Consider the following 143,367-nt stretch of genomic DNA (forward strand, 5'->3'; position numbering starts at 1 on the left):
CTCTTTCCTACAATCGGCAGTCTTCCTAGGCTTCTGAGGCATATTATCCACCTCTGCAATGCTCCATAAAACCTCCTGCAGGGGCAGCTGAGACCTCCCCTCCTCCACCATTCCCTACCTTGCTTCCCACTGAGAAAGCTCAGGAGGAGGAACTGTGAGCTTCCCACAGCCATTATTCCTGTGCTGCTCTGTGTTTGTACAGCACCTGGCACAAGGTAGTCCTGGCCCATGACTGGTGCTCTGAAGTATTACCACAACACTCATAATAATAGTAATTAATTAATCCCTACAGTGCCTCCTGCTGGGAGAAGGAGCTGTGATTTCACCCACTGCGATACTGTTCCCTGCTGGCCCTCCATCTGGGGCAGGTGGGGCAATGGGAGCTGGATGTCTGGCACACAGGAGTGCTGATGAAAAACTGATTTAACAACTTCTGGGTTCTCTTTGCTGATCTTGTAGCCGTTAGGTTTCACATTTTTAAATGTTTCTCCACAACCATGAGGCCTGGAAACATGCTTATATTCTAAAGGGAAAGCTGAGATTCCCTCCTAATCACATAAATCCAGACTTTATGAAAAGACCCAAATATTGTGAGACTTGAATTAAAAAAAAGTGTGAGTTGGCAATGACAATGGCAACGCTGCATGAGGATGAAGTTAAGAGTACTGGCCCTCTGTCAGTAACTCCCATTTCTGGTCCTCCCTGGCTTTCTGATCACACAGCCGCTTCTTGTTGCTTTTACATGGCCTGTTTAGTCATGGAGATGGATCACCTATCTGGAACCTGTGCTTGTTCTTCTGGTGTTGTCACTGACTGAGTGGGCATATGTCACGTCTGTCCATGCACAAGCACTGTGGGTGTCCTCAAGAAACAGAGCTATCTATGCTCCTACTTGGTTAGGCTGAGCTGTTTGCTGTTCCCCCTCTAGGACCGTGTGGATGGGGTAGCTGTTATTTAGTAGGTTACCGGACATTTTTTGGTTAGAATCTGTTATTTTCTCTCCCTTGCAATATGAGTGACTAGTTTCTTCAGCTCTAGCTTCCTGACTTATAGCTCTTTTGTAACTAATTCAGAGATCATCGTACCTGGCCCCAAAACTTACTAGGTGTTAACGTTGAGGTTATGGATCTTCTGCCTGTAAATCTCTCAAGTGTGGTGTCTTACGCTATGCTAGCATGCTGAGATGTGCTGATAAACTGTAACAATGCTAAATATTCATTCCCTGAATCCCCCAGGGATTTTTTGCTAGTCAAGTTCTTTGCTATTTGTCCTTACCCATTCAGTAAGCTTACTAAATGGGGTGGGGCGTTTGAACTACTATCTCAAAGAGAGTGGCTGAAATAAGCCACTTGTGAATAGCAGACCACTACCTTTGGGAATCCTTTGTTGTTCAAATTGCAATTTACCATATGCTCTTACATTGTTACTCAAGGTGTTTGTGCAACCACGGTGGTTAAAAAATACAGTATCTTTCCTGTTTAATTCAGATACTCTAGATCTGCACCAACCTCGAGCCAAGGACAACCCGGAATCTCCCATGATTTCAGTGGTACTTTTCCCATTTGTTTCCTATGTTCATAACAAATTTCAGAGTTGGACACCTTATTTTCAATGCCTGCATTTGTGCCTCTCTTCTCAGGCCATGTTCTTACACTTTTCAATACCCAGACGAGCACGCTGGAATATGCTTAGCATTTATGACCTAATGCTGTGTCGTATTCCAACACCCTGACCTATATAGAATATCATCATATGCAGCATTTTCATCTCTGTTGTCCCAAACAGCTTTTAAGGGTGGAAGTGGCTGGGGAGCCATCTCTGTAGAATTATACTCAAGTTTTTGTAAGGCTGGATCATTCTGTATTTTGTGTCTGAGCTTGTCAGATTTTGTTTCAGAACTGGGTCATGCATGAGTCATATTTACTTCAAATGCCTCTTCCTGGCTTTCACTATTTTGGGGGATTCTTGAAAGCATGTCAGCTATAAGAAATGCACTTAATGAGTACTGTTGCAGCATCATCTTCTGAAGTCTAGGTGATGTTTGCACAAGGGGTTCTGTGATATAGCTTCCAACAGCTTCTGATTTAACTGAGTTCTGCTCATAAACATATTCATGAAAGTGCTCACAACCAAAAAATGTTGCTTATCTTTTTCAGTCTGTGGTGTTTTAGCCAGTGCTTTAGATATCTATGTGACCGGGCACTCATCTTGCAGAAAGACTGCCCCCAACCCATGTGCTCGTGCATCATCTGAGATCATAGGTTCTTTGTTAATCTCACAATATTTCAAATTAAGAGCTATTGCTTTAGCTGGCAGCTGAACTTTCATTTGTTGTTGATAAACGGTGCTCCACATCAGTAGATCGTTAGCAATTGTTCTGCCCCATCGAGAACCTGGATATCTTTCTAATAGACCTGCTATAGCTCAAACAGATGTGATGGGCTTGATGCATGTGACAGTCTTAACCAGGAACTGTCACGTGGGGGTAGGGGGGAACCCCACGCAGCTGACTCCAATTAACCACTCCTCTCAGAACCTGCTCGGAGTAGGAGGGGTCTGGGGGCTACATCAGCCAGACCCAGCTCATTCCAGAGGGTCAGGGTGGGAGGAGGAGATGCAGCAGCTGAGAAGATTGGGAGGCTGAAGATGTGCCAGGAGAAAACCGCTCTAGAAAAGGGCAGGAGGAGAAGCAGGGGGAAAGGTACTGAGTTTGGGAGGAGGTGGGCACAGGCTGGGGCCTGCCTCCGTAGCAAACTTTGCCCTTGCCTGAGAGGTAAGAGAATTTATGGGTAAATGGGGCTAAAGACTTTAGGTGGAGGTGGGGAATAAACTAAATACAAACCCACTCTTTTATACGTACTCCTATGTTTAGAGCCCCGCGCAGATACAAAATTTGGATCCACAACCAATCAGTGATCCGCAAACGTGGTCTGTGGATGTCTACAGATATAAAGTGGATAGCCACAGATTTGTAGGGCTCTAGATATAAATTTTGGATCTGCATCCATCCATGATCTGTAAACCTGGTCCACTGATATCCACAGATTTGCAGGGCTCTACCTATGTTCTCTCTGGTGCCCTCCCCCACGCCACTCTCTGTGATGGTCAGGTCATCATGACCCACCAGGCAGTGGTGACATTCAGAGCTGTAGGACTCAAGAGCTTAGCTGGAAGGCCACGTCATGTTGGTGATCGCCTGCCGAATTCCCTGGGGCAGGTATGTATCCGCCAGTTCACGATACAGAAATCAGCAAGTGGGGTTCTCTGGCTTGCGCTATACAGCAGGGCAGACTAGATGGTCAGAATGGTCCCTTTTGGCGTTAAAACTCGATGAAAGATCTGGGACCTGATACTCTGTGGCACATCAGATGCTGAAATAATCCTCACAGGATGTTGTTTAGACATGTCTGTCCAAAAGGGGAGTTGAAGGTGCAGGTTTATGTTTTGTCTGTCTGGTTGGTGCTGCCAAACCATTAACTTGCATCCAAAACTGATAATACTCTTCCTTTTTGAAATCTGTGCATGCTCCCTACCCCATCTCACGGGGAGCGCTTACAGCAGGCCTAATCCAGATCTTTAGGATCTTTACAAATCCTTAACTTGTTTGATTTTATTAGTATCCATATTATTAACCTAGTCAGCTGATGTCTGCATGAGCTCAATAACACCTAGTTTTATCATTTGGTCAAGTATTTTTAACTGTATTTCTCAGCGTTAATGAGACTTTATGTGGGGCATGTATTTTTGACGGTGCCCTGGGATCTATAGCAAAGTGTTGTATTATGTCCAGAATACATCTCAGTCCATTAAGCTGCTTATCACATTCTTGAAGATCATTGCATCCTGACCTGAAAGCAAGTTATGCACCTGTTCGATCATCTGCATTTGCAGGTGACTCTTCAACCCAAGCACACGCTTCCTGTTGCACTATTTCAAACGAGCGACTCCGCCTTCATACAGAGGTGCCACAAGGGCTCTGCCACAGGGCTCTTGTCCCTGCCACGTGAGACAAGCTGAATTTGTATTGCAGCACTGGGGAGTCACTAATCTTGTGCTATATTGCACTTGGCTCCAGGATCTATTTTGAAATTCAGGTTTTGATCATCGTTTTTTGCCAGTATTTTGGTTTTTTTCTGACACTATGTAACAGATGCTTGGCAGCTGGGGATAAGAGACTCATCTTTATTTCCTGACTCCAGGGGCTTCCCTAATACTGAGCTTCCTCCAGCCACAGCTCCTGCACCAATCCCCACAGTGCCTCCTGCTGGGAGAGTCTGGGCTTGCCTACATGGGGCGTTTAGTTCATACTGACTCAAGCTAGTGTGCTCATTGAAAATGCCTGTGTGTATATACCCTGCAAACTGCCTATCTGCTACAAATTCTGTACTTCACTTCTGAAGTGGAGTAAGGTCACTGTGAATTGAGTTAATATGGTCTATTAACCTGGATGCACGCAATGCTTCTGTGCGCTACATTGGCAATTCTCTAGCTGCTCACCCACACTATTTTGCAGGCCTCCATGACTGACCTATCTCTTTGCTTATGTGGCCTCCACTGTTTAAATCCTGCCATGGGATCAGGATCAGCCCTTTTGCTCCAGGATTCAAATATAGCAGTATTGTAGAGATCTTACTCCCTGCCTCATACAGCTGCTTGGAGACATGCAGAGATCTTTGATCTCCTTACAATCTGTGACAGTGCTGCAAGCTCTTGTTAGCAACCACTGCAATCAGAAACTGTTCACAGGCATTCCTAAGCAGATTGCCGGGAAGGGCCACAGCCAGGACCCTGACCAGTGCTGTATATAGACCACAGCACTCAGGGAAAGGAACAAGAAAACTTGGGAGGCTAGAAACAAGTCCAGCGGCAGCCATTTGACCTCGCCATTTTGTGAGAAGCTGAGTGGGTTTTTTGCCAGCTCTCCACGGCAGAACTGGATGCCCTTCTGGATGCTGCCATCACTGAGCAAGGCCTCAAGGACCACCATAGCCCATCAGAGATGGAGGATGGTGTAAAGCTCTCTCCGAACAGCTAGGATCTTTTCAGAACTCCGTCCCTAGAGGGCGGCCCTGTAGGAAGCCAGCCAGATTCCCATCCCGAGGGGAGCTTGCCATGGAAGTATCTATCACTTATTATTATCATGCTTTACAGCTGTGGTAACTTCCCGTCTGCTGTCATTCTGGGCAGATGTGAGCTTCTGAGTCTGCAGCCCCTGCTTCCCTCCCTCCCGCAATGCTGTCCTCCTGTGTCTGCCCACTGTTCTCTATAGCACCCCTATAGTGGAAGAGGCCAGCAGGATGGCCTGTGCTTCCCCTCTCAGCAAGTGCTCCTGTACCACCCCCCATGGCATCTACTGATGGAGGCTGGGGATTTGACATCCCTCAGCCAGAACTGCAAGGACTCTGGGAGTAAAGTGAACCAACCTGAGCATTGCCCTAAAATTTGCAGTTAGCCCTGGGCAGGACTGAGGGCATGTGAAGTCGGTACTGAGTCTCTGTTCTTTGCTATCCCTGGCCCTTTCCGCAGTGGTTCAGTGGCTGTGTATTCTCTCCTCAGCTGCAGCAAGGAGAGGAAAGCCAGGAGAAATGACACCAGGCAGTGGCCCTTCACCGAACCCAGACAGAGAGATACTCAGTGCTGTGTGAAGAGGTGGCTCTCGAGCAAATAACATCAGGTGCTGCCTGCACTACAGAGATCCTCATTACAAACCAGCCACTGCTAAGGACAACCAGAGAATGCCCCACCTGAGATGGTAGCAGGAACTCAGCTCACAACAGGGCTGCTGGGATGGAATTTTAATTGGAGCCCCAGCCGCTCACAACCTCCTGGCAGCTCTGCAGGTGTCCTCCTTCTGAGGAGTGGGTAGAAACACACAATCCCTAGAAAGAAGTGCTCTGTGTGTGGCCAGGGAGGGAGGATAAGGGGGGCAGAGAGCTAAACAGACCACACGTGCCCATTGCCTGAACTTCCGAGTACATCCGCAGCTACCACACGTGCAATCCCATGGGACCATTGTGCAGCCCCCACCTGTCTGGATCCAGGACCCACGGTAGCTACTCCCACAGTGAGCAGTCTAGACTCTGAGACAGCATTTGCAGCCAGCCACCAAATCCTTCCTCAAAGACATAACAGCCTTCCCCAGTAACTGGACCCAGGCTAACTCCAGAGTAAACAGAGAGGCCTCCATGAACACTGAAGATGGAGACCCTCAGGCACGTGGACCAAGTGGGGAACGAGTTCCATGGGAGATGGCCCTAACCCCAGCCCCCCCCCACGTCCTAATCCAGGGATCCCAGGTAGCCAAATAGCAGGTACCCAGCACACAGACCAAAGGGGTGGTAGGAAGCCAGGCTGTGCAGGCTCAGGGGTGCTGGTGCAACATGCTCCCTTAGTGGTGAGGTCACCCCCCCCCCAGCGAAGCCAGCCCAGCAATTTGTCCTGGAGCTGACAGAGGCCTGGGTGATGCAGCCAGCTCCAGCTCTGGAAGAAACAGCCACAGTCATGCTAAGCATGAATGGAAAAAACTATGTTTGGCCACCAATGCCACGGGGAGGGGTCCCAGCCTCACCCCCTAAACAGTAACTGCCCTTAGGAAAGGGTGAGCCAGGAACAGACAATATCCCCCTCATCCTTCCCAGTATCCCTTTTCTTATCTGGACTCGGCCTCAGCTGCTCGTCCTCACCCCTGCCTGGGAGCAGGCAGGGGGGAAGCCAGGACCATGCCCTCTCTGGGTGTAGTGCAAGGCAATGTGGAGCCATGTCACCAGCAGACTGGGAGTATCTGGGCTCACCCTGTTCCCTGCCCATCTCTCACATACGGGAGCAAGTCACCTGGAGCCAGAGAGAGCTTCAACTTGGCCCAGATCAACACAGAAATGCAACGCCCCCAGCGCCTGCTGGAGAGGGGCAAGGTTAAGGCTAGAGAAGTTACAAAGCCCCAGGGCCCATTCAGAGTGTGGGACACAGCTGCCTAAATCTGGGGCTGCCCCTCTGCGATGCCCTGTGGAAGGGACTTAAGAGACACCTGCCACAGTGCAGGCCTCTTGGGAAGTGTCAGCAGAGCAGGAAGATGGCCGGGAAGAGGCATTGCTCTGGCTGGGTCTCTGGAAATTCTAGCAAGGCTCTGGAAATTCAAAGTGATTAGCGCCAAGGGCATCAGCAGCTGCTGTGACAGGGCTGGGCCTAGGAGGTGCCAGGCAGACGCCAGCAAAGTTGTCATTCCCTCAGTGCAATGTCTTTCTGCCCAGTCAGGAGCTGCTGTCCACACCTTCTCTGATGCCCTGACCCCTGTCAGAGTGGATGGTGGGTGCTATCTGCCTTCCCCACCTTTGTTCTCCTCAGACGGGCAGTGTGCCAGAGCAGATGTGACCAGTACAGGGAGCATGGTCCTCAGCCTGGATTGGTGCCTGGGGCTGGGAGCCAGGGCTATGCAGAGCCTTCTGCAATGGTGCAGCCACCAACCCTCCATAATCTCCCTATGCACCAGCAAGCTCCTATTGCTGCCCCCAGCAGAGGGACGTCCTGAACAGGGATCTCACAAGCTTGCTCTGGGACAAGACCAGCTGCAGGGGCATGAGAATAGACATGCCCCCCATAGCTCTGCCGATACCCCTCCCTGCAGACCCACAGCCCCCTGCCATTCCAGTGCCCCTCATTCCTGACCTGCAGACCTGCGTAAGGCTCTGGGTTGGCACCTGCCCTAGTTCATTCTTCGAGGCTGGCACACCTGTGCCAACCACATTGTCTCCTTTGCCCCTACCATCTCTGATTGATTGCAAGGCTCTGCCTTCCCTCCATCTGTCTGTGTCTCTCCCCACTCCTGCTCCATTGATCTCTCCCTTCCTCTCACATTTCCTCCTCTTCTGTACCCATTCATCCCTTGGCTGTGGCAGAGGGGACCGGAGGGCGAGTGAGGGAGACGAGGAGAGTGTGAGTGTTGCTGAGTAGCAAATGGGGGCAGACCTTGCCCGTGCTGTGCATGGCTGCAGGAAGGGACCGGGAAGGTGCTCGGCGATCTCCTGCTCCCCTGACTCTGAACCTCAGGGTGCTGCCCCATTCAAGGGTGGCCCAGTGCCTTTCCCTTCAGCCTTGACACAATGGGAGATGGGACTGGATCTTCGTGAGCAGTAACATGGAGGCTGCCATCCAGGTGTGACACTCAGGGTGCTGTTTCTCATTTCCCAGCACCAGTCAGCTGACAGGGGTCGGGGTTATGAAAGATTCATTCCCTATCCTGGGGCAGGAGTCAGTATTCACAGACTCCAGTGGCCGGTCCAGGAAGGATTCTTCCATGAGACATAAGGATTGGAGGGCAGGGGAATGGCATTGAAACCAGAGGTCCTTGCACACTTGGCTTCTACTGCTGTGATGCTGGGCAGGGAGGGACCAAGAGAACAGACACGAATAAAAGGAAAATAATGGCAAGCTATGTGGAAAGACAGCCAAGGACAGTGGCACTGGTGCTGCTGAGCCATTGCAGCACAGCCAGACCTGTAGGGTGTGGACTGTCCTTAATTTTGATAGCATAAATAGGCCGGAGAATCAAAGGTACTAACATGTCACTGTACAACACTAACCAACTAAGGGGGGAGGGGATAGCTCAGTGGTTTGAGATTTGGCCTGCTAAACCCAGGGTTGTGAGTTCAATCCTTGAGGGGGACATTTAGGGATATGGGGCAAAAATTGGGGATTGGTCCTGCTTTGAGCAGGAGGTTGGACTAGATGACTTCCTGAGGTCCCTTCCAACCCTGATATTCTATGAACCCTGGTTTGGAGTTTCCAGTATGAAGACCTGAGCCTGCTCAGTCCCCTGGCAAACACATCCTTCAAAATCTTTGAAACCTTTTATTAAAGATACAGAAAAAGAAGGCAAAACAGCTAAAGACTTGGAAATGTAAAGAGGCAAGGAGGGTGAGATAGTGTTATTGGACCAACTTCTGTTGGTGAAAGCCAAGCTTTTGAGCCCCATGGAGCTGAAGAAAAGCTCTATGGAGCTCACAAGGTTGCCTCTTTCACCGACAGAAGTTGGTCCAATAACAATATTACCTCACCTCCTCATCTCTATCATATCCTGGGACCAACGTGCCTACAACAACACAGCAAACAAGTATTAAGTCTTTCATTTTAACAATCTTCCTTTTAGCAGCAGCAAGTGTTTATAGAGACCCCTCCTCCCCCACCATTGGACAGTCATTTAGATGGTATTAAATGTAATAAGAAAAGCCAAAAAGGAGTTTGAAGAACAGCTAGCCGAAAACTCAAAAGGTAATAACAAAATGTTTTTTAAGTACATCAGAAGCAGGAAGCCTGCTAAACAACCAGTGGGGCCCCTGGACGATCGAGATACAAAAGGAGCACTTAAAGACAATAAAGTAATCGCGGAGAAACTAAATGAATTTGTGCTTCAGTCTTCACGGCTGAGGATGTTAGGGAGATTCCTAAACCTGAGCCGTCTTTTATAGGTGAAAAATCTGAGGAATTGTCACAGATTGAAGTGACACTAGAGGAGGTTTCGGAATTAATTGAGAAACTTAACAGTAACAAGTCACCGGGCCCAGATGATCTGAAAGAACTCGAATGTGAAATTGCGGAACTATTAACTATGGTTTGTAACCTGTCCTTTAAATCAGCTACTGTACCCAGTGACTGGAAGATAGCTAATGTAACGCCAATATTTAAGAAGGGATCTAGAGGTGATCCTGGTAATTTCAGACCAGTAAGTCTAACGTCAGTACTGGGCAAATTAGTTGAAACAATTGTAAAGAATAAAATTGTCAGACACCTAGAAGAACATAAATTGTTGCACGAAAGTCAGCATGGTTTCTGTAAAGGGAGATCATGTCTTACTAATATATTACAGTTCTTTGAGGGGGTCAACAAACATGTGCACAAGGGGGGTCCAGTGGACATAGTGTCCTTAGATTTCCAGAAAGCCTTTGACAAGGTCCCTCACCAAAGGCTCTTACGTAAATTAAGTTGTCATGGGATAAGAAGGAAGATCCTTTCATGGATTGAGAACTGGCTAAAATACAGGGAACAAAGGGTAGGAATAAATGGTAAATTTTCAGAATGGAGAGGGTTACTAGTGGTTTTCCCCAAGGGTCAGTCTTATTCAACTTATTCATAAATGATCTGGAGAAAGGGATTAACAGTGAGGTGGCAAAGTTTGCAGATGATACTAAACTGCTCAAGATAGTCAGGACCAAAGCAGACTGTGAAGAACTTCAAAAAGATCTCTCAAAACTAAGTGATTGGGCAACAAAATGGCAAATGAAATTTAATGTGGATAAATGTAAAGTAATGCACATTGGAAAAAATAACCCCAACTATACATACAATATGATGGGGGCTAATTTAGCTACAATTAATCAGGAGAAAGATCTTGGAGTCATCGTGGATAGTTCTCGGAAGACGTCCATGCAGTGTGCAGCGGCAGTCAAAAAAGAAAACAGGATGTTAGGAATCATTAAAAAAGGGATAGAGAATAAGATGGAGACTATCTTATTGCCCTTATATAAATCCATGGTACGCCCACATCTTGAATACTGCGTACAGATGTGGTCCCCTCATCTCAAAAAAGATATACTGACATTAGAAAAGGTTCAGAAAAGGGCAACTAAAATGATTAGGGGTTTGGAACGGGTCCCATCTGAGGCGAGATTAAAGAGTCTAGGACTTTTCAGCTTGGAAACGAGGAGACTAAGGGGGGATATGATAGAGGTATATAAAATCATGAGTGGTGTGGAGAAATTGAATAAGGAAAAGTTATTTACTTGTTCCTGTAATATAAGAACTAGGGGGCACCAAACAAAATTAATGGGTAGCAGGTTTAAAACAAATAAAAGGAAGTTCTTCTTCACTCCGTGCACAGTCAACCTGTGGAACTCCTTGCCTGAGGAGGTTGTGAAGGCTAGGGCTATAACAGGGTTTAAAAGAGAACTGGATAAATTCATGGAGGTTAAGTCCATTAATGGCTATTAGCCAGGATGGGTAAGGAATGGTGTCCCTAGCCTCTGTTTGTCAGAGGGTGGAGATAGATGGCAGGAGAGAGATCACTAGATCACTACCTGTTAGGTTCACTCCCTCTGGGGCACCTGGTATTGGCCACTGTCAGTAGACAGGATACTGGGCTGGATGGACCTTTGGTCTGACCCAGTATGGCTATTCTTATGTTCTTATAACAACTGTCTTTTGGGGGGCCGGGGGGAGAGGAGAGAAGGAAAAAACTAGACAAGATGGTGTGGAGCTGTTGTTTGTTAAAGTCTGGTCCTGCTTCCTTTAAGACAAAACACTGCAAACACACCCAAAAGGGGAGAGAAAAGAACAGTTCCAGAAGACTAGAAGAAAGCTATTGTTGTGTTAATATTTAAAAAGGATAAACAGGGTGACCCAAGTAATTCTAGGCCTGTAAGCCTGTTACTGATCCCAGGCAAGATAATGGAGCAGCTGATATGGCACTTAATTAATAAAGACTTAAAGGAGGGTAATATAATTAATGCCACTCAACATGGGTGTATGGAAAATAAATTCTGTCAAATGAACTTGATATATTTTTTTTTTGATGAGATGAAAAGTTTGGTTGATAAAGGTAACTGGGTTGATGTAATAGACTTAGACCACTGTAAGGTATTTGACTTGCTGCCACATGACATTTTTATTAAAAAACTAGCATGATACAAAATTAATATTCCCCACATTAAATGGATTAAAAACTGTCTGACTGATGGGTCGCAAAATGTAACTGAAAATGGAAAATCATTGTCAAGTGGGTTTGTTTCTAGTGGGGTCCCGCAGGGACCAGTTCTTGGCCCTACACTTTATTTAACCTTTTCATCTGTGACCTGCAAAAAAACCCAAAATCGTCACTGACCCAAACATTGGGGGAATGGTAAATAATAACAAGGACAGGCCACTGATACTGAGCAATCTGGATCAGTTGGTAAACTGGGCCTGGTTCCCAGTCCTGCTCCAGGACTCCACACCTGCTCCTCTGCTCTGTTCCTGACTCCTGGTTCTGACCCCAGCTCTGATTTCTGGTTTCTGGCTCTGGCTCCTGCCACTAGGCCTGGCTGCCCATGCCTTGGTCCATGACATGCAAAAACAGGGGAATCTCAAATAGGAGTAGAGATGTTATTTCATCTCTGTATTTGGCACTGGTGTGACCGCTGCTGGAATCCTGTGCTCAAGTCTGGTGCCCACAATTCAAAGAGGATGTTGATAAATTCAAGAGCGTTCAAAGAAGAGCCATGAGAGAATGATTAGAGGATTAGAAAACATGTCTTATAGTGATAAACTCAAAGAGCTCAATCTATTTAGTTTAACAAAGAGAAGATTAAGGAGTGACTTGATCAGTCTGTAAATACCTACATCGGGAACAAAAATATGATAAGAGGGGGCTCTTCAGTCCAGCAGAGAAAGGTCTAACACTGTCCGACAGCTGGAGACTGAAGCTAGATAAATTCAGACTGGAAATAAGGTGAACATTTTTAACAATGTGGATAATCAACCATTGGAACAATTTACCCAGGATTCTCCGTCACTGGCAATTTTTCAGTCATGATCAGATGGTTTTCTGAAAGATCTGCTGAACTTCTAACAGGAATTAATTCAGGGAAGTCCTCTGGCCTGTGCTATGCAGGTCAGACTAGATGATCACAGTGGTCCCTTCTGGCTTTAGAATCTATGATTCTGTGAGACAGGGATTAGAAGAGATCAGGTTGGGAGGAAAATAATGCAGGTGAGTGGGATGGGGCTGAGAGCAGGACCCCGTCTCTCATCCCAGGGGCTATTCAGGATTTTGCCAAAGCTGGTAGAGGGACCAATGTCATCAGGTCCCTCTCACTGGCCTGGCCTGGTCAGGACGCCTTTCAGGACCAGGACAGTGAAGGTCCAGCAGTGTTCTGGTGGTTGGGATGGCAACCATGATGGTGAAAAGCTCTCCTTCTAGCTGTCCCTGGCCTGGCATCATGATTCCCCCCCCACCCCCAAGTCTGTTTAAGGACCCCAAAAGGGGGTGATGAGTACAACAGCCCCTCCCCTTGTTATTTGGTCCACCCATTAGGCCTCATTTCCAACCCACCAATATTGATTCCATTCATGTCTGGTTCCATTCTCCTCAGTCATGATGTCCACAGGCCTTGGGTGGTACCAGGAGTCCTTTGTGGTCAGACTAAGCCAGTCTCTGTCTCTAACTTTGGATGACTTTCCTGGACAATGGTGTGTAACAGACTGAGTTGGACTCTTACCTTAGACCGCTTAGAGCTCTGGCCTCTGCACAACAGTATCCTAAGCACCACGGAAGCACCCTCACATGTTATCCTAGTGAGCTCAGGGAGATCACACTTAGCCCTGAGCTTTAGATTCAAGCACAGGGTCAATGTGGTGCCAGCAGAATCCAGGGGGAATTAGCCATCTGCAAAGGCACCCAAATCATTCAGTGTCGAAGCCTGCAGGAGCCTGGTGCTGGAGCAGGGATTGGAGCAACCAAACTGCCCTTGGAAACCCATACTGGCTGGGGTCTCCTGACCCAGCACATGGACTGCTCATCTATTGGCCTTCCCGTCTGTGCCAGCACATAGCCCCTGCTTGCCATTAGCCTCTGGGGTAGCTCAGGGTTTCATTCTCCTGTCTCTGTATGAAGGCATTCAGCAGGCTTCATCTTAGCCCATACATATACACAAGTGCATACCCACAGACACACACTCAGAGACTTAACCACACGCACAGCCCCACCCATACATATACACACTAGTCACTGAGGCTGTGCTCTTGCCTAAGCAGTCCTCCTGGGAGAAGGAGACCCTCACAGCTGACCTGTGCATAGTGTAAACACAGGCCTGTTCTGCCTCTGACCTCGCTCACCTCCCAGGACAGAGTGGGACAAGGAATTCTGCCCTTGTCGTTTGGAGCTAACTGCCCCATTGGTGCCACACAGTAAGTATGAATTTGCCTGACACATTAAGAGTGGCTAACGCTAGGAGTCAGGGGGCCTCTGCTGGAATAAAACGTGCGAGCCCCGCAGGGTGCATGATGTATTTGCAGTCCTAATTATATGTGCCAGTGTGGGCACAGGCAGGCTTGAGAAATGGACCTGCTAGTGCGGGCGCTGTCAGACCTTGCCCCTCATCTGTGCGCAAAATCCAACAGATGTCAGAGCACCGCAGGCCAAGAGTTAGAACCAGCTAGATCCAAGGTGACTCCTTGAGTGTGTCTGACAAAAGCCTGACAGGTTTTTCAAACACACTGTGTTGGGGTGTTCCCTCCACACAAGGCCTGAAGGGGTGAAGGCAGGCTAGAGGGGCCAATTAACTACATAGGCTGGACCTGGAGGGGAGCCAGGGCTCAATAATGTGTAATTAAGGATGAAACTCACCTGGGCAGGAACAGGCAGGGCTTCTATAAAACTAACAAGCTGAGCATAGAAGGGAGTGGTGCAGGGGTAATAGATTAAAGTCCCTCCCTGACCAAAGAGGGGCTAGCTAAAGATTCTAGGGTCTGGAAAGAAGCCATAGGGGGAAGTAACCATGGGGAGTGGAGGAAGCTCAGACAGGGGGTAAACCCTGAGGATGGAAAGAGGAAACAGGATAGAGTCCAGGGAAGCAGCAGCCCTGTCTGGGAGTCAGTAGACCGTAGCCAGGGAGCATGGGGTCCCTGGGTGGGCTCCTAGAGTAGAGGGTGGGCTCAGGTTCCCCTACCAGCTGCTGCAAGGACAGCCTTGGAGGTAGACTGGATGACTGCCTAGAATGGCTGAGGGACAGCTTGTCTAGAGAGACATTGATGGACCCCTGGAAGTGTAGGTCTGAAATGACTCACTGAAAGGCCAGGTCACAAGGAAGAACGCTGCCCTGAGTCGTGGAGGGCGAGATGCTGAGGGTCTGCAGGAAGGGCTGTCCAACCAGTAGCTAACTCCCAGATGCACCATGAGAAGGTGCCCCATTGGTGAGTAGTGAACCCTGTTAAGCACAGACACAGAATTGTTCTGCTTGCTTTTTTATTTTTTTAACTTTAGAAACCTCAGGAACATCGGCTCCGGTCTGTGCTCTTTGCTGGAGGGCTCTCTGGGTGACTGAAGGACAGTCTTTCTCAGCCATTCATTGAAGAGGTGGAGACTCTTCAACAAAGAATGCTTTTCTCCCAAGAGTTTGCATTAAGTGGCCCACATAAATAAGACCCCTTCCACAGGGCCCGCTCCTCAGCTGTTGTGACTGACATAGCTCTGCTGAGGATCTAGTCCAGGGAGTTTTAAACAGTATTAATAAAATCAGGTGCCGTTTCAGTTAATGAAACTGTGCTTCCTTGGGGACGGCATGGTGCAGTGGGTAGGGTAATGGACTGCAGCTCAGCAGACCTGCGTTCTACTCCCAGCTTTATGACCTTAGCCATCTTGCTTCACAAAGAATTCTCAAAGGAGGGAGGTGCCTATCTCCCCTTGATTTTCAATAGGAATTGTGTGCCTGCCCTCTGTGCCTTGGAAAATCTCCCCATCTTGGCCCCCCCTGTTTCCCTCCCATCCTTTGATGGTCTTGTCTATATAGATTGTAAACTTTTGAGGGCAGGAACTGCATCTTGCCAGGTGTTTATACATAAGAATAGCCCTACTGAGTCCAACCAAAGGTCCATCTAGCCCAGTATCCTGTCTTCTGACAGTGGCCAGTGCCAGGTGCCCCAGAGGGAATGAACAGAACTGGTAATCATCAAGTGATCCATCCCCTGTCACTCATTCCCAGCTTCTGGCAAACAGAGGCTAGGGACACCATTCCTACCCATCCTGGCTAATAGCCATTGATGGACCTATCCTCCATGAATTTATCTAGTTTTTTTTTTTTTTTTTTAACCCAGTACCTAGTACAATGGGACCTCAATTTGGCTGGGCCCTCTAGCTGACATGGGAATACAAATAATAATCCCTGATGCTACAAGCTTGCTGGTTCTCCACAGAGTCTCCCAGAGGAGACAAGACCTGAATTTCTAATAAAAACCTACTTTCCCAAACCTTTCAGGCTTTCTCCCTTCATCACAAAGAAGCAAACAAAAGGCACAAAGCCATGGGTAAAGGTTGCCTTGAAGGAGATGTATTCTCTGCTTCTCTTCTCCCCATGGTAAGAAGTTTAAGGGCATTGTTGTTTATTTCATCCAAACCAGGTCATGACCACCATTCTGCCTAAAGTGGAGGAGATGCCCTTCAAAAGGGACAGTGGGGGGCGGGTACCTATCACATGCCTGCACCCCTGAAAGGGGACAGGCAGGGGTAATAACTGCACAGCTGCAGCCAGCCTGGCACAAGCATTGGCAGAATATGGTTCAGAGCCAGCAGGAATGGGGAGTGAGCTGGATCAACATGGTGTTACGAAAGATCCAAGTGACACTTGTAACCCAGTTAATTTAGGGAGGGGGAAACTGATGGAAAGATTACAGGAGAGCACAAAATAAGATGAAGAAAATGCAGGGTTTTCTAGTCCAGTGGGAACACCCTAGCAGCTGGCTCGGGGTTTCTTACAGGTTCTTATACTGTAGGATAGAAGAAAGTTTTGATCATGGGTCCCTGGTGCCTTGACCGCTTCCATTTATATCCAACACTTAATATGCAATGCATTGGCAGAGCCAGGCTCACTTAGCTGATTCCATGTGTGAGAGAGGCATGAGCTATGGGCTGAGATGGGTTTAACATTTGCATTTCAAATCATGGCGCTAATCTAATTTGCGGAAAGCTGGGAGAAATCAGGGTAGTTTGAAAATTACCCAGGGGGCTTGTCTAATTTAGCCAGTCACCCCCAGGGCAGAGCCTGTGCCTTTTCTCATGCATTAAAAAGTGCCGTGTGTGCTAGGGAGCTGTGCAATAATTAAAACCTACAGGGTGCTCATAAGAAATCGGGAAAACAAGATGGGTGGAGAGAGCAGTGCATGGGGGGGGAGGGGCCCTCTAATGGCGAAAATCATGGGATGGAGGAATGGAGTCATAGATTACAAAGCCAGGCTGTTGTGATCACCTAGCCCATCTCAGTTCTTGACGCAGATGATAAATGGAAACAGAGTCAACCAGGCAGAGCTGCCACGAAACAGGCAGATTGGGTTGTGTCCTGTCTCCCTCTTTCAAGTCTCTCGCTATCTGATCACTGTATCTAATTGCTCTCTCTGATCTCCCTCCCTTTTACTTAATCTCTCTCTATATATATAATTTCTACCTATCTAATTTCTCTGTCTAATCTCTCCTTTAGGACTTGTCTTCACCCAGACGAGCATTGAAATAACTAACTTGGCTTGAACTCACCCCTGGCATTGTTTCAGCGCAAACCTGGGCACAGATGGCTTTGTTTCATATTACAAGTGGTTTAAATGTAATTTAATGAAATCACTCTTAATCTGAAGCAAGAGTGTCCACACGCCCTTGTGGAAGCCTCTGGTGGCTCTGTGTGGTTCCCGCTCTGAGCTGATACACAGAGAACAGGAGTTGTGATGGCCGCTACCTGCAGAGCCTTGGCTCTGTAACTCAAGCCGTAGCAGCTCATGCATTGAGTCCAATGACTGGTGTGTTGGCCCAAATGGCCATCATCACATTGCACCAGAATGGCTAGGGGTGGGAATTAAACCCATTTTCATTGGTTCAGTGCCAGTTTGTGTGTGGCCCTCTGGTGATGGGTGCCTTGGACATGCCTAAGCGTCTGTTGGATACCACGCTATGAACAAGATGTGGTAGGTGGCTGCTCTGTTCAAGTTGGAGCCTTGTCACTCAGGGTTGGCCGCAGGTTTCAAAGATGTTCGAGGCAGGCAGTGAAGTGATAGAAGGCTTGGCTTGGAAGCCCGGTCTGCACAGCTGTGGGTGGGCTAGTAGGAGAGAAGAGAAGAGAAGCATCGGTTATCCCATTAGTTAGAACAGGAAGCCCATGGAGCCAGAAGGTGGCAGCATGTCCAGCAGGGGGAGGGAGCTGAGGGCTGGTGAGAACATAGCCTCCAGGGTACTGAACCACGGGCCAGGATCTGAAAGTGTTCTACAGAAAGTTGATACACAGGTCCGATGGGGAACGTTCATTCTGGCATTTCCTAAGTTGAGCACTTGACTTGCAACCATAAAGTTCTCTTAACATAACGTGTCTGAGGGTGGGGGGTTAATATGGAGGTAGATCCACAAAGGGACTTTGAGGCCTCACTGCCTCTTAGAAGCCTACATCCAACATCTAGATCCAATAACATACTCGAAGCCACCTCTCGGGTACTGCCTAGCCCTCCGCTGGTGGGCTGCCTGGCCCCAGGAAATGAGCGCAAGCTGCCGTGCCAGCAGACATGAAGGGGGATTCTCAAATGAGGAGTTCCCTTGCCCGTCTCCTGGCAGGGACCAGGCCCCATAAAAGACCTGCATATGTGGCGAGTTGGAGCTATCGCACTTGGCAGAGCTAATTAAATAGTTGAGCAGGGCTGTCAACCTGACTCTCCCACAGCCTCTGTGACCACTGGGCTAGCCTCGCTCTCTTTCTCCCCGTGAACATTTAATTTATTTAGGCAAAGGGGAGCAGCTGCAGCAGGAGATGCCATTACCCACACGCCCAGGTGGTCACCGTGCTCACCTGTGGGGTGGTAGTGGGTGGGAGCTGGCTTCAAGTCCTTGCTCCCAATCCAGTAAAGTAGGGATTGGAATCTGGGTGTCTCACAGGTCTATTGAGTATAATGGGGTCTCATTCGCTTTTTTTGCCATGTCAGCTCTAACTCCACAAGAAGGCTCTTGGCCGAGAAGCCCGAGTAGAGCGAGCATGTTTCTCCTGCTCACCAGTTAGGTGCCCAAGGCCCAGATCAGTGGGAGTTAGGCACCTAAACACCTTTGTGAATCTGGGTCCTAAGCCCTACCCCTTTTCTCTGCATTTCACTCCTGCCTAGCCCTGGCAGTCCCTGAGAATGCCTTTCCCTGCCGCAGTCCCCCTATGCTTTGTAGGGGTGGCTAACTCAGGGGTGAGAATTCCACTAGGCAGCAGGGTACCTGGGTGTTAGGCATTGTAATGCCCATGCTCCTATGTGGATCTAGCTCATAATGCATGTACATTTCTGGCACACACTACAATAGTGTAAGGTGTATAATATACCTTTAATGCATAGCACGCTTGTGCACAGAGGAGGATCTATAATGCACATGAACAAAAGCCCAGCAGAAGGATCAAACATGCCAGTGGCAGAGCCCTGGCAATCCGAGCTATGATGTGATGCCAGAGCAGCATCAAGGCTGCACTTTATGGCTCCTGCCAGAGCAGAAGAGAGACAGGGACAGGACTGTCCCAGGAAATGCCTGTCAGGGAGATAGGGAGAGAGGGACAGACAGCAGGTGCCTGCGCTTATGCTAGAGAAGAAGGGAGGCGTCTTGAAGGAAAACAGGAATGAGACAGACACAAAAAGGAGGAATGCAGGTGCCTTCATTGGAATTCAGGCTTCTCCTTATCTCGTTACCTGCAACCTCAACTGAACCCCCCCACCCCGGAAGAATCCCCCACAGTTAAGTGAGCACAAATGGAGTGTGGGATTGGCCAATCCCCACCATTATGCCTGCAATCATTTATCTTCTGGGGCTGACACAGCCTTTGTGTCTCTCCTTCCCCCCCCCCCTGCCCCCTTCTCTGTTTCCATTTTCCCAAGAAGCCTTTAATGAAATCTGCCCTTAATTAAATCCACATTCATTTGCATAATTACCAGGAAATTGAAATTAGCCTATGGACGTGGCTGGAATACATTTAGGCTTTATCAATCATTCCCATTATGCAGGGCAGAGGGGTATGATGTGGGGGTGGAGTCCTGGCCGAGACACTCTGCTGGTTTGGGGTAGGATAGTTGTGTATGGAGGTGCCCTGGGACCCCTGACAACTCTGCCCGTGCTCCTCAATCCTGGCCCAACAGCCCCTCTGCTATCCCAGTGTTGGGCTCCCCATATCGCTCTGCTGATACCAGTCAGTCCCAACCTGCAGCCCCCCTGCTCCTCCAGCCCTAGATCCCCCCACTGCTCTGCCTGCACCCCTCACTTCTGATTTACATCCTCCCTGCAGTCCTGGGCTTCCCACCCCACTCTGCCGGTGTCCCTCACTCCCGATATGCAGCCCGTTTGTGGTCTTTTATGTTGGCACTTGTCCTAGCCTCATGGTGGTGATGTGCTCCTGCTTTCTATTAACCTCCAGCATAGCCCAAGGCATCTGGCCACACTCGTGCACTCAGCAGAACTGGTTCAGCTGGCACTGCAGCTGCATGGCCAATGGACAGTACATGTCGCGCATCTCCATGGCAGGCTGTGCAACGAATTTCCTCCAGGGATTCCTCCTCGCCCCACTTCCATGCCAACCCTCCATCAGTCCCCAGGCAAACCCAGAAGCTCTCGCATGTCGAGCCTGCCCCCCAAGGGCGATCAGATCAATTGCTGCTGAGCAGCACGGTGCCGAGTGCGAGTGCTTTCTCTGTAGGGGAAAACAATGTGAAGAGTGACTTCCGGGGGGCGTTTGAATGGGTTGGAGTGATTGGCAGTCTGCTGGCAGAGGCTGTGTGCATTGGATCACTGGTTCTGGGCTAGCTATTCTCTCAGCTCAGATCTCTCCCACCCACTCCCCAGCAAGGACCAATAATCTCCACAGGGACAAATACTTTGAAAAGCCACAAGAATCCCATGAGTTTCCCCCCACACACACACAATTCCTGAGAAAGTAGGGCCCAAACGGCGCTTCCAACAGTTCAAACACCATCTGCCTGGAGGAGCACTGGAGTAATCAAGGTAGCTATACAGGGCTTTGATGGCTAGGCCCTGAAGCCAGACCTCAAAAACTCAGCTCTACTTCCCAAATTGGGCAGAAGTAGCCAGAGAAAGGAGTTGCGAGGAACCAGATGGGAGGTGTGTGCCCCCCAAGCCTGCTTTAGTTGGGGTTGGTCCTGCTTTGAGCTGGGGGTTGGACTAGATGACCTCCTGAGGTCTCTTCCAACCCTAATCTTCTATGATTCCATAAGACCAGCCCCATGACAGCATGGTTCCCTGTCCCCAGCTATGGTGACTCCATTTACCTAAAGCTGGGTAGCACCCTGCATTGATAGCAGGCCTAGGGGGCTGCTCATGTTACCAGAAGGATAACTGAGCTCGTATGCTGTGTGCTTCGTGCTATTGCGTCCTGAATATGAAGTCTTTTATTGCTGCTAAAGGTTGTTGAGTGCTGACTGCTTAGACAGAGATGCCATCTCTGCAGTGAGGAATCGAGTCTTGGAGCTCCGGGCAGGACTCCAAGGTCCTACTCCTGCTTCTTTGACCCTAGCTTTTCTTTGGGCAACTCACTTCCCTGCTCCCTGCCTCAGTTTCTCTCTCTCTAACAATCCTGTCCCAGAGCCCTGGCGTGTGAGTAAGGGTTAATTCATCAATGGTAATAAGGCTCTATAAGACCCAGGATGAAAGGCGTGATAGGAGCTCCAAGCAGTCATCATTCCTTGGACCCGTTATTTGTTAATGAATTGCAGGATGTGCTTTCAAACTAGCCCTTCAGCTTTGCAGACAGCCTTCCGTAAGCTGCCACCCTATCTGTCCCCTTCGTCCAGTGTGCTGCATGTCACAGCCTGGGAACCCACCTGCCCCAGGCCGTGAGCCAGGTGCCTCCACCGCTGTGGCCCTGGCCTATTGGGGGCGGGTTGGACCTGTTCTGACTTGCACAGAGGCGGAACTCGCCTCCGTCACCATGGACTTGAATGAAACAGGATGCAACGAATGGCAAATGAGCCTGAGAAGCTGCTGGGTGATGCCTTCCCTGGGGTTTGGACAATTCCTCCCATGAGACCATCTTGACGCCAGGGTCTCGGGTGGTAATGGGAAACCACCCAAGTACCCAGGGTTTGCTGGTGTGAACGTTTGGCAGCAACTTATACTGCCATTGCTACGTGGTCCCAGCTGCCATATAAACTACTGGCTGCAAGGCCTTCCCACCCCACTGCCTTCTGCCTCCACCCCTCACTTCTCCTTTCTGTCATGGGCCAGGGTTACCAGTGCGGCATACAACGGGGGCTAATGATGGTCTGAACCTTTCACTGCTGGGTTGCTGGTCCAGATCCCAGCTCAGGGTGGGAACGGCTGACAGCAGCTCCCTCTAGGGGCTATGTGAAATGGGCTGCTGGACTCAGTCTAGCCTGATGATGGCCCAGGTGTCCGTGCCCTTCTGAATCCCCACTGTGACTGGTTGGCCAAGTCAGCAGGGAGGCCAGGGGTTCCGTGGGGCCAAAGCTAAAGCCCAGTGGGGATGCTTACACAGCCACTGTCTGCCCTGTACCTGCTCTGGGAATACAGAGTTACAGACGCGAGGGGGAGCAGCAGGAAGAAAGATAGGCACCTAAATACCTTCTAGAATCTGGACTCAACTCCCTGCCTACCTGGGAGGGTCTGGGGCACAGTCCCCTCACGAGGGAGGAAGGATGGTCTTGTGCTGGGACTGGACTGGGAATCGGGAGATGTACTTTCACTTCCCAGTCCCTGGATGACCTTGTGCGAGTCACAGCATCTCTCTGGGCCTCCAGAGACAATACTAATGGGGATAACCATCCTGCCTGTGTGTGTTTAGACTGTAAGGGCTGTCTCTCAGCCTGTGTTCACACAGCACCTGGAGCAGTGAGCTCAGGTGAGGCCTCTAGGCACAGCTGTAATATAAATGATGATGATTCCAGTAGAGAGGAAATGTTCTCGTTCATAGAAAACCCCTTCCTTCGATTTCATCCTTTAAAATGGTCGATTCCAGTATGACGGGGAAGAGGCCATTTGCCCATGTGTCCAATACATACACGTACGCACCCCCACACCCTCAGAATGCACCCCCTCCCCACGGAACCCGTCCAACCCAGGAAAAACTCAAAACACTTATTGGGATGGATTGTTGGTGTGTTTTCCCCTTGGCTTTATTTTATAGCAATTGTCCTCAATATAGAATTAAATAACACATTTAAAAACCTCCTGCTCACAAGTCAAAGAACTCCAAAGAATTTACAGCTACATGGTACTCTTTTGATTGTTTGTTTGTTTGTTTTCCCTTTTGCAGAAGGGGGGCGGGAGAAATCCAACGACAGCACCATGTCTGCTCGTTTTCATTCTGTGACCGCCCCTCTCCAGGCGCACAGTGCAAGAACGGAGTATATACACCCAACCAGTTCACAAGGCTAAGTCACAACACAACCAACGGGATGCAGTGATGCTTCATGGGGAGATCAACAAAAACAGCTGATGGAGGAGATGCCCACGCTGCTGTACAGATCCGAGTCAGTTGGGGAAAACGGGATGTCCAGCCTGTCACATCTACTCTCACCATCTCCTGATCCATCCATTTGTATCTGTCAGTCTTGCTCAGTAAGTTGTGTCCATTTAACACATGCAAGGGCCTTATCCAGCTCCCATGGAAGCCAATGGCCAAATGCCAGTTGGCTTCAAAAGGAGCAAGGTCGAGGTCCGACCTGCTCTGAGTTTCTTGGTGTGGTTGCTGGCATGCTGAATGTCTGGAGGGGTGCAGGGGTTCAGTGCATGGATTTCTTTAGCAGGTTCAGATCAAATAATGTCAGGAACTTTTGTCCAAAATTCCTCAACTTTCCAAGGCTTGCTGTCCAAGTGAAGGGCTGAACTGCCCCCCCACCAAGGGAATATTCGTGGCATCCATATAGTCTAGGCCCTGAGTGACCAGATGTCCCAGTTTTATAGGGACAGTCCCAATATTCAAGGCTTTGTCTTATAGAGGCACCTATTACCACCCCCCCGCCCAAATTGGCCACCCTAACATAGTCTCAACCAGATGAAATGGGGTTTTCACCAGGGGCAGTCTGCCTGTGGGAGATTCCCAGCCTAGTTTCTGCTCTAAAGATCATAGAATCATAGAATATCAGGGTTGGAAGGGGGTCATCTAGTCCAACCCCCTGCTCAAAGCAGGACCAATCCCCAACTAAACCACTAAGATGGTTCAGCTCAGAGAACATCCAAGCTCTTAGGAGCGCTGATGCCCAGGGACAGTGGGTGGAACTATCCCACTGACCGGGAGAAGAGTAAGAGACACCTTCTTCATCTTGGTGTTGCCCAAAAAAGAAGCAAAGGCCTCTGGATTATTGTCACCCCACCAATCAGAGCACTGCAATAAGGGCTGTAGTAGAGGTCAGGGAAGGGAGTGATTGGTCCTCTGCTTGGCCACCTTTGCAGCAGGTGGGATAATGGGTGCTGACTTGGAGAAACCCATATATGGGGAGGGATGGACTGTCCTCCCGGAAGCTGCCTTCTCCCTGCAATCCTTCCTCTACACTGAAATGAAAACGGCTCTCAATCCTCATGGTCTAGGACAACAGCTTGGGTCAGGAAGAATTTTCTCCGGTGCGATACGACTGCACAGCTTGGTGCCTTATGAAAGAGGGAACTGACACCTTGCTTCAAAGCTTTTAGCAGCCAGGATGCAGGGCTAGATTGGCCATTGAGCTGCTCTGGTGTGATAGCAGGCCAATCGCTGGCTGCCAGCCTCGTGTACTGCACTCAATCTGCAAGGGAGCCAAAGGACAAGCTCTTCTTGGGATATTTTGGGCTGGACTGGGAATTTGACCAGAAAGACTGTTCCAGGGACACCTCTAGCTGGATGGTCAGGCGCTGGCCAGTCTGGATAAGCGGCTGATCATTTGCCAGTTATGGGAGACCTTCTCTAACTCAAATGGCGTCTGTGCAGTGGAGCTGAGGAATTGGATTCTAGTCCAGGGTCTGCATGAGCAGGTGTGTAATGTATGTAGTAACAGTGTTTGTTCTCTGCACCACATGCATTCATTCCACTCTCCTCTGAGCGATGCCACGAGACTTAGGGAGGTTGTCAGAAGAGCTGGTTGGAAAATTCAACTTTTTAGGCTGACATTTCAACTTTCACTGAAAAAAACCCAAGGCAAAATGTTTGCAAAAAAAAAAAAAAATCACAGCCCCTTTTTGGACCAAGAGTCAAAACACAAGCTTCAGCCCTTCCAGAAAGCAGCCAATACACTCAGCACTTTTTGAGCTGGCGAAGACCCAGCCCCCTCCCTTCAAATGGGACAGCCCTGGGGGAAACATCACTGCATTGTTACAACAGAGAATCACTTTTATTTTATTTTATTTTAAAAAGGCCTTCACGTCCATTGAGAGGTTTTGCTTTTTTTTTTTTTAAATATATCCATTTTGTTGTTTTTTTGTCATTTTTTAATTTTTCTTTTCTTTTTAACAGTGACAGTAACTGAGGTAACACCTGTGACACTATAATCTCTCCTACAGGAAGAATATCCAAAACCTGACAGACAAAGGAATTACCCCCCCTCGACAACCTAATAACAACAATGCAACAGAAAAAATATCTCACGCACACCCTGAAAATCAACAAACCAACCGGAAAAATAAAAAAAGTTCTATGTGGTGTTCTTATTCCTTATCTACATTATTGCACGAAAGATCAAGGACATTGAGGGACCTAAGGCAAAAAGGAGAAATTGCGGCTCTATTATCTAAATCTGTGCAATGCTACCTCTAAAAAATACTCGAGCCCTGGTCTTCCCCAAAGCACGGGGTGACACCTAAACAGGAGGGCAAACAGGTTGCATTCCCCCAAAACGTGGACTGCTGAGAAGGAGGGGCGACACTGGGTGTTGTAATGGTGGGGATGCGGGAAGAGGACAGATGGACGGGATTGGTGACACAAAGGAAGATCCAGGGGTCAGCAGGCTGCTAGTCTGAAGGGTGGGAGAAGCCTCTCAGATGCTGTCCCTTCCTCACCATGGATAGGTAGTTGTTTGAGTGGATCAGTCCTGCCAAGGGACGGAGCAATGGGCTATCAGACATGGTGCCCCTTGAATACTGTACCCAGAGGTTCTGGAGTCACCATGGTGCTCTAGCAGTGGTGGGGAAGGAGGCCAGGGTTGGGTGTGTGCTGTGGCCGGCAATGGTTATACAGAAGACACACCCTCGCTTTCTGCTGAAGTCTGGTGGCACTGGCTGTCAGGTGCCCCCTGCGTATTAGGTGGGGGGCTTGGACGGTGCCTGCCCTCCTGGTGTCTGTTTGTAAACTGCTGTTGCTGCATAATAGCATGATAGCCCTTTGTGCAGTGCTGAGTGAGTTGGGCCGTGCCCAGAGGCCGGGGCTGGGGGGGCGGGAGCTGCTTGCCAGAGCAACACCTCCACTCAGCCAGTCCAACTCCCCTCCCCTGAAATGGCCCCTGCTACAGCCCCTGGGGAGTGCAGCCAGCCCTGGGGAGTCTGGGACAGGGCAGGGAGGGGGGGACAGAAAGGTGGACAGCACAGCTCTGTGCCACTGAAGCCCCAACAGTGTCCGGCCCTCAGCCAGCCGGGTGGCAGGACTGACCCTGTTTGTGCCCACACTGCAAGCCACAGGCAAGGGGGACAAGCCAGATGCTCGACAGGGGTCTGTCTTTGCTGCAGTGCTAACCCAGGCACCTACTCGCCTCACCCGCCCTTCCCCACACAAGCCTGATGGTGCTTTACAGTTGGGCTAGCTGGCCTGGGCTATAAGCTAAAACCTGGGTGCTGATTACGCTTGGACTGGTAACCCGCCCACTTTGCAGTGAGGACTGCAGCTAAACCACTCATGTTCTGCTAGTCCTCCAACGACCATCCCACAATCCCACCCCCTTCCCCTCATGTGCCCAGAAGGGCAGACAGGTTCCCCACAATTCACTGGGAAAGCATCATAGACAGTGGCTCAGCTCGCTGCAGTGCAAAGCACCATGGGATGGGCCACCGCAGAAGCCCTAGCGACACATACAGCGAGCGCAGCACCAGACGTAGCTGCATCTGGCTTTGCAGTGGCTGTTCACACCGGGCTAGGAGAGTCTGGGCAGTGAGAACACCCCGCCTGTCGCCAGTGTTAGCTCTGCAGGGAAGATCTGCCCTGAGGTGCAGGTGGGGTAGGCGCATGGGAGGTCATGGGGGCAAGTGAAGCCCCCCTGTGGGATGGCAGGGACCTATAGTCCCTGAGCTCAGGAGGAAATCCCTTTGGTGCATGCCCTTGATTGGGAAAGAGCCCATATGCCTTGTTCTTCCAGTATCCTGAGGACCCTCTGCTCAGGGCCGGAGCTGGGAGACAGCAGACGTGAGTCTGTGGTAGGCAGCTGGGCTGACCCTGTGGACACCTCCTGGCAGAAGCCCCAGACACCCCCTCATGTTTGTGTACGGACCCATGTTTGTGTACGGCCTAGGACTCTGCAATGAACTGCTTTCCTGCCCCTCCCCCCGGACCCCCCCAACGCCTACAGGACCTCTCTGGCTCTGAAGCACCCACACTGTGTTAATTCGATCCCTCACCAAGGCTCTGGGCTGGGCATTCAGCCCCCTTGCTCCAGAACCAGCCAGGCAGGTTCCCTATGCATCCCTGGGGTGGTTAGTTACTGATTGGACCTGCTAAGGCCCTTCCCCAACTTGCCCATGGAGAAGGCAACTCCGGCCTCCAAGTCTGATTCAACAGCAGATCAGAGAAGTGCTTATATCCATCCCTCCCCCTCACACCCACCCACCCATCTCTCACACACACACGCCCACCTCTCGTTCACACACACACACACACCCTCCCATCTCTCTCTCTCTCTTACACACACACACCACCTCTCTGTCCTGTGTCTCACACACACACCCTCCCATTTGTCACACACACCCATCTCTCTCATGCACACACACCCGCCCATCTCTTTCTCGCTCTCATACATGCCCATCTCTCTCACACACCCCCTCCTGTCTCTCTCACACACACACACACCCCTCCCATTTCCCACACACACACCTCTCTCTCTCACACACACACACCTCTCATCCCCTCCCTCTCTTCACCCTCCCATCTTTCTCACTCACACACACCTCTCTGTCTCTCTCACACACACCCCCTCCCATCTATCACTCACACACACACACATACTCCGACCTCACACGTTTCTCTCTCTCTCTCACACACACCTCTCCCATCACATACATACCTCCCATTACATGCACAAACACCTCCCAGCTCTCAGACACCTCCGACCTGCACCCTCCCATCTCAGTGCGACCCTGCTTGTCACAGGTCAGTCTCCCGGTATGCTCTGGCAGTGCAGTTGCCCTGGGCCTGCCGGTGGCACCCTGCCACTACCATGGGACTGGGGACTCCCCACCATCCTTTGGCCACACTGAGGTTTGCAAACCTTGCCTGCCAGTGACCGAGCTGGGACCAACTGAATCAGCAGATGCCACTCAAACTCCTGCTCCTGTCACAACACAGCCCACTAATGCAGGTACTTGGGCAGGTTGATCCCACAGCTAGAGAACAGCTGAGCACAGCTGGGAGGTGAAGCTCAACTCCCATCACTGGGCTACACACAGGCTTTGGGCAGGTGGGGTGCTAGCAGGCTCCAGCACGCCAGGGAAACACAGCCAGCTGCCCCACTCAGCCCATGGCTGTGGAAGGCTCACGTTAAGAGGTGACAATGTTGGGGGTGGGAGGGTCATTTCCACCTGCGTGTTCCCAAGCCACTGAAGCTACCGCCCTAGATATGTCTGTGCCTCCATCAAACCGCCTTGCCATGGGCATCTGTTGGCAGTGAGTGGGCTCCCAGCGGTGCCCTGGCTAGGGGAGAGCGAGCTGGCACAGAGTATCACAGTGGCTGAACAGGGCGCACTGTGGAGCTGGTGGGGCACGGAGGGTTAGGGCTGGGAGCTGGCCAGCAGCTCGGGTGTGGGCTGGGTCTAAGTGGAGGCATTCTAGAGGCCAGGGAAGCTCAGCAGCAAAGCCCATCTCCCCAGGGGCACATGTTACAGCAGCGCCTGGCATACCCAGGGCATTGCCTCCCTGCAGCCCCACCCAGCCCTTCATGCCGCTCTCAGTGCAGTATGGCTGCAGTGCACGGTGAGTCATCCAGAGCACCCTGGACACAGGGCTCCTGCCTGCCCTGACAGCACCACTGCCTTCCATCTCTTCTCTCCAGCACCCTCTGTTGCCTTCAGCTTGTCGTGGCAACTGGCCAGACTTTGCGGGCAGTTAATAGCTTTCCTTTCTGGCCACCACTTGGGGTTTGGCTCCAATGCATCCATCTAAGCAGTGGGTGCTGTGCCAACCCCCACGCCAATGCCTACTGGTTTGCCTTGGGCAACCCCGCCAGCTGGTTTTTTCAGGCTGACCTCACCTGTCTCCTGCGCCTTCCACCAGCATGCACCTCCTCCCCAGGGAGTCCCATTGACAGCAAGCAAGAGCCGTCCAGCCCAGGAAGCAGGTGCCAGGCCAAGCTCATCAGGGGTATCTGTGAGCATCCCTTCCCAGGCCCCTGCCATCCAAGCCCCAGCCCCATATGGCCTGGCACTGCATGCTGATGAGAGCCTTTCTAACCACTGCAGCCACAAGAAACCCCACGGAGCAGGGGATCCGGAGCCTGATGGCGGCTCTCCTGCTGCCCACGTCCCTCCAGTTAAAACCAAATGGGTTAGATCTCTGCTCCTCACAAGACATCATGCTCTATGCCCCCTTGCTCCCCATATGGGTCCCAGTGCCCAGCTGACCCACTGGGGTCAGGGACAGGGAGAGGCTGTTCCCTGGGAAGGGTGATGGTGACAACAGCCGGGCCCAGCCGGCCCGACACACAGTGACACATGGAACACACCGACATTTGCTACATTTAGCACTTGCTTCCCCCACTGGCAGGGAGAGGCATTCCCTCAGGATCCCTCAGCAAGGAGGGGACCAGCAGGAGCTGGGGCTGCCCGAGTCCCCACCCCTGGGGGAAGTGCCCTGGGCATGGCTGGGCTCAGGCTGTCAGAGAACTGGCCCTGAGAACACCCCCTTTACAGACAGGGTCAGTGGCTCAACCAGGCTTATTGGTTTCCTCTTTATCTCCTGCTCCCCATCACAGGCCACCCTCCAAGCAGGATAGCAGTGGGGGACAGGGATGAGGCAAAAGGGGCAGACCCCAGCCTGCTTGGTATTAAACAGGCTGGTGCATGCTGCTCCCCACAATCTCTCCAAAGGCCTCCTCCACAGACTGGGCTCATGAGCCTTCCACTCAAACCCCACGAGTCCACCCTGCCAGCCCCCCCGCCCCTCCCCCCCAGGGAAATCACAGGAGGGCCCCCGGGCCTGAGCACAGACACGAAGAGCCAACGAAAGAGCGACAGCGGGCAGCTCTGGAGGGCAACGCTGCTGCAGTGCCCACTGGACAGTGCTGGCCCCATGCTCTCTTACCGGTATCCTGTAGCAAGAGCCCTGCTCAGAGCCCCAGCACCCACCCTGCCCCAGGGAACAATGCACCAGTTCGCATATCAAGCCTTGACAGTGATAGGGGTTCCCGGTGACCCCCAGAACCACACGCCTGCTGCAGCCTTGTTGCTTATTAACTACAAACCACCCCCCACCCCATCCTACCCCCCACCCCACCCACACGCCCGATGGCTGTGACATCCCTGCTGAGCCCCTGCTGCTCACAAGATGGTCACCCATCCGTTTGTCCAAGACTGGGTGCCGATTCCCTCCTTCCCGCACCCCTGTGTCTTCCCGCTATCATCCCTGTGAAAGTCCCTGCCCACCCCCAACAATGGGAAGAGCCTCAGCGCTCCTCCCATGCCCCACTGACAAAGGGGGGGCGCAGTGCAGAGTGCCCGGGGAAGCAGCCCCCAGCCCAATCATGGAAGACGTGAGGGGGAGGGGCCACCATGCCACACAGGGTCCTTCCCAGCCGCCAAGCCGGGGCCTTTCTGCCTGGCTCTATGTCTGCACTCTGGCCTTTCCTCCAGGGGTTAGCTATACGTCGCAGCCTCAGTATCAGTGAGTACTAGCAGTGTGAGTATTTTTTGCTTCGGGAGACATGGCTCCTGGTCCCTTTTCACACAAAAAAGGAATCCCCTCCCCCCTGAACCCCATTCGCCAGTGGGGCGGGGAGGCAGGGGTGTTGACATCATCGTTGCAGGCTGTACAGAGCGGAGCAGTGTCATGATGACCAGCTGCCCCCTCATTCCCGCTGAGCCCTCATCAGACACAAATTTCTATTGCTGTGGCCAGGACCATCTGCCCTTTGCCTTTGTCCTGCCGCCCGTCCGTCCGGCTAGCTCCCCCCGGGGAGGACAGGCCTGGCTCGGAGGTGGAGAGCCGGGGGCCGCTGCCTTCCGTCAGGATGGTTCTCTTGAGCGGGGTGGGGGTGCAGGAGCTGGGCGTCTCATGGCGATGGGGGCCGGCGGAGAGCTTATCTCCGGCATGCTTGCGGGAGCGGTAGGAGGGCCGGCGGCGCACCTCCGACATCAGGTCGTACTTGATGAAGTAGAAGACCTCCTTGACGGGGCAGCGCTTCTCGGGGTCCAGGGCCAGAAGGCGCTGGAACATGCGCAGGGCATTGTCTGTGAAGCGCCGCCATTGGGACGGCAGGCCTGCCAGGCGCCCCTTCTGCCACCGCACAAATTCCTCAAAGAAGGTGTCCGAGGCAGCGGCTGCCTCCCAGGGGAAGTTGCCGGTCAGGACGCAGAAGATGAGCACCCCGAAGGCCCACACGTCGATGCTGGTGTCCACCGCGAAGCCCTCGGCCCGGCCGGCCTGGCATACCTCGGGCGCCGTGTAGGGTATGGTGCCGCTGATGCGCTTCACCCGGCAGCCCACCTTGCGGGTCATGCCGAAATCGGCCAGCTTGACCCGGCGGCAGTCGCGGTCAAAGAGCAGCACGTTCTCCGGCTTGATGTCCCGGTGCACCAGGTTCTTGCTGTGCACATAGTCCAGGGCCAGGCCCAGCTGCTGCACACAGCGCTTCACCATGTCCTCAGGGAGGCCCACCTGCAAGGGCAGACACAGTGCATTAGCAATGGGCACGGGGATGGGGGTGCCGGGGGGGAGGGGCATTTCCACATCACTGCTGCGACCCAGGGGCCCAGCCTGATCTCCAGCACATGTGGAGTTGGACAGGCAGGCACTGGGGGTTTAGCCACAGAACTACAGAAGCGAATGGATTAACAGCAGGTTGGCTCTCCTGGGGACTGTCCCTGACTGCCAGGCTCCTCACAAGGTGTATGGGCCCCGTCACAGACACGTCCTGTTGGCACATTTCAGGTCACACAAAGACTCTCCCCTTAGGAGCTTGAATTAAGGAGGTCCTACTATAATTCCTTTATCAGTGCTTAACCTCCTCCTTCCCCAGGCCTCCACGTGGCCTCGCACAGATGGAAGTGTGTCACTCCAAAATGGCACATGCCCATGCTCCTGGTCGCTGCGGGGATGACTGCCCGCCCCGAGGTCTGTCCCAGAGTGGGCCCTTCCTGCCCCCCAAACAGCTTTGTGGCTCTTCTCTGGTCAGTATCTGGTAACGAGCTGCCCAGACCTGGCCGCACCATGGACATTCTGCTCAGCCTCCCTGCTCCGTGACATGGAGCTGTGGCTCTCCTCTACAGGCACATCCCCCATCCACTGTCACCCCCCAATCCCAGGTAAGGTCCCCTGCTCCCAGGGCTGGACCCAGAAGTCAATTGGCAGCAGGATCTCAGTTGAGGACCTTCTCCCTGAGAGAGGCCAAGTCCAGTGCAAATGAGTGGAGATCCACCTCAGCTTCTCCTCCTCTCGGGTCTCTCTCTAGTGCCTGTTAATCTCCAACAGACCACGACACCCTGGGAGGAGGCAGAGGCGTCGACTCCATGCGTTCTCCAAGGCTGGAACATCCATGGAAAAAAATTAGTGGGTGCTCAGCACCCACTGGCAGCCAGCTCCCCCTCACAGCGCCTCCCACCTGCCTGCTGCCCCACCCATCAGCGCCTCCCCCTCCCTCCCAGTGCCTCCTGCCTGCCGCAATCATCTGTTTCACTGAATCGCATCGTGCAGGAGGCGCTGGGAGGGAGAGGGTGGAGTAGGGATGGGGCACGCTGGAGGGAGGAGGCAGAACTGTGTGGGAAGAGGCGGGGAAGGGGTAGGGGCGGGAAGAGGCGGGGTGGGGGTGGAGGCTTGGGGGAAGGGGTGGGGTGGGAGCAGGGTCTGGGGTGGAGCCGGGGTTGAGCATCCCCTGGGCCCGGAGGAAGCTGGCTGAGAAGACTGATGGAGCTGGAAGGGCTGGCTGAGGAAGAGATATGAAGGGTGCTTGGCCAAGGCAGTGTGAAAGGGAGGAGAGGAGGTCATGGTGTTCATGTGGGAGCAGGCAGAGGAATTGCTTAGGGTGCTCTGGGGTTGGACAGGGTAAGAGGGAGGAGACTGACAAAAGGGAAGTCTAGGCTGAGCTTCAGGAGAAATATCTAAGGCAGAGAGGTCCGGGGGGCCAAGGTCCTGGAGAACAACCCTACACTGGCCACTGGGTCGGGAGGGGATGGACTAGGTGACTTAAAAGGCCTTCTCTACCTCTAGTGTCTCTGATGAGCATTGCCTTGGGTCCCTATCCATGTGCAATGCAGAAGCTGGGTGGAAATTTGGAAACCATCATCATCCTGAAATGGCAGCCAACAAACTGTTTCCCTCCCTCCCACACACCAAGGGCTTGAGAGGTGATCAGGTGGCTGGTTAAGAACTGCCAGCCACTTGGGCAGGGCTGTTGAGTTCAGCAGGGGTGGGGATACAGTTGTCCTTCTTCTCCAGGGGGCAAGGTCCTTACCGCTCACCACTACCTTGGAGACCAGTGCAGGCCTGGTGGAACCAGTCCAGAATGCATCCCCCAGGGGAGATCTTAGCCAGAACCCAGGCTAGTCTGAATCCCTGGGCCAACTGCAGACACCAATGCCAGCCTTCCAAAGGTCAGACTGGTGAGGGGCACACAGGGGCTAGAATTTCCTGGGTCACAAAGGAGAGGGCATTTCAAGGACTCACTTCCCTCCCCTGCCCCTCCCCCACACATACACCCTGTCTCTTGTCTTTGCTAAAGCACCTGCTGAAGCTGTATAATCACATTTTCCTTTATTTGCTTTACATTACGATTTCATTACACTTCCAATTCAATTATGTCTAATTATATTTGGGGAGATCTCTTTCTACTCTTTGGTCATCCTTTCTCCTTGGTTCTCTCTCAGTTCTGTCTGCTTATTCCTCCTCCCCCCCATGCCTTGTTCCTTCAGTGCAGAGAGGGGAAATGTTTTATGATCAGAGCAAGCAGTACTATATGTGCCATTGGGCTAGCTCGCCCCAGGAGGTGGCTATGAACCCCTGGTCACTGTTGAACCCTCCCTACTTTCATAAGGATAATGAATCATAGTCATTAATTTCTTATCTTCATCTAGCACCTTTCAGGATCCCAAAGCACTTTGCAAACCACTTCACCTGCCACTGAAATGCAGCCCCCTCTGGGGTGGGACATGCCAGCAGTTTAACAGCGCACAGCATCATTAGGCAAGGGTTTAGGACAGGAAGTGATGCATAATGCACCCAGTTGCAACTGCAGGGCAAGCATAAGCAGGAAGGTTGTAGTGACCCCAGTTAGTATTTAACAGCCCTGCTCTTGTGAAAATTGCTACAGGCTCATTAACAGGACACAAGTGGCCAGGGGCTCAGCTTTGTCTCATCTGAAGGCATGCTGCCCCCAGGGGTGAGGTCTGATTGCAGAGTCGGGGGCAAGAGTGCCACCTACTGAACACCCTGTATATGCGGGAGCCACTAACACTCGGGATGCTCCCAATTCAGAACTCTCCACTCACTCTCACCTTGCCCAAGTAGAAAGGATCCACAAGGTGCTAGCAAGAGGAGAACCAGGCCCAGGTGCTCTCAGACGGGAATGTCAGGGCTTTCCTGTGGCAGTATTGCACTCAGGCACCCGCCAGGCCTGAGCCTGATCTGCTGGCTCCAGTCAGCACCCTTGCTTAGCACATGAGATCACAGCTGGAGGACAGAGTCTGCCTTTAGGTCTCTGAGTAGCAGAGGTAGGATGGGGGTCAATGGAGAAGGTGGTCTTCTCGTGTAGGAAAGGGGTCTGTTGTGCAGGGGAGCTGGGGCAGCCCCAGTTGAGGGCCATGGGTGTTAAAGCTCAGACTCCACGGGGGCAGGAGAGAGGTAGCCTAGGGAAGCTTCCTAGCTGGTACCTGTGGCGGAATTATGTCAAAGAGGTCCCCGCCAGGCGCATACTCCTGAGCGAAGACATAGCAATCCTCAGTCTCAAAGACCACGTCGAAGACCTTGATGATGAAGGGGCTGGAGGAGAGCGTGTTGGTGATGCTGAACTCCCGCAGGAAGTTCTTCAGCTTCGTCTTGCTCTTGTTCACGAACTTCAGCGCCATTTTTGTGCCTACAGGGGAAAAGGCTCAGGAGAAGGCTCAGCAACATAGGGCTCCCCCCAGACCAGTGAGGAGTTTGGGGGGGACACAACGCTCCCACAAGAGCTCCCAAATTCATGGTCCCCGACTCAGGCCCCACCCATCCAAGCAGTGAGGTCCCAGCAGGTGCTGCTCTCCCTACCAACCCAGCTCTACGTGGCGCTTGTCATGGCCTGGCCCACACCCACTGGACCTCTGGAGAGGCCTGGGCAGGAGACACTGGTCTTTGAGCACAAGGACTGAGATTTTCCTGTCCGTTTTCAAGATTTTAAAAAATGTTCCCATCCCAAATCAGAACAAAGAGTTGAAATCTCAAAAAAATGTTCAAACTGAAAGTCTGGGGGGAAAAAATTGATTCGGGTCAGTGGAATCGTTTCATTCCCATTTTGTCAATTTTTTCAAGACCTTTTTAACTCTTGTTAGCTTAAATTTCTAAACAAAAAGTTGTTTTGAACCAGAAAGGTAGAATTTTCCATGTTGAGTTTGACACTCTTTTTTCAAAAATGTTTTGAGTGGAGAAGTTCATTGACGACGCCCCTTTCCCAGGAAACGTGTCCATTTGGATGAAAACCATTTCATTGAAAAATTCCTGACCAGCTCTGCTGGGGCTGGGGCCAGTAGCTGAGCAGGGACACTAACAGGAGCACCTGGCATCCTCCCCAAAGGGCTTTGCCCTCCCAACCCAGAACTACAGAACAGCCTCAGAGCAGCAAGCCTGGTCCACTGGGAGCTGTACAGAAGGAACCGCCCCAGCATCAGCCCACCATGGAGACCTTCATGCCTATCCTGTCAGCTCACCAGAGACAGAGGACTGTGGGTGTGTCAGGGAAAAGCCAGTGGAATGGCACACAGAGCGGATCCCTGTGGCCACAGGCCCTGGTAAGAGGCAAGCAACAGGCCATACTTGCTACTCTCCCAGTAGCTGGATGCCCCCTGGCTGGAGGTTGGGGAGTGCACCCCTCATGCCAGTACAATTTCTGCAAGCAATACCCTTTGACTTAGATTGGGGATGTGGCAATAACGAGTCGAGACCCAGCCTGCTTCAGGGGTCCCTGTCTGAGCAACTCCTCACTCCCCCATGAGCTGAACCTAAGCTGGGGTACAGGAGCCTGACACTTCCTGCAGCTGGCATGGCTGGAAATATCCCGAGGTGAGCCACTCCCAGTGGGCATCAGTCAGCCTGCAGCAGACAGGCGCCAAGCCAAACAGGAGGGACAAGAATCCTTGTACTCCCTGACCTGCTAACAGGTCTGGGCTGAATTTCAGATGGCTGCTCAGTTCCTCCACTCCAGCCGTGTCTCCCCTCTCCGTCCAGCCGCTCCCAGCCCGTGGCTCGCCAAGCTACCAACAAGCCCTGCCTGCCCAAATGCCCAGGCCTGGCCACTAGGAGCCGAGCTGGCCTCACCTGTGCTTTTGTGGGACACCAGGTCCACCTTGCCGTAGGTGCCCTTGCCGAGCTCGCGGATGAGGTCATAGTGCTTGTTGATGTCAGAGCCGGAGAGGGTGCGGATGGCCAGCGACTGCATGTCCTCGGTGATCAGGGGCACTCCGCAGCAGGCCAGCTTGCGCGACGGCTCCTGCTCGATCGAGCCAGCACTCATCGTCGCACTGCAAGGCAGAGACGTGGTCAGGGGCATCGCCATATGTTGCCACGCCTGTGGGCCTGCCACACACACTGCCTGGCACCCGCTGTCCTGTGTGGCGCTGGGCAGAGGGGAGCCTCATGAACCACTAGGGGAGTTCTTTGGGGCCTGGGGAGGGCTGCCCCTGCAGGAGCACAGAGACCCACTGTGCTGGATAATTCCCCACCCATGTTGTACAGAAACAGCCCCTCCTGTCATCAGTCTAAATTCCCACCCACTCTCTCCATGTCAGTCCTGATCTTTGCCATCACTCTCATTCCTCTAATCCTTTGCTGGCTCCCCTTCTCCATCGCCAGCTCCAGAGCTCTGCCCTCCCTGCTCATCTGCCCAGGCTCCATCTCATCAGCTCTGTCCATGATGCCCCATTGCCCTCTTTGTCTGCAACCCCCGTGGCCGTGCTGCCTTCCAGGCCCCCCCCTATACATGGAGCCCCCACCCCCCAATCCAGGCTGGCTGGCTTCTTTAAATCCCCCCAACAACCCCCTCCCTCCCACAAGGCCTGCTGTGGCTGTAGCCAATATCCAGTGCACTTATCCACCTCGTGAGTCAGCTGCTCCCCTCCATAGAAGGAAAGGTCAAGCACTGGGAGAGGAGTCAGGACTCCAGGACTGATGCAGGGAATTCCAGGCAGGTGGGGGGCACAGGAGGGCTGAAGTGTGTGTGTGTGTGTGTGTGCGCACCTGGGCATGTAATTTAGGTATTCTTGTTAATATGATGTGTATTGTGCTAGGTGCTGTACATTATTTATTAGGGATATTATGTTAGCACCAAGGAGCCCTGGCCCTATTGTGCTAGACACTGTACATTATTTATTAGGGGTATTACGGTAGCACCAAGGAGCCCTGGCTCCATTGTGCTAGGTGCTGTACAAACACAGAGCAAAGCAGTGGTCCCTGCCCCCAAAGAGCTCAGTGTGTATGACTTTATAGAGCTCCCAAGCACAAGTGACTGTCCATGCGATCACTGGGCCTGCATGTTACACCCCTTTCCCTTTCCCCTCAGCTTTTCAGTTTGTCAGCTCCCCAGGGCAGGGACCATGTCCCTGGCTATGTTTGGAAGTGTGGACTACGTTGCAAGCGCCCTGTGACAGGGCTTTCTCCTGGGGTCTGCCAGACTTGGTACAACTCTGCACACATCTGCCCCTCTCTGGGGCTGGCTGTGAGCCGTGCTATAGGCAGCAGGGAACTCAGAGGGTCAGGGAGAGCTTGTTCGCAGAGGGGAGAGCAGGAACTCAACCGTGGCAATGTCTCAGCTGGCTGGGGATTTCCATAGCATCACCCACAATGCTCTGCTTCAGAATCTGATTGAGGTCACCCTCATTGTGCTGAGGTGGGACAGAGAGCAAGGAGGAAGAGGTGGCTACTTACCAAACAGTGAATGTTGGGACACCACAATAAGGCTGTTTGGAAAGGCATTGGTGTTAGCACCAGAGGAGCATCTTTACTAAGGGCAGCCTTCCGTGAGCAGCTGTCTGAGCACATATGATTCCATCCTGCAGGGGGCAGTGGAGCATGCCCACACCCATGCTCTTGTCCAGCAGAATGGATGCTCTTGTGGCTAAGGTCTGGCACTGGGTCTCAGGAGATTGAGGTTCAATTCCATGCCCTGCCATGGGCTCCCTGTGTGACCTTGGGAACGTTCTTTGACCCCTCTTTGTCTCGGTTCTCCACCCAAACAGGGTATGGCTGTAAAGCAAGGAGAAGCCTACAACAGAGAGTTTCAGAGCCCAGGTTTTCAGGCCTGTGCAGTGGCACTAGAAAGAGCTGTGTAGCCATATGGGCTCAGGCTCTGACACCCTGTTCCAGGGGAAAGCTCGCTGGAGTGGGGCTGAAGGGGCCTGAGCTGTGTTCCTCACTGCCACGGACTGGCTGCATGACCTCGGGCACGTCTCCTCACCTCACTTCCCCAGCTGGTGAAGGGGGAATTATATGTCCCGAGCACGAGATCTGTGTGTGGAAGAAGAGCTAAGTATCATTCTAGCATTTGCTATACAATCTCTGCTGGGGCCGGGGGGAAGTCGCCCGGCGCTGGGGCGGGAGGGCAGGCCAGCAAGGTGGATTTGTCAGGGGCCCACGTACCAGAGGATCTAGGCACCAGGAGAAAGTTACAGCTCTGCTGCTTGTCATTTGAGTTAGCTGTTGTTGCCAGGTCTTTAGCCTTCCCACAACACAGCATTACCCTCACCCCTGCAGAGAGGATCCAGATGCCAGCAGCACACAGCAAAAAACAAGATGCTGTGAGTTATCCCCGCGACACTAGCAGCATTTGTGCTCTGAAAGCAAGTCAGACCTGGCTGGGGGGATTCTGGGCACCTCAGCTGGCACAGAAGGGCAAGGATTGGCGAGTGCAGGCCCAGACAATTTCTGAGGGGGGGCGGTTGGAGCTGGCCAGGATCTGAAATCCAGGAGATCCTGGGTTATAAACGGAGAGCTTTTGCGCAGCAGCAAATGCACAATGAAGGCCAGCTGGTGCTTGGAGCTTTAAAGAGCAACCCCCCCTGCTATGCCAATGGGTTTTCATTCACAGAAAGATAGGACCTGATTATGTAGAGAGCTGCCTCCAACCCAATCCATTCCCCTAGGACAGCTGGTACCATCTATGATCTCACAGCACCGGACAAAGAGACACTAATTAAGCCTCACATCACCCTTCCAAAGCAGGATGGGATCTTTTATCCCCATTCTGCACATGGGAACACCGAGGCACAGAACGGTGATGTAAACTGCCTGGATTCACACAGCAAGGGTGAGGCAGAGAACCAGATCGCCCAGCTTCCAGGCCTGTGCTCACACCACTAGGCCATCCTGCCTCACAGCATTAAATAATCCCCTACAATGATTCTCTCACCAGCTTGAGTGTAGCAAGGACTAGTGTTGATGTGCGGCAGCCTTTGGATGCCATGGTGTACTTCCTCTAAAGGAAAATAGTCTGTGCCCCCTCCCCCGGACCTGCCCCCTCCACACATACTATGCTACTGTTGCTACAGGAGACATCAATCAGCCCCTGCGGGGCCAGCTGTGTAGCTCATGGCCCATCCTTATACAGTGTGACAAAGCTGCTTTCTCAGTTTGCTGGCTGGTTGAGGGATCTGGTAATGGGCTGTCGAATTTTTCACTACTGGGTTACTGGTTCAAATCCAGCCCAGATATGTGCTTATCCCATGAAATGGTTGAGGAGGGGTCTCTGGCACTTCCTCCCATATCACAAAAACACCACTGATTGCCCTCTTGTTGGTGGTCTCCAAAGGTTAAATGAGGACTGGAGAGGGAGCTACTGCCTGGCCCTAGCAGCAGGCACAGGGGTGGTTTGCAGGAGAAGTTGCACAGCTGCTGAAGATAATCCAAGCGTTTCATGCTCCAGGACTGTCCTGCAGCCGGGTGCCCATCGACAGCACAGAATTCACTCTGGAAATCACTTTAGTTAACAGCAGCGTTCAGGCAGAAGAAACCAACGCTGCAGTAAAACAAGCCCCGAGACAGCTTCCCGAGCGCAGTATCATGGCCCCTGCTGTTCCTGCTATGAGGTAACAAGCAACAAGCCCAGCATACACAAACTGTGACCAGAGCCTGTTGCTACCCTTCACCAAGGAAACCTGGGCAAGGGAAGGCAGTGAAATGAAAACACAGAGATGCCCCCTCCCAAGTCATGTTCTGACACGCTGCAGCTAATGTCCTCCACAGCCGGTGTTCAAAAGAGGTGTGTGGTTGCCAGGGAATGCACGGGTGTGTACAAATGCAAGAGCCGGGACGGAGAGGGGAGTGTGAGAGGGATGTGTTTAAGTGTGTGAGGAGTGTGTGTTGCAGAATGCCCGAGCGGGGTGAGCAAGAGAGGGGTCCACGCATGTGTGGGAGATCTTCCTGGTTTGCCTTCCCTCCCTCCCTGGGACAGAAGCAGGATGCACCTTGGTTTGAGTTGTGTGCTACTGCACTTCCCCTTGAGCTGCTCTCTTCTTGGGCGGGTCCAGAAGCGCTGCAGACGATTGAGTCTCTGCTCATCTTCTCCCACAACATTTTCCTCTGAAGGGCCCTGAAGGGAATTTAAGTCCCACTGGGGCTGTACCAAGCTCCCAAGTGCTGGGTACTCAGGGGTACATTGCCCCAGATGCTCAGCTTCTGGCTGCAGAGGAATCTGGGCTTTCCCTCATGCACTGGCCCTGCTCATTCCGCATTTCCCAAACTGGCTGTGGGGGTTCTCGCTGGGGAGTGCAAAGGGGAGCCTTTGAGAGCACTGGACAGCCAGAGCTCCCGAGGCAAGGCTGAAAGGCCAACATTTTCCAAAATGCCACTGATCTTGGTGACCTCCATTTTTGGGAGCGCCTGACTTGGGACACCAGGGGCTGGTTCCCGTCGGTGCTGAGCTCCTGGCAGTTCCCATCAGAGTCAAGGGGAGAGGCAGGGGGTGCTCAGCCCCTGGGAAATCAGGCCCCAAGCAGTCACAAGTCAGGCACCCAAGCTCAGTGGCCACTTTGGCGTAAGTGGCTGGGCTGCCTGCGATTGCCATAGTACCGTATGGCCCCTGCCATTCTACAGCTCTGCGGAGCGAGAGGAGGCTAAGAGGTGGCCAAGTCCAGTTGGCAAACAGGGGGCCCAATTCGCCCCCAGGGGATGACATCAGTGGAAAGTACTGGTATTCCACAGGAAGAGCATCAAGACTTGGGAACCACCACCATGCTGGGGTGTTTGCCGGGCTGTTTCTTGCTCTTCCCCGGATCTGATGCTGCTTTGAGGTGGTGCTGAGGATCACCCAGGGCACAGAGGGCCGTGGGCGGGGAAGAAATTCAGGCTGGATGCTGAGATTAGACTGTCAGCTCTTTGGGGCAGGGATCAGCTGGTTGTTCTGTGTTTGTGCAGCACCTGCCACAACAGGGTCCTGGGCCACGTTGGAGGCTCCTACGTGCCACTGTAATACATCTAATAAATAATGTACAGCACCCAGCGCCAGGAGAGCCTGGTCCATGACTAGGGCTCCTAGGAGCAACTACAATTCACATACTAAATAATAAACATGGTGGGATCACTTGGGGTTGTCTACTGATGTTGGACCCCTCAGGTTGGCATGAGCACCCCTCTGGGACATCAGCATTCTGGGACTGTCCCCCAAGGGCCTTGGTGAAGGTGAGGCAGACACCCTGGACCCCAATGGGCAAACACAGACCGTTCCACCTCAGCAGCCACTCAGCCACTGCTGCCTAGTACCAAAACCACTGCCCAGACGCCTCAAAGGGGCAGGGGACGTTAACTGAGGTGGAATGAAGTGTTCAAGCTGTCTCCTTCCGTAACAACTGAGTGAGATTCCATCGCCAGGCACCAACATGCCCTGTGTAGCTCTGTGATGACTTTCAGCTCTGCCCTCACCACTGCTGGACACTCCCAGCCATCAGCACTGGATGCTGGAGCGCATCAGGTCTCACTGTGGCCAGACACCTCTCCCCTGAGTGCTCTTTGGGGAAAGGGCTGTCTTTTCATAATACAGACTGGGCAGAATTCAATTTTATTTTTTTATCCTTTCCACAGATGACATGGATGCGAATTTTTAACCATTTAATTTTTTTTAAATCAATTTACATTTTCACAGTCATGGAAAATGGAGGGGGGGTCAGACAATAATTAATTAATGATAGGAGATGTTGAGATTCAAAAAGTTAAAGCTTTATGACCATTAAAACACATTGTCTACATCACATATCAAAATAAATATCCTTCAATCAAACTCTAATAAGTTCTCAAGCTGTGTTTTTCTTACTGTGTCTCTCTGTACATTTCAATTACTATCCATGGCAATATTCTTAATCGGTTTGAGTGTGTACGGTGAAATGGACATTTACCGATAAAAACCTAATACTCCCAAGCCTAATGATGTGTGTGTACAGTGCCAAGCACAATGGGTGTCAATCTAAAGCCAAGGCCTCTAGGCATTACCAGAACACAGCTGACCACAATTATAATCCACCTCAGCACATCTGTCTCCAGCCAAACCTCCAGCTTCAGCAGCCTAGCTGAACTAGACAGCACTTTTACTGGGACAGAAGGGAAGGGTGTGGGGAGAGGATCTTACACCTCTCACTTCCCTGCTTTTCCCCACTCCATAGTGAGCTTCCATGTTATCCCACAGCGACTGTTATCCCGCTGTGGTTGTGTTGTCTGATGACTAGTTACCATTGCTACTCATTCACACAACAGTCAAGTGAACCCCAGGACTTAATTACTGATCATGATGGGGTGTGTACCCTGCACAGACCCAGAAGGGGTTAATGAGGCCTGGGAGGCCAATGATGTTATGTGGCTGCACATGGAGGGGGGAGCCAAGTTTAACTGACCTTGATGACCAGCTGGGAAGAAGCAGGCGGGTTAGTAAAAAGCCAGAAGCTGAGAGCAGAAGGGGGCTGCAAGGAGAGAATCTGCAGTCACTGTCTGGGAACAGACAGCTGGTGAGGAGGAAACCTGGGGGGAGAATAATCCCTGGGAGCCTAGCCTTGAAAGAAGGGCCAACCCAGAGAAGCTGTGGGGAATAAGGCCTGCGAGAGGCTGAGTACAAAGAAGCCCAGGGAAACAGCATCTAGGAGTGGGACTGTGCAGACCTTGGCTGCCAGTTGCAGGATCCTTGGGCTGGACACCAGTGTAAAGGGAGGGCCTGGGTTCCCCTACCACCCATTGGGAAAGTGGCATGAGCCCAGAGTCTGGGGACAGAGCCCCGACTTAAGGTCTAGAAATTCTTTGTGGGACTTTTTATTTGTTGAACCTTGTTACCCCAAAAGGAGCAGACATAAATCTTGTGACCTGGCTGGAGGGCCAAGCTGGTGGAGGAGAGACCACCACAGCAATGGAGCGACAGCAAGGGGCACCACACGGGGAGACACCTGGCCACAAGGAGTGCGATGAGTGACCACCTTACACTTGTTCATACATAATACATGAATTTTTAGAATCCAGGTACACTGATTACATAGTGTTTACACTGGAATTACTCTGTCATGTTGCAGCCGCCTTCCAGTTACAGGGACTGGTGATAATGAAAGGTACACAAAGCACAACCACCACAGAACCTCAGGGATTGCTGTAGAACTGATGCATAACTTCACTGTTTTGACAGTGTAGCTACAGCGTGATTGCACAGCGAGTGCAGCAGAACTACAGGCAACTACCTTGTCATTGCAGCATAAATACCACCCCACTGTGTTGTGGCTGTAGTGCAACCACAGCATAATTACAGTCACTAGATTGTATCACCCACTGGGATGGGACAGCAGGATTTCACAACTGTCCTGGCCACTCCTTGGGGTGACCTGGGCACCCAGCAGTCCCCCATGCATACTGCAGGGTAACCTCAAGAAACGATGCCAACACAAAAGGGAATTAAGTCCCACCCTTCCTTCTGGCCACTTGGATCTAACTGGCATGGTCCCAGCCACACAACCAAGCAATAGGAGGCCAGCCTTGGGATATAAAGATACGAAAGCCCATGAGGCATCCATGCAACAAGAGGATCTCATGGACAGCTGGGGCAGGGAAGACTTTCTAAGCACCACTTCAAAGGTCATGCAGTTGTAAAATAGCCTTGAGAACAAGCCAACATCTGCATGAAACCCCACTGGATGGATCCATCCTGCATGGCCAGTCCAAAGTCTCCTACCAATGCTGACTTGCTCTTAAAGCAAACCTGAGATGGATTGCTGGGGACCGTCTCTTCATTGGTTCTTCAAAGTCCTGCTCTGGGTCCATATCAGGGCAGTAGAGACCCCACGCAGCCCTGATGGAGAGCTATTAACAAATAAATGGACGGGTTTGGTCTATATGCAGTTTTTGCACTGCTTTCACCATATCAGTTTAGAAACAGATATAGCTCAAGTAGTACCAATCCCATGTGTGGATGCACTTATATCGGTATCAAGGAGCTTATAGCTGATTCCCACATGGGAAGGGGAATAAATTATATTGAGAAATGGCAGTTTTATACCGGTACAACTGCAGCCATACTTGGGAGTTTTAACCAGTATAATTATAGCAGTAACAAAAATCACACCCCTAACACACAATTAGACTGGCGCAAAACCTGTGTGCAGAGCAGGGGGAAGAAATCAGGGCAGTGCCAGAGTACTGCAGAAAAGCAGATGCTGTAGCAATCTTCAGAACAAAAAAAAAAAGAGAGATCCTGACAATAACTGGCCCCTACATCTCACCTGACTTTCAAGTAAATAATGAAACAAAAAATAGTAAAGCATCCAAGGCCTTCCTCCCTATTGACTTGCACCATGTGTAGTCCCCAAGAAGGTGGACAATGCTATCCAACTCTGAACAGTACTGCTTCACATCCACTTTGGATTCTGCATGGCTGTAAATGGTCTCACTAGTGCAATGGCCAATCAGACCCCAAAGGCAGGATGGAAACATGAGCATCAACTAGCACTGGGTGTTTGCAAAGAACAGATCCTCCCGGATAAAGCTGAAGGCTTTTCTTTCGCAACAGATTTCCAACATCACTGGGCAAGAGGAAAGCTGTTGCTGTTATACAGTTAAATGTGAATACAGTGGCTCACAACATCTCTCAACATAAATTACAGTTAGCTTGCATATGAACAGTGTCTTGTAGATGGGAAATGGTCTGCAGGGCCCTAGGCCAAGATTTATGTTATCACAGCAGCAAAGAGCCAAGGGTAACAAATAGCAAAACCACAGATGGTGGGGAGGTGTCTGCTGCCGTGCCCCCGGGATAAACCATATGTTATGGGGTGGACAAAGCCCACAGTGGGCAAGAAGGAATTAACAAGAGCCTGTGGACAGTCAGTCTGGGAGGGTGGGGGGGGGAGGGAGAAGAACAGATACTGGCTGTAGCTCAGCGAGAGAAACCGAGCTAAAGCAGGAAGCTAAGGGTGCGCATCTACACTGCAACAGACCACCCATGGCTGGCCCAGGAGAGCTGACTTGGATTCGTGGGGCTATAAAATTGCAGTGACGACAGACAGGCTGGAGGGAAGGCAGCTGGCCCTGGGTTCTCTGTGCCAGTGGAGGGACCTGCAGAGAGCAGGAAGACTCCAGCTGGGTCAGGGACCGGCCTGCCAGGGGAGCAGAGAAAACTCTCCTGAAGCAGAACCACTGGGTGGCGGCAAGTGCTCCGAAGCTCTGCAGTGAGCCTGAGGAGAGAGAGAGCTGCCAATACGCCCGAAGCCTGTGCAAAAGGTGGAGGCAGGAAGTGGTCCCGGGAGGCAGTGCGGGTCTGCGCAGATAGGCCTTGACTGCTTATTAAAGGATCCCTAGACTGGACGCCAGAGAACAGGAAAGGCCATTGAGGGGGGTGTGAGGCACCAGGGTAACAACCCTTGCATCCCCCTGATACCAGGGGTAAAGACGAGTGAGTCTGGAGTCGGGATGATGTCCCAAGGAGAGGTCGATGGTCTATTATTTGTTGGACTCTTGGTTTACCCCAGAAGGCATGGGGCTATATGTGACCTGCCTAGAGGGCCAAGCCACAAGAAGAAATGATTCACCAGGCTGTCGGACTGCCTTGCAATGCCCAGCCTCAAGGGGGCAATCTGGCAGCAAGCCACACTCTGACACCATACAGTAATCTACATACCTAAGGCACTTCCATGGCACTCACTACATCTGAGCTCTTCCCAGTCCTTAATGTATTTACCCTCACAACACTCCTGTGAGGCAAGCCTCTTGTCCCCATTGTACAGAGGGGGAAACTGAGGCATGGAGCAGTTAAGTGACTTGCCCAAGGTCACAGAGAAAGCTTTTAGCAGTGCAGGGAATTGAACCTAGGTCTTCGAGTCATTTTAGGCTTCTACCCTTACCACTGGCCTATCCTTCCTCTCTAGGGATGAGCTGCAGCTGATACTGAACTGGGAGTTGCTGTGACCATAAGTGAGGGTCGATAATACACAGTGACCCAGGGAGATTACTGACATGGGCCCGATCCCGCAGTCAATCCATTCTGACACAAGGGTCTGTCCACATGGATCCCATCCTGGGATCAAGGCCATGGGCAGGTGATCCCACTTGTAAAAATGCAGCGAATATCCTAAAATTGTGCAAAGTCAAAGATCCTGGATGGGAGGGAGGAAGCCGGGACCAGTGAAAGAGAACTAGGGGCAATACCAGACAGCAATTTAGGCATGAGTGTTATGGCAAAAGGAGTGTCCAATCAATGCAATTTTAGGGTTGCACACCCAGGACAAGTAGATAGCCGTCCATCTCAATGGGACCTGGCACAACCTCACCTGAAATCCTGGGTTTGGTTCTGGGTTATCAGAAAGACTCGATAAACTGATGAACAACAATACAAACCATCCGGGTTCTAGAGGGCCTGATGAGAGTTAAGCACGGATCGCATGGCTAAGCAGGGGGACAAATAGAGGGTGCAAACATCAAGAAGGGGAGAGTAGAGCAAAGGCATATAGGGAGAAGCAGTGGGACATTTAGGCTAAAGATCAGGAATCTATCCCAACTGAGATCTATGAAGCTTTTCAAGGGAACAGGTGGAGACCCCATGGCTTGGTCCAGGTCAGACTAGACTGGGTGAAGCATTAGCAATTATACCACGTAGGGAAAAATCCTGCATTGGCAGGAGAGGCTCTGATCTAATAGGATGTTTCCATCTCTCCAGGAATCACCACCCTGGTACAGACCAATGGTCCATCTGTGCCCAGCCTGTCTTCAACAGAAGCCAGTGCCAGACAGTTCAGAGGAATACACTAAACACTCATAATGCACGTAAGTGTGCAATGCTCCACCCCAGGGGAATACTTCTGCCGGTCCCATCCGGTGATCAGCTCGTGCCCACAGACATGGCTGGGAGCCCTTGTCAGGGGCATTCTAGCTAGGGTAACCACACAGCCTGGCTCTTTGTCTGAAAGATCTGCTCTAGGAATTATTTGGGAGTAGTTCTCTGGCCTGTTTTTCCCAGGTCAGATTAGAAGATCATAGTGGTCCCTTCTGGCCTTGGAATCTATGAATCCAAGATGCTCTCCTTTACTACTAGAGATAGGGCTACAGATAGCTTCCTCGGAATGAAACTGATCTTCCTGAAATGTCTCATGCTCCATCCCATCCCAGGGATGTCACACTCACACAGAGCTGTTTTCACACCACTACAGAGCCCTATTTTACATTCTCTAAATCTTCATTTTTCAAGAAAAATACAAAAACCCAGCCAAACACACCCTGCAACATATGAGCCCTTAGTGTCAGCCCAGCAGTGGTTCTAAGAGCTATCCTGCAGCAGGGAGTTCCAAAAGTTAGGTCTAATGCTAATAATGGGCTTAACAGAGCCAGAGCTTTAGAATTGAGGGTCGCTGGATGGTGATCCGGAAGGACTTTAGTCACTTTTTAAAATCCCAAACTAACCATCCTGCTAACAGCTAACCCAGGCCCTCTTTGAGACACTGCAGCGAGAAACACCAGGACTGGGTGCAATAAAGCTTCCCTTCATCCACAAGACAGCTGGCTCTTACTGCCCCGGACACATGGTGGAAACAGCAGTGGTCGCATGGCAAAGAAGAGAGGAAGCGCCACCTAGTAGTTACAGCAGGAGACTGGGAGCCAGGAGACCTGGGTTCTGCTCCATCTCTGCTGCTGGCTGGCTGGGTGACCTTGGGCAAGTCACTTAATTCTCTGGACGTCAGTTTACCCATCTGTGTGATGGGGATAATTGACACTGACCTACCTCCAGAGGGGAGCAGGATTCATTGTTTGCAAAGTGCTCTGAGGCTCTTGGAAGGGAGCTCCTAGAGAAAGGTTACAAGCTGAGGGGAGGGAGTGGCACCAGCTCATTCAGTGCCACATTGCAAAGGCCCCCATGAGGAGAAGCATCTCCTCCTGTTGGTGACAGTGGCCTGGAGTGCAGGGCACGTGTAACATTGAAAGGACACTCCACTGTCTGAGCCCTCAGCTCGCTCCTGATTAATCCCTGCACTGCTAAGGATGCTCCCACCCAGCTGACCACTGACCACCCCAGAGAGGGCTGAGCCAGGCCCTAGACTGTCTACTGCCACCCTAGCACCTCAGGTGCCTCCAGGCTGTGGTCATAGGCACGTCTGGTGAGAAGGTCCCATTATATTGCTGTGAATCGTGGACACTGCGGGGTGTCCAGCCCACACCAGCACGAATAGAAGCTCAGTGAAGCTACCTGGCCAGCCCCAGAGGCTGGGTCAGCCCCAATGGCTGATGAATCCCAGCTGGGGGTGAGCATAAAGAGAGGAAGTTATGGAGAGCTACAGAAGAGGGAGGAATTATCTGGGATGGGAAGATGGAAAGGGGCCTGGAAGCAGTCAGCTGTGGGCCACGGGAGGGATGAAAGGTCAAGGCTGAGGAGGGAGAAGGGGGCTGAATTCATAATGTCCCACTGGGATTTAGTTGGGGGGGATTCCAGGAGAGCTCTGGGAGTCCTAGCCCTGCAAGACGGGTGAGCTGATGGAGGCCCTGGAGAGACCTCCTGCCAGGCTCAGGAGGGCAGAAGCCTAGGGAGAAAGCAAGGGATGGGTCTGAATATGGGCAGACCTTTCCTGCTTGCTTCAGGGTCTCTGGGCTGGAATCCAGAGGAGAGAAAGGTCCTGGGCTCCCCCATCAGTCACTGAGGAATGAGCTGGGAGATCCCCCCAAGAGACAGGGATGACAGTGACAAAACCCTGGGAGAAGGGTGTGAGGCCCAGAGTCAGGGCCAGAAAACCTGATGTAAGGACATCAGGCTTCTTGTTGGGTTGGACTCTGTTACCCCAGCCAGAAGGGGCGGGGCTTAAACACCACCTGGCTGGAGGGCCAAGCTGCAAGAAGAGGAGGAGCACAGCAGGCCCTGAGCACCCGTCACAGGGGGCCCTAAGGAAGATGAAGCTGCTATGCTGTGCCCAGCCACAAGGAGGTGCTATAGCAGTGAGTCCAGTTATCTACACTAACGTTATCACCGTTATTTATCGCTTGGGCTGTGACTGAGGTCGGGGCCCCCTCGCGCAAGGTGCTGTACAGGTGCAGAGTGAGCCAGCCTGTGCCCAGAGCTGGCCATCGAAACAGACTAGACAAAGGGAGCATCCCTGTTCTACCAATAGGACACGGAGCCAGAGAGTAAATGAGGGACTGAGCCCCACTCCCCAGCACATCTGTGGCAGACCCCCCACCAGGCCTGCCATCGCTAAGGGCAACGAAGCCTGCCAGGGGGGAAGGGCCAGCAGGAAAGAGTTAACCTGCTAGCCGCTGGCAAGCAGTTCCCCAGGTCACTGGCTTTCAGCAAGGCAGCATGGGGCTCCCTACGTCTCCCCACCTCAGCTCACGCAGTGGGCAGGGTGCCGAGTGGGGCCAGGGGCTGCAGTGATGGCAGAAGCCCTGCAGAGTCGCACCCTTTGGCGATTCAGTGGGAAGGGGGATCTGCCCCACAGGACAATGGAGAGCAAGACAGCTGACCTGGCTCGTGGGGGGAACAAAGGGCTTCAGTCTTCTACCTCGCACAACAAACCCATTGTGTGTTGCTGGGGCCCCAAGCAGCCTGGCCATGCCTCACTGACTGCTTGCATGCCAGGGCGCCTGCTGGGCCACGCTCCCCTCTGAGGGCTGGTGGCTACCAGAGCTGGCAGGGTTAATAGCTCCACTTGTCTCAGCAGCTGCCAGTTCCTTGTCACTACATATTAAAGCCTGGTCCTTGTGCAAGAGGGAAAGTGCTTCCCTTAGGAACTGGGCCTTTTTGAATCAGCCCCAGCCTGCTCATCTGGAGCATATTTAGTTATGCAGCCTGTGGGTCTCGTTCACAATGCTCTGCCTGGCATGGCAGCCCACCTGCACCTGAAACACACAGGGCTGGGGAGAGGGGGCTCTCAGCAAGTCTGGTCACTCGTTTCCACCAGCCCCAGCACTGAAACCTTTCCCAGGCCTTGGGGACCTCACATCCCTCCTCATCTCTGTAGGCAAGGGCTGTGTTGTCCTGCCTCTTCATTTCTCACCTGGATCAAGTCTAGATACTTGTACATCATAGTAACTGGACTCTTCTCAATCTTCAATGGATTTACCCTCACACATCCCTAGGAGGCAGGTAAGTCATCCCCATTGTACAGCTGGGAAACTGAGGCAGAAAGAGGCTAAGTGACTTGCCCACGGTCACATAGGAAGTCTGTTTCAGAGCAGAGCATTGAACCCAGGTCTCCTGAGGCCTAGGCTAGGGCCCTGAACCAGTCTCTCACCCCCTCATAGCTGACCCCATCCTATTCTGCACAGCCGGTGTCAGCGACATAAGTGAGAACTCAGGGCCTCCTGCTGCAAAAGCGGAAGGCGAATCTCCCTTAATTGTTAGTGCACATGTGGCAAAGCCACATTGCTCAGCTAATTCCACCCAGGAGAGGGCAGCAGTGCACACATACACTGGGCAATCTATTGCAATAACAACATGGCATTTAGTCCATCTCCCCATCCCCGACCCAGGACCAGTGCAACCCCCTCTCTCCAAGCCGGTACAGTCTCACACCACTGCCAGCTCAGGCTGGGGTCCCTCCTTAGCTGGCTATAGGGATGCTACAGTCTGAGCAAGGCTGCTGACATGCATGGACTCCAACTAGCCAAACTCTGCATGGCCCCGGGCGGGTCCCACTCAGGCTGGGCTCTAGGAATGGCCTAGGTGACAGTGCCCATAACCACTTTGCCTGCAGAGACAGGGGGTCCCTTCTAGTGGTTAAACCCTGGCGGGGCATTGAGCACTCAGAGTTCTAATCCCGGCTCTGCCACGTTTCCCTCACCTAGCAAACCAAGCCAGGTTCTGAAAGAAACCTGCCTAATTGGCTGCTGTGGGGCCTGGGAGTCCAGCCTCCAGGGCCATGGCTCCAGAACAGCCAGTCGGGTGGGATGAAGGGGAGCTAGGAACTGGCTCCCAGCTCCAGGTGGAGGCATGAGGAGTGCTTTGAGATCCTACCTGAAGGGCGGTTCCAAAGAGGATGGATCTAGACTGTTCTCAGTGGTGGCAGATGACAGAACAAGGAGTAATGGTCTCAAGTTGCAGTGGGGGAGGTCTAGGCTGGATATTAGGAAAAACTTTTTCACTAGGAGGGTGGTGAAGCACTAGAATGTGTTACCTAGGGAAATGGTGGAATCTCCTTCCTTTGAGGTTTTTAAGGTCAGGCTTGACAAAGCCCTGCCTGGGATGATTTAGTTAGGGATTGGTCCTGCTTTGAGCAGGGGGTTGGACTAGATGACCTCCTGAGGTCCCTTCCAACCCTGATATTCTATGATTCTATGATCCTGAGACGCAGGTGAAGTGTCGTGTTTTATTGAGCGTGGGCATGCCAGATGAAGCAGTGGTGCTGGTGTCACACGCTGGTCAGAGTGTGTTACAGTCCACCTCAGTGTCTGACTTACAGAGGATCTGAGTCTCCAGCTGGAGACCTTTAGCAACTAGCCCTTTTTACTTCGGCAATCCCTGGTTCAACCCCCAGCATGCTGGCCAAGGGGCAGCCATTACGTTGCATGTTCACTATACAGCCATGCCCAGTCTCCACTGGGGTGGAAAGATAGCAGCTGCCATGCCAGGGCCTTGAGGCCAGGGGAAGAGGGTATATACCGCTCCAAGGTGATAAACACCAATGATCTAAACACACTGAAGTTCAGATCTGACAAGCAGGAACCTTAATACAGAAATACTGTTGATGCTTGCTCTTTGGACTGCCCAGCACTAATGAACATAAACTGGCTGGCTGCTTTAGCTGTGTTTGAACTGTCTTATCTCTCAGCAAAGACTCAGAGTCATGCTGGAACAGAAAACTGAGGGGAGAGCAAAGAATTCACAGGCATTCCTTTTGTTTCTTTTTCTCTCCCACCAGCCTCCTCTCTTCACAATTTTCTTTTCTTCTGAGAAGATTGGGTTGATCCATATCTGTATTCAGCTCCTGGCTCTGCCACTGACTTTCTGTGTGACCCTGGCAAAGCCCCCTAATCTCGCTCTGTGCCTCGGTTTCCCCATCTGTAAAACAGAGGTAACAGTCCTTCTTTTGTCGGTCTTGTCTGTTTAGATTGTAAGCTCCTTGGGGCAAGGCCTGTCTCTCGCTAGGTATCTATACCACACCTGGCACAATGGGGCTCTGATCTCAATTAGTGCACTACCATCAGGTGAATAATAGTGATTTTCTGTTGTAAAACACCGGTCTCCTGCACGCCATTGCTTTGCTCTGTCAGGTCAGTGAAAAGGCAAAGAGGAAATAGTATGGACAAGCGACACGGGGTGGCTTCTGGATTGTCTCTGCATCCCCGATGGTATTTCGTCTGTGGAGAGGTGACGAGACAAGAGCTGTACAAAGTTCACTACGAATTCTGCAAAGCTTATCTCTCCAGGTGTTTGAATCCCACGCTCCCCACAGTGATGGACGGCCAAGCAGATGGATACAATGCTGCTCTCAGTGAAGTGACAAGGGACACACCATGGGCTCCCTGGTGGCAGAGAACAGGAGTGCAGCAGTGCCTGCAGTGACACAGACCAGAGGAGCCGCGGGGAGATATTTACCCCTCTCCCCCACCCATGAAATCAGAATGCCATCTCTCTCCTGCTTACAGCAATTGTGTGAACAGTTCATTGGTTTTGCAGGAATGCGGCACAGCCTTCGCCATACGAGTGTCACATTAGATGCATGACATTTGGCAGGTTTGGCGAGAGATTCCACCTCTTATGTGCTATTCCCAAAATACTAGGAAATGTGAAGAACCCACAAGGGGCAAGGGGAGAACTCACTGGATCTAGGGTGTCTAGGCTGGTCCCCCACAAGCCTCAGTATAGGGGTCATGTTGGGGTGGGGCGAGGAGTGGGAAAAGTGGAGGCCAGAACACATGGGCTGCCCTGGGGAGGCTGCCATAACTTAGAGAATCCCCAGAGATGATCAAGGTCTTACCTACACACAGTCTTGCACTGGTTTACTAAAGGTGTGCTTTTCAGTCAAGTTTGCGTGTAGACAAGGGCTAGGGTACACTGGGGGCCCCACTCCCAGAGCAGCCCAAAATTTGACTGCAAAGATGACTTTGCACCATGCCTGCTGGACTGACTTGCGCAGGTGCAGCCCAGAACTGATCCTCCCTTCCTCCCCCCAAAGGGAGAGAAATACACTTCTATTAGATCTTTGCCTCTGGGTCCAGCGTAAACACTGACGCTGCTCTGCAGTAGTTCAACCAGGGCCTGCAGGCCTTTGCTTCCGGGACTGGTCCCTGAAACACTCTGGCGAACCGGGCTCTGCACAACCATCCCTCAAGTCAGAGGACGGCCAACGTTGTGGGCAGCAGCAGAGCCAGGTTTTGAGCAGGGGTGCAGGCAGGAGGGCAATGGGTCACTGGTGGTGCCATTTTCAATTATACCTGTTGGATTGAAAAGGCGCCGCACATGCACCTAAAGGCCACTGGGGAGTGCGGTGCTGCTGCCCCTCCCCCTCCCCCTCTATTAGCTCTGCCACTGATTGTGGGTCCTTATTGGTCACATTCTCCACAGGCTGCCTCGGGTGCTGCAGCACTGCACGGAGCTTGGCTGCAGCTTGAGGCCCCAATCCTGCAATCAGAGCTGCACTGCTTAACCCGGGTGCCTGAACACACTTGCAGGTGAGGCAGGAATCCGCCCGCACGGACCTGACTGCAGGCGGGGGGCCTGCGGGTGGGTTTTGGAGGGCAGTTTGGAAGCTCTGCCGGTTTTGAGTTATTAATGTGCAAAAGGAATGTGCTTTCCCTGGTTTTACTCAACCCTAGCTGAAGTCTCACACTTGAATGATCTGAGGAATAGTGGTTTAGAGGGAAAAATAATTGAAGTAATAGAGTAAGTGACCAACAATTTACTGTTGTGAAATTCCTGGCAAGTTCTTAGACACTAGCAACACTGTGTCAAATGCCCTGCAGAGGATAAAGCCTCAATCCACAGAGAAAACCAGACTCTATGGGTACTCCTGGCTGCTAGAATACTGTGCATTGCCTTAAACCCATGCTTCCTCGGGCCAACCGTTAACAATTCCTCCCAAACCGCCGATGGGGTATGGAGCGCTATCCCTGTTTTAGAGACGGGAGACCTCCTGAGTCGCAGAAGTGAAATTATTTGCACAAGGTCGCGCTGTGAGTGGCGGAGGTAGGCGCAGAACACAGGAGTCCTGAGCAGAGCTGGGCAAATAATGGACTTTGTCATTTGTTGGCAATTCTGGAAAATGGAAGAAAAATTCATTTGAGGTCAAACTGAAAACAATTTCTTTTCTTTTTTAATTTTGGCAAATCAAAAATTCAGGGGTGGGGGGAATTGACTTGGGTCAAAAACATTTTTTTTTATTCTTGAGCAATTTTTTTAAAAAATAAAATTAAAAGGAAATCTCAAAACAAAAAGTCAAACTGAAAGGTTCTATTTCGTCAGAATGTTTTTTGGGGGGGAGGGGTTGAACAAACAGGCTTGCCGAAAGCAACACAAAGCCACAAACTGTTTCAGTGTCACCAATCTGAGTTTTTCATTGAAAAACAGTTTGTGTTAACTTGGGTCGTCTCAGGACCCAGCCACCTGGCCCTATCCAAATACCCCTTCTGAATCTCCTGCTGGGGGAGGAGAGCGAGGAGGGGGCTGTGCTGGTGCCACACCACAATTAATGACTTTCCAAAAAGCAAGGTGAGAAGAGCAACCGAGCCCCATCCATCTCCCTGCTCTGGATACGTCAGCCCCGGCGGCTGCCTGCAACTCTACACCTGTCTACGGTCCCCGTGTCCTTTGATAAAAATAGCCCAAGCTCCATCCGTTCCTTCTGTTCCCTGAATCCTCACTGTTGTACCCTCTCCCTGAGATCGCAAGTGGGGCCAGCACTACTGCAGCACTAGCTGACCCTACAGCACCTCCTGCTGGGAGAAGCTATGCTGCTTCTGCACCACTGCCTGCAGCACCTACTGTGGGATGTAATGGGTACTGGTAGCACTCCCACCCCCTTGCAATGCCTCCTGGTAGGAAAGCTGCACACTACTAGTCCAGGCTCAGCTTTCCACTGTGGCTAGAGGCATCTGCAACCTTCTACATCACCTGCCAGAGGTACACATGGGGGAAACGGAGCCAGGGCTAACTTGCTAAGAAAGCCCAAGAGCCTGGATTCTGGGACAGAATCGATATTGCACCGACCAGGCTCAGGACGACTCCGGGCACTTCCCATGGGATATTTCCACTGGAGCAGTCCTCGGATGTAATGCTAGTGCCCCAGGCTCATCATTTGTCATCAACAGACTTCAAAGTGCTTTACCAAGGATAGAAGAATCATTGTCCCTGTTTTACAGATGAGGCCCACGAGGTGAAGTGACTTGCCCCAATCCACATCTGATGGCAAAACTGAGAACAGAACTCAGTCTCCAGAGTCCAAGCCCAGTGCACTAGCTGCCAGACCATACTGCCAACGAAGAGGGAAGCGATGCTGCAGGTCCCAGGAAATAAGGCCCCTCAACATCAGACTGCACCTGAAAAGCACGGCCCTGGTCCAATGAGTTCTACACACATGGAGGGAACTGTTCACCAGCTGCAGCCAGTGCCACAGTTTTAGCTGGCGAAATGAGCAAGCCATTGACACATTCACTGGAATGCAAGAAACACAGGAGCAGACTCAAAAAGAGGCAGGACTGAGCACTTGCGCCTGCTGAGAGCCAGACAGCTTCTGCTTTGGAAACTCTTGCTGGAGTCTTGGTGAAAGTCACCCCTGAGGGGTGTGACCACTCGTATAGCGCTAGATGCTGCCTGCCCCAAAGAGCTCTCAATGGAAATAGGTAGTGTAGCCCCGCTTTACCGAGGGGGAACCAAGAGCAGCGGAGAGTAAGTGGCTTGCAAGGGCGCAAAGAGGATGTGCAGCAGAGCCAGAAATTGAACCCACCTACGAGTGCCTGTCCAGTTCCTTAACCACAAAACAATCCCTCCTCCTGAGTTTTGCTCCACACGCAAAGATCAACCCTCCTCTTTCAGCCTGAAGGGGTTTCTTTTAGATTCAGGGGAACCATTCACCAAAAGCAAAGTCTCTTACAGTTTGCGCAGGGTACACGCCCCATCACACTATCCCAGCTCAGCAGAGAGTGGGCAACTAGCAACATACACAGAATGCTAGTGACAAACGCCGTATGTCACCCTTAAAGCCCAGCTCTGAAGCCTGGAGCTAACCCACTGGCTCGGCCCCCTTCATGCTCTCCAGCAATGGTGATCCTATAAGCCCCATGTGGCAGCTCCTTCTGTGGGCTCAATGGCTTGATTGGTGCTTCCTACTAGTCAGACTGAAATTGTTCTTTGTTTAAGCATAGGAATCATTTATCTCATTGACTAGGGAGGATAATCCACCCACTTCTTCCTCACTCCATGGCTGCTGTATGTATTTATAGATAGTGACTGTCTCCCATCAGCAGCCGTCTCTTCTCTCCCCAAGAATCACATTTCCCAATGCTGCTTTGGCTTTGTCCCTGTTATCCAGCTCTCTCTGGTAGTGCCCGACTTTACCCCATGGCAGCCTGGCAGCAGCCTCCCCAGTGCAGCATAGAAAGTTAAGACCCCACCCACCCGTTGTCCCCCATAGATAGACATGCCCACTGCTAGCTGACAGAGTGTTCTCCCTATTTTAGTGTCACAGCCAGGCATGTGCACAGAGACAGACCGCAGTGGGCCTGTTTGAGATGAAACGGAACATAGCTGGGTAAGGAGGGATGGGCACATGGGTATCAGAGCAACCCCCAACTGCAAGGGCCTGGGGCAAGTTTGTGACTGCTCTGAGCGCTCCCAGAGAAAGGCTACATACAAGTCAATCAAATGAGTGACACCTCTGATCCCAACCCCCACACAGTGGTCAAGATTGATACAAGACAAATTGGTGGGACTTTGGGCTTTCCCCGTCCCTGGCTCCATGCCGGGCCTCCTGCACCAACATTCCTGCATACCCACCCTGCAACTTGGCCTGCTCAGGTCACCACCAGCCACACCAGCCAAGCTCCAGGCCCAGCGGGAGCGGGAGTTGCTGATCTCAGGCTGGTGAGCCCACAGGGCTGCTGACCACAGCTGAGCGAATAACAGATTTTCTAGGTCACTGGCAATTCCGAAGAATCAAAAAAAAAAAAAAAATTCCTTTGGGGTCACCCCCAAAATGAAATTAAAGAAAAAAAATGTGTTGACTCAAACAAAAAAAAATCTTTTCAGGTCAAACAAAACATTTTATATCCGTTTTGATTAATGTTTTACAAAAAAATTAAAAAGCATTAAAGGAAATTTCTAAACAAAAAAAATCAAAGGCTTGTTCCAAAAATGTCACAAAACGTTTTGATTTTTTTTTTTCCAGATTTTGTTTTGTTGGGTTTTTCCTCAACTGCAACCATTTGACAAAGCTGCCATGAATTTGCAAACCTTGTCAGTGGGGCCAAAGCTGCATTTTTCACCAAAGCAAAAAGTTTCAGTTGAAAAACTTTGGCAGAAGCTGGGAATGGGCAACAGGGGATGGATCACTTGAAGAGTACCGGTTCTGTTCATTCCCTCTGGGGCACCTGGTACTGGCCACTATTGGAAGACAGGATATTGGGCTAGATGGACCTTTGGTCTGACCCAGTATGGCCGTTCTCATGTTCTCTTACCCAGTTATAGCCCTAGTTAGCAGCCAGAGGCGCCCAGTTCTGCTACTGGCTGGCATGTCCTGCTGGTAGAAGACATCACAGCCTGCATTTCTGTTTGCCTGGAGTGGAAGCCAAATTCACCCCCAAAGAAGTGGAGTTTTATTTGCTCCATAGCCAGATTTCTCCTTAAAATTATCGAGAGGCTCTGCAAAAGGTACATTTTATGGGGTTATCCCATAACCCTGCTGGTTACTGAGCTGGGGCTGCCAACATGAGCGTAGTCTGGAGAGCCATGGGGGCATTGCCCCCCACCCCAACTGCAGGGTGGCACAAGTGAGGCAGCAGCCCAGGGCACAAAACTATGGGAGCAGCTACACGTGCACTCTGTCTCTCCCAGTCTCTGTGTCCCGCCGGGGCTGATCACCAGGGATCCTAGTTTTCCATGAAAAAAAAATCCAAAATTTTCCAATTAAAAAACCAACAACATATAAATCTGCGTTTTTTCATGATTAAAATGAAACGCTGAACTTTAGTTTCCCTAGCCACAATATCTAGAGGTATCAGTTGAACACAATGTTTTATTGATATACAGCAGAACCTCATTTATCTGAGCCTCCATTATCCGACTCTCCGCATTAACCGAACTCCCTATAAAAATGCTAATGTTTTTCTGTGGCAAATGGATTTCTAGGATCCTTGCTGATCACTCTTTAAAACTTTGTCTGAAACTCTGCCTCAGTTACCCCATCTGCAATAGGGGAATAACCTGTGAAACTTGTCAAGACCTGTGATACCTCCTGATGAAAAGTCCTATTTAAGTGCAAGTAACAGCATTAGAATTGGGATCTGGACACAAAGTGGTTCTTTTTAAACTGTCTTCCAAGGGCCCAGGGGAAAAAATAATTTGCCAACTACAGGTGGCCTTTAAATCATTTTCAAACATGTCCATATTGTAGACTGCTTAAGAGAGGGCATCTCACAAACACTTCCCTTCCCAGATCACTCGCCACTCATTCCTTGCAGCAACTGTGCGCTGTTTGGTTACATGAAGAAGTCATGGAAAGGCATTATTAAAGATACAGGATCCAAATCAGCTTGCTTCAATTCAGTAGCTGGGGCCGCATGGTTTCTGCCTGTCTGCTGTTTAATTTTAAAATGTTTCTAGCCTTTACAGTTGCGAGGAGTGTTCTAAATATAAACGTGAGGCAGTGGTGTCATGCCGGGTTTGCAGAGAGCATCACAGCCCCAGCTGCTGCTCAGAGTTTTCCCAAACAGCAGCAAATGAAACTTGGGAGACTCCGGCTGCTTTCACTGAGGCGGTTCAGAGCTCTGTGGTAGCAGTGGAAATGAGCAGCATGGGAAAACTAGAAGCCCTGGCTTTGCATTTGTTAGTACCAAATCTTTCCCCACAAGCCCCTTTCATCTCTCCCTGCCATTCTGTGGTCTTGAATCAGTCTTCTTGTGCGTCAGAAAATACAAACTCTCCTCTAAATTTGTCCCTAGGGCTCCCCGCTCTGAGAAAAGTCCACTCCCTGCAACCTCTAGTCAGCAGCAGCTATGGAGGCCCACTAGTGCTTGTTAAATCTGCTAAGAAGGGAGATTCACATGAGGAATGGTGGGAAGAACAATAACACACCCATGTGGCTCCACTCCCCTTGCCCACCTTCCACATTTTGTAAGTCTCCAGTGAAGTATTCATGAACAAATAGAGAGAACTAAGACACAAATGAGGCCTTTTGTTCTCCAAACCCAGAGTGAGGGAGGATGAGAAAGCATAGGGCTGTAACCAGGGCAGGGCGAGTGGGGCAGCCACCCAGGGCGCAAAGCCACAGCGGTGAAAAAATGACAGCAACAAAAACAGATCCATGTGTGCGACCGCAACAAACACCGGGGCAGGTGCCCGGCCCCACAGGCCTGCAGTGGACCCACAGCGTGCCCAGCCCTGCAAGCCTTGGGCAGGCACAGAATTTCCGTCCCCCGGCCCCATTGGCCAGGCTGTAGCTGCCCCCACCCCAAATATAGAAGTAAAACTATGCCTATGGCTGCCAAAGGACAAATCAAGGCTCCTGCCACCTCCTGTACAGGCCACTCTCTGCCTTGTCTTGCCCTGTTTGTGCTCATCTGTGCCTTGAGACTTGATACCTGTCTGAGGCTGACTACCTCTGTCCAGCACCAGGTGCACCTCTGTCACCCACTGCACTGTATTCATCTCTTCCCCCCCTCCTGGTGCCCTGGGAAAGAGGGCTGCGAGGAAGGCTGTTGGAATAGTTAACAGAATTTAGGAGCCTGCTCCTGGGCAGTGAGGGCACCTACCCCACACAGGCTCAGAGGCACAGGCTGAGAGTTACCCTTACCACAGAGGTGGCCTGGACTCCCTAATTGGCTTTTCCATTTCAGGGAACAGCAGCTTGGTTCCCACAGAAGGTGCTGGTGTGAAGGATGAGCCAGTGGGTTAGAGACAAGCATTAAACCCCCATGACCCCAGCGTTCAGAGGGGACAGGTTTTTACCTCTAGGTGCAACAGTATTTCAGCTCTGCCAATAAGTAATTGGCAACTCGTTAACAGCTCGTTGAGAGCCCTGGAGACCCTGTGACAAAAGCTCCCCTCAGGAAACCAGCAGGGTGGAGCATCTGCTTGTCAATTACGGGGGCGGGGGGGGGGGGGGGCGCAAGACTGCGCCAATCAAAAAATTACAGGCCAGAAAACAACCTGATTATTAAATGGAGTCAAAGTCAGTGGGTTCAGAGCTGGATCGAACATGAGCAAAGCAGGCAGATGCTAATGGAAACATCGCAGTGAGGCTTGGCTGTATGAGGGTGGCACTGCCCAGATCTTTGCCATGTGATCTTGGGCCAGGGGAAATAAATCAAACACCGCATTGCCTGAGCTCTTTGGCCCTCAGTCAATCCAGCCAGAAAACTGGGTAAAAGACAGCAACCTGGCTGCTTAAACCAGACGTTGCGTCAGGGGTGAGAGCTCCCTGGGGAAGGGAATGAAAGGAAAAAATACCTGTCTTGGAAACCTGCTCCAGACAGTGTGCCATGGGAGAGGGCAGAAACTGGGCCAGAGCCCTAGCTGGGGTGAACTGCTGCAGCTCAACTGAGTCAACAGAGGGTGGGTCACACTAGGATCAGACCCGTTCTGTTTAACATCTGTGGAGTTTTGGTTTCATCTCTGAACTCTCACCTCCTGGTCTCTCTCTGTTACACCCACTTATTAGGTGCCCATCCCCAAAGCAATAACAATAATGAAATACTCTGTGATTCTCACACACCTTCTGCATGAGGATCTCAAAGCACTTTAGCAATGTCCCTGACTGCATCTTCTGTGAGGGAACATTATCCCCCAGTACAGATGGAGAAAACTGAGGTACAGAGAGCAGAAGTGATGGGCTCAAGGCCACACAGTAAGGCAGTGCATAGAAGTGAGCAAGGAATAGAACCCAGAGGTCCCAGTTCCTTGTCCCATGCTTTGGCCTCCTGCCTAGTCTTTCTCTCTGGTGAAATTATTTTATAGGTAGGCTATTGCTCCCTGCTGATCACAATGAAGCGATCTAGCATGTCCACTGTCTATCTAGGCCTAGCTAGGAGACTCCAGACCATGCAGCATTATCCCTTCTCACCCTACCCAAAGCCAGGGAAACATCAGCTAGAGACCATTGGCCCAAGGGATAGCAGCAGCTGTATCAGGGGCCAGCCTGACCAAAGACGGACTCTCTTGTGCCTCATCCTTGTGCCTGCTCCAGGGGCCCGCAGCCCCAGGCAAAGCTCTGCTCCCACAGCTTCCCGCCAGCATCTTCTGAGCCTTCTGCTGCCAGCAGCCCCTGCCTCCATGCTAGAGCTACTGCCGAAGACTTGGGCTCTGATGGCCCATGAGCAGGTGCAAGTTCTAGAGCACCAGGGCCCTCCAAGGCCTTGGCATGTGTCCGCTGGGGGAGCTGATGGCAGAAGTGCCATTGCTAACTGTAGCGGCAGGGGGGAGGGGAGGGGAATGAGGCCCCATCTGCACCAGCACCCCTTTGCTCCCACCTCCCTCTGTTGCCATCACTGGTGGAGCTGCAGTGGTGGGAGTTGTACTGGACAGAGCTCTGGGCAGCGGCTGGTGTTTTAAGCACTGTGTTGTGTAGCCTTCCCATGAGCAGGGCTGCTGCCTCGAGCCGTGTTTAGACAACGCTCCCGCCCCTGGAGCTGAATGACAAACGGACCTTAGTTCGAACACAGCCATGGGAGAGTGAGGAGTCCCTGAGATCAATGGACCCTGGTGCACCTACTGCTCTATGAATAACCACCAACATCTCCAGCTAGTCCACAGTCCTGGACTCCAGTGTAACGAGCTGTGTCCCTGGTTACACTGCCTGTAGGTGGAGCCCTATTGACCAGACCCCATAGCAGAACTCCAGAGCTCCTCAGCATCAATAAACTGGTCTGCTGGCTCTTGTGATGTTTGCAGATGATCCTGTGGGCTAGGGAAGAGGGATGCTTGTAGCCGCGTTCACGAACCCATCGTAAGAGGCAGCAGGGGACAGTGCACCTGTGATTCGTCATCTGTCTCCTAATTGGGCTTAAGAGATCTCATCTGGGCATCCAGAAGTGAGACAGACAGGCAAAGAGAGCATCAGGAGGGGCACGGGAGAGCTGCCTGAGAAAAGAAGAGGTGTAGGAGGGGGTACAGAAAGTTGCCTGCAGGAAAGCTCTGAAGGTGAGCAGTAAGTGACAACTGTCAGGGATGAGTTCTGTGGAAAACTACAGCCTGATGCCTAACTCCTATTGGCTTTCAATGAGTCAGTGTCCCACCTCTCTGGGGCACTTTTGAAATTGTCCCCCATAGGTTTGTATTTAAATGCAAGTGGAGATGATGGCACCATTCTGGGGCCTGGGCAGTGGAATAGTGGCAGAGCTGGGCAGCTCCATTCAGTACTTACTGAAGTGTCTGGGTAGCTTTCAAGTGGCCAGGCCTCGTGCTGGCCCTCTGCACAGGGTGAATTTCACTCCCTGAATGGAATCTAAACAAAGCACCTGCCTGTCATTTGAGACCAGCTGTGCATCAGGCTGCTCCATGACCATGTCTTGGATGGCAGCTTTCCTCCATCAGCCTGACCCCCAGAGGTGCCAGTTTGCAGTCCCACCTGGTGGATCTGAAAGGCAGGGGATTATGTAGAGCGATCCACCCCCCTTAGCAAACCTGAGACAAGAGCACACAAGCCTCACACACTCTCCTAGAGGTGCCGCACCTCTGAGGTGCTTATTACTCACGGGCAGGGCATCTGCTTGTAGTGACTGACCTGAACCCAGTCCAGCAAAAGCTGGGAACCTACAAGGTATTTACAGCACATCTGCAGACCCCACTGGGACAGGGAAGGGAGTGCATAACCTAGCCTAGGGGGTTGAACACTAGATTAGGACTCTGCAGATGTGGGTTTTAGTCCCAGTTTGATCCCTGACCTGCTACATGATCTGAAGCAAATCACTTTGCTCCTCTGTTTTGTCTATTTCGGGCTGTCTCTCATGCTGGGTTTGGACAGCTCCTAGTGCTCGGAGTCCAGCAGTAACAGAAATAACAACAGGCAAAGCAGGCAGCCCTTCTAGCTTCTCAGCTGTGCTTCCCACCTGGAGCTGTCTGCACATTTCCCTTCGCTTCCTGCTGAAAGGAGAAAGACGGAGGGCAGTTTATCACACTGCTCATCTCCTGGAGCATAAGTCCTTGTTCTGTAGGGTAGCAGGGCTGTGTAAATCAGTATTTAATTTGGGTGTCTGTGTGAACTGAGTGTTCAGGAAAGCTGCCAGAGCAACACCCTGGAGTCTGGAGGAGTCTCTCTCAACACGTGCAGGGCACGCATCACACAACACCAGCCTCTGGCAGTGCCTCAATCCTGACCTAGAGGGACCAGCCGCTGGGATGAGAAAGGATAATTCTCCATTAGCCACAGCATTCTTGGACTCCTTTAAAGCTGCCCAGCAATATCAATGGCTGCATGTTGGTTTTAGTTATGGGGCTGCCTGTCTATACGGAACGGGACTGGAACCGGTAAAGTCAGACCATAGAGAGATTAGACAAAAAGATCGGATTAGATTAGATTCCAGATTTCAGTCTTGGCTGGAACCAAGAACTGCACACATGAAACAATAAGGAAAAAAGATAACCCTTGTCAAACCTCCAAACAGATTCAGTGATATGGACAGGGACGGACTGTCTGTTCTGTGTTTGTACAGCAACTAGCACAATGGGGTCGCAGGCCATGCCCAGAACTCCTTGATGCCATCACAATACACATAATCAATATATGTTTGTATTACAGAAGCTCCTAGAGGTCTGAGATGAGATCAGAGCTGCACGGCACTAGACACCAGACAAACACATAACAAGGGAGGGTTCCTGATCCAAAGATCTTGCAGTTTAAACTGACAAGAGAAACAAATGATGGAAGTGAGACCAGGCAAAGTGACCTCCCAAAGCTACACTATAGATCTGAGGCACAAGTGGGATTAGCACTCACGTCTCGCTGAATCCAATTCCAATCCCCCTACCTCAATTTAGCTTTGTTTGATCCAAATCAGTTGATTAATTTTTAAAGCTGGGTGAAAACTGGGTTTCCATTTTGTGGGAAATACCATTACAGTTGATGCTTGTTTGCAGCAACATTTTGTAAGCGCAATCATCACTTACAACAGGGGCGGGCAAACTTTTTGGTCTGAGGGCCACATCGGGTTTCTGAAATTGTATGGAGGGCCGGTTAGGGAAGGATGTGCCTCCCCAAACAGCCAGGTGTGGCCCAGCCCCTGCCCCCTATCCAAACCCCCCATGCTTCTTGCCCCCTGACAGCCCCCCCGGGACCTCTGCCCCATCCAACCTCTGCCCTGTCCCCTGACAGCCCCCCCAGGACCCCTACCCTATCCACCCCTCCCTGTCCCCTGACCGCCCCCAGTCCCCCCGCCCCATCCAAACCCTCCTCTCATTCCTGACTGCCCCCCTGGGACCTCTGCCCCATCCAACCATCCCTTCTCCCTGACCGCCCCCAGAACCCCTGCCCCTGACTGCCCCCCATCGACCCATCCAATCCCCCTCCTCCTTCCTGACTACTCCCTCAGGACCCCTGACCCCATTCAACCCCCCTGTTCCCCGCCCTCTGACCGCCCTGACCACTATATATATATTCAGTTCCAAAACAACACACCCCAAAAATTTAAAAATTTCCTGCAAAACAAAATTCTGAAAAAAAAAAAAAAATTTCAAGTTGACCACCACATTTCATTCCAATTTTGACTTTTTAACTTTTAAACATCTTGTTATATAAAAAAAAAACAAAAAACCTGATTTTGTTTTGTAACCAAAAAAAAAAAAATCAAAACGTCATGTTCCAAAAAAGGATGGAATAGGAGGTTTGACATTATTGAAATGCTTTGTTTTGTTTTCTAAACAAAATTTCACTGAAATTAATACAGTTTTCTAAATGCTTCAAATTTCAAACTGAAAACGCATTTTTGGTCAAAAAAAATTTCCAACCAGCTCTATTACTTTTTCCATGTAAATACTAGTTACATATATATTCTTACTGCTGGATATTCTTGGGCTCTTTTCTGTCTTAAGGGGCAGTCAGTAGCTAGGTGGATTTGCACATGGATAATTGACTTAGCCCTCCACAAAGATGGATTTCCCTTGCCCCACACAAATAAATAATTATACTTTGCACTTCCCTAGCAACTTCCATCTGACAGCTCATTACACACATTAATTAATTCAATTTCACAACAGCTAAGTTAAATTTTGCAAATGGGAAAACTGAGGCCCAGAGAGGCAAAGTCATTCACAGAAGTCACAAGCTGAAACAGAAGCAGAGCCAGGAATAGAACCCAGGAGTCCTGCTGTGACACTCCATTTATTAAACCACATCCCCTCCTTCCTTCCTTTTCAGCAGCAACCTTCACTATAGGTCACATCAAGGTATCTATTCTTTGTATAATGCTTTGTGTTTTGCTTTCTTCCTCTTTTTTCCATGGATGCAGCTATATAGCCTTTAGTGTTGATTGCTTGGTTAAAAAAAGCAAAACAAAACACAAATTACAATGGGGGAAGGAAAGGGACTATATGCATATATCAGGGAGGCAGTGTGGTCTGTGACTAGAGTATTGGGACTGCTGACCTGCTGCCAGACCTTGGGCAAGTCATATCACTTCTGTGTCTCTATTTCCCCCTCCTACCCTTTGTCTTGTCTATTTAGATGGCAGGCTCATTGGGGCAAGAATTGTCCCTCCGTAAGGCCTTGCCTACCTGTGGTGGCATGTCAGGTACATGTAGCTACGCTCTGCAGTGAAAGGCAGGCTGAGTCCACACTCACGGTTCTGGGTACACATGGCAGCGAAAGGCTCCGACAGCAGGGAAAGGCTCCGGCAGCGGGAAGCTGCCTGAGCCTTTCCCCACTGCTGGAGTCTTTCACCATGGCAGGGAGAGGCTGAGGCAGTGGGACGCTACGCAGCTAAAAATAGTAGTGTAGACATGGGAGGCGTTGCTTGGGCATGCAGAGAGCCATGTAGGATATATCTCTTTGGCTTCGGGCAAACAGGGCCTCTGCTTAACTTGCCTAAGCCATGCCTCACCCTCCACGCTGCTATTTACACCTGTGCTGGCTGGGTTTGCATGCTGCTGAAAGCATAGCCATAGCCTGTTTGTACAGCAGTTGACATGACAGGGCCCCAATCTCAGTGCAGACCTCGAGGCAATATTGTAATACAGACAATAATAATCTGGTAATCTTCAAAAATTACATGACAGCAATTCCTGGAGGGAATTAATTAAGACACAGATTCAGCACACTTTGTCCTGCCACCAAACCCCCAGACTGTCCCTCTCTGTCCCTAACTCCTTATCCAGTGGACATGTTGATCTCAACCTTCCAGCCCCATCCAGGCAGACAGATTCTTTGGGACAAAGTTTCAACTGCTGTAATCTGTCACAATTTTGTGGGAGTTAATGGAGTTTCACCAATTTAAACCAGCAGGATATTTGGCCCTTGGTTTCTCACTGACTCCCTACTGTGACGGTCTCTCTGAGGCCACCAGCAAGCCTGATTTCAAAGATCCTGCTCTAACCCACCCCTTGGTAAGCCACGCCAACTGTCTCTTGTACAGATCTGGCCCCTTACCATAGAACCTGAGCACCTCACAATTTTTAAATGTATTTATGCTCACAACACCCCTGTGAGGAGGGAACTGCCATCATTTTATAGATAGCAGCTGAGCCACAGAAAGATTAAGTGTCCTCCCCAAGGTCACACAGGAAGTCTGTGGCAGAGCAGAGTATTTAACCCACATGCCTTGCATTCTAGGCTAGCTCACTAGATCTGGGTTCAATTCCTTCTCATGGATTATGGGATCTCCACCTGCCATTTGGTAATACCATTTTGTACACTGCTTCCTCGGGTAACTCAGAATCAGCATAGCAATTTCTGACCAGGCTTTTGTACCATAGGATTCATCCCAAAAGCAAAAATTAGCAGCCACGTAATAGACCCTCAAAAGGTCAGAATGTGTGCAGTGCAAACAGCTATAAGCATAAATATTGCCGTATAGCCCCTGAAAAACATAGGCATTCAGTGGATATTGTACTTAATTAACTGATTAGGAGCATAGGGGGAAAAACCTCTTCAGTTCATAATTATGGTGTAATGAAAGCCCGGTCAGTGAGATGCAACAGATACTAACTGCCAGTTTGGCTGGCCACGAGCAGTACAGTGGGCAGCAGAGTAACTCACCAGGACAGGTCATGTTATACAGATAACATGACTAGACTGCATCTCAGCAGAGATTCAATATTTGTACAGGGGCCGTTTCATAGGAACTGCCACATTGGGGCAGCCAAATGGTCCATCTAGTCCCATGTCACTAATATCAGGTAACTTAGAGGAAGGTGTAACCATCACTACCCACAGAGAGCATCTACAGATGCAATATCCCATAGGGCAACATTTCTTCCTGACCCCAGCTGATGTCATGAGGCACTTAGATTGACAGTCCTCATAATGAGTGTCACAACTGATGCTATTCTTATTCTATCTGCCTTGGTGCGTATACGGCTCCTGTCACTCATATCTGAGCAGCTCAAAAGATTTATCCTCAAAAAAACCCTGGGAGGTAGGGAAGTATTATGCCCATTTTACAAATGGGAAATTGAGGCACCAAAATATTAAATGACTTGGCTAAGGTCACACAAAAAGCATGTGGCAGAGCCAGAAACTGAAATCAGATTGCTTGACTGGCTATCCAATGACTGAGTCTCATTCCAAGACCATCCTCCTCACCCTGTATAAAGGTCTAATCATTCCTTAATCTTGCTAGCCTGTTGACCTCAGTGATATCCTGTAGCAGGGAGTTCCACAACTTCCCCTCAAAAAACAGCTCTCTTCATCCATTTTAAGTACACTGCCTTTTAATTTCCAGTGGCCTTTTATTCTCATGTGATGGAGAACTAGGAGCACGCACGTGGCACTCACTAGACAAAACTAAATCTGAATGTGGTAATGTTCAAGGTAATGATGTTATAACATTTTCTGCATCATTCTCTTTCCCCTTCCTATGTCATGCTAACACCTAATCCACTCCATTTTCATGGCTGCTGCACACTGAGCAGGCAGCTTCATTGTGTTGTCCACAATGATGCCTAGATAATTACAACCAATTCAGATCCTCAAGGAGTGGATGAGTAGTTTCAATGATCCCTTGACAGCAATCACAGGTTGCCTGTGATAGCAGGGCACTGTCCAATGTCACTTCCAATGGGCACAACTTTGCCATTTTTCTAGGCTGAATTTCATGTCACCTAATTTTTCCAGATTCTTCTGGAGCTCCTCATAATGCCTCTGCACTAAGTTAAATCATATAGGGCCTGATTCAGCTCATACACTTCTGTAAATCTGGTGTGACTCCTTTGTAGTTAAATCAATTACACAGGTGTATGTTTCAGAGTAACAGCCGTGTTAGTCTGTATTCGCAAAAAAGAAAAGGAGTACTTGTGGCACCTTAGAGACTAACCAATTTATTTGAGCATGAGCTTTCGTGAGCTACAGCTCACTTCATCGGATGCATACCGTGGAAACTGCAGAAGACATTATATACACACAGAGACCATGAAACAATACCTCCTCCCACCTCACTGTCCTGCTGGTAATAGCTTATCTAAAGTGATCATCAAGTTGGGCCATTTCCAGCACAAATCCAGGTTTTCTCACCCCCCCCCCCCCAAACTCACTCTCCTGCTGGTAATAGCCCATCCACCACTCTCCCTACAATGTGCATGATAATCAAGGTGGGCCATTTCCAGCACAAATCCAGGTTTTCTCACCCCCCCACCCCCATACACACACAAACTCACTCTCCTGCTGGTAATAGCTTATCTAAAGTGATCATCAAGTTGGGCCATTTCCAGCACAAATCCAGGTTTTCTCACCCTCCACCCCATGTGAGCTCTCAGTCGTGCGCTCTGTGTTGGGAGCAAATTTTTCTACTTCAGTACCCAGCCCCCTTTCTAGGTTAATAAATGTATTGGACAGAAGTCCTAGAGCAGACCCTCAGGGCTTCCATATGTAATGTTTCCCCCCAATGAGATCTCTTCGCATCCCATGTCAGCTTTTAATCAGTGACAGGACTTCACCATTCTCCCCATGGTTACCAGGTATCTTGAATAGCATCTTAGGAGGCTCTTCCCCAGAAGCCTTTGGAAAGAGCAAATAACTGATCTCCACCATTTCTGCTCTACCAACTAGTTTGATCATTCAGTGCTAACAGGTGAGACAGATACCTTTATTCTTATAGAAGTCATCCTTAAACTATTACTCTCGTTTCAATGCTTTGCAATTCTCTCTTCCATAGCTTTTCTCTACTGTTTTCCCTGGCCTATTATTTCCAAGCACACCCTTAGCGTGGCACCTTTTTACAGAGATGACACAGCATTGGCTGCCTTCCAGTCCTCTGGCTTCTCAACACTTTTTAATGATAAATTACAAATCTCTGTTACTAGCTCAGTTACTCCATTCTTTAGCAAGCTCTGAAGAGGGACTTCCAGTGCTGGTGATTTATGGGAACTTAATTATTTGAGTTGTTCCATCATTTCATCTCCTTTCAACCCTACCGCCCCCAATTCTTCCATCTTCTCTGACAATGTCTCACTTTCACCACCCGTGAAGAGTAACCCCATGATAGGTATTCACCCATCATCTTCAGTGGTGAAGCATCATGGTAGCTGACCTCTTCTTTATATGCACTGATGATCAGGACACCTCACCAGAACTCTTCTGATGTGGAGGCTGACTACTGGATGTGTATTCTTGTGACCTGCATCATGGGTTTGGGTCTCCTACTCCTAATCACTCAAGCAGTCTCTGTGGCATGGATCCTTTGGCTATGGCCCTGCTCCCCATGTATAGTTTGTCAGAGCATCTCACTAATTGTTCTCTTCCCACCATGGAAATGCCAGTGGTGTCGAGATCTTCCCCCAATCCCAGCCTTTCCAGCTCACCCAGGTATGTTTCAAACATCTCACGCTGATCTGCAGCTGATAGTAGCTGTGATTTGTAACAGGGCAGCTCATTTTGCCTGAAACTCTTGTTATACCTTATTGGATTATTCCTCCTTGTTCTCACCCTTCCCACAGGGCAATCCTAGCCTAGTCTACTGGATACATACTGCAGTGGAACTTGTACCTCCGATGTCCCCAGCAGATGATGTCCATCGTCTGACTAGAGAGCTTCTCTGCACCTGCCAGCTTTCCCCCACCCCCCGCACCCTTGCATCCAATTTAAACAGCCTCCAAACTCTTCTTTGCTGTCATTGCCAGCAGTGATTAAAAGCCCTCCTTTCCCCACAACCTAATAAACTCAGTCCCTCCCCTCATCCACAAACTGCAGCTGCTCTATCTCCCTGTGTGTGGGACTAGAAGAATCTCAGAGCACAAAGTCCCTAACCTCAGCCTTGTTTCTAAGCATCTACAGGCAGATCCCAGGTGCCATATCCTGCTATTGCCTGCCACTAGTGCTGCCATTTACCGTGCCCACCAATGCCCCAAGTCTCCGTAAGAGAATTCCTAGCTCATGAGATCCAACATTCTCCCCTCTGATCAACCCACAGCCAGCTCTTTCTTTGTCTGGTAAAAGCAGCATCCATCCAATGCGCCAATGGTCTCTCTTTCCCCCAGAGGGATTTGCTCAGTCTAGGAGGAATTATTATCCCCCTCAGCCTATGCCAGATGGTGGCTCCCTCGACCCATCTCTTCATGCTTCTTTGATCTCCTTCCATCCCAACACAGGCTTCAACTGAAGGTAATTGGCAGCCCCATTCCTGCAGGTCTCTAGATCCCAAGAACCAGATTCTCAGTTAGTATAGCAATCAGAATAAAAGCCTTATGCCAATTTATAGCAGCTGAGGATCCAGCCCCATATAGGTACATCATGCACCATGCTGTCCATCTGGTAGGAGAGCAGCCCTGGCCTCTGAGCACCTTGAGTTGCTTCTACCATCTGCAGACACAATTTGGCCACAGGGTAAGTAGGCGGTCAATGGATATTTAACTGGGTCACACTCACCCTTCCTAAAGTGTAGCTGATTCTTGAGCTAGACTCTAGCTCAATGACAGCTTCTTTCCACTGCATCCCGCTGAGAAGGAAGATAAAAAACCAAACCCAATCAGCTCTCACCTTTCCTGCCACGCTCCTCTGTTTGTCCAGTTCAGGTGGGCAGCTCACCCCTCCACTGCCTGCCACTTGGACCACCACTGCCTAGCTTCCGATCTCACGGCTGGAGATGGCCTCTTGCTTCCCTGTCTCTCTTTTTATTTTTCCTGCCTTTTCTAGCCCAATCCATCAGCTCCATCCCAGCAATCAATTTCGTCAAGTCAACAGGGCCACCTCTATTCACAGCCCTCAATCAATCACTCCAGAGCAAAATTCTCAGGAGCCATTACAACCACGCTCCTCCTCGCGGCTCCGCTGCACAGTGACTATTGAAAAGGCACATCTGGAAAACTAAAGTCCCCTAAACTCTTCACCAGTCCTTACCCCCGGATTTCCATTGCCACTCAGGCTCCAACTCCTTTCAAGCATGACTCACTCTGTTTCCCTCTCTGGTTCAGAGTTTCTATAAGCTACCAGCAGGAACTGATCCCTGCTGAGATCTTTTGGTTCCCTGACAATACAGCAAAATCAAGCAACTGGGCTCTAGTCCCCTCCCAACCTGGGATACCATCCCTAGAGTACAGGCAAAGCTGAATGACAAGCAGCACACCCAGGTCAGAAGAGAAGACTCCAGTGACAGCAGGACCATCAGGCAGAAATGAAAATAAATGGCCACGCACATCATAGCCACACCAGCTGCATTCCCTGAGTCACCAGCTACCCTAAGCAACTGAATAGCTGGGCCACCTGGAAAGTCTGAGCCCAAGAACCGAGTCAGAGGAGACCAAGAACTGTCTAGCTCTATGACACGTGCTCTGTGAGGTGATCATCCTGCCATGCTTAAAGAAGGTGCTGGGAGGCCCAAAGGGCAGGTGAGTCGTGCCCCCCCCCCTTAAGGCCAATGACATCAGGAGATGTCACCAGGACAAGACATTATCTCCCCAGCTCACAAGGAGCGCTGCTGTTAAATGGATCCATTAATTAGTATTTACAGCATGTTTGCCAGGAGAAACAGCTCTGGCCAGTTCTCAAGGTGCGTAATGATGGAGATACTGCTCTGTGCCTATGGAGGGAGGGGATACACCACCTTCCAAAAATCAGCACTCCTCCCCCAAGAGAGATTGCTACTTACCTACCTGGGGGTAGAGGACAGGCCATCTTTGAGACAGTGTTTCCAGCAGGGTTGCCTCTAGCAAAAGATTCTTCCAGGAGGGTTTCACAGCACAAACACCATGTCACTGGAGCACTTCTGGAAGCACTAGAAAGCCTCGGGGGAGGCAGTGTATGATATATGGAGACCTCAGAATATAATCCCTCCTCCTGCTCTTCACATTCCTTTAAACCCACCCCACCCCCATTACTGCCTAAAGCCAAGCCCTGAAATCCATGCAGCAATCTGACAGAAAGTTTCAGCGATTCACAGAAGGGAGGAAAACAAGAGATCAAATAAGTAGCCCCGGGCAGCGCTGAAAATTCCCTCCTAGAACAACAGTGAGGATTTAAGGCAAGAACAGAAGGGAAGTGTACCTGAGAACTGGCTAGAAGGACCCTAACCTGACAGGGAAAGTGCAGGTAGCAAAGAGGAAGGCTGCAGTGAGAGACAGATGGGCATAATACGTAGGATCTTGACACTGCTGGGAACTTGTCACCTCCAGCACTGGCCCCTAGATACAGGTACTAACGGATGACAACTTGTGGATGGAAGAGACCAATTCAAACGCACAGGTTGTGCCAGCTTTGGGAGAGCTCTGGGGCGGAGGGACAATAGAATTTGCTCCTGGTGCTGCTACCAGCTCACTGACATCCCTCTGTGTTCACAGAGAAAGGGCCTGACAGAACCAAGCCATACCCGATGCTGCTATTTATTTACTCCAGTACCCCTTACAGGGCAGGGGGAGGGACAGCTGGGGTGAAGGGGGGAATCAGGCTTAGGCGGGATCGAGATCCATTGATAAAAAGAGAGGTTGGATGCCTGTTTCACGGCCACTCCCCACCATGTCAATTTCCATGCCAGTAGCAAGGGGGAGAGGGGTGTTCCCAGAGCAGGACAATCTAGGAGGGAGGCTTCGGGCTCCCCCCTGCAAAGCCCCGATCTAGCGCATTTAGGGCTTGCATGCAGAGCCCTTGTGGATGGCTGTGCTGGGGCTGGTGCCGCCGAGCGCTTGACGAGGGGGAGGGGGAGGGGGACTAGGTTTTGCACTGAAGAGAGACACAAAGGAAAGGGCCCTTCAGACGTACAAACAGGGGGCTGGAGCGAGCTGCCGAAGGGGAGCCCAGCCCTCCCTGCACCTGCCTCCGCCCGAAGCATCCGCCTGCAGCTGCACAATGGGGGACAGACCGGCCGCTGGGGGGGCTCCAGCCTCACAGCGACCTCCTTCTCCTAGCAGGGCCCTGCCCGGGCTGGGGGGTGCCGCTTCATTGTCCGGCTGGGCTGGGCTCCACCTGGACCCCCACCCACGCCGCGAAGGGGAGATCTGCGGAGCCCCAGGGCGGCTCGGAGCCCGGCCTTACCTGGGTGGGAGCTGGGACGAGCCCCCGGACAGCTCCCGCCTCCCTCACACACGTTCGCCTTCCCTTCTTCTCGCCCGCCGACAATCGCCCCTGGGTGCCCGGGCGGGGCTCACTCCCTGCGCCCCTGGGGGCCCCCCGGACGGGGCTCGGTCTCCGCCTCGCCTGACTTCGCTGGGGGGCCGGGGCATCCCCCCCCTCCGCCGCTCGCCTGGCTCCCGCTAGGGGGGTCTGGTCCTCATGGCCCCGGGCGCGGGGCTGCTGCCGGCTCGGGTCCGCAGCGCGGGTCTGACCGGGGATGGAGCGGGCGGCTCAGGCGCGGCGAGCGCCCCGGGCTGCTACAGCTGCCGGCGCCGGGCGGGGTCCTCGCTTGTCCCCGAGCAGCAGCCGCCGCGCAGCCCGGCCACCGCCGCCGCCGCCTCTCTGCTCCATCGCGGCGCCCCCCGGCCCCTGGAGGGACGGTCCCCGAGCAGCCAGAGCCGCCTCGCCTCTGGGCCAGCAGCCCCGCGGGGATCCGTGCGCCCCAGCCCCACAGCCAGCTCCCCGCTTTGTCCTGGCTCGGTGCGTGTGTGTGTCTGGGTACGTCCCCCCCGTCTCTGCCTGAGAGCTCAGCCACTGGCCTCCTTCCTCGCCGCGCTCCGGCTCCTCCTCCGGCGGGCCGAGCCAGCCGGGTCCTAGCGCTCCTGCGCCGCCGCCTTCGCCTCACCTCGCCGGTCGGAGTATCTGGGTCACACGCCTGGGCAGGCTGCCAAAGGCCCGGGCTCGCCTGGGCTCACGGGGCGGGGTTAGTCTGAGGGCGGCTGGGGTTTGTTCAGGCTGGAGCGGTGTCACTCGCCGGTAGGACTCAAGAGCATGAGTTTGGCTGTCTCTGCAGGAGACACCCATTGGTGTGGGCAGAGTCGCCCAGCTCCCCTGTCCCTGGCTGGACAGATGCAGTGAGCCGCCACCCCAGCCGCCAATGGCCAACAGGAGGAGCAGCTCAGGCAGTGCAGTCCCCTGCTGCTCAAAGGAGGGGGGCGGAACTCAAGTTATTTGGGGGGCCAGTTATTCAGAAAGGAACCCTACAAAAAGTGGAAACAAGGAGGAATTGCGATAGAGGAGTACAAAAACAGCACAAGCACCTTGGGACAAAGTTAGAAAGACTATGGCCCCAAATGACTTACAGCTGGCAAGGGACAAAAACAGCAATAAAAAGAGGTTCTTTAAATACATTAGGAGTCAGAGAAAGACTGAGGACCATGTAGGCCCTGCACTTAGTAAGGAAGGAGAACCAATAACAGATGGCTTTAAGAAGGCTGAGGTGTTTGTTTAGTTTGCTTTAGTTTTCACTAAAAAGGTTTACGGTGACCAGAGACTCAAAACGATATTCATAAGGGAGAAGAAATGTGAGCCAAAATAGGGAAAGAATAGTTTTAAAATACTGAGATAAGTTAGATGTATTCAAGTCAGAAGGGTCTGATGAAATTCATCCTAGGGCAGAGGTGAAAGTGGGCCTGGGCGGGCTGGCACAGCGTACCGGTAAGAAGTGGCAATCAGTAGCGGCCCATACACAGCAGCGCTTTAATGTCACTGCCCCTCCCACGACTGCTGACGGGGGGACAACAGGGGCAGCTGCCCCAGGTCCCAGTGATTTAAAAGGGCCCGGAGCTCCCAGCTACTGCTGCCACTATCACAGCAGTGGCCAGAGCCCCGGACCCTTTAAATTGCCCCCGAAGCAACATGGAGGGACTGGCTGGGGGAGGCTGACCTGCCAGCCCCACCCCTTCCGGGAACCCAGAGCCAGGCCCCCATACCAGTAATTATTTTGATCTTACTTTCACCCCTGTCCTAGGGTGTTTAAGGAACCAACTAAAGCAATCTCGGAACCATTAGCAATTATCTTTGAGAACTCATGGAGGATGGGTGAGGTCCCAGAGGACTGGAGAAGGGCAAACATAATACCTGTCTTTTAACAGGGGAACAAAGAGGACCCAGGGATTTATAGACCAATCAACCTAAAATCAATACCTGGAAAGATATTGGAACAAATGATTAAACAATCAATTTGTAAGCACCTATAGAGTTATAAGGAATAGCCAGCATGCATTTGTCAAGAACAAAATCATGCCAAACAAACCTAATTTCCTTCTTTGCAGGGTTACTGGCCTAGTGAATTGGGGAATCAGTGGATGTGATATATCTTCACTTCTAGTAAGGCTTTTGACATGGAATCAGTGGATGTGATATATCTTCACTTCTAGTAAGGCTTTTGACATGACAGTCTCATAAGCAAACTAAGGAAATGTGGTCTAGATTGAATTACTATAAGGTGGGTGCACAACTGGTTGCAAGACCGTACTCAAAGACTAGTTATCTATGGTTCACTGTCAGACTGGGAGGACATATCTAATGGGGTTCCACAAGAGTCAGTCTGGCTCTGGTACTATTCAATATTTTCATTAATGACTTGGATAACGGAATGGAGAGGATGCTTATAAAATTTGCAGATGGCACCAAGATGGGAAGGGTTGCAAGCACTTTGGAGGCCAGGATTAGAATTCAAAATGACCTTGACAAATTGGAGGTTTGGTCTAAAATTAACAAGATGAAGTTTAATAAAGACAAGTGCAAAATACTTCACCTAGGAAGAAAAAAAATCAGCCACATACAGAGTGGATAAAAATCAATGATTTTAAAAAAAAATCTGATTTTTTTGTTTAAATCAGATTTTTTGATAAAATACTTTTTGAGGAAAAAACCTATCTAAAGATCATTTTAATTAAGATACATTGTAGCTCAAAGAGATCTCATCATGGAATAGGGATTATAAATTAGAATTCTATAGTATGAGACAATATATTCATGTAACGTTTAAGAAAAGTTTTGTAAACAAATTTCAACGGGTTCATGGATTAGGGACCTAATCTTATGGGGTTCCAGGGGCTTCTGTATGGATTTAGGTTAATCTTTCTATCTACCCAATAGGACTCAGTGCTCAGTCTAGAAGATGCCATCAGAGATGCTTAGTTTTGCAGTTCTCAGACTGTGGCTTTGTGTCTCCAGAGATAACATGCTTCTTAACAGCAAAAGTGTTTTTAAATAAATAAATAAATATGTAGAGGTGAGAAATAACAGACCTCAACCCTAGTGTCCCTCTGCAAATTCATGTACACAGAGTTAATCCCTTACGTCTCTCTAAAAGTACAAAGTTTCAAAGTTCAATGAATAGAAGATTGTTGCGGGCGGAATAGATCTGGACAAGGAGAAGAAGTCTGGAAGTGAATTTGAGAAGGGAGGGACAGTCAGTAGAAACAAATGTGAAACTGTTTGAGCAGCATATTCCAGAAGGCTTGAGGTCTTTCTGAGTGTAGCCTTCATTGATTTGAGATCTACCATATCATTCTCTCACTAGAAGGGAAAACCTATAATGGCAACAGGCCATAAAAGAGATCCAGTTTGGGAATATTTTAATGAAGTTCCTCTACCTGTGGGTAAGACAGGCATGCGTGCAAAATGCAAATAGTGCAACAAAGAAATGCAAGGCCTGGTTGCCTGAATGAAACAACATCATGAGAAGTGTTCCTTCTCAGGAGGAAGCTGCATTTTAAGATGATGAAAGGAACATGTCTGAACATGCACGATCTTCAGGTTGGTAAACTTTTTTATTTCATACTTCTTTCCTAAGGACTGCCTGTCTTCCTTCTGGACTATTCTTGAATTCTCATGTTTGAGCAAAAAAATTACAGTTGTTACTCTATGGTACTATCATTTTAGATGAGGTTGTGATAAAAAATAAATAGCTGAAATAGGCAGATCTTCCTTTTACAATTTCAGCTTTAAAGTAGATCTGAGTGTCAGTGACCGCAATGAGTAATACTAAATTAGCAGTATGGTAATAATTAAATAACTGCATTGACTTATTTTGTTTAGGAGAATCCATCCTCAACATACAGGATTCTGAAGACTATCCACCTTCAAGATCACCATGATAGTGTTTCAGTCACATCATGTATGTCACATAGCCACGGTATATCACCTGTAGCAAAAAAGAAAAAAATATAGATAAATTTGTGTTAAGAACCAGCAGTTTACAAAAAGAGGTAATTGATTAAAAAATTGCCCAGTTTGCTTATGCAACAAACTCTCCTTTCTGTATGATTGAGAACCCACTCTTCATTAACATGGTTCAGTCATTAAGACCAGGATATAGTCCACTCAACAGAGCAGATGTCACAGGCCAATTGCTGGATAACGTGTATGAAAGAGAAATTGAGCAATGTGCAAAAGGTCTAGAGGGTAAAATTGTTAACCTGAGGCTTGATGGGTGCAGCAACGTCCACAATGATCCTGTTGTATGTGCTTGTGTGATAACAGAAGAAGGGAATGTCTTCCTTACAGAAACAATTGATACCTTGGGAATTGCACACACAGCAGAATACTTCCAAGAAGTAGCAGTAAAAGTCATAACAAACTGATAAAAAAAAATCAAATGTCTAGTACGCAGCTTGGTCACAGACAATGCTGCAAATGTATCCAAGATTAGAAGAAATTTAGAAGAGAGTCCCAAGCTAATAACATACGGTTGCAGTGCTCATTTGATGCACCTCCTAGCCAAAGACTTCAGTGTTCCAGAAATAAAGGCTAATGTTGTTGAAATTGCAAAATACTTCTGTAACAGCCACTTTGCAGCAGCTGCTCTGAATAAAGTGGGAGGAACCAAGCTAACTCTTCCACAAGACGTGCGATGGAACTCAGTAGTGGACTGTTTTGAGCACTAGATCAAGAACTGGCCTAATCTGATGACAGTTTGTGAACAAAATAGTCAAAAAATAGATGGCACTGTCACAGACGAAGTTCTCAACATGGAGCTTAAGAGAAAGGTTGAACACATGCTGAGTTCCCTGAAGCCTGTTTCTTAGCCTTGAACAAAATGCAGGGAAATAGCTATTTTATTGCTGATGCTGTTGAAATTTGGAAGGAACTGAGTGAGATCCTAAAAAGAGAAATATGCAATGACAGAGTTAAATGACAAGCATTTAAAAAAAGAGTGGGACAAGCACTATCTCCAGCTCATTTTCTTGCAAATATTCTCAATACTCGGTTCCAGGGTCAAACCTTAACTGCTGAACAAGAGGAGTTGGCTATGACATGGACATCCAGCAATCATCCCTCCATAATGCCAACTATAATAAACTTCAGAGCTAAGGGTGAACCTTCAAGAAATATATGTTTGCTGATGATGTTTTAAAGAAAGTCAGACTTCCACAGTGAACTAGTGGAAGTCACTTAAGCACTTGGATTCAGAGACTGTTGAAGTGATAATCTCACTTTTAACAGCAGTAGCTTCTTCTGCAGCGTACAGAGAATATTTTCTTCCTTTGGATTAATTCATTCCAAATTGAGAAACTGTTTGGGACCTGACAAAGCAAGAAAGCTTCTTTTTCTTTTCCAGATTATGAACAAACAGGAAAATGAAGGTGAAGACAACTGAGTTAGCTGCAGAAGCAAATATTTTAAGTTGACCTGGCTGACATAGTTGGGTTGTTGTTGTTGTTGTTTTTAATATTTCATTTAACTATTTTAGTTAAAAACAATTTTAACAAAAACAAACCTGATTTTAAAAAACTTGAATGTTTAACTAAATTCAAAAATTCATGTGCTTGTTTTGTTAAAATATTGTATGTTTGCTGTTGAAGAATAAAATCCAGAATACATAATGTTGTTATTTTAATTAAATAAAACAATGTAAATGTCTGTCTGGTGATGTTGTCCTCCTAATATTAATGATTAACCTGTTGAATTGGAGATTGTTCACCTCCCAATGACTTCATAAATATCAGCTTCAATTACCTTTGGTAAATGAAATAACCAAATAATCATTCATTTTCTGATATAGTTGTAAAACTAATGTGAAAAGTTTTCAAAATAAATCACTTTAAAAATGTATAGTGTGTACCTTCTAAAAATGAAACCTACATCTATCTCTGAGTTGTGAAGAATATGTATTAAGGTTATAACAACCCACAAGAATGCACTTTTATATAGAAATCCATGATTAAATCGGGTCTTCCTGACTAGTGATTTAAATCAATTAGATTTAAATCAAATCTGACCACATAGCTACAAAATGGGGAATAACTGGCTAGGTAGCAGTACTGCTGGAAAGGATCTGGGAGTTATAGTGTATCACAAATTGGATATGAGTCAACAATCTGATGCAGTTGCAAAAAAGGCTAATATTCTGCCGTGTATTAATAGGAGTGTTGTATGTAAGACACAGGAGGTAATTGTGCTGCTCTTCTCAGCTCTGGTGAGGTCTCAGCTGCAGCACTGTGTCCAGTTCAGGGCACCACACTTGAAGAAACTGGATACATTGGAGAGAGTCCAGAAGAGAGCAACAAAAATGATAACAAGGTTTAGAAAACCTGACCTGTAAGGAAAGGTTGAATACCTGGACATGTTTAGTCTTCATAAAAGACCTGATAATAATCTTCACATCTGCTAAGGGCTGTTATGAAGAGGCCAGTGATCAATTGTTCTCCATGTCCACTGAAGGCAGGACAAGAAGCAATGGGCTTAATCTGCAGCCAGAGAGAGATGTAGGTTAGATACTGGGAAAAACTGTCTAGCCATAAGGAGAGTTAAGCTCTGGAATAGGCTTCCAAGAGAGGTTGTGGAATCCCTATCATTGACGGTTTTTAAGAACAGGCTCAAACAACACCTGTCAGGGATGGTCTAGGATTACTTGGTCCTGCCTCAGTGCAGGGGGTTGGACTTGAGGCCCTCTTGAGGTCCCTTCCAACCCTACATTTTTGTGAGTCAACTTCCTTAACCATGAGGCCCTCCTTTCTCTTCCTACAGTCTCCTGCCTCAGTCACCAAGCATCTTCCAACTTGTGCAACAAAGGAACAGGAGTCCTACAGATTGCAGCCTCCTACACTAGCTAGTTCTGATCTATTCACAGTCCATCCTGTGCTCTGAATGAGGCAGGGGGCCCGTGGAAAAAATAGTATCTGATCACATCATTAAAGACAGTAGCATAATGCATACACACAAGGGGGCAGTATTAAGGTTGCACAGGCCTTAATTTTGGCATTTCCTAATTTCTGAGTGCTTGACTTTGCCAACTTACTTGTGGCTTTTCAATATAGTTTTATGTGTGTAATTTCCTAGGTTTTTAAAAAAGCAAACTGAACAAATTCCATCATGTAGAATGATGCTGACACCCCCATGTGGTTCATCACATGATCACTTTTAGATCCCCCAAACAGATCTCTGCCAGTTCAGCTACAGGCATAATCTGCAGCAGTAATAGATTGTCATCCTTTTTGTGGATCAGCACTAAAAGGGGGAAGAGAGACACACCTTGCATGGGGAGCATTGAGAGCACAGGAAAGACAGTTTCCCAGTTCTGGTGCCACAGCACACCCCAGCACCCGGGAGCAGCAACTGCAGGGAGAGACCTACTCAACAGCTGCATTCCTGGGCTGGAGCATACTCAATGCAGACAGACTCTTTGGAGAGTCTGACAAGTCTCTCCATAGCATGTGCAAAGAGAGATTTTTCAAAAAAGGTTTATAATTTGCCCAAATTTGGGCAGATTTTTGCAGGGATGGCAAAAAGGTGACCCACCCTCTCAAGCGTCTCAACAAAACAGCTGAAAGATTTTTTTAACATGGCAAAACAACACCTCTTTCCCTAATTTTGTTCTTAAAAATGACTGGAATATCTTAGCTGAACCTTGAAAAGAAAATTCATCTTGAGGCAGATGCCCAGCATGGAAAATTTCAGTCCAAACTGGTAACGTTTTCAAACAGCTGACAAGAAGGTCTTTTATAAGGGCAATTTTAACTAGAGGTGGTACTACAAGGTCTGGCTATAACTGTAGATAACAGATTAGATGAAAGGCAGTTAGGTATTCCTTCCTGAGCCAGCCCTAGACAAGTCATCTCTTTCCTTTTGTGTCTCCTTCCCACCCTACCATTCTTGGAATGACTGACAGATCTGGTCAAACTATTCATTACAAATAATGATCCTCAACTAGTTTAAACTGGCATTGCTCTGATGTCAGTCAAGCTGCATAGATTTTCCCCAGCTGAGAACATGGCACTGGATCTGTTACAAATGCAGACCTGTGTTTGGTTTGCAACTCGTTTGAGAGCTCACTCTTTGTAAGTATTAGCTGAAAAATTTGGACCAATAATTTTCACGCCATGTGTTGTCCACAAACACTTCATTCCAACTCTTTTCTATTCATTATTCATGTTCTGTGGTTGGTCTCTCTTAGGAGGTATATAAACCCCACATCACCTGAGAAGGCCTAAGAGCTCTATTAGCTGCACCTTGTTACACCCTGAGGGTGTGTCAGGCTCAGGGAGGAGTCAAAAGGAAAGAGCTGAGAGTGGTGGAGTCCCAGGAGTGAGGTGGTCTGGAGTTCCTTCTCTATGGGAAAGACCTGACTGAAGCCAACTGGAGGAAGAACTGTGAGGAAAATGTACAGGAGTGGTGTTAGCTGCTGTGATGGGCCTTGAAAAAGAAGCAAGGCTCCAGGGAGGAAGCCTTGTGGGTTGGTGTTTGGTAGAAGAGTCGAGAACTGGGGGAAATGTGAGATGGACGAAAGGCTCAAGTCTGAGATGGGTCAGAGTTGTTTAGTTTGTATTTCATCTGGTTTGGGAGTTTTGCAAGGGACCTGTTAGCCAGTGTCCTGGAAGAAGCTTGGGACTGACAAGGAGCCCTGGAAAGGTTGAAGATATTGCACTGATTGCCATTATTTTGGGACACGGATAATGGGATGGAACCACAGTGTGACCTGCTGGAGGACAAGCTCACCACTGAAGTCCTGGGGACAAGAGCAAAGCAGAATTGCTGAAACACCATGTCATGCCCCAAGGGGATGCTGCAGGACAGTGAGTTGATGACCGCCCCTAATGCGCATGGTGTTGTTTCCCTCCCCATTTGGAAGATTGAAATGCCTTAAGCAAGAGGCTGGCCAATAACGAATAACGCACTTCACCATAGGAGTGTTAGGATCATCACTGGTGTTAAAATCTGCTGACGTGTTCAGGCTTTGGGAACACTTTTTGTGGCCTCTCCCTGTTATCCAAATTCCAGTGAATAATGAAACAGATGGCTCCCAGCACATGTATTGTGAAAATCAGGGTTCCTTTATCCTTCTCAGTGCCTGGCCCTTCAGCCATCTCTTAGCCAAAATGTTCACTGTTCCCCCCACTGTCACAAGGCCTGCAATGTCCATAGACATTCCTGAATTAAGGGAAGCAGCCTGGCTAGGGGAGGAGCCCCCTGCTGTAGAAGGGGATGAGGGAGTTTCTCTTTGCCTCCCGCTAACTCCACCCTGGGGGCATGTACTTTCCCATGCTGGGACCTTGTAAAAGAGCAGACTCACCCCTGTGGCACCTCCTGCTGGTTATCCTTGGGAATTAGCTCTTTTCCAGCCTGGAGCACCTCTGCAGGCTGGCAATCTGCACTGCTCTGGCCCCCATGTCCCTCACAGATCCCAGTACCCCTTTCTCTAGGGTTCTGCCCCCTGGCAGTACCCCCACACTCTGCCTCTGGGTCTCCCCATCCTGGGGAACCCCCAGCCCACTATCCCCACCTTGCCTCAGTCTGGGTTACTGCTAGTCATCACCAAGCCCCCACTCCCTGGGGCAGACTGCCGTGTAAAGGCCACTCATCATAGGCAAGGGGGTTTGGACCTGCTGCCTTCCAGTACCTCTATGGGCCTTGGACCAGGCCTTACAGCCTGGGGAGTTGCCAACCGGGAGCGCCCCTGCTTAGTCTGCTCCTTCCCCAGCACTGCACCACCTTCGGTACCCTGTTAGGCAGGCCCTGCTCTCTCCCAGCCTGGAGAGAGACTCCTTGGGCCTCTGGCTCACAGCCTTTTTATACAGGCCAGCTGGGGCCTGACTGGGGCATGGCCCAGCTACGGCTGCTTCACCAATCAGCCATCCGCAGCCACAGCCCTCTCCAGGGCTGCTTTTAACCCCTTCTATTTTAGGATTGGGGGTAGCCACCCTGCTAGAGACCTCCTCCTGCACCTGAAGCTTGCAGGAGGTCTCTCCCTCAGCTCTAATCTAAGTCTGGTTTAGTGCACAGAGCAGTTAGATCTTGATTCAGCCTCTTGGTTTAAAGTCACTCATAAAAAAACCTGACACTTCTTTTCAATTTACTGCCAAGCACTGCTATGACACCAGGGGCCTGTCGGCACTAGGCAAAGGAGGCGCTGCTAATCAACCATTGCTTGGATGACTCAGTGCTTTCAGCACTTGGGCATCCCCATGCAGCGCTTGTGCTGGGATGAGGCTTGTAGCCCAGGCCCATGTGAACTAAGAGCTACACTCGTTTGTCCCCCGTGTAGCTGAGAAGTCAGGAGCCTCATGATTTCTCTGGTTCAGTCAGTCCTCTTCACTCCATCCCACTGTGCAGTCCCCTGCTCCAAATAACACTGATGGGCATCTGTTGTTATTATTTCTATGGTAGCCACATCTGTAAGAACCAAACAAGATCAGGACCCTGTTGGTCTAAGCGCTATACAGACACTTAGCCAGAGATCACCTCGGCCCTGAGGCGCTAACAATCGACATGGACAATGGAAATGTCACCGATGGCACAGAGATATTATACAGGTTGCCCACGGTCACACAGGGAGTCTGTGGCAGAGCCAGGGATCGAACCCACATCTCACGCCCATGCCTCTTCCTTAGCCTCAGGACCATCCTTCCATTGACAGAAATGCTTATTAAACTGAATACCATTGATCACTTTGCTCTGTCTTCCTTAAACCAGCCTATGGATTTCTGTAGTAGGGATAGGCTATTCTATTCAATTCCATTGTTTCCTTCAAGTAATTTCCATACAGTTTCATCCTTACTCAGTTCTTTAGGTTTATTTCATATGGGCCAGTTATGTTTTTCCCACAGAGAGCGACCATAGACTCTCTGCCAGAATGCCTTTTATATTAAGAGGAAAAAACCAAGAAAGAACAAAAGTAGGGTCCCCATGAGAGAGAGCACAGTGTGTGTCTCTTGCATAGCAGGCTGCATTTGAATGGAACACAAAATAGCAGCTGCCTCTGCAGCCGGGAGTGGGTCAGGGACTTCTCTCCAATTTAAAGGTCAAGCACACAAAATGGAATTGCAACAAATTCACTAAACTGGAATCCGATTAGAGCTGAGGGGAGCGACCTGCTGCAAGCTTCCTGTGCTGAATCAGGTCCCAGAGTGCGAAAGCACATGCTCCCATAGTGCAGTCAGGGGGAGAGAGAGCAGGCAGGAGGAGAAAGCAAAGATACTCTCCAGAGTGCCGTTGAGAAACTATCACTAAACTCTCTTATCATGTTGTTCTGGCCGGTTGAATCTGGTCTGGAGTTGGGGTGATGGGCATGGACAGTAAGAACATCAGAGTTGCCATTGACCTGGGCTGGAGGGGAAGGTTTGAACTCGGACGAGGGGGGGGTTAGCATAACGTGATAGGAACTTGGCCTTGCTTCCCTGGAGGAGTCAGACCACACTTGCTGAGGAGTGCCCGATGTACCTGTATTAGAGAGAGTTCCATCTGGCCATTTTCACACCCCCTCTGGCCCCATTTCATGGGGGGGGAGGGCAGAATTTGGGCCATGGTTTTTGCTCCTGCAGGGTGGTGCTTCTTCCTTGTCTATTTGGGAATCGTTGGGGAGCTGGGTGTGGCAATGAGAATGGTGAATCAGCCCCAAGCCTGGTTGACAGACTGGCTGCTAATTTGAGTCAATAGATAGAGGTGCATGTGTTGCCTGACCTCAACTCTTGCAGCTCCCCGCTACTCCCAGGGCAATTAGAAACCAGGAGCAAGTCGCGGCTGATGAAAATGGTGGTCAAAGTAAGGGTGAGCAATGCCACAACCCCTCCTTGCCCTCCCCCTGGGAGCACACACAGCCAGGCTGCCACACCTGGGCTAAGAGCAGCTGGTTGTTTTGACTATGAGTGACTATAGGCTCAGCAGTTGTAGCACTGGTATCTTAGGGACATAAGGACTGGGACTCTGCCCCAAATTTCTGCCCACAACCACTGGAAACTGGTTCCGACCAAACCAAGATTACCCCCTCATTGCTGCAGATCCCTAGGCGTTGTGTGACAATGCCTTGAGGTGGGCTAGCTGCAGAGATTGAACTGCATCTCCGGATCTGGATGCACAAACCTCTACTGCTTGAGCTAAAGGAGCAGCTACTCACTGACCTGCTCCTTTAGCTCAGAGGCTGTAGCTGACTCAAACCTTGACACATCATCTAGCCACTAGAGGGGGACAAAGAGCCACATTGCATTAGCACAGATGAACATCTGGGTCCTGATCCTCAGCTGGTGTAAAGCAGGATAGCTCCACCAGTGTCATGCCATCAGTGGAGCTACGTGTTTTACACCAGCTGAGGAGCTGAGTGTTTCCCTGCCCCAGATGAAGCTCTGAGTTGGGTTGGCCTCTGATACCAATGCGATTCATACACAGAATAAAACACATCTAATTTGTGTCTTGACTCCAGATCCCAGCACCACTGATTTCCATGGCCTGACTCCATGGGCAAAGGGTATCGCAGTCCAGAGGAGGCTAAGCCTCCCCAAACTGCCACGCGTGGCCCCAGCCACGCTCCATCCCGAGGTCTCCTCCTGCTTCCAGCCACTTCCTCTGTGGCCTCAGCCCAGGCAGGCTGCTCCTCTGTCCCAAAGTGGGCTGGGGCTAGGGTGGGCTGGCCTGTGGCCCAGGACTCAGGGGGGTGCAGGCCCGTGCTGAGGCCGCCCAGGGCTGGGGCAGGGTGGGCCGGTGACCATGGTAGGGGGCTCAGGGCTCTAGCGGTGGAAGGGGCAGGGCTGGGGACTAGCCTCCCCAAACAGGTGATTCACGTGCCGCCCGTGCTTGACTCACATCAGCTCAAACAGCAGAAGGATCCAATCCTGCACTGTTCCTATGTAGGGAATGAGAGAAGAGCGGAAACATACAGCAGGCAAATGACTAGGCTCCTCAAACAGAAGCAGAGACAAACGCGTAAACGTGCTTCCCCCTGCAGATCAAATGCTTGTTTCTGTTCCTATGTAGAGACAGACAAAATTGCAAGGCAGCTTGGGTTGGAGATATTCTCTGCACTTAAATATACACAAGACAAGGGCTTGTAAAATTACACTGGCCTTCCTTACTCTCTCCATGCTCAATCCTGCCCGAGGGAGCTACGAAAGCAATTTGAAGCAAAAAGATCCCCCTCCCCCCCACACATACACACGAAACCACCTTTCATAGAATCATAGAATATCAGGGTTGGAAGGGACCTGAGGAGGTCATCCAGTCCAATCCCCTGCTCAAAGCAGGGCCAATCTCCAACTAAATCATCCCAGCCAGGGCTTTGTCAAGCCTGACCTTAAAAACCTCAAAGGAAGGAGATTCTACCATCTCCCTAGGTAACCCATTCTAGTGCTTCACCACCCTCCTAGTGAAACAGTGTTTCCTAATATCCAACCTAAACCTCTCCCACTGCAACTTGAGACCATTGCTCCTTGTTCTGTCATCTACCACCACTGAGAACAGCCGAGCTCCATCCTCTTTGGAACTGCCCTTCAGGTAGTTGAAGGCTGCTATCAAATCCCCCCTCATTCTTCTCTTCTGAAGACTGTCACCCCAGTTCCCTCAGCCTCTCCTCATAAGTCATGTGCCCCAGCCCCCTAATCATTTTCATTGTCCTCTGCTGGACTCTCTCCAATTTGTCCACATCCTTTCTGTAGTGGTGGGGCCCAAAACTGGACGCAATACTCCAGATGTGGCCTCATCAGTGCCAAATAGAGGGGAATAATCACTTCCCGCGATCTGCTGGCAATGCTCCTACTAATGCAGCCCAATATGCCGTTAGCCTTCTTGGCAACAAGGGCACACTGCTGACTCATAGCCAGCTTCTCATCCACTGTAATCCCCAGGTTCTTTTCTGCAGAACTGCTGCTTGACCAGTCAGTCCCCAGCCTATAGCGGTGCATGAGATTCTTTGGTCCTAAGTGCAGGACTCTGCACTTGTCCTTGTTGAACCTCATCAGATTTCTTTCGGTCAAATACTCCAATTTGTCTAGGTCACTCTGGACCCTATCCCTACCCTCCAGTGTATCTACCTCTCCCCCCAACTTAGTGTCATCTGCAAACTTGCTGAGGGTGCAATTTATCCCATCATCCAGACCATTAATAAAGATGTTGAACAAGACCGACCCCTGGGCACTCTGGCTGCCAACTAGACATTGAGCCATTGATCACTACCCATTAAGCCCGACAATCTAGCCAGCTTTCTATCCACCTTATAGTCCATTCATCCAAACCATACTTTTTTTAACTTGCTAGCAAGAATACTGTGGGAGACCATATCAAAAGCTTTCCTGAAGTCAAGTTATATCATGTCCATTGCCTTCCCCATACCCACAGAGCCAGTTATCTCATCATAGAAGGCAATCAGGTTGGTCAGGCATGACTTGCCCGTGGTGAATCCTTGTTGACTGTTTCTGATCGCCTTCCTCTCCTCCAAGTGCTTCAAAATGGTTTCCTTGAGGACCTGCTCTTAATCACTCCTACAAGACAATAAACGTTCTGCTGATAATCAACCTCTCAGCTCCCCTCCCAGCCACTGATTTGAATCAAGATCATCCTGTCTGCTACTTGGAAGGAAAACAATAACGTTCTGGAGAGCAAATTGAAAGAGCAGATCATTTTAGACCAGCACAGAGACATGCCAGACACCCCTAACTAGGAGGGAAGAGACCCACTTTTTTATTTTTTAGCCACATCTGTATAATTGTTCTCCCCTTCTGTGCTACCATAAGCCTCCTCCTCTGGTGTGTTTCAAGGGGGGGCTATGATCGGTTCACCAGATGTCCCACTTAAAGTGTTTAGCTGTTTCTAGATCAGGTCTGAGTAGCTGTGTGTACAAGCATGCTGGAAAAGGAGCTAGCCTTGAGGTGAAGGTACTAGAGTGGCCCTCAGGAAATCTAGATTTCATTTCCTGTTCTGCCCAGACTTGTTGTGTGACCTCGGGCAAGCTGTGATTCTCTGTGCCTTATCTCTACTCAGACTGTAAGCTCCCCAGGGCCTGCAGTGATCTTTACTAGGCATGTACAGCATGGAGTACTAAGAGGCTTTGATCGTGGTTCATGTGATATTGGTCACAACAACAATAAGATCAGAGTAATTATAGCCCTAAACTCCTCCCCACAGAGATCAGGAAAGCTTCTTTCCCCTGCACAGAGGATGACGAACAAAGCCAAGCATGTGCCTAGCCAGCTGCCCAGTGATCCTGCATCTACCAGGCTAATGGTTTGATGGATAGTAAATCCTCTGCACCTGCATCTCCAGCCCTTCTGGTGTCACTCCGGCTGGCTAACCCCTATGCTGAGTGACATGTTCCCCTCCTCACTCGTCAGAGACAAAGCCCTTGCAGGCTGCCTCTCCCAGGCACCAGAATCTTTCCAGGAAGTGGCTAATTCTTGGTTGCGGAACCAAGCAGTTTATTTAGAGCAATTAAACCGGAGCTCAGCCCTGACCAGCTTAGCAATTTCTCCCCTGAGCAGCTCTCATGCAGCAGCTGGGGCTGTCATCCTGCACAACGAACTTCACTATGGAGCAGGCATGTGGGTCATGCCTAGATTGAATAATAATAATAATAACACCACTTAACAGTCGCATAGAGCGCTCCATCTTCAAAGCACCTTACAAACATTAACTAATTAAGATCAAAGAGATGAAAGGGGCCTGATCATGAAGCCCGTGTTCTCACCAGAACTGTTTCAAACACATTTTCCACCTAACACAGTTTAAGGCTGCACCTAAACCATTTTATAAAACCCAGACTCTAGTACAGTCTCTCAGCAGTTTCACCCAGGAGAGTTATTAATGAAACTTCCTACCCACAGTGTGTTAGCAATAGGGGTCCTAGCCGCTGATAGTTAGGAAGTGCACTAGCAAACAGGTGCTTGAAACTTTGATCAGGGTTCAAGACACGGTATGGACAGAACCTAAAGGCAGCTTGTTGGTCAGTTGGCACCTGTTGTGGTGACCTCAGCCTTGCTAATAACACAGGCAGTGCCCCGGGGACATGGAATGAGATAGATAGATAACCTTGGAGTGAATCTGTACCAAGGAATGTAGAAGGCATGTTACTCTTGGAATAAATCTATCCATCGTTCTAGTAATGTACGTAAAAACTGCCAGGTACATTACAGAATCCCTGGCTGAGGAATAGCTACCCCTTAAATGGATGGGGATGGGCACAGACCAGGAGTGGGGCATGCTGGGAAGGGAGCTGGCAGAGGCTGTACAAACTAAAACTGATTAGAGGGGAAACACATGGGAGAGAGAAGACCCCAAGGGAAAGTCCAGTAGGTGCCGTTAAGGCCCTTTGGCAGGTCTCTGTTAGCGGAACCAGGAACCCCAGTAGCCCCATAGATCTATTGCTCTATTCCAAAACTTAGACGGACAACTGGAACCTGTTGGAAATTTTCAATGGGAATTTCCCCTAGAGGTAAATGAGCCCAGACTTCAGAACTATGTGTAATGCCAGACATCAGCAGCAGGGATCAAACCTGGGACCCCTGGAGCTGAATGCATGAGCTATAAAAGATACATCTATTAGCCAAGGCTGTAGCAGGCTCATCATTCTCCAGGGCAGGGATGGGAAAACTTTTTGGCCCAAGGGCCACATCTGGGAATAGAAATTGTATGGCGGGCCATGAATGCTCACAAAATTGGGGTTGGAGTGTGGGAGGGGGTGAGGGCTCTGGTTGGGAGTGCGGGCTCCAGGGTGGGGCCAGAAATGAAAAGTTCAGGGTGCGGGAGGGGGCTCTAGGATGGGATCAGGGGGGTTAGGTGTGGAGGGGTGAGGGATCCGGCTGGGGATGAGGAGTTTGGGGTGTAGAAGGGCGCTCTGGGCTGGGACTGAGGGGTTTGGAGGGCAGGGGGTGGTTCAGGGGTGCATCCACCAGGCAGTGCTTACCTCAAGCGGCTCCCGGAAGCAGCGGCACATCCCTTCTCCAGCTCCTACGCGGAGGTGCAGCCAAGTGGTTCTGCATGCTGCCCCGTCTGCAGGCACCGCCCCTGCAGCTCCTGTTGGCCGTGGTTCCTGGCCAAGGGGAGCTTGGCGGCACTTGGGGCAGGGGCAGCATGCAGAGCGGAGCCCCCTAGCTGCCCCTATATGTAGGAGCTGGAGGGGGGCCATGCCACTGCTTCTGGGAGCCGCGTGGAGCAGCCTCTGACCCTGCTCCCCGGCTGAAGCACCGGAGCGGGGCAAGCCTCAGACCCCACTCCCCAGCGGGAGCTCGAGGGCGGGATTAAAACGGCTGGCGGGCCAGATCTGCCCCACAGACCGTAGTTTGCCCACCCCTGCTCCAGGGGACATAGCTGCCACTAGAGGGGGTCAGAGCACCACTCTGAGCAAGCCTGGGATTACACGTTACCCATAGAACCCACTGGCCAGTGTGTCATGCATCCCACACTCTGCTGGATCCATAGAGGTTGTGAGTATATCACAGGTCCCAGCGCTTCAGGGCAAGCAGACTAGCAGATTCAGCTCTGGAGGTGCCTGGTGCCAGCAGAGATGGCAGCCATCACACCCGGCCTTTTGTAACGGTCCCTACCACTCACCGGCCTTTCCTTCTCTGGTACCTCCTCTCTGAGGATCTCAAAGCACTTTGCCAACCTGCAGTAACCTCCTAGCCTCCCTGGGATGTGAGTGTCCTTCCCCCATTTTGCTGACAGGGGAATCGAGATGGGAACGGGGCTTGGTTTCCAGGGGTGCTGAGCACCCTAAATCTGTCAGAGTTCACGAGTGCTGCAGGGTCTTGCCCCACTGCAAAGCAGGCACCAGGTGACTTGCCCTCACCCAGGGAGTCCTCAGCAGCCCCGGGAATGGAAGTTAGGAGCCCAGCCCCTGCTCTGAGCACCAGGCACTCCCCCTGCCAGGGTGCTTCTGGGATGGAATCTGTGCTCGGGTGGAGTCGTTCACTTTTCCGCCAGTGGTGGCCCCTGATTTGCTGCACTGGGCGGGAGGTGCTTGCTGAGAGTTGCAGGCTGCCCAGCTCCAGTTGAACAATCTCCCTGCGCTAGGGTGGCCAACAACTCCTTACAAGGGACGTCTCTTATGTCTTCATCTCTATACAGGAAGATTGGGAGTGGCTGTGTGCTGCAGAAAGCACCAAAAAATAGCCCTGGCAAGCATAGGTGAGTCCTGCTTATTGGTATTAATACTAATAATGATGATAACAGTAACAATATCAGGGGAGAGGTGGAGCAGGAATGCTAAGGAAACAGTTTCTGAAATACAGTGTTGGCAACCCTCCCTGCCCAGCATACAGCCTAATCGAGCAGGAGAGTGACTGGATGTCAGCCCAACCTGCTCCACCCACTCAGATGATGGGGGCTTTCCTTTGCTCCACATCCTGTGTCCTGGGACATCAGAGCCAGCTGCCCCCTTCTGGCCCTGCTCACATCAGATCTAGCTACCTCCTCTCCTCAGCACTTCTAAGGCACCTGTTGGAGATGTTCTCTGGCCTGTGTTCTCCAGGGCTTAGACTAGACTGACCCTTCTGGCCTTGGAATCTATGAATCACCATGTCTCCCGGCATGCCCCCGCTAAGGCTGACTCATTATCACCTGCCTCCCTGCCCTCCTTATCCCTGGCCTCAGCACTGCCGAGCCAGGATGCAAATCCTGAGTCACTCACTCGCCCTCTGAAACACGGCTGTGTCCCATGGACAGTGCCACTGACCTCCAGCAGGAAGCCATGTTCCCTGGGGGATTAGTGGAGCCTTGTATATAAGGGCCTAACTCCAAATCCCATCTTGCAGCTGTTTTATGCCCCTTCAGTAGAAACCAGTCTGGCCTGTCTCGGTGCTGGAGTCTCAAACCACCCACCACTGCATCTCCTGGGATGTGACTGCATGTGGGCTGAGGGCATCCCCCTGGCCAGGATAGCACTGAGCTGGTTTGCTTTGCTATTCCGGCTATTACTCTCCCTGGTTCTCTGCCTCCCGCTCACAGAAAGCAGCAGCAGGTGATGAGTCTGCAGCATGGGAGCAGCTTACAGATGACAGCTCAGCCCTGCCAGTAGCTGGCCGCAGAGCTGAGTTTGTAGGTACTGTTGGGGATGGCAGACTGGAGCACAGCCAGGTCATGCTGCAGCATGGATCCACACCTGAGCTCACCGTTCCCCAGCTGCTGGAGGGGGGAGCTGAGAAAGGCCCGCAAAACGCTTCAGTGATCCAACCCCAAACAGACAATGGGCCCTTTGCAGAATTCCACCAACTCCCCCCATCTCTACCAGGGTGCCCCGCCCCCCACCTCAGTACCCTCTCCATCACACGAAAAGGCAGCCCATCTCCAAGGGCTAAAGGGAAATGGTTGGTTGGTTTTTTTAGTGCAACAACGCACTAACCTGCATGTTTCAAGGGAGAACAAGCTGAGCTGGCTTGATGGGTAGTAATGATGTAAGGCAGGGTGGCTCAGTGCATGGGACATGGGGCTAGGCGGCTGGAGAGTCACAGATCTGGGTTCTCTACCTGGCCCTGCCACAGCCTCACTATGTGACCTTGGGAAAGTCATGCAGCCTCTCTGTGCCTCAGTTTCCCCTTCAATACAATGGGAACGAGGATTCTCACCTTTGCAAAGTGCTGTGATGGTCACAGATGAATGGTGCCATGCCAGTGCTGAGGGTTACTGTTAATTCATCCTCTTGCCTCAGGGTATAGACTGATCCCTGGCTGAAGTCAGGAAGAATCACCCACCCACCCACCTATGGTATACTGTATAGTTATGGGTGGGAGGGTTATGCCTTCCTCTGAAGAGTCATTGGCCTAAATGGACATTGGCCTTTTTTTGCTGAGGCAGCCTATGGGCTAGCTGGACCCTGGTCCAGCCGCATTAGCAGCATGAGAACATTAATAGCTCCTGATCCTGAGGTAGCAGATCAGATCCAAAACCTTACTGCACAGTGACATGTGACATGACCTTCAGTTCCAAATGATGGCCAGGAAGCTCCAGTTCAGCCACTCACTTGGAATGGCCCTGTTGTTACCAGCTACACATGTCGCAGCCCTGACCCCGAGCCAGGCACCCTGCACGGCCAGCCCGTCCAGTCTGCCCTCAGAGCCCCAAAGCTCTGTGGGCTGGGTGGGACAGAGCCTCTAGGGGGCACACGGGGAGAGAACCCAGACCTCCTGAAAGTGTGTCTGTGGAGCCTCCAGACTCCACCAGAACAGCCACATGCAGCTGCCAGTCACTTTTTCAGGTTTAAACCTCTTCATTAGGCATGAAAATAACTGCTGAGCTCAACCACTTTTTCGGGGGGGGATCCATTTGCTGGGATGTTAAAGGGTTAAACTAGCCCCTTTCCCCAGTGTTTGTGCCTGCTGCTTACCCTTTCGAGAGCCCCCTCTAGCTCCCAAATGCCCTTGTGTTAACTCTTCAGATGCCAGGTCACTTTACAACTGAACAGAATCTCGTGGACAGGCTAGTTCCAGAACAGGATTAGAGAGTGAAGGAAGGGCCAGATCCCGACATGCTTACACCTCTCCAGCGGCATCTTACTCCACAGTGAGCCCCATTGTTTTCTATTACACTACCCCTGGAGTCAAAGGGTACCTTGTTGGCAGAAACTGGTCCAAAGGAAGAGAACCCCCAGCAGCCAAAGGATAAAACGAGTTAGATGTGTTACAATTCCACAGGCCACAATACTGACCGTTACAGCCCCCAGCTCGTCTGGGAGAGAACATGGTGTCTGGAGAGCTTGTCAGGTGGGGGATTGCTGGGCCTCCAGGGAGACATTTGTCTGCATGTGCCATGCACCGCCAGCCTAGAGGTCACTGCTCTGTGAAGAGCTTGGAGAGAGCTGGAGGGGCAATCACCATTTAGAGAGCAGATGTATCTGCCGGGACAGTGCATGTGCAAAATGTGGGACATTCAAACTGCCCCACCCCTGCCATGCACAGGCAGCCCCACCAGGACAGCTCCTAACACCAGAGGCAAGAAGCATCAGATGCCAGCACAGAGGACTGCTCTGGGAATGGAGAACACCCTCTCCCCGCTGGTCCGGCAGGAAGAGCTTTTGCCTTCCTCACCCCCTGCCAGCACCTGATATGAGCTGGTTCCTCCTGGTGAGCTGGGGAACCTACTGACCCTTCCCCAATGAGAGGGTAGACGAGATGCCTTCAGTAAAGCAACATATGCTCAGCTCCCACACAAGTAACTTTTCCTATTGTGGGAATTTGAGGTTGAAGCGCCCTCTGGTGCTCATTCTGCATCCTGCGGCGCAGCAATGTGGCCTTGTGCTCCCTGCCTGCCCAGTCAGCGCTCCTGGTGCCTGCAGCCAAAAGCCAGCATGTTGTTTGCTGTACGTTTGGCAGTTATGGAAAGTCTGGCTCTTGGGTCACTGAGCGACAGCTCAGGAAAGCCAGGCCTAGCGCAGGCAGGTGACAGGAAAGCTTCATCCTCCCTGGATACCCATGCACAGAGCTCTGCCAGGGCTCCCGCTAACTCCAGCCCTGCCCCTCTCCAGCTCTGCATTGCCCCTAGGTCAGGGCTTGCAGCACTTCCCACAGTAGGCTTTGCTGCGTGTGGGGGAGAGCACTAGCCAGAGAATATCCAGGCCCCACTCCCCTGGGCTGGGGAGGATCTCAGCATTCCTGCCTCCCAGCTCAGGTTAAAGGCTCTGGCAACCCCCACAGGCACATGCATGGGTCCTAGTTCACCCCAGTCCCAGAGGAGTCATGGAGGGTTCCCAGGGCAAAGGGCGGGGCCTTACCCCTGATCAGAGGCTCATGGGCTCCCCATAGCTCTGAAGAAAGGGTGAGATCTGCATGCCCACAACCCTCCATCAGCCAGTTCAGCCTTAGACCAAGGGGCTTAACCCTCTGTGACAGGGGCTGTCCTACAGGAGGTAGGCAGGCAGGGAAGGAAGGGGGTTCATTGGCATATGGGGTTGCAGTTTGTGGCACCGGAATGACCCACTGTGACCCAGTCCTGCGGTCAGAGCTCTGCACATGGAAGGCTCCCCCACCTCATGTGACAGAGGCTCTTGGGTCAGACTAAGCCAGGACTGGCTGGTTCCAAATGTGATGCGGCCATGGGGTGGTGATAGGGAACAAGCCCATCTTGGCCTACCTGTAGTAATTGACTACCTAGGTGGCTGCTTGGCAGCTAATTGACTAATGAGCACCTGAGCCTGATAAAAAGCTGCCGTAGCTCAGCTGAGGGAGGGTACTCCTTGAGAGACAGGTTACTCCAGCTACTGGGACTTACCTGTCTGGTGCATAGCATATAGCCCTGAGGAGCTGCTGAATGTGGGAGCAGAAGCTGAACTGAACCCTGACATGGACCCTGGAGGGGCTGGGATTCAAGGGTCTGAAGAAGAGGTGCTTAGATTCTATCTGGGAGTTAATAAATCAGAGCCCCACAAAAGGGGGTCCCTGCTTGAAATACTTGGCTCTGAATAAGTCACTGAGGAAAATGCAACTTTAGGGTCACCAGGGGGTGGGTGTGAGGATGGTGCCCTATTACTGGACTCCTGCAGCTCTGCCTGTCTGAGGCTGTGGCTATGCTAGGGAGGCTCTCCCTTCATAGCACTGGAGCGTAGATGGAGCCTGCACTGACAGAAGGGCTATCCTCTGGGGTAGGAACCTCCCTGTGCAACAATAGTTAATTCAACAGAAGCATTCTTCCATTGCCATGGCTGTGCGTAAGCTGGGGGTCAGACTAACAGTGGGGCAGGGAGGTTGTTTCACACCCCTGGCTGATGTAGCTGTGCTGTCCTAACTTGTCAGTGTAGACTAAACCTGAGTCTGCAGGCAGCCTGAAACGATAGCTCTGAGAGAGTGCTGAGCTGCTCCTGTTCAGCTCAATGGGGTGTTCACCCTGAGGTCTCATGCTGATAGCCCTGTTAACTGTTTTGGTGCTGATCCTTTTAACAGGAACCCCCAGCTATTCCTGGAGTGTGGGCAGAGCTGTGAGCAGGCACTGCAGATGGTGAGTCACCTGGTCCTGGAGGCTCTGTTACAGGATCTGAGAGAATAGCTGCTTAACTTAGTTTCAAGCCCCATTAACAAGTGGTTTTATTTCAACAGAGGTGGCAAGCATCACTTCACAGCCCAGAAATAGCCAGGCACTTGCACCTTCTGAGCTGCAGGGCCCAGAGGGGAGGGAATGCCTCTGCTCTCTGCCAGACCCAGCTACTGCTGCTTGGGCCACATTCCTCTACTAGCGTCTTCCCCTCCCTTTAAGCCTCTCACCCCAGGACTATGTCCTGAATCCCCTTTGTTCCCACTCCACAGCTTGCTTCCTTAGCTCCACCAGTGCCCCCTGGTGGGGGAGAAGAGACAGGACTTCTCTGGGATGACTAACGAGGACTTGTTAGTGGTGCTGCAGGACACAGACAGACCTTGTGGTTCTCATGGTAATTATCTCCACCAGCTGGGGTCTAGCCTGGACTGGGTTGCTTACTACACTGCATGGTTCGCCAGCCCCAATCCTCTCCCATTCCTGGCTGTGGGCTTCTGTGCTGTGATCTCCCTAACTCAGCATGCCCAGTGCCACCTTTCACCCTGCTTCTGCAACATCTATTCTAGTCAAAACAACTCCACTGCCCTCTAACCAGTCTGTGCACAGGGCTTGGTGTGCTCAGCTATCCAGGACAGAGAGCTTGTCTGCCTGCTTAGTGCTGTCCAGGCCTAGGACCTGGTCTTCCTGCTTTGTAGCCTACTGTGTGAGCTGCTAGATCACCCGCGGACAGGCCATAGGAATAGCCCCACTGCATAGAGAGGGGTGGTCACTCAGTGACTTGCACCCTTAGCTGGAAGGCCGTCCATCCCCAGTCGCCGTGGGCTTCCTCGCAGCTGGCCTTGGAAACACAATCACCATCCCTTTACAAGGGAGGAGCCAGGACTAAACCGAGTGGGATGCCCGCCCCTAAATCTTCTGCTAGGACCGGAAATGCAACCTCCCATGCCTGCTGGGTAGACAGCCAAGCCCACCCGCGATGGTGCAGGACCAGGCATGTGCGCGTGCGTCTAATTGAACACCCAGGCATGACAGGTGGCAGTGGCCTGTGTGAAGCTAATCTCCGCCTTTGGCTTGCCTGTAGACACCTGTAATCCCCAGATAGGGGATTATCTCACATGAGAGCGACACTGCGAAGAGCAAGGAGGGGAGAGAAATATCTTCTGTGCCTGGGCCATTCCTGTGGGGATCTCTGCCTGATCCCAACAGGGATTCTATGGGTCCGACTGCAGCAGCACCCTCACCTGCCAGTGAGATCCATTAAACCGCAGAACCGTCAGCGGTTTAGGACACTTATCCTGGGAAGGACACAGCCCCAGGGAACATGCTGTCGGGAGCAACCTAATGCACCAGATAATCCCTGGACGGGGCCTTGTTGCTCTCCATTTCACCATGCATCACAGTGGCAACCTGGGTCCTCTTCAAACTTATTCTCTCTGGCTGCCCCATGGAAAGGACTTAACTAAAAGCTGCAGCATGGCTGCAGAGCTGGGATGGCAGCATAGATGGCACTGGGGGACGAGCACGGAGAAGGAGCCACTTCAGTGCCATTAAAAACCCAGTCAAGGCCCCAGTGATGGGGCCAGAATGGTAACGGGCTAAAGGGGGGTTAAATAAGAGACAGTGTAAGGACCCTTCTCCTGCCTCTGCTAAATGTGAAGGGGACTCCCCTCTTCTTTGGCTGGAGCCAGTGGGGCTACAGAGCCTTTTGTCTCCAGGCGACTAGTACAACTCTAGCCCAGGCCAGTAGCGGCTGAAAGCCATTTACATATGACAGCTGATCCTGGCCTTGGTGGTGGCTTTACTCCAGGTCTCGGCGGACCCATGTCCAGGTCAGAGTTCGCACTGTTAGCCTCCTTGCTAGCAGTCTCTGCAGAGAAAGGCCACAGCAGTGCTGGCCTTGGAAATGGAAGGCCCGAGGCATGGCGGAGTGAAAGCTCATGCTGAGGTGGCCTGTGTTATGAATAATTGGAGGCCACGAGGCTGAAGAGCTGCCCATTCCCTGTGTCTTACTGGAATTAAACATGTATGGGAAACGAACAGCATGAGGCCTCTAGAAAGGCACCAGGCGTGAGAACATAGGTGCTGACTTATTCAGAGCCTGCAGGGTGCTCCCCCTGACTCTGACCCAGCCCCCACTCCACCCCTTCTTCCAACCCCCCACTCTACCCTGCCTCTTCCCATCCCTGCCCTGCCCCGACTCCACCCCTTTCTCCAAGCCCCCACCCTGCCTCTTCCTGTCCCTGCTCCTCCCTCTCCCCGCAGTGCCCCCTGCACGACACTGAACAGCTGGTCACGGTGGCTGCAAGGTGCTGGGAGGGAGGGAGAGGAGCTGATCAGCAGCGCTGGGGGGAGGAATTGATGGGTGGGGCTGCCAGCAGAAGGGATGTGCTGTGGGACAGCTGGCTGCCGGTCGGTGCTGAGCACCCACTTTTTTTTTCCATGGGTGCTCCAGCCCCGGAGCACCACAAAGTTGGCGCCTCTGAGTGAGAGAGCATGGAAAAAGAGAAATGAAAGATAGGAGGCAACAGATGACATTCGCTGAGCACAATAATCCAGGCCACCCCCTCCCCATAGGGAGGATCCTGGGCTCCTAAGCCCTTCAGAGCATACGCTATGTTAGCTGTCACTGCTCCATGGAAGCAGGGTGTCCTCTCCTCCCCAAGCTCAGAACACCAAACCCATGTTCCTTGCGGCCAGAGCCAGGCTCAGAGCATCCAAGCTGGTCGGTTAACCATGTAATCCAAGTCCAAGGGGCAGCAGCCAGCCAGGTAAGAGTGTCTGGTCCAGGCTTGTCCCAGGATGCAGCTAGGGTTGCCAACTCTGACTGAAGCTATTCTGAGAGATTTTTTTTTTCGAGCGTGATGTAATGTCATTTTCTTAAAATATCCTCTGAAAGTCTTCCGGATTGCTTTCAATAGTCACCGGGAGATTGCTGCCAATTCCAGGAGACTCCAGGCCAATCCTGGAGGATTGGCAACACTAGATGCAGCAAGGATCAGAGGCAGGCCTGAACCTCAGAGCTCAACCCCAGATCCCACAAGGGTGCTGGGATCCATGTGTCTATAATCGGCCCTCCTGACTGCCCTCCCTTATGAAGTACCTGCCTCCCTCTAGAGTGACGCCACCTGCCCTGTCCTACGCAAACAGCCACCCGGCTGTTTATTCCTGGGCAGGACAGTCATCACAAACACTGACTCTCAGAGCTCAAGGCACCCAAAAATGGGATTGACGCGAAAGGAACGAATCCCACAGCTTCTTGAGCTGGGCTGAGTCCTGCAGTGGGGTCTTGGCAGGTTAGCGGAAGGCAGACTGGCTGCAGCAGATCGAAGCCCGGGGCTGGCGAACGACACGTGGGCAGAACACGAGGCCAGCTGTAAATAAGGTACAGTCGAAGCGCCAAGATTCTGTTGTTGTTTTTATAAATACGGCACAAATCTGCTGGGAGATGACGCGATGCTGGGTGAGCGCAAGCACCCAGCCCAACGGCACTGAGACAGCTGTAAATAATGCAGTGGGGAAGGGGGCGAGGAAGAGACTCGTAATTACCACACTGTCAAAAGCAAACAGAGCTAATGGGGCCAACCGCAGAGCTGGGTTGCTCCCAGATGCCTATCGATAACGGGGGCTCTGAGCATCCTTAAGAGCACTGGGGACGGAGTGAGCTGGAAAGTAAACACCCAGTCAATAACGCTGCTTCCCAGGGAGTCTGGACTGCAGGTGGGGGCTAGGAGAGAAGGACGTGGATACAGACCCCCACAAGAGCTCTGTTCACAGGGTCCTCCCATTCCTGTTAATGCTTAGGAGGAAGACGCACAAAAGAGCAAGCCCAACAGCAAACGGTTCCCGGGAAGAGCATGGGTGGGGTGGCACGCAGAGTAAGGCGTTGCTCAGCACGCAGCTGGCGCTGTCTGTAACGACTAGGGTGACTATATCGCAAGAATAAAATATTGGGGGACACGGGGGGGGCAGCCACAGGCTCACAGCCCCCACTGGAGCCTGTGGCTGCCATCGGGGGGTGCACAGTCCTAGGAAGCCGCAGGTTGGGGGTGCACGGCCCCAGCCCCTGCCACAAACCGTGGGGCAGGGACACACAGCCCCAGGGGCAGCCCCAAGCAGCAGTCCCACCGCAAGCCGCCCGCCACAAACCGGAGGTCGGTTGAGGGTGCGTGGCCCCAACCACAAGCCGCAGATCGGGCGGGGGTGCACTGCCCTGGCTCTGGCCCCTGCTCCAAGGGAGGGTCTCAGGGCTGGGGCATGGGATTGGGGTGCTGACTCTGGGAGGGAGTTTGGGTGTGGGAGGGGGCTCAGGGCTGGGGTTTGGGGAATGGGAGAGGGTGCGGGCTCTGGGCGGGGCTTACCTCAGGCGGCTCCCCAGAAATGATGACAGCTCCCTCTGGGTCCTAGGCGGAGGTGCAGCCAGGCGCCTGTCCGTGCAGCTCCCATTGGCCACGGTTCCCAGCCAATGGGAGCTGTGGAGCAGGCACTCATGGCAGGGGCAGCACACAGAGCCCCCCTGGTCGTCCCTGTGCCTAGGACCCAGAGGGAGCTGTCACCACTTCTGGGGAGCTGCCTGGAGCCAGGTTGGGAGCCTATCAGCCCTGTGCCAACCAGATGCCTGGCAAGCAACCCTACAATATCAGGACAAATGGTGTCCTGATCGTACACCGGGCGGGACGCAGGACAAACAGTTAAATATCAGGACAGTCCCAATTTTATCAGGACGTCTGGTCACCCTAGTGCAAAGACACCTGAAACCCAGCTTAACCAGCCACTGGGGAATCGCCAGGTGGTCTAGAGCTGGGGTAGCAGCAAGGGGTGAGATCCAGGAGTGTGATTCTGAGGCTGCTCTGACTAATGCCAGGAACCAGACTGATCTCCATGTAGCCCCAGAATCCAGAGTCACAAAGGAAGGACCCTGTGGTCCCTGAGCCACATTGAGTGCAGCTGTACTGCAGTTCAGAATTGGGTCCTTCACTGGGTGTGGTTTACTGGGTGAGCAGGGAACTCCTAATTCCTGGCTTTGCTGGACAACCTTTGCCAGGTCACACCCCCGCTCAGTGCCTCAGTTTCCCCATCTGTACTCTGGGGATAATGATACCAACTCTCCTTGCAGAAGGCTAAAGGAGTGAGTCCCTAAAGCACGTGGAGACCCTCAGAGGAAAGTCAGCTCCTGTCTGGATGTGACTTGGGGAAGGTTGGTCCTCCCACCCTGGGACTGGCTGCCCTGCTTTCCCATTCAGCCTGTACTGTTCAAATGCTGCTTGGCTTGGCTGCTCCCTGCTTCCATTCCATCTGCCTGTTGAAATTTAAAGCATTGCCAGGTACAGGAGGTGATCCCAGTGCCAACCTGGAATAATCAGTCATTACATTCTGGGAAGGCAGCCAGCTCAGGCTCGCTGACTCCATGCTCAGCTGCTCTGTTCTCCCAGCCTCTTCCATCTTTACCTCCTTTAAAGAAGCTGTAACTTCCCTGGGAGGACTTGCCACTCTCCCAGGGTCCTAGGGAGGATGCTAGGTGCAAGGAGTGTGCAGTGAGCCACTTACAGTCCGGCCAGTCTTGGGAGAATACCTGGAACTGCAGGCTCAAAGGATCATATGGGATGGGTGCAAGGCCCTCCTTACAGTGAAACCAGGGGGTGCTTAGAGGAAGATGGGGGGCTGTTTGGGAAGGCAGCTGTTGGCTGAGTGGGGAAGGCTGGTATAGCGGGTCACTTGGCAAGTTGGCTGAGCGGGATGCTGGGATACAGAGAACAGGATGGGGGCTTCCCGTGTGATGAGCCTACCATGGTTGCGTGAGCTGGCACCTGTGCCCTTTACCGCAAAGCCACTAAACTCTCCGTGTCTAGCAGGGTTATTGTGTGCCAGCAGTGTGTGGAGCGCTAATGGATAGTGGGCACGCAAGGGCAAGAGGCCCTGGGCACCCCTAACCCTAACAGCGTGGTCTGGTGGGTACTGCAGGGGACTTATACTGCACTCATCGCCATAGTATGTGGGAGACAGGATGCCTGGGTTCTATTCCTGGCTCAGCCACTGACCTGATATGTGAGCTCAGGTGGGTCCCATTCCCCTGTCTGTGCCTCTAGGGTGCAAGGGCCAGATTCTGTGTTGTACATCACAGCAGGTGTGGGACAGGGGAGGGCTGTGTGTCACCTTTATGCCTCCCTAATTCTGGGCTGCTCTGTTGGCTGATAGAGCCCCGGATGTAAGTTAGAGCAGCCTGCTCTAGAGAATGGCAGCTGCCTTCTCCAACCAGTCCCCAACACGCCCTGGCCCTGCCCTTCCACCTAGCCCATGGGATGAGCAGAGGGGAGGGATGGATTGATAGATGACATAGGGTTGCCTACATTGTCCCTATCCTGTAGGAATTCCCTGCGGGGCACTGTAGATCTTTTTATACAGGAGCCTTAGTCGGGGGCCAGGATCTTGCCCAGCTACACTGAACACATGCCTGGGAGGAGGATTGATGAAAGGCTGAGATATCCTCGGGGCTCTTTGGTGGAAGGGGCAGCCATGGGGATTTTCAAAAGACCACCGATTGTGTTTAATTTCACACATCCCTCCCCAAGAATGAAGCCTCCTCCGCAGCTTGGCTCCAACACCCAACCCCAGGGAGCCTCACAGTCTGCTGGCCCTGGCACACCCAGAGCAGGCATGGTATGCAAGCAGACACGCCTCCTTCTCATGCCACCAGAGCCCTGGCGGGCACGGGGCCTGTACATTACTCCCCCCACCCCCGCCAAGCACACACCCAGCTCGCATGATTGGAGCAGAGGGGATAGGGCTGCAGGCAGGCTCGTGTACCAATGCGCAGCTGGCCGGTCTAATTTTAGGCCTTGTGACCTTGAGGGAAGTGATGCCTGTTCTGCTGAGTGTGGCATTGTGGCAGCTGAGGTGGTGAGAAGCGCTGGCTGCTGAGACTCTGAGATGGGCCTGAAAATAGCTAAGCCCAGCTCAGCTCAGCCAGCGGTTCCTCGCTGCCTGCTAGGGACTGACGCCTTGCCAGGCTCCTCCCATGGCCCGATTCCTCTGTGCACACCTCATGGGCCGCAATGCTGGGCTCCAAGCCTGGAGTCTTGGGCCTGCTCTGAGTAGCCAGGCCAGGGCAGGGGAAGAATCTACCCCAGTCCAGAGGCAGGGCCACTCCACAGGCCCCTGTGCACCCCACACATCCTCCCTGTGCTGGTAGTGGGGATGGGCAAGATTCCCCAGCCCTGCCGTGTCTGTTTCTGTGTCTGACTCTTTTCCAGTGTTGCAGCTGTTGCTGAGTGTGAATCCCCAGGCAGGGCTGGGCATCTCAGCTTGGAGCCGCTGGAGAAGGGCAGACGTTTCTTTACATCCCCTGCTGTCTAAAGGGCCCAACAAATCCCTTGACAGTGGTGCCCTCGGGGAGCTTTCAGAAACTCTCCATCAGCTCTTGGCGCCCAGCAGATGGGCCAGGGCGAGCAGCACGAAGGTGGCTGCAGTTGCCTGCTGGAGCAAAGACGCTGGACCCAAGGCTGCAGCGGAGAGCGCGTGACCCTTCCACTCGCCTGCATCACAGAGCTCAGCATTTCTCCTGGCGCCTCATCAGAAACAAGCAAGCAGCCCAGACTCAGCCCTGCCACTGCTGTGCCCTTTCCTGCATGGGCTGGCAGGGAGCTAGCTGCCCTCAGCTTAGCCCCATCGAGCCCCAGCACCAGAGCCAAGTGACCTTCCCCGATTATCATGCAGCGATGCTCTTCCAGACTCCGATCTTCCAGGCCCAGGGCATGTCATGGTGGTGAAAGGTGCTGGGTTGATAGGCAGGGGGCTGCAGCTCAGGAGTGAGGCGCATTGGCAGAGTGGAGTGTGGGGAGGGCAGGCCTAGAGAAGCCAGGGGCTGCTGGTCAGGATCGAGGGGCATTGGCAGAGAGGGGTGGAGGTGGGGGAAAGTGCTGATTCATACCAGTGCCAATAGCTCCCCAACATTAAGGGCACAAAGTCTCCTCCTTAGTCTGGGGGGGCAGGGAGGGAGGAATGACAGCCAAGAGCCTGAGGAAATAGAGCAGCAAAGTGATGAAAATAAAGGAATGCAGCCCCCCACCCCATGCATACTGGTAAGGGGCCAATGTCACTCAAAGGACTCAAAAAGATTGGAGCTGCCCTGCCCCCCACCCCACCCCACCCCACTCCCAGGTAGAAGTGAGCCCTTGGTTCAGTGACTGTCCCCTCCGCAGACCCTTGTGGGGAGGAGCAGGCATGCTGGGGCTGGGGGGAGTTAAAGGGAAATGGCAGGCTGTAGGCCAGCTCCCATGGTGGGGGGAGGGAAGGATGCCCCCACCCCACATACACCTGGTCCTGCTCAGCTCCCGGCAGCCAGTGAGTCCTGCTGCCTGGGAGGAACAGCTTGGGGAAGACATATGCTTGCATTCGCACCTTGCATTCCCGCCATCTGGTTCGCTAATTCGGGGACTGGGGAGCTGGGGCACGTGGCTTGGCTGCCAGTTGGGAGGGGAGAACAATTCCCAAAGCAATGGAATGGAAAGTACAAGGGAGGGGAGCTCCAGAGCCTCTGGCAAAGGGATACCCCCAAGCCAAGCGCCTGCTCACAGGGAGCCCCCCAGCCTGTGACTAGCTTTCTGCAAGGCCAGGAAGCCATGGGAGTTCACCACACACCTACCCCAGGGTCTATCTGGAGCAGCCTCACTCACTCTGGGTTAACAGCGGTGTCACAGAGAGCAGAACCGGGTTCTGGCCGGAAAGTCAGGTGTGCTCTTTCCTTCTGCCCCTCCACTCTCCATTTATCACCTTCTTAATGCAAACAGGGCCAGATTCTGATCTCATTGCCACAGGAATCGACACAGAGTAATTCCTCAGATTGCGATGTGGGCAGGGGATCAGACTATGCCCCACGGGGTGGCAAAGCAACTGGGGATGGAAAGGGAAAGCTGTGGGTGGTGACCCTTGGCAGGGGAGGGGAAGGTAACCCTAGGGTGGGGAGGGAGCCACGGGTGCCTGCACTTTGATCTGTGAATGCACAGCCAGGAATCTATTTCCCCATCTTCTCCCGGCCGCTGAGGGAGCCTTGCATTGGAAGTGGGTGCATGCAGAGACCAGGCTGGGCTTGCTAACAAGGGCACTGCTCTGCGGGGGACCTGCACATGGAGGGTTTATTACTGTCTCTTCATCATGTCAGCTCCTGTTGCCGAGGCATCAAAGCATCCAGAGCCAGGGGATGGGGAAGCATGGGACAACTGGGGCTGGTGGGAAAGCCAGGACTTGGGAGATCAGGGGCCAGTTCCTGGCTCTGCCAGACTTCCTGCCTGACCTTGGCCACGTCACTTAGGACTCAGTCATGCTGGCATAGATTGGGAGAGGCTCTGGGGAGGTTAATGGCACTCCATTGGCTGGAGAGGAGAAGCACAGCCCCAGTCTCTCAGTGGTGCAGGTCTCCAGCGTGAAATGGGAATAACAACCCCTCCTTTCGGCCCCCTCCATTTGGCTTGTCTGTTGAGATTGTAAGGGCAGGGCAGTGACTCTACTGCAGTGTGGCCCTGATCTCAGCTGGAGCCCTGGGTACTGCTGGACTATGACAACGAACAGCAGCCATCATCCAGCAGTGCAGTCTCTGTCCCGGGGGGAGCAGAGGGGGAGGAGCAGAGTGGGTACAATCTACAGCTAATTCACTCCAGACCCCCCAAAGCTGTGGCCAGCCCTCTCCAGATCCCGCACAATGGGCCCAGCATGCACCCTGTGGAGAAGCTGGGTGGGGCCTGGAGCTGCCCAGGGAGAGGGGTTACTCCATTTGCTGTAGCTTTGCCGTGTACCTGTGCCGGGGGCTGCTAGCTCCAGCAGGGGCTGTGCAGTCTTTGTGATGGCTCAGCCTGGTACATGCTGGGTCCCCAAGCTGGAGGGGGGAAGGGGCTGGGGCCAGGGTCTGAGCCTCCAGGTCCCACACTGAAGTCAGTGTGCACTGTGGGCACTCGGCGCGTCTGAAAACCAGGGGCCTTGCATAGGCATTGAAAATTGGTGCCTCAATAATTAGAGGCCACCTATGAACATGCAGCATCACCCGCAGGATAACACCTCTGTGCCCGACATCCCTGTCGCCCACTGATTGGGCCCCACAGCACAAGGCCTGATGGGCAGGTCACCTGTAATCCCTAACAATCCGAGTAGGCAATGGACCGGGCAGGACCTTATTCCTCCTCCCAGCCGCAGAGCAGTATGGTGCTGGCTAGCCCTGCTTCCCTCAGCACCAGCTGGCCATATCGCTGGGCTGCCCTTCCCTGCTCCTCCAGGCTGGCATGAGTCCTGGGGCCCTGCCTGTAGGGGGCACTGCTTCCCTGGGCTGGGGAGTTTCCCATGGCAGTATTGACATGGGCCAGGTTCAGCTCTCAGGTCCAGCTGTGTGCGTTGAAGGATCCCCACTCCCTAGTGCTGCAGCCTGGGGACCCCTTGCACACAGAGTGGGGCCTGCTGGAGCACAGTGCGTGCAGGTGTGGAACAGAGGTCCTGACACTGACCTCCTGCAGAGGTAGGATGCAAACTGCTACCCATTCTGCTGCTTGGTGCTTTATCTTCACCACCTGGAGCTGGGATCTCCTCCCCTCTCCCCAGCTATGGAAGGCGGGGCCTTCTCAGCCCTTAGATGAGAGACCTTGGTGGAAAGTCTAGGGGCATCAGAAGGGCTGTGGATTCCTGCACCTGAATCAGTACCGATCCAGTACCTATGGGGCACTGTGGGTAAGACGGGAAACTCCAGCCTCAGTCACATGCAATGGTTAAGGGTCCCGTGGTGCTTTTCACAAGGGAAGAGAGGGTTAACCTGGCCCAATTCTAACTGGGATTGATTACACTCCCCCGCCCTAAAAGGCAAGTGCAAATGATTATGGTCTCTTTACTTCCTGTCCCAGCTGGCTGTGCTCTGTGAAACTTCTGCTGCTGCATCCCAGCTCGGAGGAAGCTGCATTTCACCCATCTCCTACCAAGCTCTACCTGCCACCAGATAAATCCACAGGGAGCAACCTCCACACCTGGAGAAACCAAGACTGGAGCTGTCTGGAATACACTTAGCCTGGCAGATAACATGCATCCACAGTGCCTGGGAAACACGTTCTGACTTCTGCTATGCCAGCAAGCCAGCACCACAGACCTAGTCATTCCCCCAGTAACCCTCCCGACCCCATCTCAGGCCAGGACCTTCCAGGACACCCATAGCAGGCTGGAGAGTGGCATAGGAGCCTGAGCAGACAATGCCATGTGTATCTCTGGCAGAGGAGGCAGGGCTGAAGCCAGGCTGCAGCGCAGAAGAGCAGAGTTTGCAGGAGTTGCCCCCAGGGAAAAGGCACCTCCCAAACAAGGTGGCAAGTGACTATGGGCTTCAGTGTGGAGGAAGGGTGAGGCGGGGGAACACTGGGTTGGGTCTAATCAACAGGCGGGATCAGTCACCCCTGCAAAGGTTCCATGCAAGACTGCTGGGACCTGCATGGAGGAGAAGGGGCTGGCCAGAGGTCAGAGCCCCTCCCCTGGTTTCAGGTCTGTCTGCCTGGGCACTGTGAATGGCAGGAGAAGCTGATACAGTTCTGGGTTAAGGAGAGGGTTGGCTCAGCCCCTCTGAATACCCAGGTGCCACTTTTGCCAAGGACGCCCCAGGATCAGGCTGTGAACAGGGATCACCGTCACAGCTTCAGGAAGGTGTTGACATGCACAGGAACAGGGACACTCGCTGATACTTGTTGCATTAGATAAATTTCACATAGGACCGGCTCAGTCTGCCACACCCAGAGCTGGGCTCCTGTTCCAACATCTGACCCTATGTGCAGCTCAGACGTGCATGCTCGCAAGGAGACATGTAGATAGACACATGAGCATCGAGACAGAGATGTGCCTGTCCACAAACTCACTCCCACATGCCTGAACATGAGTGCTCCCCAGATGTACACACGTGCACCCCCAGACAGCCTGGGAAGGGCACACCCAGAGAGAGAGAGACACACACCTAGGCAGTTCTGTACAAACAGCCTGGAAGTGCACACACACACAGATGTTCACCCCCACACACTCTGACATGCCCTCACACAGACGTGTGTACACACACACACGCATATCCCTTCTCTCCCCTATGCTGCAGGTTCCCCCATTCCAGCTGGAAAGATGCCCAGGTCCCAGCTGCACGAAGCCGCATCCTGAGAGAAGATGGGGCACTTGCTTGAGAGAAACTTTTGACAAAGTGAGGTTTATGGGCCCGTTCCGGGGCAACGCCCTGCGAGCTGGCCTTGCTGCCCCCGGGACACTCACGCATCCCCTCCCTAGATCAGCTGGGCAGTCCCATTGGCTTTCCCCACACGTAGGCCCACATTCCTCCTTCAGAGAATGCCCGGGAGCCCTTCTCTGCCCAAGCTCCGAGTGACTCAAAGCCCCAGCCCCTCGCTGGCCCTGGGTGCTGGGGAGGGAGGAAGGGAGAGCAGGCAGTACTGAACTGACCTGGTCAGTTGCAAGGGCTGTCGCTCCTCTTTCTGGAAGCAGACGAAGCAGAAGGTATCCATTTCCTCGCTCCCACAGCCAGTGCACCACAGCGGGGGCAGTTCCAGGCTTGTGTACGCTGCACAGGTGTTGGCATCCTCTTGCCCCTCACCAGTCTGCCCGGAGGCCAGTGAAGCCAGAGTCAGCAGGTCCTCGGTCTCCCGGACCAGTTGCCGGGAGGTGTCATCATGTGCTTTGTCTCCCAAATTACCCGTCGCTCCTTCTGCCAGGGAGAGGTCGCAGCTCCTCCTGCCCTGTGCCCTCTGAGGTGACCCCGTGCCCTCGGCCCGTCTGACTGGGAGCGCGCCTGGACAGCACGGTCCCGCCCAGCTGTTGTGACTCCTGTCCCACGCCGTCCTCACTCAGCAGCCAAAAGGGACCCTGCACTCTCGCTCCCATTGATGGCCATCTTTGGGGCCACTGCTGTCGCACTCTCTCTGTGGGATGAGATGGGGCTGTCCCCTTAGGACTCTCTCCTCGGGCAGCTGGGGAAGGACAAGGAGGGCTCAGTCTGTAGCCTGAGGTGGAAGAGCCTGAGCTGAGGAGTTTGGGGAAGACGCATCAGCACAGAGACCCCACAGCATCCCGCTGCTCCTCAAAGGCAGAAGTATGGGAGCATGGCCACCCATCTCCAGGGGCCGGTGCTGGATCTCATCCTGTGTCTGGATCCGTGGAGCTGCTGTCGCTGGTCCAGCATGGAGGGCGCCGGTGCCCAAAGGCAGATCCTCAGTGCCCAGCGCTCAGCCTCAGCTGGACTTTGCAGCACGACCTGCTCTTGGGAAAGTTTCCCCTTCCCTCGAATCTCTTCAGCAACCAGCATCAGCCGTGGCTCTCAGCGACTCCGTGGGGCGGGAGGGGAGCAGTGTGCATGGGGGAGTGGAACTCCTTGACAGCGTTTGGAGCTGGGGCTGGGGGAGCAGCCCAGCCCGGCGGGTACATGCGAGCTCGCACAAAGAAAAGTTCTGGCCCTGCCGAGACACAGCTCTGCGGGGCTTGTCTGGATGACAGAGCAGCCAGCTCGCTCTGACAGATAAACCAGTGTGCGGATATTAATAGCTCCAGATTCATGCGGAAAGGTTAACTCTTTAGCTGCCAGCCCCAGCCCTTGCTCACACAGGAGATGATGGGCTGAGCAGCTACAGCCCCAGACTATTCCCCTTTGGCTTGACTTTGGGTGGTCAGGGCTGTCCCGCATCACAGGCCCACTGCATTGAGACAACTTCCTTCCCAATGCAGCCCACCTACGACTCCCCCAGCTGGATGGCTCTAGTTCCCCCCTCCCGATGATGTCCAGACCCCATACAGAGTTGAGGATCATAGACCCTCTGCCTGCCTTTGCCATGGCTTCCCCCTGCTCTTACTCCAGCTGCTCTCCCTTTGCTAGAGTGTTGATAATCTCTCTCCTTTCTCCCTCTGTGCCAGCGAGCCAGCCCTTGTCATTGAGGGTGGTTGGGGCAAATCTGGAGACATTCAGGCTCAAACCGATTCCTTCTGGCATGGAGTCCCACCACCCAGAGCCCTTCTCCCCTGCACAGTGTCGCCCCAGGTTCTGTCTTCTGCAGAAGCTCTGTCTTCTGGAGAAGCCCTGCTGCGGGTGTCAGAACTGGAGAGCTGGTCTCTTAGGTACATGGACGCCAGTTCATCAGGGGTTCTAAGAATCAGCGCCAGGACCTTGGATTTCAGTATTAAATGGGGGACTCAGCTGGGGTGGACATTAATCTCATTTTCCTGCACTAGACATGCTCCCCTTCCTGTCTCTCCAATGCGGGTATGGCTATGAGCTCATCTGACCTTGGGACAGCTCATGTGTGGGGCTAGCAGAGAGATTCACAGGATCAACTACACAGCTTACCACAAACTCCTGTGGAGGAAACTCAGCCTAGTCCCTGGCACAGAACAATCCCAGATCTCCCTGTTGGCCTCATCCTGTTGTAGAGGGCAGGCCCTGGACTAGCGTGCAGCTTCCTCCCACCCCAAGAGGCCACTAGAGTTAGGTGATGAAGGCAGGAGGGTCCACATTCCTGGAGGCCCAACCGAGAAGATGCACATGTCAGAGCTCCTTAGATCTTTCCTTGTGACACATGTGCCTTGATCTTACTGGGGTCCAAGACTCCAGTTCTACTTCTCCCAAGGATTAGGCATTTCAGGTGAGCAGAGGGACCCAGTTAGAACATAGGACATAAGAACAGCCATACTGGGTCAGATCAATGGTCCATCTAGCCCAGTAGCCTGTCTTCTGACAGGTTTCAGAGTAACAGCCGTGTTAGTCTGTACCAGGTACTTCAGAGGGAATGAGCAGAACATAGTAAATATAAAGTGATCCATTCCCTGTTGTCCAGTCCCAGCTTCTGGCAATTGGAGGCATAGGGACACACATAACATGGGGTTGCATCCCTGACCATTTTGGCTAACAGTCATCGATGGATCTATCCTCCAGGAACTTATCTAATTCTTTTTTGAACCCAATTATATTTTTGACCTCCACAGTATCCCCTGGCAATGAGTTCCATGGGTTAATTGTGTGTTTTATGAAGCACTTCCTCTTGTTTGTTTTAAACCTGCTGCCTATTAATTTCATCGGGTGACCCCTATTTCTTGTGTTATGTGAAGGGGAAACTAACACTTCCCTGTTCACTTTCTCCACACCAGTCATGATTTTATAGATCTCTATCAGAATTCCCTTGAGTCATCTCTTTTCTAAGTTGAACAGTTCCAGTCTTTTTAACCTCTCCTCATATGGAAGCTGTTCCATACCCCTAATCATTTTTGTTGCCCTTCTCTGTTGTTTTTCCAATTCTCATTTTTATTTATTTATTTTATTTATTTCTTTTTAGCTGGAGTGACCAGAACTGCATGCTGTACTCAGGGTGTGGGCGTACCATGGATTTATATCGAGGTGTCATGAAATTGTCAGTTTTATTCCCTATGCCTTTCCTCATGGTTGCTAGCATTCCATTACCCTTTTTGACTGCTGCTGCACATTGAGCAGATGTTTTCAGAGAACTATCCACAATGACTCCAAGATCTCTTTCTTCCATGGTAATGGCTAATTTAGAGCCCATCATTTTATATGTCTAGTTGGGATTATTTTTTCCAATGTGCACTACTTTGTACTTTTCAACACTGAATTTCATGTGCCATTTTGTATCCCAGTCACCCAGTTTTGTGAGATCCCTTTATAACTTCTTCATAGTCAGCTTTGGACTTAACTATCCTGAGGAACTTTGTCTCATCTGCAAATTTGGCCACTTCATTGTTCACCCCTTTTTCCAGATCCTTTGTGAATATGTTGCACAGCACTGGTCCCAGTAGATGCTTGGGGGTGCCCACTGTTTACCTCTCTCCTTTGTGAAAACTGACCATTTATTCCTACCCTTTGTCTCCTATCTTTTAATCAGTTACTGATCCATGAGAGGACCTTCCCTCTTATCCCAGGACAGCTTACTTTGCTTAAGAGCCTTTGGTGAGGGACCTTGTCAAAGGTTTCTGAAAGTCCAAGTACACTATGTCCACTGGTTCCCCTTTGTTCATATGCTTGTTGACCCCCGCAAAGAATTCTAATAGATTGGTGGGGCAGGATTTCTTTGTTGACTCTTTCCCAATATTATCTGTGTGTCTGATCATTCTGTTCTTTGCTATAGTTTGAACCAATTTTTCTGGTACTGAAGTTAGGCTAACCAGCCTGTAATTGCCAGAATAACCTCTGGAGCCTTTAAAAAAAAATCAGCATTACACCAACTATCTATCCATCAATCTGTGAGGATTCCTGCGACATTCTGCACCCATCACCCTAGTGTCTGAGCACCAGGTCCCATTTTTTTCCATTCCAGAGGTTGAACCTAGCATCAGCATTCATTGCTGCAGTGTTCTAAAGCAAACCCCATGCATAATTGTCACTTTCTATATGTTTGTACAGCGCCTAGCACAACGGAGCCTTGACCTGGCTGGTGTCAGCATCATCGTAACATAACATAGCCATTGTTTCTGATGAGGGCAGAATAGAGCAGGGGTGAGAGTGTGCAGTACCCACTTGAGAACACTAGAGGGGTCCATAGAGGGTGGAAGATTCCTGCTTGGCCCTCTGGGCCACTTGCTTACTTCAGTCCAAACACTCTGTGCCAGCCACTCCACAGTCTATAATTTAAACTTCTACATCTGAGGTAGGCCCTACAATAACAATAGATTAATTAAATGCAGGCTTGGAGTATGCTGCACAAATACGGCAGTGAATTAGAAATTCTGTGTGAGGTTAAGCAGAGGCAGGCTATAAATACCAGCAGCCATGTGCCTCTGCGCTGCCAGCCTCTGGGATGGGGCTGGTTGGGCATGAGGTGCCATTCAAAATGTACACTGCCACTGGTAAGCATTGGGGATCAGCCTCAGAGTACCTGATCTCTACAGGTGCTCTCACGATCTGGGTGTCTCCTGCACAGATCCCCCACTGAGCCACCTGAAATCAGAGGTACGGAGATTACAGCTGATGTGGGGAGCATGGGGTTGAGCCCTGCACTATGCTGTAAGCGCTGATGCCCAAGGGGGTGTTTGGCAGTTATGGGCGGCGTGGATCCTGGCTTCAGCATGGGGGGACGTCTTCCTGCTTTGGGGCTCGCTGGCACGTTCAGGTAAAGCCAGTCACTGGGAGTGTTCCCCCTCAGCCAGTCCCACGCCGACCTAGCTGTCAGCCTACCCTCCATGCGGCCTGGCTGTGGAGAGGGCAGCTCTGCGGCGCTACTCTGAGACTGCCAGGTGTAATGTCAAAAGCCACTACTAACAGATTTTGCTGCCAGTAGCAGTTACTGACACCAAGGGAGGTTCTTTCTGCTGCCCTGTCCCAGTTTGCTACCTCTCACCTTTGTCATCCTCTGATCCAGTGGTAGCAGAGACTCAGCTAAGGGATTCTTTTAAATACTCCAGATAGGTGACAGATTGTTTTTTGAGGGTGTATGTAAAATATTTTCTCCTGTAGCACCTCAATACATTATATCAAATAGGGAAGAGCTGCCGTGGCTAGGCATGGGGACGCCCTGTGCCTTTCATGACACAGCCCTTGGAAGCGGGTGCTGAGATGTACTGTCCTGTGAGAGAGGAAATAAAAAAGCCCTTCCACCCCCCCCGCCCCATTTTTGCAAACAGGGCATGTGACTCACCCCATTGGAGTAACTGTTACCCCCTCTGCGCCTCCCCCCCCGAGCTGGGGTTTTGCCCTTTGCCACCATCTGGCAGCAGCTCACTCCCCGCTCCTACCCATTCTCCCCGATTTTGTCCCTCGGCCCCTCTCCTTCACCGGCTGCCTCCAGCTGTTTGTCCCTCCGCTCCCCCCAGTGCAATCGGTTCCGCCCCCTGCTGGACTCTGCCCATCCTACCTCTCAGCTTGACCTCTTTGCCCCCTTTTAGCCCCGGTGAACGGCAGGTAGCAGCTTTTAATCCCAAGTACGGGCACAGCAGATGTTACCGAGCAGCTCTGTCCCTGTGCACACACTCAGTATAAGCCAAGCAGCAAATTCTGTATTCTGCTCCCTGCTCTACCTGCCTGATCCCGGGGTAGCCCCTGGAAGGCGGAGGAGTTATTCTGGATTTGCACGCCCAGGTGTGGGGCCTCTCTCCTATAGCTGAGCCAGCTGGCCTGTTGTGCATGGGGAGCAGCTGCTGAGGGTGTTTCCCCTAGAGATCCAGCAGTGGGGAGCACAGAGACCTCTCACTAGGGTTGCCAACCCTCCTGGTTTGGCCAGGAGTCTCCTGGAATTGGGCTCAATCTCCTAGAGGCTACTTAAACCAATCCGAGAGATTTTAGGCCACTAAAAGTCTGGCAGTGCAGTGGGGCTAAGGCAGGCTCCCTACCTGCCCTGGCTCCATGCTGCTCCTAGGGGCTGGCACATCCCTGTGGCCCCTAGGCACAGGGGGATCCAGTGGGTCTCTGCATGCTGCCCCTGCCCCAAACACTGACTCCACAGCTCCCATTGGCTGGGAATGGGGAACCACAGCCAATGGGAGCTGCAGGGGTGATGTCTGCAGGCAGGGGCAGCGCACAGAGCCACCTGGCCACCCCTGAGCCTAGAAGCCGGACATGCCACCACTTCTGGGAGCCACCTGAGGTGAGCACCACCTGGCCGGAGCCTGCACCCTGAGCCGGCACCCAAACTCCCTCCTGGAGCCAGTATCCCAACCCCCCTCCCACACTTCAACCCCCTGCCCCAGCCCAGTGAAAGTAAGTGAGGGTGAGGGAGAGCAAGCAACAGAGGGACAGGGCCTGGAGTGAGCAGGAGGCGGGGCCTTGGAGAAGGGGCAGGGAGGGGCAGGGCCTTGGGGAAGGGGGTGGGGCAAGGGTGTTTGGGTTTATGTGATTAGACCAGGGATCTCAAACTTGAATCACCATGGGGGCCACATGAGGACTAATACATTGGCCCGAGGGCCACATCACTGACACCCCAGCCCCGCCCCCACTCCACAAGGCCCTGCCCCTGCCCCACCTCTTCCCACTCCTTTCCCACCCCAACTCCAGCTCCTTCCCCAAATCCCCGCCCCTGCCCCGTCTCCTCACCTGAGCGCGCAGCTCCCCACTCCTCCCCCCTCCCTCTTGGAAAGCGCTAAGCGCCACCAAACAGCTGTTTGGCAGCAGGAAGCACCTGGAGGTAGGTAGAGGAGCAGGGACGTGGCACACTGTGGGGAGGGGGAGCGGAGCTTGGCGGCCCGCAGGAAATAACTCTGGGGGGAGGGACACGGGGAGCTTGGCAGGCCATAGGAAATAACCCTGCTCTGGATTAGATGGTTGAAAACCCTATCTCTCCCCCAGGGCTGCGTCACCATGCTGTGCATGAGGAGTGCTGCTGAGGGAGACATGGGGTCTGTAACTGAGAGCAGAGCTGGGCCGTCAGACTGCAGCTAGCGGGGGAAGGCCCCGTGCCCCACTATGTGATCCATTTAGTGCACATGGTGCCTGCAATTAGGGAGAGAGCGGTAGCCCTGTCCTTGTAGTGGCTGGTGGGTGGGGCATGGTAGCAGGCTCCTGGCCCGTCCCCGACGCGGGTGTTGTCATTTCTCCCCGTGAATTATTTAGCATGACTCTTTGAAATGCTCTGCCTGGGCAAAGGGAAAAAATCTATAGCTTTTTAATTTACAGTGGCCGGGAGGCTCCCAGCGCCAGCTTGCTGAGAACACTCGCTAGGCTGTAGAGTCAGCTGTTCCCTAGAAGGGGAGACGGCATACAGGGGTCAGCTCATGCAAAGTGGACAGAGGAGCGCTGCCCAGCTAGGGACTTTGGTTTGGATACAGTCCAGGGTGTTTTACCTTCCTCCTCCACCTCTACCCTCTCTAACTGATTCCAAACAGAGGATGAAGCGGTGGGCTATGTATGCAGAAATAGTATGTCTAGGGAACCAAGAGTCCAAACTCCTGGATCCTGTATCCAGGGTATAAACCAGCCTCTAAATATTGGGGATTAGGAGGGAATTTCCCAGACGCGGGGAGTAGTTATCCTGTAACTGCCTCCTGCAGGGTTTCCTGCACCTTACTCTCAGGGCCCTAGCCTCCGTTGTCAGTGACAGGACACTGGACAAGATGGAGCATTGGTCTGATCCAGCCTGGCCTTTCCTATGAGCCTGTGATTCCCCCGTGCCTTGCAGCTTGCGGGTGGGGTGTCTAGTGCGTGTCTGTGGTAATATGAGTGCAATGTAGTGCAGAATCAGGCCCTAGCTCTTCCCTCATTGTATTGTCCCCAAGATTGGACTGAGAGACCTGGGCTTTGTTTTTATCAGCAAAGCACCAAGCGTGCATCTGGCAAGCTGTCAGGCAGAGCCCATGAGCGCCAATGTCAGGGGAGACTGCTAAGAGGCAGGGCACAAGCTGTGAGTTCTATGCTGTGAGGGCTGTGAGTTCTACAGTGAGATTTCACCAACCAAGTATTGAAGCATAAATTCCTCTGATGCTACAACAGCCTTAACAGGGAGTCACAGACAGTTCCCTGTGGTACTCCGCTCTACCTTGTCACCTAAGCAAGCCTACCTCTGTGATAGATGGGCCCTTACACCAAAAATCACAACAATATCCAGGTTACTCCCTGTCACTTACTCCAAGTCAATTGCACCTTAGAACTCACACCATAGATGCTTGTAGCCAATCCTATAATAAACTAGCTAAAGGTTTATTATGTAGGAAAAGGAAATTAGAGAGTTATTTACCAGGTTAAAGCAGGTAAACATATACACACAAATGAGTTATAGTCTTAACTTTCAAAAGATAATAGAGGCTTCTATAATAAGCAAGCTCTGTATGTCCCTTAGGGCTGACCCAGGCTAAATACTGAGGATCTCTTCCCAGAACGTGACAAGGTCTGCTGCCATGCTCTCTGACTACGGGGGAATGTCCTGTCTGCTCTGCACCCAGCCCCTAATTGTGCAATTCCCTGGCATCACTCAAACGCAGCCCTTCAAAGCTGGGGCTTGCACAGGCTGGGCACTGTCACTGCATGTTAAATTGTTGTGTGAACAGCCCATCAGGCATCATGCTGCTCTCCCAGAAGGTAGAAAGAGCCATTCCAAGAGACCAGTTAGCTCTTAGCAATGCGGGTAAACATTATGGGATGCACACAAGGGACTGCTGGAATGAGAAAGCTCTTAAAGAAGCATTGGGCCATTGAATTGGTTGCTTCAAATGCACCCTCCTACCCACTGCGGCTACACGGGGTCGGGGGGTGTACATTCCACCGTTCAATTCTCTAACTCCACCCAGGACTCCAGAGCTGCACTGCAGAGTCGCGAGAGAGATTGCAGTTCAAAGATTACATCACCCAGGGCCTCTCCAGGCATTTAGGCCATTTGTTCTGCAGGCGTATACCGTAAAGCCATCTGCATTACCACTAGGCCATTCAATGATCTCTTGTTCTCATCTCACATTTTTAACTCTCCAGCATCAATAAGGGAGATGTGAAGCCAGGTGGTAGAACCCTGCAGCTCAGAGGAGATTCCCATTTATTGGCCAGTGCAATTGGACCGATGGGGGATGCTGATGGAGGGAGTCTGGAACGGGCTGTGCTGGGCATGCAGTGCAGATATATGCCACTTCCCATTTCTGTCCTTAGGGAGCAGTGTCTCCTCCCCACCCCTTTTGGGGCAGTTTGTGTCCTCGGCAGAGCATGTGGACTGTGATTGTCCTCCCTCCCAGGGCAGGGACAAGACACAACTGGGCCCACAGACACTATGGAGAAGGGAAGGCATCTCCCCATGAGCTCCATTTCCCCTGGTGTCAGCAGAGGAACCCTGGGTCCCCTCTCTCTCCCTGCAAGGCAGCTGAGTAGTCCTGGCTTCCTCTGGAAGGGGAAGTTGATTGATACCGGGGAGAGAGAGCTGTGGAGCATGATAACCAGGAGAGGGGAATCCCCATTTCTCCATGTCATAGAAAATAGGAGCTCCCTAGCAATTAAACTAGATTGTACATTTGTGATGGGGTGCAGCCCTTACAGACCCAGGAGTGAGGAAAGAGAGCTGAAAGGCTAGATGAACTGTCAATCACCCAGACAGGAGATGGACTTCCTTTTTGTGCAAAGGGTTCTGGGTAGGGAAGCCCTTCATAAAACCCCTGGTTCCTGCCCAGCTAGAGAGTCCAAGTTGTAGGGAAGGTTAGGAAAGGTGGCCTGGTGGAACCTGAGCCTGTCCCAAGCTGCATGGAGAGTGCTGGCTAGGTAAATGGACTGAAGTTGTGTTGTGGAAAGGTGTCCATTGTTGTTCTTTTGACAACATCAAGGCATCCTCTTGGGTGTCTTCCATGTAACACATCATATGGGGCAAACCCCAGGGCTGCCTGGGGCACCTTGGGAAGGCAGACAGGGTACATGTTGACATCTGGTCCCAGTGTCTGGGGCTGCCAAACCCAAATTTCCATAATGTTGGTTTGATGGTCTGAGTGAAGCCCCTTCATCAGCCAGGGGAATGCGCCCTCACCCAAGGAGTTCCCAGGACTCCAGCGGAACCGTGCCTGTGGGGTAGCATTGTGCCAGCCTGAGTATGGACCACACAGCCCATCCCTCGGCATTGCATCTGAGCTGAGCAGAGAAGGTTCGAATTCCAAAGCTAGGGGAGTTTCCCTGGCAGTCGGATAACGGCGGTGAGGAGACCTGTTCCTCTCGAACGTTGCTGTCACGATCGCGTTTCAAAGGCAGGAGGCATGTCTGGCAGTCAGTCTTTAGTCACTAAGGACACCACTTTCCAGGGACAGGCTCGCTCCCAGCACTGTGCGTCTGTGACTGGGGGATAATTTCCTGAAAGGCCGGGGTGAGGACCTCAGTGTAGGACTCCTCTGGCAGCAGAGTCTGAGGGACCGTCATCCCCTCAGAAGTCACTGATGGGTGCAAGTCTCACACTCAGAGCCAGCTCTTGGCACTTGCTTTCCTGCAATAACACCAGCACAGGCCAGCCAGGTAACCCTGGAGAAAAGCATGTCCTTGAGATAAATTCCCAGTCGTGCTTGCCCCAAGCCAGAACCAACTGCGGGGGCTACAGGTCAGGACTGACGGGCATCTGCAGAGCTGCGCAGGGACCCTAGGTTAGAAGTGTGGGGGCTGTGGGTTGCAGCAGAGGCTGCCGGCTGGGGATAAGGGGCATTCAGAGTTGTGTGAAGACTTGTCCAGCACCTTTGTGCTCTAGTGTTGTTATTGTTATTAGTCCTCCCATCGCCCCAAAGCTGCATTCAGTCATGAATCTTAGCTGCAATGTGGGAGCTCAGAGGCCTCCAAGCTTTCTGGGTACTTGGGCCAACCATCTCAAGGACAGAATGGGCCACTTGGGAGCTGGCCATTAGCTGCTGTGCTGAGGCCTTGATGGCTATTCCATTAGCTGGCTTGGGGCTGGGCGGAAGGGCTGTCATAGCCTTGGCCCCGTGCCATCACTCACCTGCCTCTGCATCTATTCCCTACCCCCTCCGTGGGCTCCTCACTGGGAGCCCTTCTCCCAGCTTCCTCTCCTAAGAACAGCTCCTAGCAGGGGTAGTGCAGCAGCTGCCAAAGCAGGTGAAAGAGGAGCGGGCTGCAAAGTAGCCACCCACACAACGACACCACTGGCCACATGGAAGGATCCCATGAGACTGATGTAGCCATTGGCCACTGGGTAGAGGCCCCCACAGTGCCATGTGGGAAGGCTGTTGCCACAGCAGTGCCATGTCCCTTATTTTAATGGGCAGCACAATCCCAGAAGGGTCCAAAGCAGCCGTGCCCAGGAGCATAGGTGGCCTGCGTGGGGCTGGCAGGTCACAGGACCAGAGCTGCTGCTCCTCGTTCCTGGGTGCTGCAGGTGGGAAGCTCTTTGCTGCAAAGCACAGCCTGCGTGTCTGTGAAAGCGCTGGGAGCAGCAGAAGGAAGGACCTGGCCTCTGCCAGGAGTGGCTGCTCCCTAAAAGCAAAGGAAACAGCAACTGGAACCTCCAGCGACCGGGGGAAAGGGACGTCCTGGGAAGCAGGGATGGAGAGGCAGCCATGCAGTATGACAAGAGGAAAAGAGCCTTGAACCAGGTGCCAGGGGAGCATGTGCAGTGGAGAGAGGAACAGAGCAGGTGGGAGGCAGAGAGGAAATGAAAGGTTTGTCCAAGCTGGCCCCAAGGGGCCCCACTCCCTATATCTGGGGGACTCATCTCAGATGGTCCTGGGGTCCCCACTGCCCCCATATTTGGGGGGCTCATGCCAGTGGGCCCCAGCGCCCTGTTATTCTGTTGCCCTTCACTTGGGGTGTAAATAAGCTTCAGATTTTGAACAGTGAAGGTAATGAACCATTGGAACAACTAGACGATCCCAGTGGTCCTTTCTGGACTTCTGCTTCTGTGAATCCTGCATCACTGTCAATGCTAGAGCAGTGAGTGCCCTGTGGCTGTGAAGTCCCACCAGATCACAGTGGCAGGGCCTGATGCTTACTTTGGACTCGTGCAAAAATCATTACCTGGGGCAAAGCGATGGCGAATCGGAGCCTCCAGCTGAGCCAGGTGAGGAATGTGCAGCTAGGGCTGGACCAATCAGAGTCAGAGCCTTGGAAATATGTCCAGATCAAGAGCTCAGTATCCATTCAGAAAGAAGGAAGCTATTCATAGGACGCACACCATGTGGGCACTCACTCTACAGCCATCCGGAGGAGCCAGTTGGGGCACCTGGTTCTAGGTGAGCAACGTCTCAGCTACTCTCTTCCTTCTCCTGTTCCGTACCCCATCCTGCCCCCATCCTGACCACCCCTCAAGGCAAAGACTACATTGCACTAGGCCATGCCAGCTGGATCCAGCCCTTGGCACCAATTCAGAGAGACACTCACCCAGGCACATGCCGCAGGCAGTCAAGGGAGCACCAAAATGTTAAAAATTCATATGTCAGCTAATGGGCCAACAGGAGGCAGCGTGATGGAGAGAAATCCGGGCGGCAATCGGCGGAAAAGAGTCTACCAACAAAGAGAACAAAACAACGCAGCGGGAGCCCCTGGGAGACAACTAATGAGTTCTGGGAAGGGCTAAAGGCGTCGTTGGCTGAGGGAGGGCTCAGAGGCAGCGTCCCCCTTCCCTGCAGATCTAAGGGGATAGAAATCCAGCAAGCTCGATGTCAACTGATGTGATTTTTTTTCAGATTAGTGAGTGTAAAATGGAGACTCTTCCAAGAAGCACTCTGTGCGGCATCCAGCCCCACCCTTGGCGTGAATACCATGCTGAACTCAATAAAAACCCATTCATTCGAGCACAGCATCCAAGGAGATATGGGATGTAACAGCTGGTCGCGTGGTTCCTTGCTCTGCGCCAGCAGATTTCATGCACTGTCACTTTACTAGTGAAGGGATTGGGTGCAGAGCAGTGTAAGTGACATGGTGTTCCTGCTGCTGCATTCAGGGCTTCTTGGGATTATATGGTGAGAATTTCAGCTAAGATGTCTCAGATGTCAGGGTTTCGTGTAAATGTTGGGGTTTCATGTAAATTGGGGACAGGCAAAGCAGGCTGGGTACAATAATTATGGAGAGGCTGGGCCAAGCAGTTGCATCATGGCCCATTGGTGAAAAGGCCTATGGCTTTGCCTGGCTGGGCACAACTTCTACTCATGCCCAGTCAGACAAAGTTATGGGTAACTTAGCTGCTGGGGTAGAGGCTGGGGGGAGGGGGGTTGCACTAAGGGGGAGGCTGGGGGAGACAACCCTAGAGCCCAGAGGGATGGGGCAAGGTGCTGCGATGCTTCTGAACATTGGATTGAGGTTCAGCTGGTACTAGGCGCTTCCTCACGGGGATGGGCCTGGGGGGAGGGTTTGTGTGGGAGAGACAGGCTCAGGCAGGGCTGTGTAATGTGGACACTCTGAAGGGGCTGCTCTGTCCCCGTTCACACAAACTCCTGACCAACAGGAGACACCACCCTCATGGCAGTGCTGCTCTTGGGGGACTCTGCAGAGGCCTGGGGTTACCCGCTGGGCCCCCTGGAGGTGGGAGAAGGCACTCTGCCCAGGGAGAGGCGCTGAGGCTGGTGGCAACCCAATGCTGGCAGCTAGCATGGAATATGCAAAGCAGCATCCAGGAGCAGGCAGCGGTGACGCAGTTCAGACCCTGCCAGCCCAGAGGCTGCTGGGGAAGGATCAGCCAGACACGTCCTCAGGAAGCCGCAGTCGTTGCTATCCCGCCTCACTGCATAGGCGCCAACTCCGTGGGTGCTCCGGGGCTGGAGCACCCATGGGGAAAAATTAGTGGGTGCTCTGCACCCACTGGCAGCCAAGCTCCCTTCCTCCCCCACCCGACCTCCTCCTCCCTCCCTGAGCGTGCCACGTCCCCAGTCCTCCGCCTACTTCCCAGCACTTTCCGGCCAGCCACAGCCAAACAGCTGTTTGGCAGCGTTAGCATGCTCCGGGGGGGGGGGGGGGAGTAGTGGGAACGTGGCGCGCTCAGGGGAGGAGGCGGGGAAGAGGTGGGACTGGGGCTGGGATTTGGGGAAGGAGTTGGAATAGGGGTAGGGAGGGGGCAGAGTTGGGGTGGGACTTTGGGGAAGGGGTTGGAATGGGGGTGGGGCCTCATGGAAGGGGTGGAGTGGGGGCAGGGCAGAGGTCAGAGAGGGTGGGGTTGAGCACCCAGGGGAAAAAGGGGAAGTCAGCATCTATGCCTCACCGGGCTTTGGCTGGTCCCCTGGACACCCTGATGAAGCGCATCTGCACTGTGTGGGGTAGACTCTTCCAGCTCCTAGGAACCCCACTCCGGATGGGCTGAAGCTGGTGGCTCATGATCAGTGTCCCCCTCCTGTCTCCTTCCTTCGCCCTGCATCAAACCCAGCATGAGAGATGGTCGTTAGCACTTGGCACTCCCTTGAGCCCATAGACCCCAAGGGAGCCTTTCACGTGCAGTGAGGATGAGGCACTGAGTGCACAGGGGATTCGGGGCACAGACAGAGCCCCGGTCCTCCATGGGCCCCAGAGTAGCTACCCACATGGGGCTGATCCCTCTCTGTGCAGGTGCATTGGCAGAGTGGAGGCAGCTTGCACCACCCTTATTCAGGTAGCCTCACGTTGCACCCCTGCTTCACTGGCCCTGATGGGGCTTTGCAGGGGTGCAGTATCACTAGGGTGCAGGCCCCCTCCAGCCAAGTGCCTGCCTGACCCAGACCTACCCTAGAACATCCCCAGGTCCAGGGCTGCTCCAGAGATGGCGCTGGGGTATTCCACAAGCAGGGGGCTTACACTGCCTTCAGCCCCCTCCCTAGTTTGAAAAGGAAAAGAGAAGCCCTGAGTGGCTTGAAGGAGAGTGTACCAGGTAGCGACCTGGTTGATTTCAGCTAACAAAGGTTAGGATCATGACCCACGGGTGGGGTCTCAAAGCTGGTGCTGCAGGGTTTCTAGGAGAAGCTCCAGTCCTTCATCTAGCAGCCTACTGATGCTGGCATACCTGGGAACCATGAATCCCAACCCATTTGAGGCTCCACCCCCTGCAGTCCTTTTGGCAGAGTCCTGGAGCAGCTGATTGGCTGGCTGGCCCTACTTAAGCCAGCAGCAGCCCCAGGAAGCTGTCTGAACAGCATCATGGTAGCCATGTTAGTCTGTATCCACAAAAACAGTGAGGAGTCCGGTGGCATCTTAAAGACCTACAGATTTATTTGGGCATAAGCTTTCCTGAGTAAAAAACCCACTTCTTCAGATGCATGGAGTAAAAATTACAGATGCAGGCATAAATATTCTGTCTGAACAGCTAGGCTCTACCCTGCTCTGGAGTGCATGCTTTCTGCTGCTTGCTTTCCTGGCATCTGATTTGTGGTTCTGACCCAGCCTGACTCTGGTTCCTGGCTTGTGGTTCTGATCCCATTTGTCTCCTGGTATCCTGACCCAGTTGACACCCAAACTCCTGTCTAGTGACCATGGACTCTAGCTCTGGCTACTAAGTCTCACTGCCTATGACCTGGCCGTGACAGCTGGGAAGTGGCATAGCTGTGGACAAATATGACATGGCATGAGAGTGCTAAGCCTCCAAGACAGTAGGGAGACACTGATTGAAAGCTGGCTCAAAAGTTAGAACTCAATAAGTTAAGTAATTTAGGCAATTCCTCACCGAGAAATGTAGGGTGATGAGGTTGGGGGATAAACAAAAGGGGACAAGACTATGGTTACATGATGCATTTTCAAAGGGAAAGAGGGAATTTGAGGGTCCTGGACCAACCCTGTGAGTGCTGTGTGGTCCTGGTAAATATATGTCATTGTGCTTTGTGCACCATGAGATCAGAGGCAGGTGCAACTCCCTTGCTGCTGTGTTCTCTTCCACTGAGTGGTGGCTGGGCTACATGCCCACATTGATGGCCTTGGCTAAGAGAGCGGGGTCTCCTAGTTCAGGCAATAGATGTGCCAAGTTCAATCCCCATGGCCGACAACCCACTCAGTGGGACAGTGTGACACAGGTGCTGTAGACTTGACAGATGGGACCCCAGGGTGGGTTCCCATTACATGCCCAGTAAGTAAAGAAGGATAATTCACATGGGCTGGCAGAGAGAAGGCACAAATACCTTGGGCATAAGGGCTTGGTTACAGTAAGAGAGAAGCAGAGCAGTTCCTGATCTGGCCTAAGAGTAGCCTTCTTCCATGGAGCTCCTCAAGCCTAGTCTCTTAGATGCCCCTTCTAGTCCACCCTGAAGTGGAAGGCAATTAGGGATTGGCCTGCAGGTTCCACTAGCCAGATGGTGTTTCTGGAGCTGCTGCAGGCTGCTCCCTCTGGCCTTCTCTGTCACCTCACACCTGCTGCCCACACACACCAGCCCTGTGACTCCGAGAGTCTAAGACCAAAAGTGAACAGAGTGATCATCTAGGCTGACCCCCTGTCTAACACAGGCCAGAGACCTTCCCCACAGTAAATCTTTCAGAAAATGATCAGATCTTGATTTCAAAATTGCGAATGATGGAGAATACACCATGACCTTTGGAAAATTGTTCCAATGGTTAATTATTCTCAACATTAAAAATTTACACCTTATTTCCAGTCTGAATTTGTCTGGCTTCAATTTCCAGCCATTGGATCATGTTTGGATCTTTGTCTGCAAGATAGAATATTTGTTCCCCATGTAGCGGTACCTATAGACTGTGATCAAGTCACTCCTTCAAATTCTCTTTGTAAAGCTCTTTGATCGAGCTCCTGGAATCCATCACTCTAAGGCTGGTTTTCAGCTGATTATCCACGATGACCCCCAAAGCTTTTTCAGAGTCACTGCCTCCCAGAATAGAGCTGCCCATCCCGTAAGTATGTCCCTCCCCTGACCACTCTTCCTGTCTATCAACTACATCCTATCCCAACTTGGTAACGTCTTTCACATCAGACTTTATATTTGCTCACCAAATGCAGACCTGCCTTCTTCAATCCCCTTCTTACAACCAGGGCCAGCTCTAGGCACCAGCAAAACAAGCAGGTGCTTGGGGCGGCATATTTCTAGAAGAGGCATTCCAGCGCCAGCCATGCCGCCCCTAGAAATGTGCCCCCGCCATCCCAGCTCGCCTCTGCTCCCTCCCCTGAGCATGCCGTCGCCACTCAGCTTCTCCCCCCTCCCTCCCAGGCTTGCCGTGCGCCAAACAGCTGTTTCATGCGGCAAGCCTGGGAGGGTGGGAGGAGAAGTCGAGTGGCGGTGCACTCGGAGGAGGTGGCGGCGGTGGAGCAGAGGTGAGCTGGGGTGGGAAGTGGTTCCTCTACCCCCCCGTTACTTCCTGCGCTCCCCCCCACTCACTCACCTCTCCTCCGCCTGCTTCCCTGAACATGCTGCCTCTCCCTCACCTGAGAGGGAGGGGGAGAAGTGGAGCGGCAACATGTTCAGGGGAGCAGGAGGAGCGGAGGTGAGCTAGGGCGGAAGGTTGCGGGGGGGGGGAGCGCAGGAAGCAATTGGGGGGGAATGCAGCACGCCTGGGGAAGAAGGCGGGGTGGGAATTTGCGGAAGGGGTTGGGAAGGGCCGGAGTTGGGGCGGAGCCAGGGGCGGGGGAGGGAAATTTTTTTTGCTTGGGGCAGCAAAAATCCTAGAGCCAGCCCTGACCCCAAGCCAGAGCTCTCACACATCTCCTAACCCCAACCCCGTGCCCCAGCCTGGAGCCCCCTCCCCCACTCTGAACCCTTCAGCCCCAGCCCGGGGCCCCCTTCTGCACCCCAAATCCCTCATCTCCAGCCACACATCAGAGCCTGCACCCCCAGCTGGAGCGCTTACCCCACACACACACTTCAACCCTCTGCCCCACGCTGGAGCCCCCTTCCGCACCCTGAACCCCTCATTTCTGGCCCCACCCCAGAACTCACACCCCCATCCCGGAGTCCCTACCTTCTCACACACCTCAACCCCTGCCTCAGCCCTGAGCCCCCTCCCGTACTCTGAACCCCTTGGCTCCATCCCCCAACCCAGAGGCCTCTCCTACAGCTCAAATCCCTCATCCCCAGCCCCAACCCCACATCATAGCCTGCACCCCCAGGCACAGCCCTCAACACCCCCCACACACCCCAACCCCCTGGCCCAGCCCAGAGCCCCCTCCCACATTCTGAACCCCTCAGCCCCAACCCAGAGCCTCCTCCTACAGCCCAAATCCCTCATCTCTGGCCCCACCCCAGAGCCCGCACTCTCAGCCAGAGCCCTCACCCCCTCTCACATCCCAACCCACTGCCTCAGCCTGGAGCCCCCTCCCACACTCTGAACTCCTCATTTCTAGCCTCACCCCGGAGCCCGCACCCCCAGGCGAAGCCCTCACCCGCTCCCGCACCCCAGACCCCTGAGCCAGCCCAGTGAAAATGAGTGAGTGAGTGAGGGTGGGGAGAGTGAGTGACAGAGGGAGCAGGGATGGAGTGAGCAGGGGGGTCAATGCCTTGGAGAAGGGGTGGGACATGGACAGGGCCTTGCAGGAGGGGTGGGGCAAGGGTGTTTGTTTTTGTGTGAGTGGAAAGCTGGCAACCCTAGCTCCAACCCTCATCTGCGATTCCTTGCTCTGGCTCTGGCATTTGGCCTTTGCCTCTGACGCTGGGCTTCTATTCCTGGCTCCTGACTTCTGCTTCAATCACTAGGCCGGACCACCCACGCCCGGTTCCCTGACAGCCCAGCACTTTGCAGACAAACTGAGAAGACAAGGTGGAGTTTCTCTTCTAAATTAGGCACCATGCATGTGGGATGACAGTCAACAAAACGATAGGAGGACAAAGGTGAAACCAGTTACAATTTCTATGATTGCCTCCCCACACACACGGTTAAAATATGGTTCAGGGTCAGCCTCGGGCCTTCTCTGCAGCGAAGAAATTTGACTGTGCACCTCTAAGGCCCCTGGCATGCCTATAAATCACTCTGTGTCTACACACACGTCTCCCAGGGGTGCACAGGCAATCATGTCACCATTTGGAGAAGACTTGCTCTGGGCAAAGCCAACCACCATGCGGCCCTCGCCAGTCCCCGTTCAGGGCTAGTATGGGCAGAAAGTGCCAGTGTAATAGCAGTGCAAAGAGTCCCTCCTGGACTGTCTGGTCTATGCTCTGCATTGTAGTGGTTAGGGGCTAAGTTTGCTAGGAGCCACTAACCTGTAGAAATAGCATGTGCACCCTGTAGAGCTCATTGGTACCTTATTGTCATCAACTTTCTGAACAATCAAGTTAGTCGATGCCAGTGCCAGGAAATCGGGGACTGATTCGATCATTAGAGACATAGATAGCTGGGTTTGTGATGACCAGGAGAACTGTATGGTGACTTGCCTGCCTGGTGCGAAGGTTGCGGATCTTTTGAGGCATCTAGATAGACTTATGTGTAGTGCTGGGGAGGAACCGGTGGTCGTGGTACAGGTAGGTACCAATGACATAGGGAAGGGTAGGAGAGACGTCCTGGAGGCCAAATTTAGGCTGCTAGGAAAGAGACTGAAATCCAGGACCTCTATGGTGGCATTCTCAGAAATGCTTCCAGTTCCACGCGCAGGGCCAGATTGGCAGGCAGAGCTTCAGAGTCTCAATGCGTGGATGAGACGATGGTGTAGAGAGGAGGGGTTTAGATTTATTAGGAACAGGGGAAACTTTTGGGATGGGGGAGCCTCTACAGGAAGGATGGGCTCCACCTACACCAAAGTGGATCCAGACGGCTGGCACTTCACACTAAAAAGGTTGCAGAGCAGTTTTTAAACTAAGAGATGGGGGAAGCCGATTGCTGCAGAGGCGCATGTGGATTGGGCGGAGACTTCTCTTAGAGGAGAGTCTATTGATAGAGATTCTCTAGGGTTTAGTCAGGAGGAGAGGATGGAAGAGGATAACGTATGGGCCAGATCAGATGAGAAACATTCACATAAAGAATCTGACGCATCAGAAAAGGGCAGACAAATAAACAGTGAAAAGTTTTTAAAGTGCGTGTACACAAATGCTAGAAGTCTAAATAATAAGATGGGTGAACTAGAGTGCCTCGTGTTAAAGGAGGTTATTGATAAAATAGGCTTCACAGAAACCTGGTGGAGTGAGGACAATCAATGGGACACAATCATTCCGGGGTACAAAATATTTCGGAAGGACAGAACAGGTCGTGCGGGGGGGACGGGACAGGGAGTGGCACTATATATGAAAGAAAATGTAGAATCAAATGAAATAAAAATCTTAAATGAATCCACATGTTCCATAGAATCTCTATGGATAGTAATTCCATGCTCTAATAAGAATATAACAGTGGGGATCTATTATTGACCACCTGACCAGACAGTGATAGTGACGATGAAATGCTAAGGGAGATGAGAGAGGCTATCGAAATAAAAAACTCAATAATCGTGGGGGATTTCAATTATCGCCATATTGACTGGGTACATGTCACCTCAGGACAAAATTCAGAGACAAAATTTCTTGATACTTTAAATGACCGCTTCTTGGAGCAGCTGGTACAGGAACCCACAAGGGGAGAGTCAATTCTCGATCTAGTCCTGAGTGGAGCGCAGGATCTGGTCCAAGGGGTAACTATAACAGGACCGCTTGGAAACAGTGACCATAATGTAATAACATTTAACATTCCTGTGGTGGAAAGAACACCTCAGCAGCCCAACACTGTGGCATTTAATTTCAGAAAGGGGAACTATGCAAAAATGAGGAGGTTAGTTAAACAGAAATTAAAAAGTACAGTGACTAGAGTGAAATCCCTGCAAGCTGCATGGACACTTTCCAAAGACACCATAATAGAGGCTCAACTTAAATGTATACGCCAAATTACAAAACACAGTAAAAGAACTAAAAAAGAGCCATTGTGGCTTAACAACCATGTAAAAGAAGCAGGGAGAGATAAAAAGGCATCTTTTAAAAAGTGGAAGTTAAATCCTAGTGAGGTAAATAGAAAGGAGCATAAACACTGCCAAATTAAATGTAAAAATGTAATAAGAAAAGCCAAAAAGGAGTTTGAAGAACAGCTAGCCAAAAACTCAAAAGGTAATAACAAAACGTTTTTTAAGTACATCAGAAGCAGGAAGCCGGCTAAACAACCAGTGGGGCCCCTGGATGATCGAGATACAAAAGGAGCACTTAAAGACAATAAAGTCATCGCAGAGAAACTAAATGAATTCTTTGCTTCAGTCTTCATGGCTGAGGATGTTAGGGAGATTCCCAAACCTGAGCTGTCTTTTGAGGAATTGTCACAGATTGAAGTGTCACTAGAGGAGGTTTTAGAATTAATTGAGAAACTTAACAGTAACAAGTCACCGGGACCAGATGGCATTCACCCAAGAGTTCTGAAAGAGCTCAAATGTGAAATTGCGGAACTATTAACTATGGTTTGTAACCTGTCCTTAAAATCAGCTACTGTACACAATGACTGGAAGATGTCTAATATAACAACGCCAATATTTAAGAAGAGCTCTAGAGGTGATCCTGGCAATTACAGACTGGTAAGTCTAACGTCAGTACTGGGCAAATTAGTTGAAACAGTAGTAAAGAATAAAATTGTCAGACACATAGAAGAACATAAATTGTTGGACAAAAGTCAACATGATTTCTGGCGTGGAGAAAGTGAATAAGGAAAAGTTATTTACTTGTTCCCATAATATAAGAACTAGGGGCCATCAAACGAAATTAATGGGTAGTGGGTTTAAAACAAATAAAAGGAAGTTCTTCTTCACTCAGCGCCCAGTCAACCTGTGGAACTCCTTGCCAGAGGAGGTTGTGAAGGCTAGGACTATAACAGGGTTTAAAAGAGAACTGGATAAATTCATGGAGGTTAAGTCCATTCATGGCTATTGGCCAGGATGGGTAAGGAATGGTGTCCCTAGCCTCTGTTTGTCAGAGGGTGGAGATCGATGGCAGGAGAGAGATCACTTGATCATTACTTGATAGGTTTACTCCCCCTGGGGCACCTGGCATTGGCTACTGTCGGGAGACAGGATACTGGGTTGGATGGAACTTTGGTCTGACCCAGTATGGCTGTTCTTATGTTCTTATGAAACTGGAAGGAATTGGATCAGATGTGTGTTTGACACTCAGTGAGGATCCTCTTGTGAGTTAAAATTCTGATAACCATTGTGTTCTCCTGTTGTGTTGTAATGCTGTGAAATGTACAGTACAAGTATTTGCTGTAACCTTCCTCCTGGAAGCCACAATACTATATTGGGCCACTAGATAACAGGAGATGCAGGGCAATCCAGAGGACAGGATATCCAACTGGGAGTCAGGAGACATGGGTTCTATTCCTACCTCCATCGCTAATTTGCTCTGTGACCTCGGGCAAATCATTCCCCTGTCTCTGCCTCAGTTTCCCATCCCACCCTTTGTCTGTATAGATTGTAAGAACTTCAGGGCAAGGACTGTCTGTGCAAAACCTAACACAATGGAGTCTTCTCTATGTGCTGCTGTAGTGCCTATAAATAGTATGGCTAGGAGCCCCAGTCAGAGCCAAGGGTCCCACTGTGCTAGGTACTGTACAAACACAAATCAAAAAGATAATTACAATGAATGTAGGAAATACTTCTCCATTGGGGTTGATCTGTAATGGTCCCTTGTAATTCACATGCAATGTCACCACTGCTCTCCAGATAGTTCAGCAAAGTGTTTGATCCCACCCATCATGTTGGGCTATTGTTACTTGGTAACATGCTGCCTCACCCCAGGGCATAGGTGGGAACTGAGTAGCTGAAGCAGATTTCAGAGAGGGGTTCACTACAGAATGAGGACGAAAAACAGCAAGATCCCAACGCACTGGGCAAATGTGATCCTGTTGATTAGGCAGGCAAAGCGGTGGAGCCATAAGAGGGGGCTGCCATTTAAAGAAAGAAAGGAGGTATCACGTGCAGGCCCCCTAGCCCAGCTGGATCTGGATCACATCCTTGGCTTGCATGGGGCTGAACACTAACTCTGTATTGTACTCTCCTAAGCGAGAGGATCTGAAGCTTTCAGCCTGACTGCAAATGAAAGGAAACCCCTGAAGCTGGACTTCAAGCAGGGATGGAAAAATTGGCCTCTGCTAGTCCCCTTAAATCTGCCTTCCTCCCTCCTTGCCCTGTTCCTTGTCTCCTTGGCAACGGTCTGGTAGGAAAAAGGCGGGGGGGAGGCACATTTATTGGAGTTAATCCCAAATTCATGTTGAAGCTCTGACGAGAGGCTGGAGAAGAGGAAAGGGGCTACAGTAAAAGATGCAGCCTGTTCCCAAAGAGAGAGGGAGACCCCTCTTTCCCCTCCCAGGATGTTAAACTATGAGACAACACAGAGATCTAATACTGGACTGGTCATTTCATTCCCTGCTGCCCCACACCTGAGAGCAGGTGCAGCCTCTGTTCCACATCCCTTCCCGCCTTCGGGAACAGAGCACACAGACTGGAAAGAACTCTCCTGAAAAGCGGAGCGATGGCCACTTACAAACGGGACTCTTCCAACTAAAGGGAGAGCAGCTCTCACCTGGACTGTAGTGAACACACACGGATGTGCATACAGGCTGGATCTATTATTGCTGACAGGCATGGAGAGACCCATGTTTTCTACCCTGAAGGATCAGGACTCCAGTCACATGTGTGTGTGGTCTAAAGCATATGGATTGGTTACACACACACTGCCCCTGATGTGTTGACCTTTGCCTGCAATACCTTCATCACTCCTAAGGCAGATGTGCCATTTCATGGTACCTGGTTGCAGATGAAGTAGGTGCTGGTAGGTCAACATCTAGAAGATTGGATGTAGAACAAAAATCCTACCAGTGCCCATAGGAAATTAACAGACATCCACCACCGTGTAACTGACGTGTTCCTGCTCACACCCATGGATCCTGCCTGTGAGTCACCAGGCAAACCAATGCCTGAATTTCTCTGGCTCCTCGCACCTTGATCAGCTGCATGAGTGACTGAGTGTGATCTCATGCCCCAAAGACCGGCACAGTGCCTAGGTATGTAACTATCACCTGGGAAGGCAGAGTTCACAATCTCCCAAGTTGCTGCCAAAATGGTCAGTCTCATCCCTTCTTTTTAATGGGTTTCAGAGTAACAGCCGTGTTAGTCTGTATTCGCAAAAAGAAAAGGAGTACTTGTGGCACCTTAGAGACTAACCAATTTATTTGAGCATGAGCTTTCGTGAGCTACAGCTCACTTCATCAGATGTATGCCGTGGAAACTGCAGCAGACTTTATATATACACAGAGAATATGAAAAAATACCTCCTCCCACCCCATTGTCCAGCTGGTAATAGCTTATCTAAAGTGATCATCAGGTGGGCCATTTCCAGCACAAATCCAGGTTTTCTCACCCTCCACGCCCCCACACACAAATTCACTCTCCTGCTGGTGATAGCCCATCCAAAGTGACAACTCTTTACACAATGTGCATGATAATAAAGTTGGGCCATTTCCTGCACAAATCCAGGTTCTCTCACCCCCTCACCCCTCTCCCAAAAACCACACACACAAACTCACTATCCTGCTGGTAATAGCTCATCCAAAGTGACCATTCTCCCTACAATGTGCATAATTAAGGTGGGCCATTTCCAGCACAAATCCAGGTTTTCTCACATCCCCCCCACCCCCATACACACACAAACTCACTCTCCTGCTGGTAATAGCTCATCCAAACTGACCACTCTCCAAGTTTAAATCCAAGTTAAACCAGAACATCTGGGGGGGGGGGGGGGGTAGGAAAAAACAAGAGGAAATAGGCTACCTTGCATAATGACTTAGCCACTCCCAGTCTCTATTTAAGCCTAAATTAATAGTATCCAATTTGCAAATGAATTCCAATTCAGCAGTTTCTCGCTGGAGTCTGGATTTGAAGTTTTTTTGTTTTAAGATAGCGACCTTCATGTCTGTGATTGCGTGACCAGAGAGATTGAAGTGTTCTCCGACTGGTTTATGAATGTTATAATTCTTGACATCTGATTTGTGTCCATTTATTCTTTTACGTAGAGACTGTCCAGTTTGACCAATGTACATGGCAGAGGGGCATTGCTGGCACATGATGGCATATATCACATTGGTGGATGTGCAGGTATACGAGCCTCTGATAGTGTGGCTGATGTTATTAGGCCCTGTGATGGTGTCCCCTGAACAGATATGTGGGCACAATTGGCAACGGGCTTTGTTGCAAGGATAAGTTCCTGGGTTAGTGGTTCTGTTGTGTGGTATGTGGTTGTTGGTGAGTATTTGCTTCAGGTTGCGGGGCTGTCTGTAGGCAAGGACTGGCCTGTCTCCCAAGATTTGTGAGAGTGTTGGGTCATCCTTTAGGATAGGTTGTAGATCCTTAATAATGCGTTGGAGGGGTTTTAGTTGGGGGCTGAAGGTGACGGCTAGTGGCGTTCTGTTATTTTCTTTGTTAGGCCTGTCCTGTAGTAGGTAACTTCTGGGAACTCTTCTGGCTCTATCGATCTGTTTCTTTACTTCTGCAGGTGGGTATTGTAGTTGTAAGAAAGCTTGACAGAGATCTTGTAGGTGTTTGTCTCTGTCTGAGGGGTTGGAGCAAATGCGGTTGTATCGCAGAGCTTGGCTGTAGACGATGGATCGTGTGGTGTGGTCCGGGTGAAAGCTGGAGGCATGCAGGTAGGAATAGCGGTCAGTAGGTTTCCGGTATAGGGTGGTGTTTATGTGACCATTGTTTATTAGCACTGTAGTGTCCAGGAAGTGGATCTCTTGTGTGGACTGGACCAGGCTGAGGTTGGTGGTGGGATGGAAATTGTTGAAATCATGGTGGAATTCCTCAAGGGCTTCTTTTCCATGGGTCCAGATGATGAAGATGTCATCAATATAGCGCAAGTAGAGTAGGGGCTTTAGGGGACGAGATTTTAATGTATCTCAGCAGCCTGCATTACACATGACAATCTCCCTTGCCTTATTGGGGTTTCTGTCAGGCTGTTGTACATGAAGCTGTTAGGGGGCTTATTCCTTCACCCACTTACTTCCCTGGTCCTTCTCGCATGAACAGAGAGCATCAATACCCGAAGTCCAAAGGTGCAAACAATTCGATGTTTATTGGGGTGAACTTCCAGCAAGCATGATTCCAGTTTCCTTCCTTAGTATCCTCGTTCCCAGCTCTGACACCACAGAGCCTTACACCTGTGTCCCTGTTCCCATTCCTACCCTTAGCCAAACATGATTCCAACTTCCTTACTCCCATTCCCTGTTCCCATTTTCCCCTTTAGCAAAACTTGATTCCAATTTTCTTACCCCCATTCCCTGTTCCCATCTCCCCCACCCACTTCCTCATTGACTACAGATTATATAGTAAAACTTGAGTTCTGCTTAGCAATACCTTAACCAATCATTTTCCTGAAATTTAACTAACCAATCCTAACATATTGTAACATGATTATGTAACCAATTATATCCCACCACCTTAATTAGTTTACACCCAGCAAAATTAATTATACAGCAGACAGGAACAATCACAGAACCAAAGAGATTATACAGACAAACAATAGCAAAGTGGGAACTATAATGACAAAACAATACAGAAGTGAGGATTTCACATCCCAGCTATTGATAAGTGAGTTCTTGCCAGACAGGATGCTATCAAACTAAGTTTCCTTTTACATTTTCTAGGCACTTCCCTTTCTCTGGAGGTGATAGGAATACAATCCTGTCCTGATAGTGCCTAACAGCCCAATAGCACCTTATTTCAATGTGACTAGTTTGGAATGTGAGGATGTGACTGTTCGCTTCCCAGTTTATGGCTGCCTCTGCTGCTTAGCCAAAGGCCTTAGCCTAAGAACAGGGCCTGAGACTGTCACAGTAAGAGAAGGCCCTTACACCAGCAGACAGTGATTTTGATTCTTTCTTTTATACCTCTATAACTAGCCAAGTGATAAGAATACACCTAAATTCTTAAAGTACAGGCCTTTGCAGACAGGCCTGAATATCTGTATCCTAACAGAAGCACCAGAAGGACATTAAATAGTACCAAACTATTAGTAGAGAGGCATTTGCAGATAATCCGGGGAGACCCACAGCCCATCATTGCAGGTTCAACTTGGTGTCATCGGGTCACCCGCTGTGCTGCAGGATCCTGGCAATGGCCAGGAGAGAAAAGGATATGGCTGGACGTTCTCCCCCAGCTGGCTTAGAAGAGTAACACATTGGTTCTTCTGGGCTGCAGCTATTTACACTGCAATGTTGGGTTTGGGGCTTGCTAAACTGGTGCCTGTAAGCTGAACGCCAAATCCTTCAGATCCTCCCAGGACTCACTTCTCTCTGCTGGTTGTGGCCAATGAAATGTCATCATGATGGTGGAAAACTAACTGAAAGGGTTGGGAGGCTGCAGTGATCAGGTGAGTGTGAAGGGAGGAGGAAGGGTGGCTGAGCCTTTTCACTAACCCCTGGAGAGAGAAACCCCAGTTGCCCAGTAAGTTATTCAGTGGAAGATGGTTACACGACTGCCTAGATGTACGGATGTGGATTAGATGAGGTGACCCACCTGTGAATCCTTCCAACCCAAAGGATTCTATGATCCCCATGCTGGGCCTGTTTATCTTTTCCTGGAATGCTGCAGATCTGTCCCAGCCTGTAGATCTCAAAGGAGCAGGACCAGACCTAGTCACCATTTCAATGGGAGTCTTCTAGGGACAAGCCTGGTATTATGACAGGAAGTAGCAATGATGACTCAGTAGATAACACTCCCCATGAGTCAGTGCAGCCTGGGCCCAAACTCCATCCCAGTGCTATGGAGGTGCTGGGCTATGGAAGATGCTGTCTTTCAGAGCAGATATAAACCCCAGGTTCTGGCAGGTGATCCGGGGCATTTCTATGTGAAAGCAATGGTGTTAATCCTGGCGCCCTAGGGATATACCATGCCTTCCGCCTTTTCAAAAGGAAGCAAGAGGCAATCTAGCACTGCAATGTGTGTGGGAAAGGGGAGAAAGGGGTGCAAAGCTTTTTCTGGGATTTTTTGTTGTTGCTAGAAATAGGCAAAAATCATTCCTGACTGTAAGTCCAAATATTGTGTCAAAAGAACTTTCGGTCAGATACAGAACACTACTGTGACCTCAGTGTTTGTGTCACTCCTCTTTTCTCTTCCCGATGTAATCTCCACTTTTCCATCTAGTTTGGAACAACCCAGGGTTGTGAGTTCAATCCTTGAGGGGGCCATTTATGGTTCTGGGGCAAAAATTGGGGATTAGTCCTGCTTTGAGCAGGGGGTTGGACTAGATGACCTCCTGAGGTCCCTTCCAACCCTGATATTCTATGATTCTATGATCTTCTCTTCAGTCTTTTCCAGTGCCCATCCTTGCCCTCAAGCAAACTTTTCTATATTGTCTCACTGGTTTTAAAATACCTTTTATTAACATCCTCAATTTCTTCATCTTGCATTTTTTCTCTCTGCATTATTATCCCTCTTCCCTCACTTTCTCTCTCCTTGCTCCTCTCTCTCTCTCCCCCTCTCCCTCCCTCCTTCCTCAGAATTAACTGGTCGGTCCTCTTGGGACCAGGACAGCTCCTATATCACTCTCCAGATGCAGGTGTTGAGGCTGTTTGAGACAGTGATTAGGTAACAGGATGAATGTACAGGCATCACCCTTCAAATACTGGTGAGACAACAGATCTGAAGAATTACCATTATCCTACCTAAATTATCCCTGCCTTGTCAACTGGCTACTCTATATTCTTATTTGTGTATAGAGTTGCTATGCTCTGCACTAGAAGTGGCTACCTTTCAGGGGTGGGTGTAAAGGAATTCCTGTAATTAAACACTGTGTAGTTGGCTTTGTGATCTTTCTGAAGAAGAGACACTATATAGGTGTCTAGCACTGTTATTACCTACTGGAGGCTGTTATGGTCCCCTTGAGCCTCATTATTCCATAGATTCCACCTCTTCTTTTCTCTTCCTGAGCCGTTTTCCTTTGTCTTCTTTGTGTCAGTGTAAGGAGCTACACAGAATCATCTTCTCTCCCTCTCTGATAACGAGCAATGTCAACAAGCATCTTCCTTTTTCCTCTGCCTTGGCATTTGATGGACTCTCTTCGTGTATTGAGCAACATGATGAAATGTACCAAGGAGGTTATTGGGGAAAAGAAAACACCATCAAAACCTCAATAGTAACCAATTAATCCAAGCCAGCTTCCTTCTGATCCAGCTATTAAAGTAAGACGACGAGAGCAAAAGCCAAGGGAAGAGAAACTCCCTTACTGTCAGACATGCTACCCAAAAACAAGATCGTACTTGATCAACAGGAATAAGAAAGTAGGTCAGCAAGGAATTCATTATAGTCGCAAGCAGGGCTGGTTTAGGGACCTGTGCTAGCCACAACAGGCTCTTGTTAAACAAGTCTTGAAGAGTGGGGCTGTTCCTAGCCAGGCATGCAGTGACAGCAGTACCTGGTATCACCGTCCATGCCTCCAAATGCTCCCCCCTCCCCCCACACCTCCGGCCCCTTCATTCATACTCTGGCATCGCTTATTGCTTGGATTGCAACTAACCCCTAGGGAAAGGCTAAATGGCTCAGGGTTTTGGTAATGGGCCATTGGGAGGGATCCACAAATGGACTTAGCATTGCAACACTAAGCGGCACGAAGCCCTAACTTTTAGGTGCCTAGAAAATCCCAACCCCCTCCAGTGTAACGATACCCCAAACTTCAGCTCTGCCCATCTTCCCACTACAGGTTAAAAACATTGACACCCAGAAAGAGAAAGTGAAGGAGAATAAGAAAGGTAGGGGGAGGCGTGGAGACATACACAGAGCCCCCCAGCGGGGGAGGGGTGGGGGCCACATAGAGGCCCTAGCATGCTAGGAGAGGGGAATGTGGGACATACCATCTCTGACATAAGGAAGGGGGCAGGGATGGGTTGCGGGAAATCCCTGAACTAGAGGGGGCTGGGAGGGTGGCACAGGAAACGTGTGGGAGAACGAGGGATGCAAGCAGCCCCTGCAGTGCACAACAAGAAGCATCACCTACAGAAGCAATGAAATGTGCGATTCCCCACAGTTCAGGAACAAACCATACCGATGTGTAGAAAGAATAGCAAATATGGCAGGTGACCAGCTTGGCTTAACAGTGAAATCTTTGCTGATTTTAAACACAAAAAAGAAGCTTACAAGAAATGGAAGTTCGGACAAACCATCAGGAAGGAGTATAAAAATATTGCTCGGGCATGCAGGAGTGAAATCAGGAAGGCTAAATCACACTTGGAGTTGCAGCTAGCAAGCGATGCTAAGAGTAACAAGAAGGGTTTCTTCAGGTATGTTAGCAACAGGAAGAAGGTCAAGGAAAGTGTGGGGCCCTTACTGAATGAGGGAGGCAATCTAGTGACAGAGGATGCGGGAAAAGCTAATATACTCAATGCTTTTTTTGCCTCTGTCTTCACAAACAAGGTCAGCTCCCAGACTACTGCACTGGGCAGCACAGCATGGGGAGGAGGTGACCAGCTCTCTGTGGAGAAAGAAGTGGTTAAGGACTATTTAGAAAAGCTGGACGAGCACAATCCATGGGGCCGGATGCATCCGAGAGTGCTAAAGGAGTTGGCGGATGTGATTGCAAAGCCATTGGCCGTTATCTTTGAAAACTCATAGTGATCGGGGGAGGTCCTGGACGACTGGAAAAAAGCTAATATAGTGCCCATCTTTAAAAAAGGGAAGAAGGAGGATCCGGGGAACTACAGGCCAGTCAGCCTCACCTCAGTCCCTGGAAAAATCATGGAGCAGGTCCTCAAGGAATCAATTCTGAAGCACTTAGAGGAGAGGAAAGTGATCAGGAACAGTCAGTATGGATTCACCAAGGGCAAGTCATGCCTGACTAACCTAATTGCCTTCTATGACAAGATAACTGGCTCTGTGGATGAGGGAAAAGCAGTGGACGTGTTATTCCTTGACTTAGCAAAGCTTTTGATACGGTCTTCCACAGTATTCTTGCCAGCAAGTTAAAGAAGTATGGACTGGATGAATGCACTATAAGGTGGATAGAAAGCTGGCTAGATCATCAGGCTCAATGGGTATGTTCTTGTTGACCTCCTCCCCTCAGATGCCTTGTTGCTACTTCAGCTTTCTAGTGGAGCTGGGGGCTTGGCTGGAGGAAGCTGGTGTAGCTCTTCTGCGTGTGGCAGCTGCCATAAGTCATGACCTTGGCCCTGAGCAGGTCCCTTGGTTCTGTTGGAGGGGTGAGCAGACATGGTTGACTAGCCTCAGTTACTACAGTCCTAGTTATCACTAACATATTTACAGTGTAGACAATGTATGGGCCTGGGCAAAACTAAAATAAGTCAGTTATCTTCAGTAGGTCATTTATCTGGCCCTTAATAATGCATATGGCAACGAGGGGCAGACATTTTGTGACAGTAAAATCAGTGCTGAGCTGGAGCTGGTTCGCACCGGTTTCCGCGAACCGGTTGTTAAATTTTGAAGCCGGTTTAGAACCGGTTGTTAAAGGGGTGGGCAGACTCTGACCTGTGAGCCACATCCAATCCGCATGACCGTCCTGTCCGGCCCGCCTGAGCTCTCGGCTGGGGAGGCTCCCCTGAGAATTCCCTTTTAATTTTTACTTACCCGGTAGCGCTCCGGGTCTTCGGCGGCACTTCGGCAGCGGGTCCTTCAGTTCCACTGAAGACCTGGAGCGACTGAAGGACCTACCACCGAAGTGCTGCTGAAGGCCCAGAGCGAGTGAAGGAACCGGTTCTTCAGCTTTTGGCAGCTCATCACTGAGTAAAACCTATTCTTACCATCCCTGCCCTTTGCCTCAGAGAAGAATGCTGCTGTCCCAAATGTTTGGACGTCAAAGGTAAAAGGCAAAGCAAAAAAAGGGGGTTCTGCACTTGTTTTTTAACTTCATGATGTATGAAGGACTGAAAAGATTTTTTTTCTAAATTTGTATTTTACAGGGGAAACTGGAGTGTATTTTAACCCTACACGACTCTGTGGATGACTGTTGAAATGACATCACAGATCCCAAGGAAGAAGAATGAAGGGGAAGTGATTTTTATTCAGACTTTCACAATTGTTTTTGTTCATGCCCATTTAGCACAAATAACTAAGGAACACTAAGGAGAAAATCTCTCTCTAAAGAGTCAATACCTCACTTCTTCGATTGAGGGCTGAGAGAGCTCTTGGTCTACTTCTCTGAGCCTCTCCAGCAAAATTAGGGAAGATCTGACTTGAAATTGGTGTTGTTGAAGGGAAAAAAAGAAGAAAATCCACAAACCTTTCAGGCTTTCTTCATGCACCATAAAAATGGATACATTCTTTTTTTCTCCTTTGCAGGTCATTTTTAATGACCAGCTGGTGTTGGTCTCATCTGCTGGGTCTCCCTGACCTTCTTTCTGCTTTTAACACACTGAATCATTTACATTCTGTGCAAGTGGGCTGAATTTTATCTTGTTTCATGGCACTAAAATCAAAACCCTTGGCAAACCCAATGCCAAAATAATGGGGTTTCCATGGCTCCCCAGACTGACATGCAATTGGAAGCTGAGTGCTGAAACAGATTTGTACTGGGAAGAAGTGTTTTCTGTGGACTGAAATGTACAACCTGGAGCATTTGTAAACAAACAACTCATTGGAATAACAAACTGTGATAATAAGATTAGTCCTTCAATGGTCACCATGGTAACCTATCTTCTGAAAATGTTGCTATAATATCTTGATTTAATGATCATTGAAATAAATGGCAGCTTGAGGCGATTCAGACCATTAAATACTCTTGTAAACGTGGTTCACAGCTCAGTTCAGCCTCACCTTTAATGGATCCTAATATTCTGCCATGCAATACACAGATTAATTCTTTGGCAAATGAGGAATACTGCTAAAGGATTTCTTTTACAAGCAGCTCAGCCATGCCTTAATCAGAGCATGGCTGCAGTTGGGGCAAGTCTCTTTGTTGTACCATAGTTGAATATTGTGACAAAATCTGGTTTCTGTGCTTTTTCTGCTGCCACTTAAAGGCCCAAAGACTCCTTCCACACCATGGACTCAATCATGTTTTTGAACCAGTTTGAGATGCACTTCCTGGTAACATGGCTTAAACATGTGGTGGCCCAGGCATAAGTTACAAAAACTGGCCAAATTCTGCAAACTGAACTCATAGTAGTAGCCACAGGAAATGCCATACTGCATCAAGACAGTGATCTAGGTAATCCAGTACTCTGGCTGACCAGTGGCCAAAACCAGATGATTCAGAGGAACGTGCAAGAAAACCCATAGTAGACAATTGTGGAATAACCAGCCATAAGTGGTGTGACAGAGGTAGCAATTTCCTGCAATATCTTTGAAAAACCTTATTATCTTTCAGAGTAGCAGCCGTGTTAGTCTGTATTCGCAAAAAGAAAAGGAGTACTTGTGGCACCTTAGCCCTGGTCTACACTAGGACTTTAGGTCGAATTTAGCAACGTTAAATCGATTTAAACCTGCACCCGTCCACACAGTGAAGCCCTTTATTTCGACTTAAAGGGCTCTTAAAATCGATTTCCTTACTCCACCCCTGACAAGTGGATTAGCGCTTAAATCGACGTTCCCGGCTCGAATTTGGGGTACTGTGGACACAATTCGATGGTATTGGCC

General features: G+C 51.3%; 1 protein-coding gene across 4 annotated transcripts; it reads right to left on the bottom strand.

Moving 5' to 3' along the window:
• Positions 1-30,371: 30,371 nt before the first annotated feature.
• SBK1 (SH3 domain binding kinase 1) lies at positions 30,372-110,993 on the bottom strand. Of its 4 annotated transcripts, none has more exons than XM_073362823.2 (5): positions 74,504-75,145; positions 73,129-73,259; positions 36,582-36,784; positions 34,946-35,148; positions 30,372-31,739 (listed from the first exon to the last, which is right to left on the bottom strand). In XM_073362823.2, the coding sequence occupies exons 3-5, from the start codon at positions 36,775-36,777 to the stop codon at positions 30,951-30,953; spliced, it is 1,188 nt and encodes a 395-aa protein (XP_073218924.1). In that variant the 5' UTR covers positions 36,778-36,784; positions 73,129-73,259; positions 74,504-75,145; the 3' UTR covers positions 30,372-30,950. The 4 variants fall into 4 exon arrangements, with proteins under 4 accessions (XP_073218924.1, XP_073218922.1, XP_073218920.1 ...); XM_073362821.2 differs by having other exon boundaries at positions 73,125-73,259; XM_073362819.2 differs by lacking the exons at positions 73,129-73,259; positions 74,504-75,145 and adding an exon at positions 109,970-110,993.
• Positions 110,994-143,367: the final 32,374 nt, after the last annotated feature.

Source organism: Lepidochelys kempii, chromosome 10, assembly GCF_965140285.1.
Source record: "Lepidochelys kempii isolate rLepKem1 chromosome 10, rLepKem1.hap1, whole genome shotgun sequence".
Classification (NCBI taxonomy): Eukaryota; Metazoa; Chordata; order Testudines; family Cheloniidae; genus Lepidochelys; species Lepidochelys kempii.

Coding starts and splice junctions, on each gene's coding strand:
- SBK1 (XM_073362819.2), bottom strand. CDS start 110,031: ATGGATACCTTCTGCTTCGTCTGCTTCCAGAAAGAGGAGCGACAGCCC. Junction 36,785..109,969: donor CAGCCCTTGCAACTGACCAG/GTCAGTTCAGTA, acceptor TCTGCCTTGCAG/TGCGACGATGAGTGCTGGCT. Junction 31,740..34,945: donor TTGACATAATTCCGCCACAG/GTACCAGCTAGG, acceptor CTGCCCTTGCAG/GTGGGCCTCCCTGAGGACAT.